Genomic DNA, 144,179 nt, shown 5'->3' with positions numbered 1-144,179 from the left:
TAAAACATACAGAAAAGAATACTTCAAGTGTAATTGGATCACCATGGGCTAAGACAGGTAGAAAAAATAGTTAAATAAGTAATGGGTATGAATTTTTAAAGTTGATTAAAACTATAAATGTATAGATTTAGTAAGCCCAGTGAACTGTAAACACAGGAAAATATGAGGGAAACTATGCTAAGTCACTTCATTTATTGATTTATTGCTTAAATTTGAAAAGAAAATCTTAAAAGAACCCAGGAAAAAATACAAATAAAAGCAGATTTCTCAACAGAACTGATATCATCTAGAATACAATAAAGAAACATCTTTCAAGTATATTAAAAATATTTTTGTGACCCTGGATTAGGCAGATTTCTTTTTTTTTTTCCATGTTGCTGCAAAGACATGATCTCATTCTTTTTTTATGGCTGCATAGTATTCCATGGTATACAATGTTTTCTTTATCCAGTCTATCATTGATGGGCATTTAGGTTGATTTCATGGCTTAACTATTGTAAATAGCCATGAACATTTGTGTGCATGTGTCTTTATGGTAGAATGATTTACATTCTGTTGGGTATATACCCAATAATGGGATTGCTGAGATGAATGGTAATTCTATTTTAAGTTCTTAAGGAAATCACCACACTACTTTCCACAATGGCTGAACTAATTTACATTTCCATTACCAGTGTATAAACATTCTTTCTCTGCAATCTCACTGGCATATTATTTTTTGACTTTTTAATAGTAGCCATTCTAGGCCAGGCATGGTAGCTCACACCTGTAATCCCAACATTTTGGAAGACTGAGGTGGGTGAATCACTTGAGCCCAGGAATTCAAGAACAGCCCCAGACTGGGCAACATGGCAAAACCCTGTCGCTACAAAGAAATACTAAAATTAACCAAGTGTGGTGTTGTGCACCTATAGTCCCAGCTACTCAGGAGGCTGAGGTGAGAGGATCACTTGAGCCCAAGAGGAGGAGGTTGCAGTGAGCAGAGACTGTACCAATACACTCCACCCTAGGGAACAGAGCGAGATTCTGTCTCAAAATAATAATAACAATAATATTAGCCCTTCTGACTGGTATGAGATGATATCTCACCATGGTTTTGATTTGCAATTCTCTAATGATTAATAATGTTCAGTGTTCTTTCAATACTTCTTAGCTGCTTGCAGGTTTTCCTTTGAAACGTGTCTGTTCATGTCCTTTGCCCACTTTTTTTTTAATTGCATTTTAGGTTTTGGGGTACATGTGCAGAACATGCAAGATAGTTGCATAGGTACACACATGGCAGTGTGTTTTGCTGCCTTCCTCCCCTTCACCCACATATGGCATTTCTCCCCAGGCTGCTATCCCTCCCCAGCTCCACCCCCCTGCTGTCCCTCCCCTATTCCCCCCAACAGACCCCAGTGTGTAGTACTCCCTTCCCTGTCTCCATGTGTTCTCATTTTTCCTCACCCGCCTATGAGTGAGAATATGCGGTATTTCATTTTCTGTTCTTGTGTCAGTTTGCTGAGAATGATGTTCTCCAGATTCATCTATGTCCCTACAAAGGACACAAACACATCATTTTTGATTGCTGCATAATATTCCATGGTGTATATGTGCCACATTTTCCCAATCCAGTCTATCATTGATGGGCACTTGGGTTGGTTCCAGGTCTTTGTTATTTTGTCAACAGTGCTGCAATGAACATTCGTGTGCATGTGTCCTTATAGTAGAATGATTTATAGTCCTTTGGATATATACCCAGTAATGGGATTGCTGGGTCAAATGGAATTTCTATTTCTAAGGCCTTGAGGAATCGCCACTGTCTTCCACAAGGGTTGAACTAATTTACAGTCCCACCAACAGTGTAAAAGTGTTCCTATTTCTCCACATCCTCCCCAGCATCTGTTGTCTCCAGATTTTTTAATGATCACCATTCTAACTGGCGTGAGATGGTATCTCAATGTGATTTTGATTTGCATCTCTCTAATGACCAGTGATGATGAGCATTTTTTCATATGTTTGTTGGCCTCATGTATGTCTTCTTTTGTAAAGTGTCTGTTCATATCCTTTGCCTGTTTTTGAATGGGCTTGTTTTTTTCCTGTAAATCTGTTTGAGTTCTTTGTAAATTCTGGATATCAGCCTTTTGTCAGATGGGTAAACTGCAAAAACTTTTTCCCATTCTGTTGGTTGCCGATTCACTCTAGTGACTGTTTCTTTTGCCGTGCAGAAGCTGTGGAGTTTCATTAGGTCCCATTTGTCTATTTTGACTTTTGTTGCCAATGCTTTTGGTGTTTTGTTCATGAAGTCCTTGCCTACTCCTATGTCCTGAATGGTTTTGCCTAGATTTTCTTCTAGGGTTTTTATGGTGCCAGGCCTTATGTTTAAATGTTTAATCCATCTGGAGTTAATTTTAGTGTAAGGTGTCAGGAAGCAGTCCAGTTTCTGCTTTCTGCACATACCTAGCCAGTTTTCCCAACAACATTTATTAAACAGAGAATTCTTTCCCCATTGCTTGTTTTTGTCAGGTTTATGAAAGATTGTATGGTTGTAGATATGTTGTGTTGCCTCCGATGCCTCTGTTCTGTTCCATTGGTCTATATCTCTGTTTTGGTACCAGTACCATGCTGTTTTGATTACTGTAGCCTTGTAGTATAGTTTGAAATCCGGTAGTGTGATGCCCCCCACTGTATTCTTTTTGCTTAGAATTGACTTGGCTATGTGGGCTCTCTTTTGGTTCCATATGAAGTTCATGGTGGTTTTTTCCAGTTCTGTGAAGAAAGTCAATGGTAGCTTGATGGGGATAGCGTTGATTCTGTAAATTACTTTGGGCAGTATAGCCATTTTCACGATATTAATTCTTCCTAACCATGAACATGGAATGTTTCTCCATCTGTTTGTGTCCTCCCTTATTTCATTGAGCAGTGGTTTGTAGTTTTCCTTGAAGAGGTCCCTTACGTTCCTTGTAAGTTGTATTCCTAGGTATTTTATTCTTTTTATAGCAATTGTGAATGGCACTTCGTTCTTGATTTGGCTCTCTTTAAGTCTGTTATTGGTGTATAGGAATGCTTGTGATTTTTGCACATTGATTTTATATCCTGAGACTTTGCTGAAGTTGCTTATCAGTTTCAGGAGTTTTTGGGCTGAGGCGATGGGGTCTTCTAGGTATACTATCATGTCGTCTGTAAATAGGGACAATTTGGCTTCCACCTTTCCTATTTGAATACCCTTTATTTCTTTTTCTTGCCTGGTTGCTCTGGCTAGAACTTCCAGTACTATATTGAATAGGAGTGGTAAAAGAGGGCATCCTTGTTTAGTGCTGGATTTCAAAGGGAATGCTTCTAGTTTTTGCCCATTCAGTATGATATTGGCTGTTGGTTTGTTGTAAATAGCTTTTATTACTTTGAGATACATTCCATCGATACCGAGTTTATTGAGGGTTTTAAGCATAACGGGCTGTTGAATTTTGTCAAATGCCTTCTCTGCATCAATTGAGATAATATGTGATTTTTGTTTTTGGTTCTGTTTATGTGGTGAATTACGTTTATAGACTTCTGTATGTTGAACCAGCCTTGCATCCCCGGGATGAATCCTACTTGATCATGATGGATAAGTTTTTTGATGTGCTGTTGCAATCGGCTTGCCAGTATTTTACTGAAGATTTTTGCATCTATGTTCATCATGGATATTGCCCTGAAGTTTTCTTTTCTTCTCGAGTTTCTGCCGGGTTTAGGTATCAGGATGATGTTGGTCTCATAAAATGATTTGGGAAGGATTCCCTCTTTTTGGATTATTTGGAATAGTTTCAGAAGGAATGGTACCAGCTCCTCTTTGTGTGTCTGGTAGAATTTGGCTGTGAACTTATCTGGCCCTGGGCTTTTTTTGTGTGGTAGGCTCTTAATTGCTGCCTTGACTTCAGACCTTGTTATTGGTCTATTCATAGTTTTGGCTTCCTCCTGGTTTAGGCTTGGGAAGACACAGGTGTCCAGGAATTTATCCATTTCTTCCAGGTTTACTAGTTTATGTGCATAGAGTTGTTTGTAATATTCTCTGATGATGGTTTGAATTTCTGTGGAATCTGTGGTGATTTCCCCTTTATCATTTTTTATTCGTCTATTTTGTTGTTCTCTCTTTTCTTTTTTATCACTCTGGCTAGTGGTCTGTCTATTTTGTTGATCCTTTCAAAAAACCAGCTCTTGGATTTATTGATTTTTTGAAGGGTTTTACGTGTCTCTGTCTCCTTCAGTTCTGCTCTGATCTTCGTTATTTCTTGTCTTCTGCTAGGTTTTTATTTTTCTTTTATCTTGCTCCTCTAGCTCTTTCAATTTTGACGATAGGGTGTCAATTTTGGATATCTCCACTCTTCTCGTATGGGCACTTATTGCTATATATTTTCCTCTGGAGACTGCTTTAAATGTGTCCCGGAGATTCTGGTATGTTGTGTCTTCATTCTCATTGGTTTTGAAGAACTTCTTTATTTCTGCCTTCATTTCATTGTTTATCCAGTCAACATTCAAGAACCAGTTGTTCAGTTTCCATGAAGCTGTGCGGTTCTGAGTTAGTTTCTAAATTCTGACTTCTAACTTGATTTCACTATGGTCTGAGAGACTGTTTGTTATTATGTCAGTTGTTTTGCATTTGCTGAGGAGTGCTTTACTTCCAATTATGTGGTCAATTTTAGAGTAGGTGTGATGTGGTGCTGAGAAGAATGTATATTCTGTGGATTTGGGGTGGAGAGTTCTGTAAATGTCCATCAGGTTTGCTTGTTCCAGGTCTGAGTTCAAGCCCTGGATATCCTTGTTAATTTTCTGTCTGGTTGATCTGTCTAAGATTGACAGTAGAGTGTTAAAGTCTCCCACTATTATTGTGTGGGAGTCTAAGTCTCTTTCTAAGTCATTAAGAACTTGCCTTATGTATCTGGGTGCTTCTTTATTGGGTCCATATATATTTAGGATCATTAGCTTTTCTTGTTGTATCGATCCTTTTACCATTATGTAATGACCTTGTTTGTCTCTTTTGATCTTTGTTGCTTTAAAGTCTATTTTATCAGACACGAGAATTGCAGCTCCTGCTTTTTTTTGCTCTTCATTTGCTTGGTAAATCTTCCTCCATCCCTTTATTTTGAGCCTTTGTGTATCCTTGCCTGTGAGATGGGTTTCCTGGATACAGCACACTGATGGGTTTTGGCTTTTTATCCAACTTGCCAGTCTGTGTCTGTTGATTGGTGCATTTAGCCCATTTACGTTTAGGGTTCATATTGTTATGTGTGAATTTGATACTGCCATTTTGATGCTAGCTGGCTGTTTTTCCTGTTAGTAGATGCAGATTCTTCATTTTGTTGATGCTCTTTAGCATTTGGTGTGTTTTTGGAATGACTGGTACTGGTTGTTCCTTTCTATGTGTAGTGCCTCTTTCAGGAGCTCTTGTAAAGCTGGCCTGGTGGTGACAAAATCTCTGAGTACTTGCTTGTTCGTAAAGGATTTTATTTTTCCTTCACTTCTGAAGGTCAGTTTGGCTGGATACGAAATTCTGGGTTGAAAGTTCTTTTCTTTAAGGACGTTGAATATTGGCCCCCACTCTCTTCTGGCTTGTAGGATTTCTGCCAAGAGATCTGCTGTGAGTCTGATGGGCTTCCCTTTGTGGGTGACCAGACCTTTCTCTCTGGCTGCCCTTAGTATTTTCTCCTTCGTTTCAACCCTGGTGAATCTGAAGATTATGTGTCTTGGGGTTGCTCTTCTTGTGGAATATCTTTGTGGTGTTCTCTGTATTTCCTGCATTTGAGTGTTGACCTGCCTTGCTAGGTTGGGGAAATTTTCCTGGATAATATCCTGAAGAGTATTTTCCAGCTTGGATTCATTCTCTTCATCACATTCTGGTACACCTATCAAACGTATGTTAGGTCTCTTCACATAGTTCCACATTTCTTGGAGACTTTGTTGATTCCTTTTTGTGTTTTTTTCTCTAATCTTGGTTTCTTGTTTTATTTCATTGAGTTGATCTTCGACTTCTGATATTCTTTCTTCTGCTTGGTCAATTTGGCTGTTGAAACCTGTGAATGCTTCGTGAAGTTCTCGTGTTGTGTTTTTCAGCTCCTTCAATTTATTCATATTCCTCTTTAAGTTGTCCATTCTTGTTATCATTTCCTGGAATCTTTTTTCAAATCTTTTTTCTAGGTTCTTAGTTTCTTTGCATTGATTTAGAACATGTTCTTTTAGCTCACGGAAGTTTCTCATTACCCACCTTCTGAAGTCTGATTCCGTCATTTAGTCACACTCATTCTCCGTCCACTTTGTTCCCTTGCTGGTGAGGAGTTTTCGTCCTTTGTAGGAGGCGAGGTGTATTGCTTTCAGGTGTTTTCCTCCTTTTTGTGCTGGTTTCTTCCCATCTTTGTGGATTTATCCATCTGTCGTCTGAGTAGTTGCTGACTTTTCGATTGGGTCTCTGAGTGGACACCCAGATTGTTGATGATGATGTATTTCTGTTACTTGATTTTCCTTCTACCTGTCTAGCCCCTGAGCTGTGCAACTGCTGAGGTCCACTCCAGGCCCTGCTTGTCTGGGGTACACCTGTAGTAGCTGCAGAACAGTGAGCAATGCTACCAGTTTCTTCTTCGCTATCTTTGTCCCAGAATGATGCCCGCCACATGTCAGTCTGATCAGTGCTTTTTGAGGTGACTCTTTGGATGTATAGGGGTCAGGGAGCTGCTTGAGGAGACGGTCTGAACTTTATAGGAGCTCAAGTCCTGAGCTGTGAGCTTCGTTGTTCATTCAGGGTTGTTAGGCTGATAGGTTTAAGTCTGCTGCAGCAGAACTCATAAAACCCCTTTTTTTCCTCAGATGCTCTTTCCTGGGGAGTTAGGGCTTTATTTATGAGTATCTGTTGCGCTGTCCTGCCCAGCTAGGAGGCAGTCTGGTCACTATTTGCCTGCCGAGGCTCCGCCATGCTAGCATGGTTCTGCCCTGCTGCTATGGGCTCCTCCCTGCAGCGGAGTCTCTCTGTTATGGCAGGTTGCCTCGGCAATGGCAAGCTGTGTAAGCAATGGGAGTGTACCTCAGTAGGGGCGGATTGCCTCGGTAATGGCGGACGCCCCTCCCCCACCGAGCTGCACCATCCTGGGTTCAGCTGTGCCCACAGTGAAACTCTCAACCCCGAGCATTTTGAATTGCTGTTTTGTTTGTCCCTGTGGGGGTGAAACCTGCTGAGCCTGATCACCTGGCTCCCTGCCTCAGAGCGCTTTATTTTTTTTTTTAAGTTGAAAGGTTGACTCTCTCCCAGGTGTTTCAATCGCCTGCTGATAGCGCACCAGGATCTGTGTGATTTCCTGTGCAGCGAAACACTGCGCTGGCTCGAACGCCGCTTCCCAGGAATCTCCTGGTCTGGCTCACTGTCCAAGTCCCGTTTAATCAGATGGATATGCTAATCTGCCCTCCCAAGTCTCAGATTGCTGGTTTAACAGGGCACCTAGGCCAGTGTGTTTTGTGCGGTGTGGGCGGAGTGCCACTATGCTGCAGTGCTGGCTGAAGCAGCCCCGCCAGCTGAAACAGCTGCGCTGGCATCCCGTGTCTCTCCTACACCTGGGAATTTCCCCATTCTGTGGGCAACAAAGATTCATCTGGAAATGTGGCTAGGACTCACCCTCTGCGCCCTCACTGAGAGCTGCAATCCTGAGTTGTTCTTATCGCGCCATCTTGAATCGGTCTCGGCAGATTTCTTAGTTACAACACCAAAAGCATGATTCATTACAACAAAAAAATGGACCTCCTCAAACTAAGAACTTCTACTTTTTAAAGTATCAGATGATAAGACACAGGCTGGGAGGAAATATTTACAAGTGATGTGTGACAAGGGGCTTGTATCCAGAACATAACTCTCAAAATTCAATACTGTGAAGATAATCCAATTAAAAATGGGCAAAAGATTTGAACAAACACATTACCAAAGAAGACTTATGAATGCCAAGTAAGTGCATAAAAAGCAAAAAGCTGCTCAACATCATAAGGCCTTAGGGGAAATGCAAATAAAAGCTACAATGAGATAATACAACGCATCTATTAGAATGTTTAAAACATTGACCTACTGAATGACATGGTAACTGGAACTCTCATGCACTGCTAATGGGATTGTAAAAACGTAACCACTATGGAAAACAGATAGGTAGTTTTTTAAAAACATTTAAGCATACACCCTGCATGTGACCCAATTTACTTCCAGGTATTGTCAAAAAAGATCAAAGCATAGCCATACAAAGCATTTTACAGGAATGTCTATAGAAGCTTAATTTATACTAGGCAAAATGTGGGCACAATCCCAATGTGTACGATGTTTTAATGAATAAGAAAAACAGTGATGAATTCTTGATACATAGAACAGTGTGGCTAAAGTTCAAAATAATTATTCTGAGTGAAAGAAGCCAGATTCCTGACAAGAGAGAAAGACAGAGAATGTCCTGTATAATTTTGTTGATATGGTATTCTAGAAAATGTAAGATAATCTATAGTGACAGGAAACAGACAAGTGATTGCCTAGGGCTGGGCGTTGGGAGGTGTAGGATGGAGGGATAACAAAGGACATTTTTAGAGGTGACAGATATGTCCTTTACCTTGATATGGTGATGTTGACATGGGTATATGCATATGTCAGAACTTATCAAATTGGGTACTTTAAATATGTACAGCATCTTAGTCCATTTTATGCTGCTATAACAGAATGCCACAGACTGGTAACTGATAATAAACAGAAAGTTATTTGGCTTATGGTTCTGGAGCCTGGGAAGTCCAAGAGTACCTGAAGATGCCAAAGAAGTCCAAAGGCATCCAGTGAGGGTTTTTGTGCTGCAGCATCCCACTGAGAAAAGCAGAAGGGCAAAGAGCACACAAGAGAGCAAGAGGGGGCCAAACTCGTATAAAAAGCCCACTCCCCAGGTAACAAACTTACTCTTGGATGAACAACACTAATCCCATTCATGAGGGCAAAGCGTTCATGACCAGTTACCTCTTATTAGTCCCCACCTCCCAACACTGTTGCAGTGGAGATTAAGTTTCCCACCCATGATCTTGGGAGACACATTCAAACCAAAGCAAGCGTTTACTGTATGTTAATTATACCTCAATGAAGCCATGTGTGTGTGTGTGTGTGTGTGTGTGTGTGTGTGAAGTATGCTATTAGATCCCGTTAACCTCCAGGACTACTATGGCATTGCTCAATTTTGAAAACTGATCCTCAGGCATCCACTGATTCCCTGAATCCTCAGTATTCCTTTTCTTGAAAAATAAATGCAGTTGGGAGAAAGGGAAACGCTCTGGCAGTTATGATATGTAGCAATTAGAGAAATGTGTCATAGTTCTTGGAACTGTGGTATAGAGGCATAGTGTGTGTTTGCCTTAGGCAACTCTGATGCGGCTGATCCATTCATTATTTGTTTCCCAGGTATCTTCTGCCTCTTCCTGCTACATAATGAGCAAAACCTGGTTTGTTTTGATCACCTTTGCATTTATAGTAGAACAATAAATACCACATAGGAGGTGCTCATTACATCTTTCTTAAATAAATGATTGAAATATATTGTTGCTGTATAGAGTGTATATCCAGATATTTGATACTACTACCAATAAAGGTTCCCTAAGCCATCATAATTTCACTGATTTCAATACTCTAATTTTAAAACAATTTGTAGATTTTGTTAAAAACAACCACAAGCAGCGGGGCGCGGTGGCTCATGCCTGTAATCCCAGCACTTCGGGAGGCCAAGGCGGGCAGATTATGAGGTAAGGAGATCGAGATCATCCTGGCTAACATGGTGAAACCCCGTCTCTACTAAAAATATAAAAATTAGCCAGGGCCGGGCGCGGTGGCTCAAGCCTGTAATCCCAGCACTTTGGGAGGCCGAGGCGGGTGGATCATGAGGTCAGGAGATCGAGACCATCCTGGTCAACATGGTGAAATCCTGTCTCTACTAAAAAAAAATACAAAAAATTAGCTGGGCATGGTGGCGCATGCCTGTAATCCCAGCTACTCAGGAGGCTGAGGCAGGAGAATTGCCTGAACCCAGGAGGCGGAGGTTGCCATGAGCCGAGATCATGCCATTGCACTCCAGCCTGGGTAACAAGTGCGAAACTCCGTCTCAAAAAAAAAAAAAAAAAAAATTAGCCAGGCATGGTGGCACACCCCTGTAGTCCCAGCTACGTGGGAGGCTGAGACAGGAGAATAGCTTCAACCTGGGGGGCAGAGGTTGCAGTGAGCCAAGATTGCACCACTGCACTCCATCCTGGGTGACAGAGGTAGACTCCGACTCAAAAAAACAAAACAAAACAATCACAAGCTACCTAGCCTTAAAATTTTATTTTCTGTACCAGACAATGCCCCTATTTGTCCTTCATTCACACTCTTACGTAACTGAATGAAGAAGATTCTAAAATACGTTTCTTGTTTAGGAAAGCCAAATTCTTAATTTTTTCACAGTCAGACAATGAAATCTGACATGTGAAACTCTACGTGAAGATTGACTTAGCAGTCATTTTATTCCCCCTTAAGAATGGATCCCGGCCAGGCGCGGTGGCTCACACCTGTAATCCCAGCACTTTGGGAGGCCGAGGCCGGTGGATCATGAGGTCAAGAGATCGAGAGATGGAGAATTGAATTGATTCAGGTTGACCTCCCTGGGCTGATCCTTGTAAGCTGCTTGGAACATGAGTGCAGTTAAATGAAAATGCATTCATGAATATGCTTACTGCTTGCTCAAATAACAAAAATCCAACACTTAAACAAATAAGTCATTTTTCCAGAAAGTAGTTTTGTAAGAGAGATAGAGGGGTAGAGAACTGATGAATTCTTCACTTGAGCCTTTCCTCCTGGAGAGACACAGCTCACCATCTTGGGGGTGAGAAATATGAAACCTGGGAACTTGTTGAAAGAGAGGATTGTCTTAGTAACAACATTCTCTGGATTGTGCCTTAAGCATTGACATGGCAATCAAAGGCAGTCACTTAATACTTGTAAGTGGCTCAGAAGCTGACAGTTTTTACATGCTTCAACAACTATGTTTCATCATGTTTACTTTTTTCATGTTCACTTTGTACGTGAAGATTGACTTAGCAGTCATTTTATTCCCCCTTAAGAATGGATCCCGGCCAGGCGCGGTGGCTCACACCTGTAATCCCAGCACTTTGGGAGGCCGAGGGCGGTGGATCATGAGGTCAAGAGATCGAGACCATCTTGGTCAACATGGTGAAACCCCGTCTCTACTAAAAATACAAAAAATTAGCTGGGCATGGTGGTGCGTGCCTGTAATCCCAGCTACTCGGGAGGCTAAGGAAGGAGAATTGCCTGAACCCAGGAGGCGGAGGTTGCGGTGAGCCGAGATTGCGCCATTGCACTCCAGCCTGGGTCACAAGAGCGAAACACCGTCTCAAAAAAAAAAAAAAAAAAAAAAAAAAGAATGGATCCCTCCCATGTATTCCAGTAGATTTTCAAGTTTAGCCTTCCTGAGCTGGGGAGTGGGCAAAAGGGCATTCCTTGATATCCATCTTTCGTTTTATTGAATACTCAGGGACCTACACTGTAAAAAGATTCCGACTTTTCTCAGTCTGTGGTCAGTTTGCATTGAAAGCCCACTCTCTACAGTCAATTCCACTTAACAAATTTGTTATTATCTTCCAGGCATTGGAAGATATATAACTGAAAAAAAAAATGGCTTTTCTAAGGTCATTTGTAATGGGTACAGTAGATTGAGATTGACCCTTAAAATCAGCCTGCCTTCCTAATGATACCTCATTTATTGGAAGATCATGAAACAATTTAGTGGGTCAAGATCAGAGTGATTTAAAATAAAATAGAAACTATTTCAAAATGTGTACATATATCAAAACATCAGGCTGTACATCTTAAATGTACATTAATACAATTCCTCTTTATCTGTTCTATTTCAATAGGTTGAACTTTTTAAAAAATGAAATAGAACCATAATGAAAATATCAGAATACATTGCACTTAGTAAGGATAAGTAATGTTTTATAAAAATTTTATTTCATGTACTCATATATGTGTGCTTATACTGGGTATGATAAAATATGCATTTCCTATAATGATGTGGGGTCAAAATGTTTGAAAGACACTGTTCCCATGTGTCTTTCTAAGCTGCCTGATTCTCTTATACCTGGAGTTCTGGATAGGACTTAGGTTCAGCCGATCTAATATATAGTACTTGCCTGAGATTTGAAAGGTATGATGGTTAATTAAATGTGCCCAGATATTTGATCAATCATTATTCTAAGGCCAGGAGCAGTGGCTCATGCCAGTAATCCCACCACTTTGGGAGGACAAAGTGGGCAGACTGTTGAGCTCAGGAATTGAAGAGCAGCTTGGGCAACATGGCAGAACTCTGTCTCTACCAAAAACACAAAAAATTAGCTGGACATGGTGGCATGAGTCTGTGGTCTCAGTGACCCAGGAGGCTGAGGTGGGAGGATTATGTAGGCCAGAGAGGCAGAGGTTGCAGTAAGGCAAGATCTCACCACTGTACTCCAGCCTGGGTGACAGAGTGAGATCCCATCTCAGCAAGCAAACAAACAAGCAAACAACAGTGAAAAACACCTCATCATTCTGAGTGCTCCTGTGAAGATGTTTTTGGATGAGATTAACATTTTTATTAGTGGACAATAAAGCAGATTGCCCTCCCTAATGTGGGTGGGCTCATGCAATCAGTTGAGGGCCTGAATGGAACAAAATGGCTGATACTCCCATGAGTAGTAGGGAATTCCTACTGCCTGACTTCTTTCAAACTAGGGCCTCAATTTTTATTGTTTTGTTTTTTGTTTTTTTTTTTTCCTTATTTTTTTATTGCATTTTAGGTTTTGGGGTACATGTGCAGAGCATGCAATACAGTTGCATAGGTACACACATGGCAGTGTGTTCTGTTTGCTTTCACCCCTTCACCCACATTTGGCATTTCTCCCCAGGCTATCCCTCCCCACCTCCCCCTCCCACTGGCCCTCCCCTTTTCCCCCCAATAGACCCCAGTGTTTAGTACTCCCCTCTCTGTGTCCATGTGTTCTCATTTTTCATCACCCACCTATGAGTGAGAATATGCAGTGTTTCATTTTCTGTTCTTGTGTCAGTTTGCTGAGAATGATGTTCTCCAGATTCATCCATGTCCCTACAAATGACACGAACTCATCATTTCTGATTGCTGCATAATATTCCATGGTGTATATGTGCCACATTTTCCCAATCCAGTCTATCATCAATGGGCATTTGTGTTGATTCCAGGTCTTTGCGATTGTAAACAGTGCTGCAATAAACATTCGTGTGCATGTGTCCTTATAGTAGAATGATTTATAGTCCTTTGGATATATACCCAGTAATGGGATTGCTGGGTCAAATGGAATTTCTATTTCTAAGGCCTTGAGGAATCGCCACACTGTCTTCCACAATGGTTGGACTAATTTACACTCCCACCAACAGTGTAAAAGTGTTCCTTTTTCTCCACATCCTCTCCAGCATCTGTTGTCTCCAGATTTTTTAATGATCACCATTCTAACTGGCGTGAGATGGTATCTCAATGTGGTTTTGATTTGCATTTCTCTGATGACCAGTGACGATGAGCATTTTTTTCATATGATTGTTGGCCTCATATATGTCTTCTTTCGTAAAGTGTCTGTTCAATTTTTTTTTGGTCTTTGGACTCAAACTGAAACATTGACTCTTCCTGGTCCTTGAGACTGCTGGGCTTCATGCTGAAATTATGTCATCAGCTCGCCTGGGTCTCCAGCTTGTCAGCTCACCTTGCAGATCTTGGGACTTGTCAGACTCCATAACCATGGGAACCAGCTCCGTATAATAAATCTCTTTCTCTATAGAAATGTATCCCATTGATTCTGTTTCTGTGGAGAACTCTGACTAATGAAAGGTATATCTATTGGCTATATCATTGTTTCTGGCAAGCACAATGTGGTAGGCAAAATTTTAAAACTAGCCCCCAAAGTTCTATACCCTAATCCCAGAACATCTGATTATGAAGAGACACTACTGCTGTGATCATGCTGTTATCTGGCACAGTTGATTTCAAATACAGGGATGATCTGCGCAGGCCTAATCTCATCACATGAACCCATTTAAAAGCATGGAATTTTCTTGGCCAGAGGCAGCAAAGGAAGTCAGAGAGATTAGTGTTGGGGGGCTGGGGAATCCCACATGAGGGATCTTGCTGCCAGCTGTGATGCTGTGAGAGGATCTGTGAAAAAGTTCATGCAAGGGAATGGTCTCTAGAAAGACCTTAGTCCTACAATAGCAAGGAACTGAATTCTGCCAAACCTGAATGAGCTTGGAAGTAGATTCTTCCCCAGAGCTTCCAGGTAAGAACCCAGCCTGCTGCACCTTGACTTCTGCCTGGGGAGGCCCTAAGCAGAGAACCCAGCCAAGCCCACCTGGACTTTTGACCTGTAGAAATGAGATAATAAATGGATATTGTTTTAAGCCATGAAAGTTGTTGGTAATTTATTATACAGCAATAGAAAACTAATGCACATGGTCACAGAGGTGTGTTTTTCTGCAGCAGCATTAGCAGAGATTCTAGGGGCCAGTCACTGGTATCAAGAGGCAGGTATAGGGCACCTGTCTGGGCTCATGCAAAGCTAGCAGGTTATCATGGCTCTGAAGCCGACAGCTCCAGTGGCCACCATCTTGTTTTTAGCCCTCCCATTGTGGAAGAGATCCAGGTTACACTGGCAGTACAATTCTGAGTGTTGTTCTGGGATTCCAGGGGGGACAGCCTAGAGTCCATTTATTCAGCCCTTCTAAAGATGTTATCAGCATCTAATTCCTCATATTAAATCACTTTCTGCTTAAATATAAAGTGATTTCTGTTATATGCTGCGGAACCTCAGCTATTACATCTCTAAGTCTTTCCTACTTGTTATATACAATGACTTCTGTTGGCTTATTTACATCTTGAAAGTATTGAGCATCTCTTACTTCCTGAAAATCCTTTCTCTTTTCATTTTGACAACACCTGCTTTCCTAGTTTCTATTACACATTTTCCTCCATTAACTTTCATTTCATTTTCCTAGTTCCTTTTCATTTAAAACACAGGTATTGAGCATCTACTGGGTTGAAGATTATGGGTGAGCAAAGTGCAGGAGCCCCATCTAGGAAGTGATCATGGATCTTGTCCTCCTGGGACTTGCCAGTCTGTAAACAAGTAACTATAGTGATGTGATAAAATCTGTACTAGAGATGGGTAAGATATACTTTGGAAGCCCAAAGGAGAAAAGGTGTTACTCTGTCTGAGACAGTTAGGGAGAGATTCACAAAAAGATAGCACTTAAGGCTAGTCTAGATGCAGGAGTAAACATGTTTCAGATCAAAAGGACATTCCAGGCAAAAGGACCAAAGAGGACAAAGAAGTGGAAGTTTGGATACGTGGCATATTAAAGGAATAGCAAAGAGGCTGGATTTCTGAGTACAGGTGGAAGATTAGCAGAGAAATGAAGTTAAGATTGGTATAGAAGGTGACATGTGAATTGGATCCTAGAAATAGAATTCATTGGAAATGGTTATCTTATCTCTTAACTTTTGTTCATTATCCATTCTATTCAGATAAAGTATGAACTCGTTAGTTTGACTAAAAATGTCTAGCATTGCTTTCATCGCAATATCCTCTCCCCTACTATTCATTCACTCATTTGCTCATTCATTCATTTAGTCAAAGAGGTTGTGGAGGACAGATCATGTAAGATGCAAAGGTCATAAAAAGATTTGGGCTTTTAGTCCAGGTGAGATGGTAAATCAGTTGAGTGGCCTGATCTAATTTATATTAAAAAAGAATGACTCTAGTTACTGTCTGGAGAGTAGAATGGGGTGAGAGGTATGAACTTAATCAAAGAGACAGATAAAGAGGGCATTGTAATAATCTAGAAATGTCCTTGGCTTGAATAAGGATGGAAGTGGTGGAGATGATGAGAAGTGTTATGATTCTGTGTATGTTATGAAGGTAGAGATAATAGGATTTGCTGGTGAACTGAATGTGGGATCTGAGAGAAAAAAAAAGGTATCAAGGATGATGTCTGGGTGCAGTGGCTCATACCTGTAATCCTAGCACTTTAGGAGGCAGAGTTGGGCAGATTGCTTGAGCTTAGGAGTTAGAGACCAGCCTGGGAAACGTGGTGAAACCTTGTCTCTACCACAAATACAAAAACAATTTAGCTGGGCATGGAGGCATGCACCTGTAATCCCAGATACTTGGGAGGCTGAGGTTGGAGGATTGCTTGAGGCTGGGAGGTGGAAGTTGCAGTGGTGAACCAAGATCACACCACTGTCCTCCAGCCTGGGTACAGAGTGATACCCTGTCTCCAAAAAAAAAAAAAAAAAAAGACACTAAGTTTTTTGGGCTGAACCATAGGATGGGGATAGTTTCCATTTATTGTTAGACATCAAGGAAAGGTGGTTTTTAGGAAAAATATTAGGAGTTGGTGTTTTAACTTGGTGATTTTAAGATGCCTATCATACATCCAAGCTTCATTTTGGGTATAGACTTGGATTTAGGAGCCCAGAGTTCAGAGGGCAGCTTCAGGAGAGAATCATCAGTGTTTTACTTGGCACTTAAAGCTGTGAGCTTGAATGAAATCACCTATGGAATGAGAGCAGTAGACGAGGAAGAGAAGTATAAGAATTGAGTCCTAGGAAAGATGCAGAGAAATGAGCCAAGGACACTGGAGTGGGTGGAGAAACTCAAGGAGGAGGAGAAAGAGGACTATCAGGAGGGAATCAATTCCTCAAGTCAAGTGAAGAACAAGTTTCAAGGAGAGAGGGATCAAATGGGTCAAAAGCTAATGGCCGGTCAAGTAGGATGAGGTCAAAGGAATGGCGACTGGGTTTCACAATATAGAGATCATCAGCACGTGACAGAAGCAGTTTCAGCAGTATGGAGGAAAAGCTTAATTGGAGTGAGTTCAACAGAGAATTGGAGACAGGCACTGTAGACAGTGGATGAGACAATTCTTTCAAAGAGTTTTGCTATGAAGGGAAGGAAAATGAGACAGTAGCAGGGTGGGACTGATTATGAGTTCCAGAAAGACTTTTTTTTTTTTTAAGATCTGGGAAATAATAGCATTTTTACATGCTTAGGGAAATAATGATATGGGAGGGTGGGGAGATTGCTTGCATCAATGGCCTTGAGAAGGCAAAAATACCTCATGTCTAGTGTTCAATGAGTTAGCACAGAGAGGGATTAACAGTCCATCTGTATTAACCTCAGTGAGAGCAGAATACATGGGAATAGATGAGGTGGGATGGTAGATGTGCGGGCCGGTGATTTTGCACGTTCTCTTCTCACTGATACAATTTTCTCAGTGAAATAGTGAGCAAAGTTGTCAGATATAGGCTGATAAAGGGGCTTGGGAATATTTGGAGGTATGCAGAGAAAGAAGTTGTAGAATTAGTTGTCTATAGCTGTGCATGAGTGAGTGGCTTGGTGACCTCCCTTAAAGTCAGTGCCCTTGAAGTAAGGGAAATGTGGTTTTCTCCAATTGCATTGGGTGTTAAATGATGACAGGGGAGTTAAATTGAAATTCTTACAGTTCCCCACTCCTTTACCTTTGCACAGGCTGATCCATCTGCCTGGAATGCCCCCTCAACCTTGTTAATTCAACTTCTGACTCAACTGCCACTTACTTAAGCCTATCAGGCAGACTTAATTATTCCCCTCTTGGAACTACGGAGGTACTGTGTGCAACCCTCTATTGTAATAGCTGCCATATTATAATAATTTGCTTTTCTGTCTCCCCAGTTAGTCTAGCCACTCCTTGGGGGTGTTAATTTATGGTGTTTGGGCTGTGGCTGACATCCATTAATTGCCTATTGAATTTCATTGAATTGAATTCTATGCAGAGAATCAGTAGAAAGAGCTGGCAGATGGGAGAAATAGGATCCAGAGAAACAGAGAGGGTGGTGACTTTTAGAAGTAGGCTTCGCTGCTCTGCAAGGAAGGGAGCTCCTGTCCCTGAGGGTGAGTAATATAACTGCTAACTCAACTCTAATGGTGGAGTGAAATGGGACCTCAACCTGAAGTCAGGCCTGTGTAAATTGGGTGAATAATACTTCTTTGGAGTTTTCTTTGAGGATAAAAAGAATTCATGGACCTGGAAGAATTTTGTACAGTTAATGAAAATGTACTCTACAATATAAGATAGTATTTTTGTAACACTCTAGGGTGAAATAACAGAAATGTATTGAATTTGTATATTTTATTAGAGCACAGGCTACATAACACAGAGAGAGGAAAATGCGTTAATGATAAAAAGAAAGATTGTAGCTGTCACCTTCTTGTTGATCTCTAGTCTTAAGTCTGTACGGAAGATGTTATCACAGTCTCTCTCTCAGTTACAGCATGTTCCAGTGCCTGTCATTGTCTGAGCCAAGAGCCTTGTCTGACCTACTTTGTTAAGCCAGGTGGTATTGTAGACAGACAAAAGTGCCAGCAGATTCTGCAGGAAGTGGAGGATGAGGAACCTGCTGATCTGACAGTCACCATATGACTGGCTGATGTCATAATGAACAGGTCTGGGAAAGTTGTATTGCTTTCTGAGTACTCAGAAGAAGCCAACCTTCCACAAGATTCCAACACTCAAACAAACTTTCTAATGCTTTGGCAATACTAACAATAAAGCAACAGAGAGTTGGATCCTTGATGCTGAAAGAAAGTAGTATTGATTTAACACAGGTTCTGACTTTTCCTTGTTCATGTCTACTTGTCTTAGTTCTCTCTTAAGATTCTTAAGGATAGGGACCATATTTTATATGTGGTATTCTCTATCCACACATCTAGTACAGTATTTTAGGGGTACTCAATTACCATATGTTGTTGATAGAATTGTTTTAGCAGATGTCAGGCAGTTTTTATGACAGCCAAGTACAGACAGAGCATGAAGAGGAAGGCAAGAACAGAGAATTTCATTTTATTTTTTTGAGACACGGTCTTGCTCTCTTGCCCAGGCTGGAGTGCAGTGGTGCAAACATGGTTCACTGCAGCCTCAACTTCCTGGATTGAAGTGATCCTCCTGCCTCAGCCTCTCATGTAGCTGGGATGACAGGTGTGTACAGCCACACTCACCTAATTTTTTGTAGACATGGGTGTCTCACTTTGTTGCCCAGTCTGGTCTTAACCTCTGGGCTTAAGTGATCCTTCTGCCTCAGCCTCCCTAAGTGCTGGGATTATAGACATGAGCCACCATGCCCAGCCAGAACAGAGATGTTTTTGATGGTATAACCCACAAATTGCTTAAACTGAAACCCTGGGAACGTAGGCTTTCTTGCATGAATGACTGTCGGCTTAGGACACTTATTCTACTCTTTCTTCCCAACAATTCATCATATCTGTATTTCTGTTTATCTTTCACTTTCTAACTTAAAACAATTTGCTCTTGAGATAACTGCTTATGTGGAATTTAAACTCATAAAAGAAGCAGCTCTAGAAAATACATGGGTATGTGCTTTGAGGTACACCAGCGAGGCTTCCTTATTTATTGACTTTGTAGGGCAGATTGGATTATGCCATCATTTATCTAGGAGGATCTTTTGCATGCAAATATATTTCTTGGACAAAGTAGCATGTCAGTTCATTATCATTGCTATGGTGTGAATATTTGGCTTGGTTGTTTGGCCCTACCAAGTCTCATGTTGAAATTTGATTTCCATTGTTGAAGATCGGGCCTGGTGGGAGGTGTCTGGATCATGGGGGTGGGTCCCTGAAGAATGGCTAGGTGTAGGAGTGAGTTTGTTCTGGTTCTAGTTTCCGACAAGAACTGGCTCTTGTAAAGAGCCTGGCACCTCCCTCCCCTCTCTCTCTCTCTTGCTTCTGCTCTCTTGCCATGTGATCTCTGCACACAATCCTGCCTCGACCCTTCTTTTACCTTCTGTCATGAGTGGAAGCAGTCTGATGACCTTGCCAGGTGCAGATATTGGCACCATGCTTCCTGTAAGCCTGCAGATCCATGAGCCAAATAAGCCCCTTTTCTTTATAACTTACCCAGCCTCAGGTATTCCTTTATAGCAAAAAAAAATGGACCAAGACCGTTATCTAGCAGAGTTAATCATGCTAGTTTTTCATTAAGGAAATGAAAAACAGGACAGATTTGGTGTATGAGAAAAGGCATCGTAGCATTCTGTGAGTGTAGAGTGATACCCAGAGAAACAGAAAAATGTTTCCCTAGCACAAGGCTAGGGACTCAAATCAAGAATCATTCCGGAAAGCCGAGTCAAGGCATCAGAAGAAAGAGCAAAGATAAAGACTGCCTAATCTCTAGAGGTTGGAGAGGGTGCTCCAGTATGAAGAAAACTTCAGAGTTAGGGAGAGGCCAGTTAGTAGTCTACAGACTCCCCATCACCACCCCAGACCATTACCTTCCACCTCTCATGCAAAACGCCTTTCCCTTTTCCCTTGAGATTCCTGCCTCGATCTGCCTCACTCCGTCTCCTCCATCCCTGGGCAAATCCATTGTTCACTGGACTCCCTGGAACCCCATTCCTATTCTTCTTCTCATCCTCTTCCTGCCTTTATTGTGGGTAATCTCAGAATCCTGGTACCATAGGTTCAATATGCAGCTTTAAAGTTCTCTAATTTTCTGATTCCTACAACCTTAATTTCCTGGTCCCTTTAGCAACCTACTTCCATGGCTACACTACAGTCTGGGCTCTGACATCCCCCAAAAAAGAGGTCCAACTCAGGAATCTAAAGTAAACACCCTCGTCTCTCAAAAGTGCCACCCCGACCAGGTATCCCTCTACCTTACCCCACAATTTCTCTTCTTCAGCATGATATAGACATAGTCTTCCACTTCCTCACACCTTCAAACCCTCACTCAGCCCCTAACAACTACAACTTTTGACACCTTCCAATGCTCCCATCCAAGTTTTAGAGAAAGAAGTGTTTCTTCTCCCACTCATAACTTACTCATTCAATCAACAATGACTGAGTGCCTATCACATCCTAATAAACACTGTGCTGTATGCTGGGGAAACTAGAGAGGAAGATTCAGATCCTACCCATTAGGAGCTTAACATCATGTAGAGGAAACTGATCTGTAAAGGAAATATAATTTGATGTGCATTAAGGTGTAATGATAGAAATAAACACAGAACATTACAAGATCATGGGAGGAAAAGCCACCTAAGTCAGCCTTCATTGGGAGAAAATAAAGTGTCATGAGGGACTTCCTGGATGGAAGGTGGCTTGATCTAATTCTTAAAGAGGGAGTAGGCATTAAGCAGGCAAAATTGTGGTAAGGAGGAGACGGGAGATTTGAGGATTGAAGAGCAGAGAAAGGAGATTGAGTATAGGAAGGGATTATAAGTGAAATATCATAATTGTGGGGTAAGATAGTGGGATACCTGGTCAGGGGTGGTTACTTGTAAGTTGGAACTCACAAGTAACCTCGAGCTCCACACTTTCTCCCCAGGCCTTTTCATCCTTTATTCTTTATCCTAGTATATGGCACCCCTATCAGTTTGGTAACCAGAAATACAGGTTTCTTCCATTTCTCCTGTTTCCTCACCTCTGTCCTTCAACCAATAACTTCTCCTGATTCTTCTGCATCAACATTTCTTCTGTGCCTGTCCTTTCTCCACCTTTACTCAGGGTTAGTGTCACGGTCTCTTAATTGGCCTCACCTCCATACTCCTAGTGATCTTTCTAACATGCACAACTAATTACATCACTGACCAGCCAAATACTGGCTGTTCCAGAATGACAGAAAAGGCTTTTGTCATACAGCCTCTGCCCTCACCTTTTCAGCCTTATTATACCCTGGCTATTTGTCATGCCCCAAGAACTATCAGCAATTTCCCCAATGTGCCTTTATTTCATGCCTATGTGTCTTTCCCCCAAAAGGCACAAGAACATTTTGATGCAGCATGTTATTATAATCACATTTTCATTCAGTCTAAAGTAGTAATCAAACATTTAGCTAGTCCTAATTTTTCTTTCCCAAATAATGACTGTAACAGACGATCTTAACCCATTCTTCTATCCTTCCCTTTTGATTCTCTCCAGGATGATGATGACACCAATGACTTTCAACTCATTGACTTGCTGTTTTAATCTTCCATCAATAGTCTTAAATTATCTTAAGTGTCCTGCTTCGAGTTACATTGTTTCTGCTGCTTCAGATGCCCTCCTATTTTGCTTGTCTTGGGAGGGCACCTCATTCTCCATTTATTACCATCACCACCACTTTCCTCTGTCACCTCTCAGTTCCCCATTATAGTCCCTGATTACAATCGACCACACCCTCTCTGGGCCCTGTGGATCTCTACATTCACTTCTATTGACACCTCTTACACTTTTATGTTCCTCCATAGGAAATAATCTCTCTGAGGACAGGGATTATTCATTCTCCTGATTTCCAGCACCTCCTACAGCTTTGGAACAGAACATGTGCTCCATTAAATAACGCCAGTGCAGAGGGAGAGCACATTAAGGACCACAGTAGATCCAGGGAAGGAGGTACTGCCCTTCATTACAAGGGAGGGCCCTTGGTGTGGCCCTGTAAGGGAGGAGGGGGCATGGGAGGGCAGATAATGGCAGGCACAGAAAATTGGAATCCCATTTATAGTAATGGAATCTCAAAGGAACGCTACTCTCTTATTCATATGTTTTCCTATTATATGTATCCTAAGGAAAATAATATTTTTTTCTCTAAATGGTTTTTAAGGTAATATATATGCAGTAAAAAGTCACTGAGTATAAAAGGATATTCAGTGAAAGTAAAGCTCTGTCCTACCCTATCCTCCATTATTCTTTCCTAGGAGTCACCACTAGTCTCAGTTTCTAGTCTTTTCCCCAAAACCTTTAAGTATATAAATGCATATAATATACACATTTATAATACACCACACAAGTCTATCTAAATCCAAACCTAACTGTACATCTATATCTATATTTTAAAATATAGTTGGTAGCATCCTGTCGAGAGCTCTCTATTTTAGCTCATAAAGACATTATTATTATTTTAGTGCAATAGGAACACATAATGTGAAATCTACCTTCTTAGCAAATTTTTAACTGTACATGATAGTGAGAAATTATTTGTTAAACTGCTACATTATAATCCTACTATAACTGCATGATATTTAATTAGTTCCCTGTTGATAAATAATTAATTTGTTTTGGTCTATTACTATTTCAAGCACTGCTGTCATGAAAGCCCTTGCACATATGTGTGTGAGTCAGGGTCCAGCAGAAGCAGATGCCATATCCCAAGCTTACCTGAAGAGTTTAATAACAGAGGTACTATTTACACAGGTGCTGGCAGGATGAATGGAAGCAGCAATAAATGGCTAAATACTCAGGAACTCCCAACAGTGGTAATCCTTTACCAAGGAGCGAGAGGAAAAATACCCTGGCTGCTGTCTCCTATTGCTCTCTGGTTTTCTGTGAGTTCTTCCCAGCTGCTGAATAGAAGTGGAACCCAGAGGACAGGGAAGCTCAGGTCCTCCCATGCAGTCCATGGAGGTCGGTCTGCAGGGTACAGGGCAGGTAGGGAGAAGAAGGGTAAGTGGGGAACAGTCCGTGTAATATGTTGTCACACAAATGTGCTGTTAATCTGGTAGAAATTTTTCTAGAAGTGGAATTGTGGTGTCAGCAGGAAGGAAAGAGCTGGCAAAGTGTTCCTCAGTCACCCTTCTCTTCCTCTTCCATGGAAATACAATGCAAAGCTGTGCAAATGGCTGCCCAGAATTAAGACTACATTTCCCAGCCTCCTTTGCAGCCCAAGCACCGGAAGGGGAAGTGTCGCATGACAGCTTCTGAGAAACTTCTCTGAGAGACAGATGATAAAGGCCTTCTGTCCTCTATTCTTTATTACTTCTTGTAACTCACATGCTGCCTAGGGCAACACCCTTTGGTTGTTGAGTGGGGAGCTGGAAGGAGCCAGCCTCCTGAGGACTTCATAGGGTAAGAGCTGCCCTGCCAATCTGAGCTACACCTCCAGATTTTATTTATTGGGAGAGAAATTAACTTTTACCTCGTTTAAGCAACAGTTATTTTCTTTACTATGTCAACTACCTGAATCTAATCCTAATGAATATAATAGGTATAAAAATTTTGAATTTTTATGGATGTTGTCAAGCTTGGTTTATTTATTTTTAATTTAAAAATATCTAATTGGCAAAAATTATATATATGCAAGGTTTACAACATGCTGATGTGATACACATATATGTACACTGTGTACTGATTACTATGATTACTACAAAGTAACTAACACGTCCATTATTACCCATAGTTAGTGTGTGTGCCTGTGTGTGTGGTGGGTGTTGTGTTTTAGGCTGAATTTTCCAGACTTTCTGGGTTTGAATCTCAACTTCTTCATTTACTACACATGTGATCTTGAACAAGTTTTTTAAATATTTTGTGCCTCAGTGTCCTCATAGGGACAATGATAGCAACTACCTCATTTGGTTGTTATGACAAGTGAATGAGTTAGAATATCTGAAACACATAGAATATCTGTCTGACATAGCTGATACAAACATGTAAGCTATTTCTATTATTATTACTAGTATCATTTTTAATTGGCCTCCAAAGAAGATGTACCAATTAGTCTATTCAATGTCTGGAAGTGTCTCTTTCCTCTCTCCTCATCAATACTGTGCATTGGCAAAGATTTTTGTCCAGTAGATGGATAGTTTTGTTTCTATTTTAAATTACCATCTAAAATTTTGAGGTTGAACATCTTTTTATATTTTTATGCCATTTATATTTCTTTTTTGGTGAATTTTCTGTTTATGTCCTCTGTTCATGGTTTTTTTAAAAAAAACTCTTAAGCGTATTAGCCTTTTGCATGCTATGGGTGGAGCAAATATTTTCCCATGTTTTTGTCTTTTGACTTTATTTTTTCCATACACAAATTTTAACATAGTAAAAATGATCCTTCTTTTCCATTATAACATCTGAGCTTAATGAGAAAGGTCTTTCTCACCCTGGATAATAAAAATAAGTCCCCTGTGTTTTTTTTCTAGAACTTTATAGATAGGTTTGTATCAAAATTTTTTTCCATTTCGCATTAATTTGAAGTAGGCAGTGAAGAACGTGTTGGAGGAATTCTTCAGAAGGCTTGGTTGGAAGGTTAGCAGAAAGGAGCTGTCAGACACATACATCCTGCAGAAGTTGCAGCTTACTGAACCACACCATAGGTACATTTTAAACAAGTATGCCAGTACCCTCTGGCCAGCAGGCACACAGCTGTTTGGTGAGCTTGCCTCTTCAGCTTTCTTTTCTTTGTGGGAAACACATGGATTGTTTGCGATGACATTTTGTATTTTCAGAGTAAGGTCTTGCCAGGTCTAGCACAATTACTTAACCAGTTTTCACACCTCACCTGGTTCTCACTTCCAGGTAGCACACAATTTCTTCTTCTGCCAGCAGGGTCACCTTGCTCTTCATTCATAGGATAAATAATAATGCTACAACATTTCATACGTGTGCTAAAAATGACCCATCTGTGGACATGACAGTCAGGGACTGGCCATGCATCACAGCCAAGGAGGGATGGAGCCCAGCAAGCTGGCCCAGGACCTGCCACTGGCCTTCATCTTTGTCTTTTTTCCAGGTAGTTTATCACAATGGTTAACACAAGCTCTAGAGTAAAACCATTTCGCTTTGTACTTCTACGCTGCTGCTTTTGAGCTATTGGGGCAAGCGCCAAGTCTACTTCACCTTTTTGTGCTTTGATTTCTCATCTGTAAAGTGGAGATTATAACATTGTGTAGGAATTAAATAAATAAACATAAGCAAAGTGCTTAAAAATTGCTTGGCAACCAGTGCTCAGTAAATATTAAAAAGGATTTTCCCCAATCCAGAATATAAAATAATTTCTTAATTTTTTTCCTAGGACTTTACAGACTGATTTATATTAAAAAGTACATTTTATTTGTTTGTTTGTTTGTTTATCTGAGACAGAGTCTCCCTCTGTTACCAGGCTGGAGTGCAGTGGCACCATCTCAGCTTACTGCAACTTCAGCCTCCCGGGTTTAAGCGATTCTTCTGCCTCAGCTTCCCGAGTAGCTGGGAATACAGGTGTGTGCCACCAGACCCAGCTATTTTTTGTATTTTTAGTCAAGACAGGGTTTCACCATGTTGGCCAGGATGGTCTTGATCTCCCAACCTCGTGATCCACCCACCTCGGCCTCTCAGAGTGCTGGGACTACAGGTGTGAGCCACCGTGGCTGGCCTAAAAAGTGCATAATATTTATAGTAAATGTAACTATAACAAATGTATAATATTATAATAATTAAACCATTGGTAAGAAAAATGTATTATAACTTTATGAGTAGAATCACTATCATCTGAAGAATGCATTTGCTTCTAAATGTCACCTTTGTCATAACTGAATTTGCGTGTATGTTTGAGTCTAGTTCTGGATTTTCTATCAATTCATTTATCTGGCTTAATCACATATGCTTTATAATATATTTTATTATCTAGTAGAGCTTGCCTAATTCATTATGCTTCCTTTGTAGAAACTTTTTTCTGGCTAAGCTTGAATTTTGGTATTTATACAATAATCTTAGAACCAGCTGCTCTTATTTTTTTTAAAATTAATATTTTATTGGGGTTGCAACAAATTTACATATTCATTTGGAAAGAATTGACAGTCTTACAATATTAGCTTTTCCTATTTCAATTTAAAAAGCTCTTCATTTATATTCAAGCTGCTTTTCTTTTAAAATGTCTCTCGGAAAGTTTTTTGAAAGTCTTCTTTGTATAGTTACTGCACATTTCTTAAGTTTATTCCTATTGTCCTCCCTCATTCCTTCCTTCCCATCATTTCCTTTTCTTCATTCCCTTCTTCCCTTTTTCCTCCTCCTCTTCTTTCTCTTTCTTTTCTTCTTCTGTTGTGGTAAATGGCACCAATTCTTTTATTAAGTTTTCTGGTTACTTCTTGTTTGTATATGGAAGAACTATCAGTTGTTGCTTCATGAGTTTGTATCCTGCAACTGGATCAGAAAAAGAAGTGAAAATTGTCTAACCTCACCTTCCTCGTTGCAATTATGTATAATCACCATATGTTGGAAGGAGATAAACTGAGACAAGAAAATAGTTGTTTTAGAAGAGAGGCCTCAGAAGACAGAGGCTGGAGAACAAGTAGGGAAGGAATACTTGTGACTGAGAAAAGGGCTGACTGTGAATGAGGTGGTTGGAGCAACAGTCCACAGGCGTGTTGATGAGCAACAGCGCAGATCAAAAATGGTTGCATGTGACCGAAAGTGCACACAGGAATTCTATGCTGTGTGATTATTTCTGTTACTTTAAATGATCGAATTAAAACTAGATAAATGAAGCATTCTACTTGACAAGATAGATATATAAATCAGATATTATTTATAAAACTAATAGCATTAAGACATAAATACAAGAATTGGTTTGCTGGGAGAAAAATCCAAAACAAAATTAATAAAATCAGAACTAGGTTTTCTTTTTTAATAAACAAGAGAAAATTCAAATAAACAAAATTAAAGAAGTAAAAAGTGGTAACAGTATAAAGCTTTTATTATTAAAAAATCTATGCCAATAAAGTAGAAAATACATGATTTTTGAGAACATGTACATAACAAATTTATTATGGAAAAGTAGAAAACTAATTTACAAAAAACCATGGAAGAAATGTGTTTAATCAAGGAATTTCCTCCAATAAAAATTTGGGGTCAGTTGTTATAAAAACTATTCAAGTCATTTTTTGAAGACTAGTATAACCCTGATACCAAAGAGGCCATCTATGAGACACAGGTGCAGATTGCCTGCGGTGGGTCTATTTAACAAACACTTGATTTTGTTCTTGCTCAGTGCCAGGCAAGGTTCTGAGATTTCACAAATATTCATTTGCACATTCCTCCTAAAACCCTATGAGGGAGGGATAACTATTATCCTTGTTTTACAGATGAGCAAACTGAAGAAGTGAGAGGCTAAAGAACTTGTTATTCAGTGTCACCCAGGTGACACATGATGGCAGAGACCAGTGGCATGAAATAGTGCCCTAAAGCATGTCCTCTATAACCAAAGTACCTGAGTTCAAATTGTGCCTCTCCTGTGTTCTAGCAGTATGACCAAGGGCTAGATATTTAATACTTTTCTGCTTCAGTTTCCATAGATGTAAGACTGAAATATAAATAATTTAAAGAACTTAGAACAGTATCTGGAACACAGAAAACAATCCTTAAACATAATGTTATTATAATCATTACTATTACAGAGAATACCTAAAAAGACATTATAAATTATAAATATAAAAGCAAACTGAGCTGAATAATGCAATAAAGGAATTACCATGGCCATGGCCAAATTGAGTTTAACTGGGGAGTACAAGGATGTTTTATTCATCACTTTAGTATATCCAATAAAAAATATTTATATACATATATAATACAATAATCTCAATAGATCATTGCAATACTATTTTTAAAGTAAACAAATAACAAACCTTAAACAGCCAACAACACCAAATTTTTCCTAAACATGATAAAGAATATCAATATTAAATAAGCAGGCAACATCATGTCCTGCTAAATTACCTGGAACCAAGGGGAGGGTCTCAATCTCTGAAAATAAGCATCACCTGGGGAGCTTTTTAAAATTACTGATGCTTGAGACCTACTCCAGACTGCTTAAATCAGAATTTCAGGGGGTTGGGACTCTGGCAACAAATTAGGAATAACTAGCCTAGAAGAAAGCTAATTAAAATCAAGAACTAACTAGGATGTGTACCATGACAACGTTTATTTAACATTTTTTTGGAAGTTCTCATGCATACACCAAAACATGAAATAAATAACAGATTAAAATTCTGACCAAGAGGAGAAAAAAAATCGTCATTTGTATCCAACGTGATTATGTACTTGGGAAATGCCAGTAAAATAAATGGAAAAACTTGGAAGAATTTTTAAGATAATTTACTCATCTATAAAGGTAGCTTTCCAATGTATCAACAATACAAGTTAGAAGATGTAATGATAAAGATTTTATTTAGATTATTAACAAACAGAAAATAGAACTAACCAAAAATAGAACTTAGATAAAGGTTATAGTAAAACTTAGTTTTTTTTTTTTTTTTTTTAATTTTTTATTGGATTATAGGTTTTGGGGTACATGAGCAGAGCATGCAAGACAGTTGCGTAGGTACACACATGGCAGTGTGCTTTGCTTTTCTTCTCCCCTTCACCCACATTTCGCATTTCTCCCCAGGCTATCCCTCCCCACCTCCCCCTCCCACTGGCCCTCCCCTTTTCCCCCCAATAGACCCCAGTGTTTAGTACTCCCCTTTCTGTGTCCATGTGTTCTCATTTTTCATCACCCACCTATGAGTGAGAATATGCGGTGTTTCATTTTCTGTTCTTGTGTCAGTTTGCTGAGGATGATGTTTTCCAGATTCATCCATGTCCCTACAAACGACACGAACTCATCATTTCTGATTGCTGCATAATATTCCATGGTGTATATGTGCCACATTTTTCCAATCCAGTCTATTATCAATGGGCATTTGGGTTAATTCCAGGTCTTTGCGATTGTAAACAGTGCTGCAATGAACATTCGTGTACATGTGTCCTTATAGTAGAACGATTTATAGTCTTTTGGATATATACCCAGTAATGGGATTGCTGGGTCAAATGGAATTTCTATTTCTAAGGCCTTGAGGAATCGCCACACTGTCTTCCACAATGGTTGAACTAATTTACACTCCCACCAACAGTGTAAAAGTGTTCCTTTTTCTCCACATCCTCTCCAGCATCTGTTGTCTCCAGATTTTTTAATGATCGCCATTCTAACTGGCGTGAGATGGTATCTCAATGTGGTTTTGATTTGCATCTCTCTGATGACCAGTGACGATGAGCATTTTTTCATATGATTGTTGGCCTCATATCTGTCTTCTTTCGTAAAGTATCTGTTCATATCCTTTGCCCACTTTTGAATGGGCTTGTTTGTTTTTTTCCTGTAAATCTGCTTGAGTTGTTTGTAAATTCTGGATATCAGCCCTTTGTCAGATGGGTAGACTGCGAAAATTCTTTCCCATTCTGTTGGTTGCCGATCCACTCTAGTGACTGTTTCTTTTGCCGTGCTGAAGCTGTGGAGTTTGATTAGGTCCCATTTGTCTATTTTGGCTTTTGTTGCCAATGCTCTTGGTGTTTTGTTTATGAAGTCCTTGCCTACTCCTATGTCCTGGATAGTTTTGCCTAGATTTCCTTCTAGGGTTTTTATTGTGCCAGGTCTTATGTTTAAGTCTTTAATCCATCTGGAGTTAATTTTAGTGTAAGGTGTCAGGAAGGGGTCCAGTTTCTGCTTTCTGCACATGGCTAGCCAGTTTTCCCAACACCATTTGTTAAACATGGAATCCTTGCCCCATTGCTTGTTTTTGTCAGGTTTATCAAAGATTGTATAGTTGTATGTATGTTGTGTTGCCTCCGGTGCCTCTGTTTTGTTCCATTGGTCTATATCTCTGTTTTGGTACCAGTACCATGCTGTTTTGATTACTGTAGCCTTGTAGTATAGTTTGAAATCCGGTAGTGTGATGCCCCCCGCTGTGTTCTTTTTGCTTAGAATTGACTTGGCTATGCGGGCTCTCTTTTGGTTCCATATGAAGTTCATGGTGGTTTTTTCCAGTTCTGTGAAGAAAGTCAATGGTAGCTTGATGGGGATAGCGTTGATTCTGTAAATTACTTTGGGCAGAGCCTACCTCACAAAAAAAGCCCAGGTCCAGATGGGTTCACAGCCGAATTCTACCAGACACACAAGGAGGAGCTGGTACCATTCCTTCTAAAACTATTTCAAATAATCCAAAAAGAGGGAATCCTTCCCAAATCATTTTATGAGACCAACATCATCCTGATACCAAAACCTTGCAGAGACCCAACGAGAAAAGAAAACTTCAGGCCAATATCCATGATGAACATAGATGCAAAAATCTTCAATAAAATATTGGCAAGCCGATTGCAACAGCAAATCAAAACACTTATTCATCATGATCAAGTAGGATTCATCCCAGGGATGCAAGGCTGGTTCAACATACGCAAGTCTATCAACATAATTCACCACATAAACAGAACCAAAAACAAAAACCACATGATTATCTCAATTGACGCAGAGAAGGCATTTGACAAAATTCAACAGCCCTTTATGCTAAAAACCCTCAATAAACTCGGTATCGATGGAACGTATCTCAAAGTAATAAAAGCTATTTATGACAAACCAACAGCCAATATCATACTGAATGGGCAAAAACTGGAAGCATTCCCTTTGAAATCTGGTACTAGACAAGGATGCCCTCTCTCACCACTCCTATTCAATATAGTACTGGAAGTTCTAGCCAGAGCAATCAAGCAAGAAAAAGAAATAAAGGGTATTCAAATAGGAAAGGTGGAAGCCAAATTGTCTCTATTTGCAGACGGTAAAACTTAGTTTTAAGAATATATCCTGTATCTGTGGTTTTCAAACCGAGCTTTGGGAGTCCCTGGACAAAGGTGACCTGATGCACAGTGACAAATCCATCTAAGAGGACCACAGGACCCCTGCGCCTGCTCTAATTGAAGCGGCTCCATGTTTCTTTTTTTTGAGTGTTGACTTTCTGCATACAATTATACTTGAAGGAAGGTTTTGGCTACTAACAACAACTTAATATTTGAAAACCTCTAGCTTAAATAAAGTGTTCGTTAAGAATATCTGGTTTCCTTTGCTATCCATTCAGTCACTTGTTCTATATTTACTGAGGATACACAATATATAAAATTTATATTTGTTGAGTACCAGCTGGGAGCCATGACTGTGTTAGCTTCTTTATGGATTTTATCTCATTTAATTTTTGCCAATACCATGGGTGGAAGGTATTATTTAGATTTTGCAGCTAAGGAATAATATTCAAAGTAAGGAACTTGACCAAGTCTCACAAATAATGGGAACTACAGCTATGATTTGAAAGTATTTCAGCCTGACTTCAGAGCTGTTTCTCTTTTCCCAACAGACCACACCATTTCTTAGCAAGTAGGAAATAGTGACGGCATTTGAGATGATGGAAATAATTGCACTGGTGATCATGACTCATTGAAACATTGAAGAGGAAGTTGATGTTGATAGGTATAGAAAAGGAAATGAAGGAGATGTTGATATTGGTGCAGGTGACGCATATGGGATGTGTGTGGTTCTGTAGAGGTGGAGCTGTTCTCTCTTACAGCTCCTCTGTTTGTCATGGCAGGAGCCAGAATTGGCTTGGACTACCTGGGTCAAATACCTTCTGTCCAGAAAAGTAGGCCTGACTGTGGGTCTGGAGAGGAGAGGACATGTTTGAGGGAGTCGTGTTAAAGAAGAGGAGATGTGGAATGAGGAGACTCAGGCTGAAATCGAGTCACCTGCAAAGATTGCTTGGGCAGAGGAGTTAGCATGTTAAAAATAATTTCTCCACCTGTGGCAGTTCTCAGAATTACCATGTTCCTACATTGATTATACATGAGCCAACAGACACATACCCAGCCCTGTGCTTAAGTGGAAAGAATGAAAGCAGGTTTTATTCTGATCACTGATTGTATTAGTCTGAAACCTTGTAATTAGGGCAGACATCCTTTGCATAGTAGACATAAATGTTCTTATCACTCGAATATCATCTTTTGTTGTAATTACTGACATATAGTTTGTGTCAAGGCCTGATGATTAAAAAAATATATATCCATTCAAGTTCTAGGTTCACAGAACTGAAACAGTAAACCTCAGTTTGTAGTAGCTGAGCCAATGCAGAGGACCCCAGAGTATCTTAAGATCCTGCTTAAAGCAACAGGTCCTCTTATCTTCACTACAATATGACATAGGCAAATTTATGAAACACTAACATGTTCTGATTAAACAACAATGTGAACTAGAAAACATAAGGTCATAGACTCCATGAAATAAAACTTCTCATTTTTAATAAGATCTGTGATTATTTCAGACCTGCATGAAGTTGAAATAAATATTATGGACAACTGTAAGTAAGAACTATCCAACAAAGTGTGAGGAATCAGAGTTGACTAGATGATTTACTTGTATCTCAAGCAACATATTCTAATTTAATAACTATTCACATACTCAAAGCAACAGAATAGATGCTTATTCTATTTGATGTAGTGGTTCTTTCTACCCAAGTGAAAACAGCACACACACACACACACACACACACACATTTTGGACTGAAAATAGATTGTTAGCATTATAATTTATGTAAATGATACTCTATGTGAAGAAAATTGGTATCTCTTAGTTTTACGGTAATTATTGCATAAATAGAGTATAATCATGTAAAAGGATTTTATTTTCTAGCTAAAACTCTATGTATTTAAAGGTTTACTATTGTATCATATAAAACCTAAAAATGACTCATATACGTTCCAAAGCCTTAAAAATAACCCTGTTTGGTGTTCTAAAACTTATTTCTTAGGGTTCGATAGGCCTAAGTGATCATTAAAATCCAGAGCAGTAGTTGCCAACATTATTGGAATTGGTTGTCCTCATGGTAGTCCTTGGGAGGAAGAATGGGTTTAAATGTCTCAAATGTGTGCCTCACGATCACCTGGAGAGCGTGTTAAAACAGTTGGCTGGGCTCCACCTTCAGAGTTCCTGATTCAGTGGGTCTGAGTTGGGGCTCAGTAAATTCGCATTTCCCAGGTGATGCTGATGCCTGCTTCCAGATCCTTTATTTGATAGTTGTTTGCTTGCTCCAACCTGGGCAAGGAGAGGTCTGTGTTTATGAATTCTGTGGGAACCTTTTGAATTCCAACCAGGACCCAGGCCAAGCCAGGCAAGTTTCTTTGCAGTCTTCCTGTACCAGTAGATGGAATTTTTTTCTAGTTCCCTCTTTCCACTCAAGCTGTACTTCTTCAAGGGTGGTTCTAGCTTTAGATGTGAGTGTTTTGTTTTCTGTTAATTTCTGCTTTTTTTTTTTTAGATGGAGTTTTGCTCTTGTCACCCAGACTGGAGAGTAATGGCACCATCTCCACTCACTGCAACCTCTGCAAGTAATTCTCCTGCCTCAGCCTCCCAAGTAGGTGGGATTACAGGTGCCCACCACCATACCTGGCTAATTTTTGTATTTTTAGTAGAGCCACGGTTTCATCACATTGGCCTGGCTGGTCTGGAACTCCTGAACTCAGGTGGTCTACTCCCTTGGTCTCCCAAAGTACTGGGATTACAGGCATGAGCCACCATGCCTGGCCAGTTGCTGCTCTTCATAACTTCTTTCACTGAAGCTTCATTGGATTTCATTTGCTTTTTATTTTTTTGAGACGGAGTTTCGCTCTTGTTACCCAGGCTGGAGTGCAATGGCGCGATCTCGGCTCACTGCAACCTCCGCCTCCTGGGTTCAGGCAATTCTCCTGCCTCAGCCTCCTGAGTAGCTGGGATTACAGGCACGCGCCACCATGCCCAGCTAATTTTTTGTATCTTTAGTAGAGATGGGGTTTCACCATGTTGACCAGGATGGTCTCGATCTCTTGACCTGGTGATCCACCCGCCTCGGCCTCCCCAAGTGCTGGGATTACAGGCTTGAGCCACCGCGCCCGGCCTCATTTGCTTTACTTTATCCAATTTTTCAACATGAATGATCGCTGCTTTTTTACAGCCTTGCTGCTTTTCTGGTACATTTATGTTGGCATTTAAGTTTCAACTTTCTACTTGGAGTTGGCTCAAGGCTTAGTCTTGTTTTTCTGAATGGCTGTTAAAACCCAAACTCCTTAGTTGGCATAAGTCAACATGGTAGGACAGACAAAGCCATTAGGGCTTGCTGTCCTCCTTTGCCTTCAGCTTGCTTCCTGTTGTTTTTGCTCCTAGGAAATTCCTTCCCTTTCTCACTGCTCAGATTTGCATTTACAAGTCTGCTGGTTATCCTCAATGTTTCAGTCTAGGTGTTTTGCAGTAAGAGACTTTTCAGGATATCTACTCCATCATATTGCTAGAAATAGAAGTCTAGAGATGACAACTCTGAGAGACTGTGAGAATAAAATGATAATGCCTGTAAACCCGTTAGCTCAGTGCCTGCCACATAGGAACTTCTTAGTAAATACGAACTACCCATTATTTCCATTATTATGTTTGTATACCTAGACCTAGATCTCAGTGGATCACCAGCAGCAGAGGCTAAGAAATTGAGTCCTAGGCTGGGTGCAGTGGCCCCCTCCTGTAATCCCAGCTCTTTGGGAGGCCGAGATGGGTGAATCACTTGAGGCCAGGACTTTGAGACCAGCCTGGCCAACATGGTGAAAACCTGTCTCTACTAAAAATACAAAAAACTAGGTAAGCATGGTGGCACACACCTGTAGCCCCAGCTACTCAGGAGGTTGGGGTGGGAGAATTGGTTGAACCTGGGAGGCGGAGGTTGCAGCGATCCAAGATCACACCAGTGCCCTCCAGCCTAGGTGATGGAGCGAGTTAAGAGGCAAATCCTACCAGGAGGACTAGTTAGTGATGGGAAGGGAAGGGATCATGGTAAATTCAAATTTTAATGAAGATTGTGATAACCGGTTGGGGATGTATTGTATATTTTCTGAATAGATATAGAAAATGGATTCAATCAAGAGAAAATTCTTATGCAGAGGGAAAAATCCTGGAATCAAATTTGTAGCTACCATATACAGTTGCTCGGTGAGCACAGCTCTAGAGGCACCATTCAATAGACCAGGATGTCACAGTGACTGTGACCAGACTGACGACATGCTCCTCCAAAAGGTGCTTGGGCATGCATTTTGGCAAAGTTAAGAAGGAAACAAAGATGTGGGAATGAGATAGACTTTTTTGTACGGGAGTAATTGAGAGAGTTCTTGCTGCCTCACAGGTATACAACCTACGTTTAAAATAATAGCTGAAAAGGAATGCTTAGCTTTCTGCTTGTTTCCTACTGACATTGCTATATCTCAAAGCCCCGGAAGTCCCCCTTATGAATCAGGTGAATACAATCAAGTTGTGTTCAGGCCACCAAAACCATGTGAGGCAGAAGAGCTAAGTATGGGTTCCTGGTGCCATGTGGCTCCTCCCCCAGCTCTCCCTTTCTCTCTTCTCTTGTTCTCTCTCTGCTGACCACTTTCTCCTGCCTCGAGCAGTAAACACCAGCCCCTTCCTGTCTCATGTCATATGGCAGGCAGTTCTTGGAGCAGCTGTTCTCTTCAATCCTGGCTGGCCATAAGTCCTTTGGAGCTAGGCAGGCTCCCACTTTTAGAACCAGGTATCAGGCAAATCATCAAGACAGGGGAACTAGGAGACAGGTTGAGCCTGTTCATCATCATGTGGAAGCTAATTATCAAAATGAAGGCACAAGGCAAGAACAGCGAGAACAAAGGAGCCGAGGCACTCTATCTGCTGCTGCACAGGCTTCTTAGGTTTACCCTACTCAGGTGTGGGACGGTCCCACAGCTGAGAGTGGTGACAGCGAGGAGGGGAGGGTTCCGGCAGCCATTACCTGGGCTCTCTGATTGGAGCGTCATGATTCTCTCTTCTGCCCTGGGCTGGTTTAAGCAAGCAGCAGAGGCCTTGATTTCTCATCTTGAGCACCTCCTCTAACCAGAGTCAGAGGAAGCCCAGAAAGCTGGGAGGACAAGCCATATCCAAACTCTCACTGTGCTTCTGCCACACCTGAGCTATGGGTCAGCTGGGGGAGAGTGAGTCTTCCTCTCCTTAGAACTTCAATGTGAAGTTCTTCTTACTGTTTTCAGTAAGAAAGCAGCTTCTTTGAAGTCAGAGGATAGATATCACCCAGTCATTTGTGAAGCAGAAGAGAGCCACGTGTTCGAAATCCTTTGGGCCTTTGCTATAGGAAAGGAGGAACAGTGAAAGACTGATGCGATGAGCATGCTTGAAGATGCCAGACATGGCCTGCACTGCCAAGGTTAGTCCATTATCTTTCTCCTTCTCAGTGATACACAGATTCAGCCAGTGAGGCAGTTAGGTGACCAGGCTTGGAATGCCATGTGACCTTGGAAACACAGAGGTCAAGCCAGGAGACAGCCCGCAGAGGAGCACACACAGCCATCTTGTGAAGACCTCACCCCCAGGATGGCTTTACTGCCATTTGACTTACAAAAATGGCAGTGTCAAATGCTGCAACCTAATAGTTACTAAGCACAGTCTTGCAGGTATAATACCCTCATAAATCACCTGTCCAGGTGCTGCTTCTGGCCTACTCGTTTGGCTTTTTCAATAGATAATGAGAGTCTGGAAATTTGAGAAAGAGGATGGGGCAGATGCTGGGGTCCCTGATAATTCTGTTTCAGTCTGTTGAGGTCCTAATAATGGCACCTGAACTATGAACTATGCAGGAAGAAAAGAGAAAGCAGAAAACACATAGGCAGGCCCCATCCAGGGTCCTGGTCAATAAATTCTAGGTGCAAATGAAGGCTTTTAAAAGGAGAAAGGAATTCTTCAGAGTATTCAGGATCTAAAGATTGTGTTCCTCAACAAAGCAATCAGATTGCAAATTAATTGTATTGGTAAGTTATACACAGGTTAATTAAAATTAATTTTTCTAGAGCAGTTTACAGAGTGAGCCACATATATTGTATTTGATGCTCACAGTAACTGCCATTTAGAAAGTGTTTACTGTGAACTCAGCCGTTTATGCAAATGATCTCATTTAATTCTCACAATCTCTCTGTGAAGAAGGCATTGTTATGATCCCCAACTTTATAGATGTAAAAACTGAGGCTCGTAAATGGCAAATAACTTGTCTAAGGGACACACAGCAAGTAGTCAGAGCTGGAACTTGAATCCAGTTCTGAGTCCGCCACCCAAGCTTTTAACCACGATGCTGAACCACTGCACAGCCTGGCAGGTGGAGGCTTAATAGCTGTGTTTTCTTTCATAGGAATGGAGATTGTAGGTTGAACTATGTGAAATGGCTGATGTTCTTTAATTTTTGACTTACGAAAATGGCAATGTCACGTGCTGCAACCTAATAGTACTAAGTGAATATCGTCCCAGGCAATGTGTTCTCTTAAAACTAAACTCCTGTTCTTTCTGCTACTCCACTCATTCCTGGAGTAATGTCTGAGAGTAAACAACCCACTTAGTAGGGGTGGGTGGTTGTGACAGACACATGGTCCCATTTGTAAAGAAGACCTCAAGAAGAGTCTTGATTTTTAGATAATGCTATATGAGATCATGGAGGGTAGTCCTGGACAGGTCAGGAAGACTTCCAATCCCGACTCCAGACTGAAGGAGTAGCTCCCACAAAGTCACTGTGGTAAGGAAGTCGCTGGGCTTGGCTAGAGAATAGGACTTTGATTATGGAGTGTGGGAAGATTGTGGGGCACATCACAAAGTGCTTGGAATTATTACAGAGGCTGGATTTTATTTCCTGCAGGGCAGCATTTAGATATTGCAGGCACTACAGTGACACACAGATCTGTGCTGAGAAGACCTTCCTTGCATGTGTGTTCAGGAGGGATTAGAAGGGCGTGCCTGCAGCAGGATCACTAGTTATGAGAAATCCAGGCAAGGCAGGAGGCGTGCCTAACCAAAGGGGTAGAGGGGACAGAAGACAAGTGATTGGGACCTGTAGGAGGCAGAATTAAGGGGCCCTGGTGACTGATTGGAAGCAAGGGATAATCTACAAATGAATAACGTGTTTAGAAACTAAGATAGATCCTCAGCCTCACCAAGTCTTACAAACACTGTCACTCAAACTCCCAGAAGAGGGAAGGATGAATCCTCTACAAGAAGGAGCCCCAGGCCACCATGAGCTATGTCCTCTTTTTAACAATGATGGGAACAGGTTAGGAATCTTCCAGCCTGGACATTGGTTACCAGGGGACGTCTTTCCATTCACGATGGGGCCAACATTCTGTGATATATACTGAGCTCACATACCAGCCAGCATCCATTTTTATTGCTGATTGCCATGCTTTATTGGTTGTCAGCTATTTTGATCATCATCCCTGCTTTTTGCACCAAGAGAACAAACCAACCAATTGTATTGGTGTGAGAAGTACTATGCAAGGATATCTACATTCTTAATCCTTAGTTACTCAATGGAAAAAAGACTTTTGAATGTCCCTAAATCCTTGGGAGGAAAGGATGGCTAGGCATCAGAATCTAAGGACAAGGTTTGCTGGGTGATAGAAAATGCCTGAAGAAAAAGAAGGAAATTCAGGAATAGCTCAGCAGGGTCTTAGTTCTTATTGGATTTCTGGAAGAGAAGACAGGTCTAGCTGTGCTGGAAACAGCCTAGACACTGTGCATCCCCATTGCTGTGAGCCCTCAGTATAAGGGAGTCACCCTGGACCTGTGCAGATTGTTCCCATCCTTAAGTTAGTGTTAACAGTATTCCAGCCTCCCCATGGGAAGTGACAGGAGACTTTATAGATGGGTTTGTCTCACTGCCCAACAATTTAGTGAAATACAATAGAAAAGATCATTTTGTATATACCTAAAGGAAAGTTCTGGGGAACCTTTCTTGGGGTAGTCAAATTCAAAACCTAACCTCCTGAAAGAAACTTAATCTGCTTATAAAATTAAACACACAAAATTCACCACATAGCCCTTCCCGGTTTGAAAGTGAGTTAAAAGGAGGCTATGTTATCATTAGGCATGTCCTTTAGTCAGCTAGCACAGCATATTCCTGAAAGATAGTCCAAGAAGGAATTCAAGCACACTTAAAACCTGTTCCTGGAAATCTCGATCTCTCTCCCCTATATGGCTTATATAACCTAATACGAATTTTTAGAGAACTTGAATATAGGAAGATGAATTTTTACCAACTCTTTCAAGCAGCCTAGTAAAAAGGTTTCCAAGGCTGGGAAGACAGATACATTAATCAATAGCTTTCAAAGTAGCAAGACTCCCAGCAATAATCAGAAAAGACATCTGTCAGCAATGGTAAACTGCTTGACGGAAGCAGGAAACAACATCAGCTGCCAGATTAAATCATTTCAAAGATCTCTGTGTTGGAAATGCCTCCTGGTTCATGTCCCCCATGATTTAGAGGCCTATGAAATGACAGAATTGAACTTCTTCTGAAGGTTTCACATTTCACCCTATTTCTGTCTCTTTGTCTTGCTCTGCTCTTCTGTTCCTTGGTATCTGTGTTTATCACACACACAGGCAAGGATTCCTCAGGTAAGCCAATTGTGGACTTGGTTAAAGACTGGCCTTCATGGGAAATTGTATTTAGTATAACCTGGAACTGGGGATGAGTGAAGCCAAAGGGTGGCTCCAAGCCCAGGGACAGCTCCATCTTGCCCTTCATGTGTCCCGTAAGTATATCTAGGGCTGCATGATCCAAGGAAGTGCAGTCCCCCAACAAGGACAAGATGAGGAGGTTAGAATGTGTCAGAATGTGGTCTTGATCTGTCATCCCCCACTGGGCCCTGTGTTCCCCAATTCAGAACCTTAGAACAGAATGACTAATGCCCTAGAAAAGAAGATTGATTTTCTTGGATGCAAGTGTAGGGCACCCTCATAGTCCCAAAGGGCCCCCTTTCTCTTCAGTCTTTGCTGTTTTCAAAGGAACTTTCCTGCTCCTGAGATACATAATCTGCAGTCATTCAAAAAGTATTTTCTTCCCTTAGAATAATGAAATAAAGGATTATTGAGTACAAATAAATATTATATTTCAAGGACATTGTGGGATAGAATAGGTTCTATTTATTAAACTAGGAAAATAGTAGAAATATAGTTGTGAGAAACTGCTTTCCAGGTTACAAACAACCGATGTGAGACTTAATTGGGAACCCAACTCATTGGAAAGTTAAAAGATGTTATTACCGTCACATAGTAGAAATTTAGCACATGATATTAAGTGTTCTGTGGCTGAGATTGCTTGTTGTCTTTCAAATTCCATAGTAATTGAGCTGAGCTAGTGGCCTCTTAAAGATTCCGTTTCTGTGCCTTCCTTGGAGCCAGATGTGTTAGCTAAATCGCTAAGGTGATAGCAATAACACTGCTTGACAGTGTGTATATGTGGTTTGTGTTCTGGGGGATTGGATGTGGGGGTCCTTTGCCTTTTCTTCATCTTCCCTTCCTCCATCCTGCTCTTGACAGTGTGTATATGTGGTTTGTGTTCTGGGGGATTGGATGTGGGGGTCCTTTGCCTTTTCTTCATCTTCCCTTCCTCCATCCTGCTCTTGACAGTGTGTATATGTGGTTTGTGTTCTGGGGGATTGGATGTGGGGGTCCTTTGCCTTTTCTTCATCTTCCCTTCCTCCATCCTGCTCTTGACAGTGTGTATATGTGGTTTGTGTTCTGGGGGATTGGATGTGGGGGTCCTTTGCCTTTTCTTCATCTTCCCTTCCTCCATCCTGCTCTTGACAGTGTGTATATGTGGTTTGTGTTCTGGGGGATTGGATGTGGGGGTCCTTTGCCTTTTCTTCATCTTCCCTTCCTCCATCCTGCTCTTTGGGATGCACTTGTTCGGATCTTGGCTCATGGGATCAAGGCTACCTATGGCAATGCAATCAGATAGAAGGACCCTGGGCTTCTGATCCTAGGAGTCAACAGGTCTTAACATCCTTCCTAAATGTTGATGTAAGAGAAATAAACTGCAACCGTCTTTAGGCTACTGTCAATTAGGTGGCAGAGTGGGGATGGGTGGGGTGGCAGTGTGGGGGAGTGGTGGGCTTTCTCTCACAGCTGAACCTAATTCTAACTAACAAACACTGGGTCTGCCATTTTGGTATTAACTCATGATATGGTTTAGCTCTGTGTTCCCACCCAGATCTCTCATTGAATTGTAATCCCCAGTGTTGAGGGAGGTGATTGAATCATGAAGATGGATTTCCCCCTTGCTCTTCTCGTGACAGTGAGTGAGTTCTCTTGAGCTTTAATGGTTTAAGAGTGTGTGGCACTTCTGCTTTCGGTCACTTGCTTGGTCTCTTGCTCTGCCGTGGTAAAACATACTTACCTCCTCTTCACCATCCACCATGATTGTAGGTTTCCAGCCGTGCTTCCTGTTAAGCTTGTAGAACTGTGAGTCAATTAAACCTCTTTTCTTTATAAATTACGCAGTCTCAGGTAGTTCTTGATAGCAGTGTGAGAATGGACTAATACAACTTACCACCTAGATTAAGTTCCTTTTGTTAATCTTGCAAAATTATATAAGTGTGTATACTCTTTTTATATAAAGCAGCTTGTTTGGTGAAGTCTTTTACTAGCATGTGCCCATAACACCAACATTTCTGTTATCAGTTGGTAGGAAGCCTGGAAAGAATTAATTTTGCAAGTAGATTCATTCTTTTGAACCCATCTTCAAAATCTGTGTCAAGAAAAGGATGAAGACTTGATTCATTTTCCCTACGGATCTTCTCCAGTATGAATGTCATTGAGGGACTGGTTTGACTGAAGGTAGAACGTAACTATCAAAGTTACTGATTAGAGTGGAAAAACAGCTTTCCAACATTCTATGAGTATCAGCTGTTTTGGAGGCTTGCTGGTCTAGGATGGCCTCCCATATGTGGTGGTTGGCTGGCTGGCAGCTGAGTCAATGGGTGGCCAGACCATGTGCCTTTCCTTATCCAGCAGGCTAGCCTGTGTTTGTATATGTAATAGTGGCAAGGTTCTGAGAGAGAAATGTGCAAGGTCTCTAGAGCACTCAGCTCAGAACTGGCATGCTGTCACTTCCATCACATTCTATGTCAAAGCAATTCACAAGACTAGTCCAGATTTGAAAGGTGGGAAAATAGACTCTACTTCCTGATGGGAGGAACCACAGAGTTATATTGGCAATGGGTGTGGATACAGGGAGGGGTGGAGAATGCAGCCATTTTTGTAACCAGTCTAATACTCTATGATTCTTACATTAAAAGCTCTTAGATCATGTGGATCAAACAAGACAGGATACTCCCAAGAAAGCACATCAGTTTTTCCACAGATGAATGGAGAGATTAGAATAGCTGTGATTTCTTAGTTGAGAATCGGGATTATAGCTTTTGTTCTCAAGTTCTCTATCAAATCACTATAATGTAACCCAGTTTCTATTTTAATCTCATTGAAACTTAAACCATAACAGCCAGATAATGACAATCAGTGGGTGTGTGTGACAGTAGAAGTAGTCATTAAGTAGCCTTTACCTTTGAACCCCACTACTCATACATTGATAAAATTCTAGGCTCTTTGCTAGGAGGTAGGGACGCAAAATGAGTAACACTCAATTTAACCCCTCCTGGAGCCATAATCAGTTAGAGATGAAAGCAACTAAGGGGAATACACTGTAGTAGGTACAAATAACAGGTGCACGCAGGGACAAGATGACACAGGAGGCTTGTCTCTGGAGGCAGAGTCAGGGATGACATTCCCAGTACACGCCACTATGCGTACTTTCCTGACAGTCCCTGTGGCCCCCCCAGGGTTTTCTCACATGAGACCATATTGTGCTCCTAGTTGCTATTGAGACTATAAACCCTGAATATCTGATATGGGTCTCAGTTAATTTAGAAAGTTTATTTTGCCAATGTTGAGGATGCAGGCCCATGACACAGCCTCAGGAGGTCCTGACATGCCTTTGTGGTCAGAGCACAGTTTGGTTTTATGCATTTTAGGGAGACATGAGACATCAATCAACATATGTAAGATGAACATTGGTTTGGTCCGGAAAGGCAGGACAGCGTGAAGCAAAGGCAGGACATCTTGAAGCAGGGAGGTGGCTTCCAGATCATAGGTCTTACTAATTTGGGGGCCCAAGATCTATTTTCTTTTCACAAGAGCAAAGTAACCATCTGGTGCCTGTCTGAGCCACTCTGGCAGCTCCTGTGGTTATTTACTCTCAGATAGCAGAGTTCTCTCTTTTCAGGGCTGTTTATGAGGCTTCCACCAGGATGGGCTTGTCTTCCAAATGCCTTACAGCAAACCCGAAGTGTCAAGTTTTTTTTTTCTTTTCTCCAAGACCTTTAGGTCTTTCATATTCAACTTTCTCTCAAGAAATGTGATAAAAAGAAAAAAGAGGAAATAAAGCTCCTCTGTGGATGGACAGCATTTGAAAGACCAAACAGTACCACTCCTCATAGTCATTCCTTTTCTTCTTTCCAGCTTTTATTTTAGGTTCATGGGGTCAATGTGCAGGTTTTTCATTTGGATAAATTGCGTATCACAGGGGTTTGGCATACAGGTTATTTCATCACCCTGGTAATGAGCATAATACCTGATAGGTACTTTTTCAAGCCTCAGTCTCCTCACACCTTCCATCCTCAAGTAGACCACAGTGCCTACTGTTCCCTTCTTTGCATCCATGTGTACTCAATGTTAACTCTAACTTACAAGTGAGAACATGCAGTGCTTGGTTTTCTGTTCCTGTGTTAATCCACTTAAGATAATGGCCACCAACTCCATCCATGTTGCTGCAAAGGATATAAACTCATTCTTTTTATGGCTATGTAGCATTCCCTGGTTTACATTTTCTTTAGCCAGCCACTGATAGGAATTTAGGTTGATTGTGTGTCTTTGCTATTATGAGTTCTGTGATGAACGTACTCATACATGTGTCTCTATGGTAGAATGACTTCTATTCCTTTGGATACATACCTGGTAATGAGATTGTTGTGTCAAATGGTAGTCCTGTTTTAAGTTATTTGAGAAATCTCCAAATTGCTTTTTGCAGCTCCTAGATCTCATAAACAACTTCAGTAAAGCTTCAGAATACAAAGTCAATATACAAAGATCAGTAATTATTCTTATTAGCAAGTCTTGGTGACCTACGATGAACATAGCCTCAGGGTGAGCTCTCCCCATGGTTAGTGGTACCCTTTATCATTTTCCCATTAGTGAGTCCTTGGCTGGCCCAACAGACCTCTCCAAATCCTTTGAGCCATCTCTTCTAGAGAGCACCCAGACTCTCAAACAAATGCAGCCTTTGACCATTCGACATCTCCTGAGGTGGAAATGCTGATTGGGTATCCCCTATGAGACCCTTCTCCTGTAGTTAGATTTCTCAGTGTTTACGTGATAACAGTTTTTTAAATGGAGTCTGTCTTTACATCACCTTTCTAAATAAAGGTCCATAGCGGGGTTGATGTGGAGCTGCTGTCTTTTGATTCTGGAGAACTGAAGTTAAAGCCAGTAGCCTGGAAGTTCAAAGAACTAGTAATACAATTTGTCTCTTACGTACAAAGCTTTTCAGGAAGATGTTAAAGGACAGGATTAGGCTTTTTAATTAAAAAAAAAAAGTTTTGAGACAGCATCTTAACTCTGTCACCAAGGCGGGATTACAGTTTCAACCTCCTGGGCTCAAGCAATGCTCCTGCCTCAGCCTCCTGATTAGCTGGGACTACAGGTGTACACCACCATGACCATCCACTCTTCTGCACCCCTTCCCCATAGAGACAGGGTCTCGCCATGTTGTCTAGGGTGCTCTCAAACTCCCAGGCTCAAGAGATCCACCGGCTTCCCCAAAGTGCTGAGATTACAGGCGTGAAGGTACATTCTAGTGCATGCTCCTCAAGCACTTACAGAGAAGCCTGCTAGATTCTATGCTAAGTACCTTACCCACATTATCTTCACCATAATCATGCCAAGTAGAAACTGTCATTATATAAATGAAGAGTTTTTTTTTTTCTTCTTTTTCGAGACAGTCTCTCTCACTTTGTCACCCAGGCTGGAGTGCAGTGGCCTGATTTCAGTTCACTGCAACCTCTGCCTTACCAGCTCAAGCAATTCTTGTGCCTCAGCCTCCCGAGTAGCTGGGATTACAGGTGTGTGCCACCACACTTAGCTAATGTTTGTATTTTTAGTAGAGACAGGGTTTTGCCATGTTACCCAGGCTGGTCTTGAACTCTTGCTCTCAAGGGATTGCCTGCCTCGGACACCTAAAGTGCTGGGGATTACACGTGTGAGCCGCTATGCCCAGCCCAGATGAGGAAATTGAGGTTACGGAATCCTGAGTAGTGACACAAGAATGTGAACCCAGGGAGTCTTACTCCAGGTCTGCTTTTCATCTGTTTGCCAGAGGTTCTGAATGGTGGCAAGCAGACAGAACTAGGCTTACAAATGTGTTGGCTTTGGCTCACACTGATGTTACACACACACACACACACACACACACACACACACACACACACACACACAGTGTATTTCTTCTTGAAACTCTCCAGTTTATTAGAGTCCCCGCTATTTCCTATTCTTCCTAACCCAGCCTGCTTCTTTCACGTACCTGTCTGGCCCTCGAAGGCATTTGGATTTTGATTTCTGCACAGTTCTAACACACCTCTCTCCTAGGGTAATTCCACACGCCTTTCTCTTTCTCAGTTCCATTAACTGCACCTCAAATAACTTCTCTATCACAGGCAGTTCCTTCGCTTTTACTACTTTTTCTCCTTCTCATTTCTCTTTAGTTACCTGCAAAGTTACTTCAGTGCCTCTCAAACTTCTAAGTTTTTTTTCTTTTTTATTTCATATTTTTTGAGATGGAGTTTCACTCTTACCACCCAGGCTGGAGTGCAATGGTGAGGCCTCTCCTCTCCGCAACCTCCTCCTTCCAGGTTCAAGTGATTCTCCTGCCTCAGCCTCTGAAGTGGCTGGGTTGCCCGCCACCACCCCTGGCTAATTTTTGTATTTTTGGTGGAGACAGGGTTTCACTATGTTGGGCAGGCTGGTCTCAAATTCCTGATCTCAGGTGATCTACCCACCTTATTCTCTCAAAGTGCTGGATTGCAGGTGTGAGCCACCACGCCCAGCCTTTTTTTTTTTTTTTGAGACAGGGTCTTGCTCTGTCACCCAGGCTAGAGGGCAGTGGCGCAATCATGGCTTACTGCATCCTTGACCTCCTAGGCTCAAGTGACCCTCCCACCTCAGCCTCCTAAGTAGCTGGGACTATAGGCATGTACCACCACACCTGGCTAATTGTTTAATTTTTTTTTGTAGAGATGGGGTCTTACTATGTTGCCCAGGCTAGTCCCAAACTTCTGGGCTCAAGCAATTCTGCTTCAGCCTTCCAAAGTGCTGGGATTACAGGTGTGAGCCACTGCACCTGGCTTTCTTACCCTTCTGGTTTAGATTGCTGTCCCACATTGGCCATGGATGTGGTTGATGCCCCCGAAGATTACTGGCAATAATACTTTAGGATGAAGAATAAAGAAGAAAGTGAGCATGGACAGAATAAAATAAGCTAATTCCCTAAAAGTCTAAAACCTTTTACAAAATCCAGTACATCTTTTCAGCTCTCAACTAAAACTAAACAAAATGACTGACTACTACCTTCTGAACTTTTCATCTGCACTAAAATGGCATTAAGGAGAAATACACAGTTTTGATGTGTTTGTATTTTCCTCTATTGTTTCAACCTTAGCCTCTCTGTGTTTGCCTGGGAAGCAAATCATAGTTTATGACATTTTTATGAAAAAAAATTCAAATTCCAAACAGTTGGCTGACAAATGCAATTTTGAAACAATCCATTTCTGTCTTTCTGTGCAGACTGCTTCAGAAGTTGAACCTTCTTTTTGATTCAACTATGAATTCCTTGATATCTTCCATTTAATATTCTGAAATCTCTATGTGATATACAACGAGGACATAGCAGTTAGAAATTCTTATTTTACTAATTGCACCCATCCTTTCTCCTAGTATTCCTGTAACAGCAGCCTCACTGAAGTGAGTTTGCCAAATAGTTGATGATACTTCGATTTCAAAGCCATTCTAGTTAAATTCAAAATACTACTTTCTTTTTATGTTAGACTAAGCAAGATGAAACAAGATGAATATTTCCAGCTGCCAGTGTTAAAAAAAAAATTCGAAGTAGCCACTAACCATATGTAGCTATTAAGAACTTAAAAGGTGAATAGTTCTAATTGGGATAATTAAAATACACACCAGATTACAAAGATCCAATAAAAGACGTAAAATGTTTACAGCTTTATATTGGTAACATGTTGAAATAGTTTTTTGTATGTTGGGTTAAATGAAAACATTAAACAAATGTAAGAAATTTGAACATGATGGACATGTATTTGTAGATGAAGAGCAATGAAGGTAAATTCTTGACACAGTATGTACAATTGGGGATCTCAGCAAAGTAAGACGAGTGGTTCTTTTGGTTTGTCATGGAGTAAAATAGACAGGACAGAAGGAATTTTGCTCTTTGGGCAAAACACCTTTAACTTCAACCTTTGTGTTGTAATCCCAAGAGCAGGTAAGAAAGAACAAGCTGTGACGGAGTCTCTTGTGTGTTGCTGGTGCTGGGAGAGCCATGCAGGTCACTAAGAAGCGGTGCTGACAGCAAACTCCCTTTCCAGAGGTGAGAGGCAGCAACCTTTTCCAGGAGGCAACCTTTTCCAGGATGCTGTCCACAAAGGGTAGCTAGTATGGCTGCAGAACACCTCCAGGTATTCATTCATTCATTTTTTTTTTTTTTTTTTTGAGACGGAGTTTCGCTCTTGTTACCCAGGCTGGAGTGTAGTGGCGCGATCTTGGCTCACCGCAACCTCTGCCTCCTGGGTTCAGGCCATTCTCCTGCCTCAGCCTCCTGAGTAGCTGGGATTACCGGCACACACCACCATGCCCAGCTAATTTTTTGTATTTTTAATGGAAATGGGGTTTCACCTTGTTGACCAGGATGGTCTTGATCTCTTGACCTCATGATCCACCTGCCTTGGCCTCCCAAAGTGCTGGGATTACAGGCATGAGCCACCATCATTCATTCTTTACTTCTGTGTATTTTCTCCTCCCCTCCATTCAAGCCGTCAGTCCACTCTGTGCTCCTCGCCTCAGAAGGCATGAAGCAGGTTGGAAAACAGAAGCAATCTTGCTGGCTTTTGTTTTTCCAAAAACCTAATTCATAGAGGTCTAAAAAGAGGGAAGAGGGAGAACAAGATTTTCTGATATAAACAATATTTAGAAGAAGCCAACGTTAGATTGGAGCTTCACTCTCACACTGGATAAAGACCACGCCCTCCAGAGTTAAAGGGAGAAAAAGAACACTGTGGGTCCAGGAACAGCAGGGATACCTTGAGGTACAGGACCCTAGGGGTGAGGCTACATAGTGTGTCTAGGCAGAAGGGCTGTGGGAGCCTGGCCAAAGGGTGAGACCCCCAGATTATGACACCTTGTGGGCCTAGACAGCAGCTGCCTCAGTGGTCACTTGAACCACATGGACACTCCCACATCAGAGAAGTGACACTTTGTAGGATCCCAGAACTGTGGCATATTATGGGGAAAAGGGAATGAACCCTAAAGTTAAATTTTCTACCACTACAGTGGAATGTGGCTTTAGCCAGAAACAAATTCAAATCGGAGACAACAGACAGCGCTAATCGTTTTACAGTCTGTTAATTGACTGAAGACCTGTCCCTACTACAGTAGTGATGAAAACAGTTTGGGGCCATGAGCTCCTCTTCTCTCTGCCATACATTTTCCCTGGACATCTCCTCTCAGTACATAAAGAGGTAGGGACACAAGGTGAGATTAGATTGACCTTTCTTCTGATGCTGTGAGTTTTGCATCTCCAGGAACTTGTAGTTCACATTGCTTCACAGCTTCCCCTCAGCAGGAAGTCTGGTGAGACCCCTCCCACCCCAGTACTTTAGGTGGCGCGTCCTGCGGAGATCATGCCCAATGAACTAGAACATAACTGATTTTACTGCCTCAGACACTTTTTATTATGACAGTAAAATGTTTTTCTTTTTTAAAATGTTGCTTATTTAATTTCTTTAACATGTACTTATTTATTTTTAAATGGATGGATAAAATGTATGTATTGTGTGCAACAAGATGTTTGAAGCATATAGATATTGTAGATGTGTTTTCCTTTTTATAAGACATAGTTTTACAAATTGGAAAACCAGGGAGATTTTAAAAAGTTACCTACTTGCCACTTTACTGGACAAAGCTCTTATTTAGGAAAACAATTAAGCTCATCCCTAGCACAGCTGATCAACTGGCCCCCTCTAAGGTGAAAGTTCCTTCAGAATAGAAAATGCCAAGTGGGTGCTTTTAACTGTGTTCGGGAACATTCTTGTTCTCTCTGACTTTCCTGCCATGCGGTGTGCGCCCATGTTCTGCTTTTCTCTCTCAACCTTCCTTCCCTGTTCTAAATTCAGTGGAGAAAATGTGAAAATATTGTTCATTAAAAAAAAATACATACTGCTATTTGCTTTCTATTAGGAGGAAGAAAAAGCAATAATCAACACTTAAACTGTTAATATCCAGACCTCAGAAGGCATCAGGAAATAGGGGAGATTAAAATGCTGAGTGGGAGGCAATAGAAGAGTTTCCATTCATTGGGTCAGGAAACAGAACTTTCAGTGTTTGAATGTTCTATTGGCACATTAGTTATCAGCTGCCTTTGACAAATACAACACCCCTGGTGCTGAAGATTATCTAGGTCTGCTCATTGGCCTTTTCTAGCACCATATCCACATGGCAAGTTCAGGGGCCAATGTTGGAGTTCTCACTCCTCCCAGGCCATGCATGTCTTGAGCCAGGCAGGCACCTGGTGAATGTTTGCTGATACTGCAAACTATTCTCATCCTACCACCAGGACAGGAATAGCCAGTGCCGCCTCCAAACCCAAATTACATGGAATAAAAAAATCACAGGGCTATGGTATTCTCAAGTAGAAAGGGTCCTTGGAGACAGTCTGGTGTAACCCCTTGATTTTACAAAGAAAGGGAGGCCAAATGAGGCCAACACACATGTCCACAGTCTTATCACTGGTTACTGCTAGAGTTAAGGGCCCTAACTCCTGATGCCCAGCCTTATGTTCTTGCTATCCAATCTGTTAATGACTTGAATGACAACTATGGCTTAACCAAGGGGCATAAATACAGCAGAACCGAGCACATCAAACCTAGTGGTGGACAATGAGAAGTCGCAGGCCTGATACGGACAGTGCCTGCCCTGCCTGAAGATGTTCACATTTCCCTCTGTATGAGTTTCCTAGTGATACTGTAACAGATTACCCCAAACCATGGCTCACAACAACACAAATCTATGATCTTACACTTCTGAAGGTCAGAAATCCGAAAAGGGTCTCACTGGGCTAAAATCAAGGTGCTGGCGGGGCAATGTTCATTCCGAAGGCTCCCAGGAGGACTTGTTCTCAGTGTCTAGAGGCCATCTGCATTCCTGGGCTCATAGCTCTCTCTTATCTTTTAAGGGGCCCATGGTCAGCAGGGCTCCTCACGGTGCCATCCCTCTGGTTCTGACTCTTCTGCCCCTCACATACACCTTTAAAGGATACTTGTAATTATGTTGGGCCAATCCAGACAACCCAGGATAGTCTCACTGTTTAAAAATCTTCAGTTACTTCTGCAGAATCCCCTTTGCCATGTGAGGTAACATATTCACAGATTCTAGGGACTGGGATGTGGACATCTTCAGGAGCCATGATTCTACCTGCTATGCTTCTTTTTTTCTTTCTTTCTTTTTTTTTTTTTTTTGAGACAGAGTCTAACTCTGTCTCCCAGGCTGGAGTGCAGTGGTGCCATCTCGGCTCACTGCAACCTCTGCCTCTTGGATTCAAGTGATTCTCCTGCCTCAGCCTCCGAAGTAGCTGAGGCTACAGGCAAGTGGCACCATGCTCAGCTAATTTTTGTATTTTTAGTAGAGATGGCGTTTCACCATGTTGGCCAGGCTGGTCTTGACTCCCTGACCTCAGGTGATCTGCCCGTCTCAGCCTCCCATGGTGCTGGGATTACACACATGAGCCACTGCACCCGGCCTGCCTGCTATATTCTTTATAAAAAGAGGCAAACTAAATACCCTTGCAAGCTGGATCTAGCCATGGACTGCCAGCTCCTCAATTTACTGCCATGTTGAGTGTCATGGCACATAAGAAATGTGAGAAAGTCTCTAACCTGGAGGGCGGTCAGGCTGGAGAATGAAAGTGACCAACAAAGCAACAAGGCACCGTGTGCCAGAAAGGGAAGCGCCACCCGACATGGGGGCTGTGAGTGCCGCCAGTGGCCTTCTCCGTACTACTAAATGCCCACAAGTCTTGCATCTCAAAATTTCAGTTGGGAAAGAAACCCAAGTTGTGATTTATTCATCTTAGAGCAAGCAGAAGCCTTTGTGGGGAAGTGACAGGGTGAGTTAGTGACTGAACTGGGATTAGAGCTCTGGTATCCTAAGGCCCAGCTCGGTTCTCCTGCCGCCCTACAGGTTGTTCACTACCAACACTCTTGCCTAACATTCAGCGACTCTGCTTTGCCAGCCACTGCTAACTTCTCCAATGACCCAAGGTGACCTTTCTCTCAAGTTACCCTCCTTATCATCCCAGGACAATGGCACCAAATTTGTTCTCATTGATACACTTATTCACCTACCTCTTTGTTCATCATTTGTCACTCACATACTGAGCATGTACCATTGCTAGACTTTGAACCAGGAGCTACAAACACAAAGGGAAATAAGAGCCCAGCCCCTTTATTTAAGGGGCTTCAGGGCCGGAGCAGCACTTCCTGCCCTTGTTATGCCATGCACAAAAGGTGGGGAACTGTTCACTCCTTTGTGAAGTGTGTGAGTGTGATCACTCCTGCTGGCTATATTCCTGGGGACACTGACTCCTTCCTTTCCCTCTTGAGAGAGAAGAAAGAGCAGAAAGAAGGCCAGTGAGTGAGAGCACTATTACTCCGGGGAAAACTTTCATTGTTTCTAAGTTATACATAATCATTATTAATGTACATTATTTACAAATATATGTAAGTAGCAAATGACTTGGGTCATGCTGCTACAACTTGTAGGTAGGAACTTCTAATGTAGTGGTTTATGTGGTCCTTCCTTAGAAGGCCCTTTTTTTCTCTCTCTCTCTTTAGCTTCTATTTTTGTTTCTAGGATGGAATCTCGCTGTGTTGTCCAGGTTGGTCTCTGACTCAGCTTAAGCAGTCCTCCCACCTTGGCCTCCCCAAGTGCTGTGATTACAGGCATGAGCCATGGTATCCAGCCTTCTTCTTTTTAATTTAAGTGAGCACTGAGGAGTTCCAACTAGTCCTCATTTTCCCAAAGAGAAGAAAAGCAACTCAGAGATAAGAAACGCTACATTCTTTTAAGGACAGAACTTGGCATCTGAATTTTCACACTTGTATTCTTTGAACAAAATCATTAAAGTATACCAAATCTATAACCAATAAAAGATTTGGATGAAGACAGATAAAAATGTGAATGGACTACAATGAAAGATGCACAGACGTACGTTAACCAGGTATAGTAAGCTCGAGGTGAGTCATCAGTGGGCAGTGGTGGCTAAAAATGCCTTGCCATCACAGGCAGCATAAATGAATGACAGAATCTCCAGTTAGGGAGGGAATGGCCAAATGGCACGCTAGAGCTCAGACCACAGCTGAATGCTGCATTTGGATTCAGGAGATACACTTTGAAAGAGCTAAAAACAAATGTAATTATGTTCAGAGGAGCATGCCTTGAAGAGACAGTGTGGGGTCCCACTAAGAACATGAGCTCTGGAGGCAGCAAGATGGGTTTGAATCCATCTACCACTTACCTTACCAGATAGTGACCTTGAGCAGGCTGCCTGACTAACCCCTTCATGCACAATTTTTCCATCTGTGAAATGGTAATAATGTGAGGGTTGCATGAGTCCAAATGCTTAGAACAGTGCCTCTGACAGAGTAGGTCTGGGTAAAAGATACTTAAGAAAAGTGAAGGGCCGGGTGTGGTGGCTCACGCCTGTAATCCCAGCACTTTGGGAGGCCAAGGTGGGTGGATCACAACATCAGGAGTTCAAGACCAGCCTGGCCAAGATGGTGAAACCCCATCTCTAATAAATATACAAAAATTAGCTGGGCCTGGTGGCAGCCGCCCGTAATCCCAGCTACTTGGGTGGCTGAGGTAGGTGAATCTCTTGAACCCGGTGGCAGAGGTTGCAGTGAGCCAAGATCGCACCATTGCACTCCAGACTGGGCGACAGAGTGAGACTCCGACTCAAAGAAAAAAAAAGAAGAAAAAAGTGAAGAAATTCAACATCCGAAAAACTCCTGTGAGAAGTATTTCAAGGAGCTGGGGAGTGTTAACCTGAGGAGGAGGAAGTTAGAAAGGGAAGCTGAGAGAACTCACCTGGCAAAGGGAAGAGATTTGCTGTCAGTTCCAAGGGAGCTGCGCCAATGAGAGGAAGCTACATGCAGGTGTGTTTCACACTTAAATAGCTCAGCCCCCAAAGCAGCGTGGTCAAAAGACCACTAGATTAATCAGGAAATGTTTGGTTACAAGGAACAGAACCTTAGCACAAGGTGCTAATGGAAAAAATAAAGGGAGAATTTAATAACATAACCTCAGAAACCAGGGCTAGAGTGACTGCAGTTACCCCTGGGTTCACAGCATGGTTCTTTAAGTCCATCTCCATTCCTGGCCTCTGCATCCACTGCTGGCTTTCCCCAGGGTGGGCTGAGAGGACAGGCATTGGGGATGCAAGCTCTATGGCCCCAATTCACACTCCTATAGGACACCTGTTCACCCATCCACAGTCACCCATTCACTAAGGTAGCACCATCCAGGGATTGTCTTCCAACAAAACAAACTCTGTGACCCAGGAGAATGGCGCTGATTGGCTTAGCCTGAGTCCCATGCCCCTGCTAATGCAGGCAGGGAGGCATAGGGGAAGGAGCTAGCTCCCTGCCTAAACCTCATAGTCTGAGAGTGAGGTGGCTCCTCAAAACAAAAGAAACTCCAGCTCCTTAGCTGAAGAAGGGGGAATGAGGGATGGGCAGGTGAACAGAGCAGATGTCCACTCAGACGCCGTTTATGCCAACAAGACAGGTGAGAATAGATGAAGCCTTTGGTTTTCTTGTTCCACATAAGGGCCATGCAGGAAATCTTCAGCAATCCTACCCTCTCACATGCCCATGCTACGCCTGCCCTCAGCACCATTCTCCCCACTGAAGCATCCCTCTGCTCTACCTTCCCACCTGATTCTCTTACAGGAAACCTGAGAACTGGTCTGACAGGTAGGACTGGAGAGAGGACAGGCCAGAGTGTGTGTTGGGGGAGGTGAGGAAAGGGGGACTTGCAACTTTATTGCGTTATCTTAGCCCATCAGGAAAAAAATGTGAGTTCTCTCCCAAGTTGAAAGGGCGGCCTTGGAAGACAGTTCCTTACCCTGGAGGACAGGCTGCGCTCCTGACTTTCAGGACCTGGAGGATTTTAAACTCTCTCAATGTCCTGCTGCTGCCACATTTGAACTGTATACAAGTTCACCTGCTGTGTCTTTGAAGAGGAAATGTCTCCTTATCTGCTATCAAGGGTGTTGCTAATAATTTGAAGTGAGCTTTTTTCTGCATTTTAGTCTGGCACATCTGGGATTCAAGCTTCAAGTGCTGAGTCTTGTAAGGGCTGTTCTGCAGCCAAAAACCAGGAAAGGAGAAACATAAGCAAAAAACCAGTCACAGGTGAAAAACTCAGCCAGCCTAATTACATCTTTGGGATTAAAAATAGTTTGCCACCTGGAAGGGGAAGTGTCCTTTTCATCCTATCATTCATTTCTTAGCTAAATAATGGATTCAATATACATAATTCCAAAACCAAAATTAGAATTTTTGGAAGATACCCTCAATATTTAGGCATTTTATCTCCTGACCAATTTGTCTTGGAAGGTATTCCAGCCTAGGAAATTCTAATTTATTTCTCTATTTTAAAAGACATATAGGAGATTTTTGTTTATTGGTCAAGGTGGATATGTGAGAACACTTGCTTTAAAATGTTCAAGACTGGCTTTATGACTCTGATCAAGTAAAACTCTAGAGCTTCAAGATCTGTTGAAATGGAGAAGGTTAAAACTGCTGGGTCCCTGCTTGTCCTTCCCCACCTGAAAATTCTTGACCCTGACCCTGGTCCTCCCCCAGACCACCTGTAGATGAAGGTGGAGTAGCCTTCCATCGAGACCTCATGAGGCTCTCTGGCTGTCATTAGGAGGGCATCAACCGACTGTCAAAATACAGTGTTGTATTTCATCAGCATCATAGAATATCGTCTCAAACTCACTGAGGGTCAACACTACTTAAGGACTCAGTTTTGAAGAATTCTGATTTAAGGAGAATTACCTGAAAGAGATGTAATCCTGATACTTTAAAATTTATTATTGGATTTGCAGACCCTCAGAGAGTAGCCTATGTGACCCCTCAGTTCTGTCTCCCCACTGACTAACTGAGCCCAGCTTTGGCATTCTGCCATTTGCACACTCTTGGGTGGGGGAGGAGTAGAAAGCTGTGCCAAGAAATGTGATGCTGAACTTACTCTAAGCAGGCGTGGGGAAGCCATTCACCACTGTTTCAGGGTTCCTCCGGCATGAACTGGAATCCCAGTATGTCCTTTTATTTGCAGACGCTCATTCCTGCAAATCCCAGGCCTTCAAGTGGACTGTAGAAGGTTTTAGCTAACACTCATACTTCGGCCTTCCCTAAGGTAATGTGCTAGGTGGAAAAGACTGGGAGCCTGTCCAGGTCACCTTGAGCTGTGCTGCTAGGTGGTCGTTTTGCACTGGGAATGGACCTTGCTAGTTATTTTAGCCAGCAGATGACTGTGACTCTGAACATTTACTTCAGGAGCTTCACTGGGGCCAGTGGACTGTTTCATGGAGATATTAGAGCTTTAACTGACCCTGATCACTTAAGGACAGATGCTGTGTCCTGGGGCTATGGGATCTGGTCACTTTTACATAATTTGAATGTGCTGTCTAATCATCCAAGTACCGTTTTAAGCATTCAAGTTCTTTAAGCATTCAATTAGGCTGCTGCTGAACATGGGAGGTGTATGTGCAGCTTCACTCGTTTCAAACAGCACACTCAACTTTAGCAGTTATTGCATCAGCTCAGGGCAACCTGCTCTTCCAATCAATTAAACTCTTTGTTCTTGAATACAGAATGCCTGCCAATCACACTTTAAATCACCACCTCACGCTTCTTTCACCATAAACTTACTGAATGAAATGACTTCCTAAAACTTAATCACTCCCCACCTCTGGCAAGCTGGCCTTTAAAGAGATTTTGCGGTGTCTCTGGGAACAACCCTATTACATTCCTCCCTGAGGGTGAAACCGTCTCAGGTCGCCCTTCCAGAAATAGTAATACTGCTGCTGAGTTGCTGGTTTGTATTTATTCATAGTGTCCTGGAACAGACACTATGAATGATGAAATGAATTGTGTTTACTGGTCCTCCCCTGCCCCCCAGTAATTCGTGCTTATTATGGAAAAGAAAAATTGAACCATACAGCAAAGCAATGAAGAATAATTAAGTTACCTAAATTCTCAACATCCCAAAGCTACAATACCTCAAATATTGGTTACCCTTCCAGGTTTTTGTGTTTCTTCTTGACAGTGGCTGCTAGAAAGATCCAAATACAAACCCCAGTATAAATGAGACTTTAATATAAAACATTGGAGAGAAGATGTATAATAGATGGCACTGGCCCAACTGGCTCTCCATTTGGAAGAAAATAAATATGAACTCTTTATACCACATGGAAAAGTCCATTTCTGATAGGTGAAAATTTTAAATGTAAAAAATATAACAATGAAGTTATTGTTTAAAAATCTGGCGGCTATAGGTATATTCTAGGGGTGAGAGAACTTTTTAAACAGACTAGAACCTATAAAAGAAGGAAAGGAAAGTATAGTTATTTGATTTTTAAAATTATAAATAGGTTCATACAAAATAAGAAAAGTACATTTGTAATGTAAGTGACAGTTTATGCCTATAATAAAAACTCTTAAATTTGATGAGAAAAGGACAAAATGAAGAGATAAAAATGCTCAAAGGATAAACACTTCACAGACATTGAAAGGCCAGCCCACATATGAGAAGATGCTCAAATTCACTAGTGGTCAGAAAAAAGCAAGTTAACAATAGAACACCATTTTACACCTAGACTGGAGAAAAGAGCTATAATATCATACGCTAGTGGGAGATAGGAATGTAGTCTGATACTCTGCTGGTGAACTGTGATGTGCTAAAATCTTTTAGGAAAGAAATGTGACAATATCTATTAAAATTAAAAGGACATGTACCCCTTGATCCAGCAATTCCACTCCTGGGAGTGTAGCTCAGTAGAAATAAACAGGTAGCTTTACTAACAGGTAGTAAACAGAGGTTTACTGCAGCATTGCTGAGAGGGAAAAAACAGGAGAAAAGAGAATGCCCATCAACCAAGCAGTGGCTTAATAATTTATAATATTTCTCACACAAAGGAATATTTTTTAATGACTAAAAATATGAATTACAACCAAAACAAATGATTTGGAGGGATTCCCATAAGATACTACTGAAGGATAAAAGAGGAGTGCATATATCCTATTGAGAGAAAAAATGACAAACTGTGTGTGTACATCTGTGTGGCATCCAGTCTCAACAACCTCTCTGGACAGAGAGCTGGACAGAGGATGCATATTAGGTTGTAGAGATTGGATGCCATGGTCAGGGGAGGAGGGAAGCTGATGATGGTGAAAGAAGGAGAAGAAGGGCAGGACAGAGCTAAGTTTAAAAAAAAAATTTTTAAAGTCACTAAAAATAAATGAAAATATATGCATATGGCCATATTTAGGCTTTTACATAAAATTATCTGTAGATTTATGTTTTATGGGTTGATTTATGTCCCTTCAGAAAAGATATGTTGAAGTCCCAACCCCTAGTCCCCCAGAAGGTGACTGGATTTGGGAATAGGGTCTTTACAGAGATAAGCAAGTTACAATGAGGTCATTAGGGCAGGCCCTAGTCCAATATGACTGGTAGCCTTATGAGAAAAATTTGGACACAGAATCAGACACACACAGAGGGAAGATGATGTGAAGATGCTCAGGGAGAACTCTGTGTGAAGATGAAAGGTTGGAATCATGCATCTGTGGACCAAGCAAGGCCAAGGATTGCTGGAAACCAGCAGAGGCCAGGAGAGAGAGGATTCCCCTACCGATTTCAGAGGGAACTTGGGTCTGCTAACACCATGACTGCAGACTTCCAGTCTCTGAAACTGTGAGACAAAAAATTTCTGATGTTTTAAACACTTAGTTTATGGTACTTTGTTCTAACATCCCTAGGTTGTGAATACAATGTGTGTGTGTGTGTGTGTGTGTGTGTGTGTGTGCGTGTGTGTGTATCTATATATATATGTCTTTCTCCTTATATTCCAGAATCTGAGCTGGATTCTCCTCTTTTTAGAAATTTCTCAGAGCTCTGGGATGGGCAATGTGCTTTTAACTCTTGGCTGTCTGTTCTCTTGTCTCAGGTGGGTTCTCTGCTTCTCCCTAAGGACTGCAGGGCAGCACCTACCACCCTTTGGGTCCAAATATATAAAATCAAACAGCAGATTTAAAAAAAATCAACACAGATGTATTCTCTTATAGTTCTAGAGGTCAGACATGTGAAATGAAACTTACTGGGCTAAAACCAAGGTGTTCACAGAGTTGGTTCCTTCTGGGGGTTCTAGAAGAGGGTTTCCTAGCTTAGAAGCTAGGAAAACTCTGGAAGTTTTCTCTAGGAAGGCTCCAGAGAGTCTGCCTGTATTATTTGACTTGTGATCCTTTCAGTTTTCAAAGTCATCAGTGTAGCATCTTCAACTCTGCTTCTCTTGTCACATGGCCTTTTTATAAAAGACTAAAAAAAATCCTATTAAGTTCAGAGTCATATTTACACCTCAATCCTAATAAGTAGCATTCCAGTGTTTTTGTCTCATTTTATCTCTCACAAACATCTTCTACAAGCATCTTGATGCTTATCTTAAATTATTTTTGCAACATGGAGCCATGGGTTTATCTAGATCATATAGACTCAGGGCTGGTGGCCAAGTTGGGCCACACACACTAAAACTAACCAAAGTAAGAGAAAGTGGAAACCGTCAGTCTCCATCTGTGAAGATGAGGTGACCAGTCATCCCTGATAATCAGGAGGAAGACAGACTATCTAACGACTCAAATGCAGGGAACAGGTTTAGGAACCATTTCCAAATTCGAATTCCAGTTCTTTTGTGGTCAAGTCATATTAATTTTTGTAAGAGGTAACCTCCTGAGATTTTTTCCTTTTTACTTAAGCAGTTTGAGTGGAGGTCTGATTATTGTAACCAAACTTAAGGAAAGAACCATAAGAAGCTCACAGTGGCTAAAGGAAAACCTGTTGGGTGACAAATTCTTAGAGTTGAGTTGTATAGTGAAAGGTTGAATCCCTCTTGTCTTCACTTAATTAATACAGCACTGAAGTTCTGTGAGGGGTCCTATATTATGTAATAGAAAATTTTGATCATCTTTTGACACAAAGATAATTAAAAGAGAGCAAAGTAATAAGAACTTAGAAACAGGCTGGGTATGGTGGCTCACGCTTGTAATCCCAGCACTTTGGAGGACTGAGACAGGCAGATGGCTTCTCAGTTCAAGACCAGCCTGGGCAACATGGCAAGACCTCATCTCTACCAAAAAAAAAAAGAAAAGAAAAATAATTGGCTGTTCATGAATTAGCCTGTAGTCTCAGCTATTCAGGAGGCAGAGGTGGGAGGATCATTTGAGGCAGGGAGCTGGAGGCTGCAGTGAGCCATGATCATGCCACTATACTCCACCCTGGACAACAGAGCGAGACCCTGTCTCAGAAAAAAAAAAAAGTTAAATAAAATTTTAAAAAGAATCTAGAAAGAAAGTTATCCTCTGAGACTGAAATTAGGAAGAACCACCATGTAAAAGATTTAATAATCAAAGGTCAGAAGTCACCTCCCAGAAAAACTAGGTGACTGAGAGGACATAGTAACTAAGGTAGCTGAGGTCAAATTGCATGAGTGAGATGGTCAAGACAAGCAAATCACACCATAGAAGGCTGGTGTCCCATGGAGTCTGGCGAAGAGTGTCAAAGATTGCATGCGTTAGTGTACTTTTAACACCAAGCCAGGAAAAGCCCTGACTCTCCAGGTCCCCCGTGTTTGTGAGAATGTGCCCAGGGTGGAAAGGGAGTCAGCAGTCTGCCTGACGGAATTTGAGGGCACCCATTATTCCTCCCATGGAGGAATGCAAAACTGCATCAGGGGCCACCAAACCAAATTCTTCATTGTTGCCTTTGGTTAAAACGACAGGGACCAAGCAGGCCAACCAAATAAAATGTATTTTCCTCCAGACTAACACCCTCTCTGTTGGCTGAGATTGAATTTGTGCATTTGTTTATATGGGAAGTTTCCTGAAATAGATAAAACCTAAATCTCCTAAGCTATACCCACTGCTGGAAATCAAAGCCTGGATTATAGCTTAATTAAGCTTCATCGTTTAATTAAGTTTAATTGGTTCATTCATATACCAGAAGACATGATCAAAGCCATGACACCCAAAGTCAACCTGCTCTTGGGTGACACTGATGAGGCTCTCTGCGCCTGGGTCTTCCTGGTCTGCTCTGTGGGTTGTGGTTATGCCAACACAAAGGGAGGTCCTGCTCTCTTAACACCATCTTTCTCCTTTATATTCCAGAATCTGAGCTGGATTCTTCTCTTTTTAGAAATTTCTCAGAGCTCTGGGGTGGGCAATGTGTTATTAACTCGTGGCTGTCTGTTCTCTTGTCTCAAGTGGGTTCTCTGCTTCTCCCTAAGGACTGCAGGGCAGCACCTACCACCCTTTGGGTCCAAATGTGGTGGATCTTGTTATGAGCCTCAAAGTTCGCCTCAAAGGACCCAGAGGAAGGTGGGTTTGAGAGCTCTTGTGAAAATGGCCTGGGCAAGCATCCAAATTAGATCCAACCTGTAACCTTAATAAAATAAACGGTAGAGAGAGGAGACTAGTTGCACCCAGTGTTTGGAATGCCTTAGGCTTGGTGTTGGAACACTGCAGGCTGACTGTTTGTGGTTCTCGGAGATGCTGCACCCACTGTTTTGACACTTCGGAAAGAGTGATGTAATTTACTTGTGATAGGTTCCAATGGCACTAACATACAAGCATTCTGTAATTCTGGTCTGAAGCCAAAGTTTTGCTGTAATCTGAACAAAGAGAAAAGGTGCCTTAAAGCTACCATTTAACTGATTTTCAAGTTAAATTGCTTACTCCCAACTTTCTGAGCTCTGTCTAGAGAGGTGACTACTGATTTCACTTATATCTTCTTTTTTCTTTAACTGTTTTAAATGATGGTTAACTCTTTGAAAGAGTTTTAAAAAACAGACACAGCAACTCTGGCTATCTACAATAATGTCAATGCCAGCTTACTTTTTGTTTTTTTCTTTTTAACAGAAAAAGAAAATGGTAGTTCTCTAAAAATAATGTAGCAGAACCAACACGAGTCAACCATTTTCCTTTTTTCAAGTGCTGGTGCCATCCTAGAGGGGAAATAATCGAGTTGCTGCACTGATGGGGAACTTCGCTGGGGATCCCAATGAGGATTTAGAGCAAGTAGAACCAACCCAGGGTATAGAGAAGCCACAGCCGAGTAGAGAAATATCCCAGGACATTTGGTCATGGCACAAAAGGCTACAAAGGACTAGTAGGGCTTCCCCAGGCTACACACAACCCACTCTGGTGAAACTGCTGCCTTGTGGCGAAGGTGGTCTGGCCTCTTTCCCTGCAAGCTCTCTCATCTCAGTTTAAATGAGCTGAGCTAAACTGACCCCTGGGGATTTATGAAGCCCTCAATCTCTTTTTGCTAGCTCAACCTCATCTCCCAATTTTTAATACAAACACACAGAGAAACATTGGTACATTATGTCTGGTTATGAATATTCAGTACAATTGTTAGGTTCTATGTTTGATGCTGTCTCAGCCTTGTGTCTTAGATATTACCCTATCTTCCCTGCGTAAGTGTTCCTCACAGAAGGGAAGGAACCTGTGGAATGGCAAAAGAAAGGGAAGAACATAAGCAGGAAAGGAAAAAGAAATATTACCCACCTAGTCTCTTTCTATTCTCTAGAAACTTGGTTTGCTAGTAACTTAATATTTTTAGTTTATTTTATGCTAGATGCTATTTTGTGCACATTATGAATATGAAGTTATTTTTTAAAAGTAACCACAACCCTAATTAACCCTGTGAGGCAGGTTCTACTAATATCCTAATTTTTACAAAAAAGAGGAGAGTCACTTGCTTAAGGTCACTGCTAATACAAACGGGGGTTCAAACCACGGCAGCTTGGTTCCAGCAGACTGCTCTTAACTAACACATTCTATGCCTCTTCTTTCCGGTGTTTTGTTTTTAAAGATTTTAACCTAATCATTTTATGATTATGTGAATACAATATTCTTACTATGGGAAATTGGAAAAGAGGTAAAGTATAAAGAAGGAGAAAAAATAACTCCAATAATTCCAGCATCCAGAAACAACTGCTCATGTTCTTATTTTTTAAAAGTCTTTTCTCTATGTGACTTTTTCCCACATGTAGAGATTGCATCACATACACAACTGCATTTCCTAGATTTCCCTTAATGTTATATAATAAATATTTTCCAGCAGTCACTAAACACTTTTTAAAAACATTTTAAAGATGTAATACTGGGGATTCCAATTGCTGCTAATTTTTTTTCTCATAAATCTAGTCACATTTTGTCTTACTGTTTTTTTTTTTTAAAAAGGGAAGATACTTGAGTTTAAAAATAACTGTCAGACTATAAAAGTAACATATGTTCATTATAGAAAATTTAGGAATAAAGGGAAGACAATTTGACCTTTAATGCCACAAAATTTGTTGGGCATCTTCTACCTTTCAGGCACTGTCAAATGTGAAAGAGACAATGGTGAGCAAGCATACCTTCTACTCTCAAGGAGTTTACACTCTGGTATAGTAAACTACTATTGCATAAAGTTGAAAGAGAAAGAATGTCTTAGACCACCACCCAGAGATAACCACCACTTAAAATGAGGTGTATGATCTCTCAGTTATGTATTATATGCACACAGAGTTTTAAACCAAAATGGTATCATGATGTGTATGTGGTTTTATGTCCTGCTCTTCATGTAACAGTATCATTTTCTGTGTCATTGTTTGTCGAAAATTTTACCATTCGTGGTGGTATAGTTTTCCAGTTTATATATGAAACACAATTTAATCATTCTCTGTTGTTAAATGTTTAGATTGTTTCCAGTGTCTGGAATTACAAACGATGCTTCAGTGAATATACTTGTACTTAATTTTCTTTTTTTCCTCACATCTTCCTGTTAAATAGTGTCTGAAAATTGAATTTCCAATTCACAGAAAATAAATATGTGGAAGATCCTCAATATTTAGGAAATTGATTTTTGTAAGCTTGAATGTTTTCACTCCCACCAGGAGCACATGAGGATTCTTTTTAACTGTGTCCTTTCCAACACTGTTAATTATAATATAAACAGATCTTTGCCAAGATGTTATCTGATTAACATTTTATTTGCATATATCTGAGTACTGATAAGGGGCATATATTATTTTTCATAAGGTTATGTTATCTTTATTTTGTTTGCCTTTTCCATTTATTAGTGTTTTTTAAATGCTGACGTTGCTAAATATATTAAGGATATACTCGTTAAAAATTTGTAAAATGTTTTTCTAGTTTGTCATTTCCCTTTAACTGCTAATCATATTTTTATATACAGAACTTTAAAATTTTTTATGTAGTCTAACCACTTTTCCTTCGTGATTTGTAACTGCTTTCTTGCCTAAAAGGAGTTTTATGGTATTATTTTTCCCAACATTTTATTACGAGAAATTTCAAACACATATCAAAACTCAAAGTATTTTATGCTGAACACCTGTGTACTCACTGCTGCATTCTTTGTTGTTTTTTGTTTTTTTTTTTTTGAGACGGAGTTTCGCTTTTGTTACCCAGGCTGAAGTGCAATGGTGCGATCTCGGCTCACCGCAACCTCCGCCTCCTGGGATCAGGCAATTCTCCTCCTGCCTCAGCCTCCCGAGTAGCTGGGATTACAGGCACGCACCACCATGGCCAGCTAATTTTTGTATTTTTAGTAGAGACGGGTTTCACCATGTTGACCAGGATGGTCTCCATCTCTTGACCTCGTGATCCACCCACCTCGGCCTCCCAAAGTGCTGGGATTACAGGCGTGAGCCACTGCGCCCGGCCTCACTGCTGCATTCTACCATAAACATGTGTTAATTTCCTGTTGCTTCTCTAACAAATTCCCATGAACTTAATGGCTTAACACAGATTTATCATCTTACAGTTCTGGAAATGAGAAGTCTGATATGGTTTGGCTCTGTGTCCCCACCCACATCCCCTCTTCAATTGTAATCCCCTTGTGTGGAGGGAGGGACCTGGTGGGAGTAATTGGATTATGGGTGCGATTTTCCCCGTACTGTCCTTCTGATAGTGAGTCTTAGGACATGGTTTTATAAGCTAAGCGTTTGGCTCTTCCTCCTTCACCTGCTCCTTTGTTCTCTCACCTGTCTGTGAAATGTGCCTGTTTACCCTTCATTTTCTGCCATTATTGTAAGTTTCCTGAAGGTAAACCTGCAGGAACTGTGAGTCAAGACTCTTTCCTTTATAATTACCCAGCCTCAGGTAGTATTCTTTATAGCATATGAAAACAAACGAATACAAAGTGTGAAATGAGGCTCACTGGGCTAAAATCCAGATGTGGGTAGGACTGCATTTTTTTCTGGAGGCTTTAAGGAAGATCCTGTTTGCTTGTCTTCAGCTTCTACAGGCTGCCAGCCTTCCTGGGCTCCCCTTCACTTTCCTCTGGTTTCAAGGCCAGCAATGTTGCATCGCTCTGACCCTCTTCCCATAGTTACATCTCCCCGTGCTCTCCTGCCTGCTTTATTTTAAGGGTTTTGTGATTACATTGGGCCCACCTGGATAATCCGGGATGCTCTCCCCATCTCAAGGTCAGTTTAGCTGACTTAATACTATCTGCAACCTTAATTCCCCTTTGCCCTGTAACATAATATTCACAGATTCGGGGAACTGGGATGTGAACGTATTGGGGGGGTGTCATTATTCTGCCCACCATGATATTTTACTGTTAATACTTGCCTGTGGTGGGGTGAAGAGTAAGGAAAGGCTGGTGGTTGAGTATTATCTATAATTTCTGAAGGTAAGGCAGAGTACAAGCTTATAAATAGCATTATGGATCAATAACATCATATTTCTGTACAAATAGTAGTAGCAGAAAATGAGTAGGAGCCCACATGTTGACCCAGATTACCCCAATTTGAATTTTGACTCTGCCACTTAAACAAGCTGTGCAACCTTGGGCAAGTTACTTAACCTCTCTGTACTTCAGTTTCCATGAGGGTGAAATAGCACTAAGGATAATAATAGCTACCATATGGGTTGTTGTGAGGCTTAAATTGGTAATCCATGAGAAGTCCTTACATGAGGACTTGAGATATAGTAAGTACTCTATAAATATAGCTATTATACGAAGAAAGGTATTTCAGACTTTTTTTTTTTTTACATACTTAGGTTTCTTATTTTTCGTTTTCCCTATTTGGATAGTCCTCACACGTCTGTAACTCTTTCCCCAATGATATGCATAAGAGAGCCCTTCAGTTTGTTAAGCAGTGTCCACATACACTGGGCCGTGCACTCTTAAGTGTAGGATATAAGTACAAATTCTGCCCTCAAAGAGCGCTGAGGTCTTGGGAAAGATGGTGCCAAGAACTCTGGTAAGAAGCCACCCTGTCTGTGATAAGGATTCTAAGAGAAATAGCACCACCAGAAGACAGGCTCCTGGAGGCGCAGTGGTGAAATTCTGACTGCCAGGGTAATGAGGCCTTTCAAAGGGGCGGCACTGAGGTTGGACTTAGAGCAGCAGCGAGGTTCTACCAGGTGGTGACTAAAATTAGGATACGAGACCTTTTTAGCCTTAAGCAGAGCATCATACCCGCTGGGGGCTTGTTAAAACACTGGCTGTTGGGCCCCACCCCCAAAGGTTCTATTCAGTGGATCTGGGGTTGGGTTTGAAAATTCACATATTTAAGAAGTTCCTAGGTGATGCTAATGGTGCTGGCCCAGCCCACACTTTGAGAAGCACTAAGTTAACATCGGTAAAGCCAGTAACACCCTGGCTTTACTTTAGAATTTCTTGGGCAACTTGAAAAACAACAACAAAAATAAATAAAAATAGACCCTTGGATATCATCAAGGTACTGGTATTTAAATTTAAAAGCAAAACAAAAACTCCCTAGTTTATCCTCATAGGCAGGCAAGTTTGAAAACCTTTTGGTTCAGGTTAACGTTTTTTCAAATATATTTGCAATTTACAAATTGCTTTTACAGGCTCAATTTATCCTCACATGATTTGAGGTAGGTATTATGATTACTATCCCAGTCTATAGAGTTTCAGTTTTAACCTGGAGACACAGAAAGATGAGCTGGAGTTGCTGAAGGCCATCAAGTTCTTGATAAAGCTGGACTTAAGCTCAGGTCACCGGCTGACCACATTGCCTATTTTGTACTTGGGACCCTCCCAGAGTAAAGTAATGCATCCAGATGGAAGGGTGTGAGCAGAGATAAATAGACAGAAGGTGTGTGAAGACATGAACCACGCCTTTGATGGGCCACAGGTGCCATGGGAAGATGAGGCTGAAGCAGCTTGGGACTGAGGGGAAAACCTGGAAAATCATGTTTGAAAGTATGGACTTTATTTGGTAAGTTATTACCAAATGTAACAAACAACATTTCTAGAGAACTGAATTCTATGGCAGCCGCTGTCTCCATGCGCTATACACATTCCCCAATTCTTGCAACAATTGAGATTATTTCCCCCATTTGACAGATGAGGAAACTGAGACTCAGGAAGGCTAAGGAGCTTGCTGGAAGTCACAGAGCCAGCAAGGGCAGAGCCTGAATTCAAAGTCAGATTTGTCTGGCTCTAGAATCCATACAGTTTTCATTGTGTCGCAGCCACATGCTTTGGAGGTGTTTGAAGAAAATATTTTTTAGCATTGTATTTTGAAATATTTTAGATTTACAGAAACATTGTAAAATAGTGCAGAGTTCCTAGCTACCCTTTGCCCCGCTTCTATTATTCATTGTGCATAACCACTGAACAAATAGCAAAATGAGGATATTAATGTAGGCCTAATACAAAGACCTTATTTGAATTTCACCACTTTTCTCACTAAAGTGCTTTTTGATTGGTCCAGGATTCAACTAAGATCCCAAGTGCATTCCGTTTTCTTGTCTTGTAATATCTCTTTCGTGTCCTGTTTTTTGACCTTGACACTTTCAAAAAGTATGGACAGTTATGTTGTAGAACATCCCTCAATCTGGGTTTGTTATGATTAGTTTGAACTTAAACATTTTTGTGAAATAAAAGATATGCCCTTCTCAGTGCATTGTGCCAGTGGGTAAATGAAATCAGTAGGTCTTATTTCTGGTCATGCTAACTTTGATTACTCCCTTAAGGTTGTGTTTGCCAGGTTTCTCCACTGTAAACTTGCCTTTTTCCTCCTTGTAATTGACAAATACTTGTGCAAAGTTATCTTGAAACTATGTAAACTTTCTGTTTCTTATACTTTTGCCCATTAATTTTAGCATCCATGGATAGATGTTACCTGTGACAAGTGTTACATTGGTGTTTGTCTTAATGGTGATTTTCTATTGCCATCATTCTACAAGAAAGATTTTATACTTTCTATGTCCTCTCTTTTAAGCACTAGAGGTGATGATTTGAGGTCTGCCTGATTGCCTTCTTTGATCGAGTTACGTCACTTCAGCAGCTGTGCTTATCACACAGGTTCTACCCAAAAAGCATGAGTTTGTGTTCCAGCCCCTTGACTTTTATCTCCCTTCAGCTTTCAGAGGACTCCAGATAATAACGATTGGGGTGTCCTTCCCTCCCACTGTCCCTCCCTTCCTTCTTTCCTTCCTTCCTTCCTTCTCCCTCCCTCCCTTCTTCCTTTTCCTTCCCTTCGACAGAGTCTCAGTCTGTTTCCCAGGCCGGAATACAGCACAGTGGCATGATCACAGTTCACTTCAGCCTTGACCTCCTGGGCTCAGGTGATCCTCCTGCTTCAGCTTCCCTAAGTGCTGGGTTTAAAGGCACAGTGGGTTTTGAATGAAAAATTGTCACATTTTTAGCTGCCTTCACAGCAGCGCCGTCTAGCTGTGTGTCAATATGAACAGGAGCAGTCTCAGGGGTCTTGAGTTAAGTTAGAAACCTGGATACATGAAGGGTACTTTCGGATCCTGGAGAGGAGTCAGCAAGTCACGGAGGAGTAAAGAAGGCTGCAGCAGGCTGCAGAACTGGCTTTGAAGGGCCAGGTCACTTGAATTTCCCTCTTGAGTTTTTTTGGATCTATTCTTTAGCCAAGATGAGAATGCAGTAAATGGTGGCCTACCTATCCATACCTTGAGACTTCCTTGTGGATGTTTCCTTAGGCTTGGGATGAATGAAGAGAACCAACCAGTGTCTAGCCTGGAGATGCTTCTTGTATTAGGGTTTTCTGGAGACATGGAAGCAGTATATATATACATAGATACACACATATGTACACTATATACATATATACATATACATATATACATATATATATGTATATAGTGTACATATGTGTGTATCTATATATAGTATATCTATGTATGTATATGCATATATACACTATATATACATAGATATACATATATACATACACATAGATATACATACATATATACACACTATATATAAATAGATACATATACATATATACATACATATATACTATATATATATACACGTAGATATATATACATATATACATAGATATACAGAGAGAGAGAGAGACAGACAGAGAGAGAGATTTAGTATAAGGAATTGGCTCACACTAACAGTGGAGGCTGAGAAGCCTCATGATTTTCTGCCTGCAAACTGGAGGCCCAGGAAGGCCAGAGGGGTAGTTCCAGTCCGAGTCCAAAGGCCTGGGAACCAGGAGTGCTGATGGTGTAAGTCCCAGTCTAAGGGCTAGAGAAGACTGATGTCCCAGCTCAAGCAGGCCATCAGAGGGAGGGAATTCTCCCTTCCTTCCTTCCCCTTTTTGTTCTGTTTGGGTCCTCAATAGATTCAATGATGCCCATGCACATTGGAGAGGGTCATTTGCTTTACTCAGTCACCTATTCAGATGCTCATCTCTTCTGGAAACCCTCACACCCTCACACAAACACCTAGAAACACTGTCGAGCCAAATCTGGGCACTCATTTCCTAGTCAAATTAACCAAGTTAACCATCGCGGTTCCCAAGTTTGTGTGTGGTTCCTGTTATACTCTCTGGTGACTACCTCAATTTCTAGAAGAGACATAGCTCAAACGGGCCCATTACTCAGAGGAGCACCAGGGCGAGGCCTGCCCAAAGCACAGGAAACTGAGATGAGCACCAAGGAAATGTGATTAAGACACTGCTTTTCATTTTGAATGTGCTCAGGAATTTCCTAGCAATCCTAGTAGAGTGAATATTTTTATTCAGTGGGTCTGGGTTGGGGCCTGAGGTTTTGCATTTCTACAAAGTTTTCACATGATGCCTGTGCTTCTGGTCTCAGGACCACACTTTGAGCATATAGAATTAAGGGACATGTAAAAGTCTGAATGTTAAAAAATATGTTACCCAAAAGTATATGAAGCAATCCAAATTGTCCTTTCTTTCTAGGACTTTTGTACCCATAAGAACAGGGAGAATTCTGTCACGTTTGGCAGGGGGAAGCCTTGGGGATCGAGTTCAATGCACATTGTGATTTCGTTGCAGAATATAGTAAAATGGGGTAAGCCAGCAGGACAGGGCTTGGATGACTCATTTGGATTTTTCCAATTTGCCCCATATTTATCAAGAACCTACTTGTGCCAAGGCATTAAAAAAATGTGGAGACTTCCTATAAAAGCTTTCTATATATCTACTCTTTTCTGCAACAAAATATGAGTGAGTGTTCACACAGATGACACCCGCACGGTCATGTTCAAGGGTTAAGCACAATTCCCCACAGTGGCCATAAATGCATCCTTTTCTCCCCCACTTAAAAGGAAAATCAGTATGCGCATGAATGAGATAAATGATTTTGAATATCCTCTATAAGTATTTGCAATTGTTGGTACTTTAAACTGTTAGTTAACACATTATAATGTATTGCAGAACTGATGGTGACACATCAATGTGTCACTTCAAAATGGGTGAGAACCACTGGCCTAGAACTTACGTGGTGTGCCTGCAAAGCGACCTGTGCTGGGTACAGATTCTGGAACATGAGCCTGGGCCTCAGGGCTGCCTTTATGCACCTTAGGAATAGCCTGTAGTGGTAATGGTCTAGGTTCTATGCTGTCCAGTATGGTAGCCGCTGGCTATAATTGCAACGAGGATCCCATAATGCCATTGTTTTCCAGTTGTGTGATCACTTGAGATTATGGCCGTTGTTGATAGACTGAAAAATCAGCCATGCCCTTCTTCACCTCAGCCAGCCAGCTAAAGTGAGAAAGGGCATAGCCCCTGATCACTTGAAAGGTGACTAATTCAAAGTGAGATGCGCTGTCAGTATAAAATAACACGGGTTTCAAATACGTGGTATGAAAGAAAAGAATGTAAGATAACTCATTAATAATTTTGGTTTGGGATTACATGTTGAAATAATATTTTGATATATTGGTTAAATAAGATACATTCAAATTAATATTTCTCTTGCTTTTCTAATGAGGTTACTAGAAAATTAAAATTTCCCCTATGTGGCTGCCATTATGTTTTTACTGGATAGTGCTGGTCTTAGAGCATATGTGTTCCTCCCACTAACAGCATCTCTTTCTGGTATACCTACTCTGAGAAGTTGGTACCTGTGCTCATCCTGGGCCTCTGCCACACCCCTGACTCCTCTGTGAGGAGTGAAGAGTGAGGAGTGCCTTAGCAACTACTCTGATTTTTCTTCAGGTAAAGGAATTTGAGACCCATCGAATGCATGACCTTTCATCAATTTCTGAATTTCAAATGTAGACGTGTAGGTGTTCTGTGTTTGTCTATGTACTGTTCCTGAAACTCCTAGTTTACTAGGAGGGGTAAATAAAGTTAATAACACTAATAATACCTTAAACTATGAGAGGTCTTAGAGTAAGATGACAACCATAGGTATGGAAATCAATCACTTTTTTATCTTTTAACCATCCCAAAATTTGGTTTGCCCCTATGCTAACTTAAATGACTCAGGGACGGGAACATGCAGTGATTCCTAGCTAGGTAGGATTTAGGGGACCTGACTTGACTTAGAATTTTGCTAAGCTACATACTGAGCAGGACCTCACTGAAGTACAGTGGTAGACAAAGTTCATCCTGACTCTGAGGTGCCTTTTATCTTTCCGCTCTCTTCCTTTCGGTGAGCCTCCAAGCACCCACTCCTAGTACACAGGGATCTGACTGTCAAAGACTTACCTTTTACCTCTTGCTGTCCTCCTGTGTGTTCTCACCCCTGCTCTATTCCTTCAGAGCCCTGATCTCTAAGATTCAGCTAATTTGATTGATGTCATAATGGAAGAGCAACCCACAGTCTTAGGCAAGAATCTTAAATTTGAGGGTTCCAATGAAGAAGACCCAAGTTGTCTCTTTCCAACAGAAGACGTCGTTTGATGGATTTTGAGGATGTCGGATTTCATGTGAGATGGTGCCACTGAGCAAATGGTAGATGCCCCAATGCAGCAGATGAAGAATTAAAAGGGGACTGCCCTTAGTGACATCTTGGAATGCTACTTGGAAAGAACTGGGGGTGTGGATAAGTTCTCCTGCCCTCCAAACACTTCCTTTCTCCCAGAATATGGAATTATTTGTTCAGAGCAGGTGATGGGAGAGGAGGGGTTTATGAGAGAGGAAATGTTGAAGAAGTGCTGGACTCATCGGCCCCAGAGCTTAAAGATGGCCTTTTCCTCCCTCCAGATAGGAGGTTCTATCTATACCCCTGGAGGGCAGCTTCTTGAGGACAGAATTTTCCTGTGCCCCTTGAAGGCAAAGGCATTATAGGTGCCCAATACATATTCAATGCTCAGCTAACTGGCTGAGGTGAAGAAGGGCGTGGTTGACTTTGCAGTCTATTAATAACTGCCATAATCTGAAGTGACTCACAGACCTTGAAAAAAAACGATGAGGCCTTCATTGCAGTTTTGCAGAAGTGAGAATCTCCATTGCATGTAATAGTCTGTTGAAAGGGGATCTTCAGAATGACTTTGGTGATATGTTCAGTGACTCACTCGTAAACTGCAAAGCTGTACGAGGCAATAATGCTCATGATATCCCAGAGCAGTGTGGGCAATGGCCACACCAGAGATCTTTAAGGGTGTGCTCTGAGTTAAGGGGGCTAGTACTGCATGCGTCAGCCATAATGGATGGGAAGTGTGCATGGGACATTGCGCAAGTCTCTTTGTGAAACAAAACACATCATCCCTTTCACAATTCTCCAGAGACCACACAAAGAATAAAATATTTAAACATAAATGTGCGACCCCCTCGTAGACCCCTGCCCGGTACCTGACCCCAAGTAACAGCTCGAGAGTTGGAAGCTGAGTTCAGGTTTATTGGGACCAGCGGGCAGGCCAGGAAAGGAAGGAGAATGGGGCTGGCTGCCACTGCCTAGCTGGGGTAGGAGGGTTTTATAGGGGGGTGGACGGGGCGTGGACACAGGGCTGGCGGAGTGTTGTAGGAGCTTAGGATAGGCTGTCCGTCTCTGGGCAGACTGCTGAGGTAGCTCAGAGGGTTACGTGTTGGTTCAGGATAGGCCGAGGCTTGGCGGGCTTTCCTGCTGCGATGATTGGCTGCTTGTTGTTGCTGGGCAGAACAGAGCAGGCTTGGTGGGCTTTTCTCAGGGCAGCCGAAGCCTGGGGGTAGGGTGGGGGCAAGAAACCTGGGGGAAAGATGGCGGGACTTTCTACCGAACAATAAACAAATTCTGTTTCCTCAAAATGTCTTCTTATCTAATTTCCCTCTTTTCTCCTCCTGTTTCCTCCTAATTTCTCTGCCAGGCTCTAAAAATTCTCTTCCTTTCACCTCTCTGTCCTGGACCATAAAGGGTCTTTATGGAGACTCCTCTCTCTTTCTCTCATGCAGAAGGCAGCTGAATTGCTTTCCCACTTAATTCCAGGTCTAACAAAAGTATTTAGCCCTGAACCACTCAACCATTCAGGTTTTGCTTATGTTTTTTTCCTCTCTTTTCTTCCAAGTGTCTAGTTTACCTTTTCACTGTGGTTAATTGTGTTAACTTGTTTTCTTGTATGAATCCTCCTTTCGATTACTTGGATTGTCCTGGAATGGACTTGAGGGAGTTTATCATTCCGTGTCCAGCATTCTTAATGCAGCTCCCTTCCACCTGGGCCTGGCTCAAGAGAAGAGGCAGACAGGGTGAGAGGCCAGACACCAAACGAGGAACGGTCAGAAGTCTGGGGTTCCTGGTGTCCTGCATCAGTAGTGAGTCAGCTGACAGGAACAAGCTTTTGACAAAGTCTTTCAAATAAAAAAAAAAAAACCTTGTTGTGGTTCTAGGATGTGTCTAAATCAGGGGTTAGAACTGGGTATGTCTTTGCCCGAAGCTCATGGTCTACCTGCTGTAACTGCCGGTGTTGAAACCCCAGGTGACTCTGCCTTAGCAGTGATGGTGGTGTGAGGACTTGCTGCTTCCTTCATTTGTCCTTCTGACAAGGCTTCAGGAAATTTAGCCAATAGCAATTACAATCAATGTGCTCTTCTCTACTATATGGAATAAATGCCATATTGGACAATCTCATTATAGGTCATCTATAACAGAGACATAGGTACTCTATGACATGGGAGTGAACTATAGTACCCTGCAAAGACCAGTGTTTGTGGTTAAAAACAAAAGACTGTTGCTCAGTGTAGGCATGAGAATCCAGAATTTCTACTTTGCCTTGTAAGTTATTAGTTAATCTGATGGGGATAGAAAAGGCAAAATCTCAGTATGTCAGCATTTCAGTAATTCAACACAACTGGCTCTTGTTAAGCTCGTAGAGTCTTTGGCTAAGTGGTGAGAAGCCTACCCAATTCTTCTTTGTCCCCAGAATCGGCCTCAGGAGATATTTCGTTTTTTTTTTTTATTGATCTTTTGCCCACAAGTGATGAGGGTGCATGGTTAGATTCCTTTCTATCCATAAGTGCCTTAAATATGACAGATGGGTATGCAGACCCACTGTAAGAAACAACAGTGTCTAGTAATTATGTGCGGTAAACTATTTTTTTTTTTTTGAGACGGAGTTTCACTTGTTACCTAGGCTGGAATGCAATGGCGCGATCTCGGCTCACCGCAACTTCCGCCTCCCGGGTTCAGGCAAGTCTCCTGCCTCAACCTCCTGAGTACCCGGGATTACAGGCACACGCCACCATGCCCAGCTAATTTTTTATATCTTTAGTAGAGACGGGGTTTCACCATGTTCACCAGGATGGTCTCGATCTCTTGACCTCGTGATCCACCTGCCTCAGCCTCCCCAAGTGCTGGGATACAGGCTTGAGCCACCGCGCCTGGCCGCGGTAAACTATTTTTTTCATTTGTCTATTTGACAGCTATTTTCTGAGTGTGCCCGATACTATGCTAGGAATTAGTGATGCAATGGCGACTGAAGATGGTCCCTGCTTTGATGAAACATGCACCTTAATGACAAATGCAAAAAAGTCAAAGAAATTACATGATAAAAATGTTAACCCATAATAAGCACTTTTTATATTTAATTTTGTTTTTAAATATTAAAGTCACTGATCCATTCAGAATTTATTTTGGCAAAGGAGTGATATAGAAATCCAAATGTTTAAAACTATAACATTAGCCAGTTTTCACAATATCATTTATTAAATGGACCATGTTTTCTCTACAGATGTGAAATTATATCCTTAATGTATACCAAATTCTCATATATTCATAGGACCATTTTGGCAATGTATTCTGATACATTGACTTATCTCCCTGCTTTTGGCTCAGTGATGGTTTTTAGTCTCTGTAACTTTATAATGATGTTTTTCTTCTTCTTTTTTTTTTTTTTAATTTTTTATTGGATTTTAGGTTTTGGGGTACATGAGCAGAGCATGCAAGACAGTTGCGTAGGAACACACATGGCAGTGTGCTTTTCTTTCCTTCTCCCCTTCACCCACATTTGGCATTTCTCCCCAGGCTATCCCTCCGCACCTCCCCCTCCCACTGGCCTTCCCCTTTTCCCCCCAATAGACCCCAGTGTTTAGTACTCCCCTTTCTGTGTCCATGTGTTCTCATTTTTCATCACCCGCCTATGAGTGAGAATATGCGGTGTTTCATTTTCTGTTCTTGTGTCAGTTTGCTGAGGATGACGTTCTCCAGATTCATCCATGTCCCTACAAACGACACAAACTCATCATTTCTGATTGCTGCATAATATTCCATGGTGTATATGTGCCACATTTTTCCAATCCAGTCTATTATCAATGGGCATTTGGGTTGATTCCAGGTCTTTGCTATTGTAAACAGTGCTGCAATGAACATTCGTGTACATGTGTCCTTGCAGTAGAACGATTTATAGTCTTTTGGATATATACCTAGTAGTGGGATTGCTGGGTCAAATGGAATTTCTATTTCTAAGGCCTTGAGGAATCGCCACACTGTCTTCCACATTGGTTGAACTAATTTACACTCCCACCAACAGTGTAAAAGTGTTCCTTTTTCTCCACATCCTCTCCAGCATCTGTTGTCTCCAGATTTTTTAATGATCGCCATTCTAACTGGAGTGAGATGGTATCTCAATGTGGTTTTGATTTGCATCTCTCTGATGACCAGTGACGATGAGCATTTTTTCATATGATTGTTGGCCTCATATATGTCTTCTTTCGTAAAGTGTCTGTTCATATCCTTTGCCCACTTTTGAATGGGCTTGTTTTTTCCTGTAAATCCGTTTGAGTTCTTTGTAAATTCTGGATATCAGCCCTTTGTCAGATGGGTAAACTGCAAAAATTTTTTCCCATTCTGTTGGTTGCCGATCCGCTCTAGTGACTGTTTCTTTTGCCGTGCAGAAGCTGTGGAGTTTCATTAGGTCCCATTTGTCTATTTTGGCTTTTGTTGCCAATGCTTTTGGTGTTTTGTTCATAAAGTCCTTGCCTACTCCTATGTCCTGGATAGTTTTGCCTAGATTTCCTTCTAGGGTTTTTATTGTGCCAGGTCTTATGTTTAAGTCTTTAATCCATCTGGAGTTAATTTTAGTGTAAGGTGTCAGGAAGGGGTCCAGTTTCTGCTTTCTGCACATGGCTAGCCAGTTTTCCCAACACCATTTGTTAAACAGGGAATCCTTTCCCCCTTGCTTGTTTTTGTCAGGTTTATCAAAGATTATATAGTTGTATATAATGATGTTTTTCTAGTTGGCAAACAAGTCTCCTTTCTTCTTTATTTCCTTCCCTCTTTTTCTTTTCCTTCTCCTTTCCAGGTCATTCCATGTATGTCTATTTTTCAGGTGACGTTTAGAATAATTCTAAGTTCCAATCTCCCCAAATTCCTTTTAAAAAACCCTGGGTCTACAAGGCTGCTTGAAGTCCTGTTGATAAGGTATCTATTGCAAGTGTTCCTCTGCTACAATAATTCTAGAAATTCAATATATGTGTTAAACTAAGATTCCTAGTTGTTGCTCATGGGGAAAATTTTCTTTGGTGGTTGTATTAAGTAGTAAAGCCTATAAAAGATATCCCTTTAGAGTATTGTAAAACATAAAAAGCGATTTCAGATGCAGCTTCTAATCAATGACTTCACGCAAACAGTTTCTCAATGTGTTTTGTATAAAATGAATAAGGTAACTTATAAGCTGCCTGCTGAAATGTGTAAGAAAAATTTCCTTATATTATGTACCCTTTATAGGAAGATAATTCGTGATATTAGCTGGAAAACAATTTTCTTTGTTCCTTTCACACACATTCAGTAACTATAGATCTGTTACAGAATCTTAGAGTAATTTTTGATCAACCCAGAGTGGTGAATCAATGAAATACTGCATCGAAGTTTCCAGTGGAAGCAATACAACATATTCTGGTATCGGTAGTAGCAGCTGATTCAGGGCATTATATTCGTTCTTTATCTTCCAAGCTTGTAGTCAAACTATGTAATCACAAGCATAAGGCAGAATACACCAGGGCAGAATCCATGGTGCCATACTTAAGAACATAGGCTTATCCTCAAGTAGAGTCCTGAAGGAAGTTTAAGATCATTAAAGACATAGAGAAGACATGGAACTTCTTGTTTCACACAGTAGCAAGCAAATAACAAGGATGTCTGTATCAGATGAAATGGGAAGATTAGTAAATTAAATATCGGAATCATCTTTGGTTTGAATCCATTATGCACCAGTTAATATGACTGTGATTGCAGGAAATACACTTAACCTCTCAGACCATTAGAGTGAGTAAAAACTCTCTTGTGTAAATCCTAGGGTTTGTTAGAATACATTCTAACAAACAGAGATTGAAAAGCCAGCATCTTCCTGATGCTCTGGAGGACATTGCTGTCATAGTGGTGTTCTAAAACCAATCAAATATGATAATAAAAGCTTACTGATTACTGCCTTTTACCGAAGAAAAACAGTAAGAAAATGAACTGCCCCAAGTAAAGACTTAAGATTGTTATTTTAAATCTATTTCATCTAACCAAATAAAAAGCTTAAAACATCTTTAAAGCAGTTTCAGCTTAGATTAGACTACTTTGCCTTGAGTGGAGTTATTCATGTCAAGGCATGTGACAACTTGCATTTTTGTTCCCAATTATTTGAGAGACATAAATTTCCTCATCTCATTGGCATCATGATGTTCCCTACCCCACATCAGGCCCTCTGACTGGCTCTGGCCAATGTGGGTGAGAATGACACATGGCACTTTAGAGAAAGACACTAAAAGACTTCATGAGGGTCTAACATTTTGTTTCTTTTTCCCCTTTGGCACTTGAGATTTATATTCCAAGATGGCAAAAGTCTGCTACTCCAGCTTGGTCCTAGATTGAAAATGGAGAGCAGAATCATAGCCAAATTGTAGCTTGCATCTACTGTGACCAAAAAATAATTGATTGCTGTTATCAATCTAGGCTGAGCTGACTAATACAAAGCATCATTCCACAATGGTGGTTATAATGTCCTATTTCTACTTCTTCATGCAGACACCCAATTTCTAAAAGAAGTATCAGATGCTTTATATTTTCCCGGGTTCATCCTCTGTTGATTTCACGTTTATGATATCACTGAAATAACAATGCCTAGGGATTGTAGACAGTTGAATTGTTATTGAAAAATCCCAAAGTCAACACAAATTATGTGGAAAAGTATTTAACTTTGACAATCATTTTAAAGCATGGTACAATGGCTTTATAAGCAATAAGCTGTTGATAAACTTTGTGAAAACAAATTTGACAAAGGCCTTTTACTCCGATACAATAAACTCTCTACCAGTTCCTCCCTTGGCCAAACCAAGTGCCAGGAAACTGAAGATGGAAGTGGAAGTGGCACTTTTCACTATTACTGTTAATGATTGACTAATAAAATGCTGCTTCACATCCCCATGAGATTGGCCTCTGCTGGAGTAGAGCTTAAGTGCCGAGGAAGGGACGCTTCCACTAGGGCATATGTCAGCGGTTCTCTTGAATTGGAGGTGAGATAGCTACCCAGACATCTTGGCTTCCTAATGTCGTTGGATAAACAGGCAAAAAAATAAAAAGAAATTAACCAGGGTGAGCTCTTAATGACTAAGAAAAAAATAATGTACTTGATACACAGTGGGGCAGGTCTGATGTGGTTAGTTTTCCTGCTATTGACATGTTGGCTCCCCTGTGGCACCCTCTAGTACCCCATATCTTGGAGTAAAGGTTATTGGAAGAAGACTGCAATCTCATATAGGCAGGACTAGCCAGAGTTCAATCCTTTAGAAAAGATGACGTGAGTCAAACTACCAAGAGAAGAACCCCAACGACCTGATGTGCTGACTGAGGACGAAGAACATGGACTGGGTAGTGGAGGACAGAAGTCATGTCAGCAGCAGCCTTGTGAACAGATGCAGCAATGAGATTATCATGTCTACCCATATTTCTTTCTTGCTGTATGATTTAAATATGTATATATTTTAAAAATTTTTCCATTTTTCCTTTTTTTTAAAAAATAGCATGTATTGGCTAAGTTTATGGTTTAGTTTATTGAATTCAGAATACAGATATACAGAATTGTGACAGAATTAGAGTAGAGATGAATATCACCTCTAGATCCTGTACTTAAAGCCAGTTTTAGTCATAGTAAAACCTTCTCTTCTCTACCTTGAAGAAGAGGATCAGTGTGCTTTTGTTTGTAAAAATGGAGAGTTGGGTTATATTGACATGATCACTTTGTTTTAGTGCCAATAGTGTAGTTATAATCTGGAAGTTTGAGTATGGAAGACAGTGGACTAAGGGATGTGTTATAATGAATATGTGTCATGTTTTCATCTACCAGCTTTTTTGACCATCATTCTTACTTTGGGTAATTTCCCACATTATGAATCCAGCTTCCTCAAGGAAGAAATCTCTGCCACCTTTACCTGATAACTAAATGTGGCCCAGGTTCTCATATCAGGTATACCCAAATAAGACTTCATTTTGAGGGACAGTGATTTAAAGAAACAATCACTATCTAAAGTATGCTTTGGAAATAGTGACTATCCCTGTGTTCTGCTTTGGGAGGTGTGCTGGTTAATTTTATGCAATTTGACAGGGATAAGGAATGCCAAGGTAGCTGGTAGGATATTTATCCTGGTTGTGTTTGTGAGGGCATTTCTAGAAGACATTTGCATTTTAATCAGTAAACTGAGTAAAAACCATCTACTCTCTCCAGTGTCGGTGGGCATCATCCAATCTGTTAAAAGCCTGGATAAAACCAAAAGGGAAAGGAAATGCAAATCCACTCTGTTGGAGCTAGGATGTTCATCTTCTCCTGCCCTTGAACATCAGTGCTTCTGGTTCTCGGGCCTTTGAACTTGAACTGAATTTCAGTTTCCTGGTTTTCCAGCAGGAGAAGGCAGATTGTGGGACTACTTGGCTTCTGTAATCATATGAACCAATTCCCATGATGAGTGAATAAATGAAAACACACACACGGACGTACACATACACATATATCCTATCGATTCTATTTCTTTGGAGAACCCTGACTAATACAGGGGAGAGCAGCAGCTGAGCCTACAGCATTCAGGGCACAGTGTCATTGGTGCGAGCTGCTTTATTTGTCCATGGGAAACAGGGTTTTTCACTGGAGTTGTCTTTCATTACGATCTGGGTGGAGACTCTAGGAGCTATCTAATATCTATTAACAAATTTACTTTTTGCTGCATGAATTAGAGTGGGTTTTGCTATTTCCAACGAACTGAAAAGCCTTTTCAAAATGTTACCGAAGCACCAGGTCCCCTACCTCTCAAACAAGATTTTCTTCAGCATGCCAATAGAAGCTGTTTGTGTATTTCATTTACAAAGTGCTGTTTAGTAGACCTCAGTAGAGTAGCTGTTTATTTGATAAAATGTGAGTGTTGCTAGGTTGATACATTGTTAAATGCCTTTTATACCTGTCTGGCCTCCTGTTCTTTTCTATGATCATTCATCAAATACTCAATCTTTTCATTCAACAAATGTTTATTGAGATCCTACTGTGTGACAAGCATTGTAACAGTTGCTACGACTACAGCAGTGCCTGACACAGACAAGGTCCCTGTCCTCGTACAGTTTATAACCAAATGGAGAAGTCAGGAAAGTGACAAATAAACCAATAAATAATGAAGCTAATAAAATGTGAGAAGTGTTTTAAAGGAAATATACTAAGTGAGGCAAAGTATAGCTATAGCTGGAGGAGCTACCATCTTTGGAAGGATGATTATTGAAGGTGGCCAGTAGACATTTAAAGTTTAATTTTATATTAACATGTACATCTGTTGTTCCCATTCCCACCAAGTGAGGCATTATGATAGGAATTCTATTCACAAACAAATCCTGGCTTAATTCTCTTTAAAAATAAGGTATCCTTACTATGTTGTAAGATTCCCTAAAAAGCACTGTCTTCAGTACCAATGAGGATAGCCCCCTAGATATGTAGCACTAGTTGGTTAGAGAGCTCTGTGTTTCAATAAGTGATTTAGTTCTTTTCAGCTACTGCTTTCAAGGCAGTTGATATAATGTCTACGTCCTGGTGAAATGACTATGGCTTTTCTTATAGATTCCTAAATACATGTAAATCCCCAAATATGTAAGATAACATCCTATTCTAGGAGTAAGACTAGACACTGAACATCTACTATATACCAGGCACTGTACAAAGTGGAAATTACAGACATACCCTGACTTTATGTGATTGCCATATCTGTTACATCAAGTGTTGCTATCTTATAGAACATCAACATCAGCCATTGCTATCTTATAGAAAGAACACCTATTTTAAGAACCTTGACAAAAGAGCCAGGTGCGGTGGCTTCTGCTATAATCCCAGCACTTTGGGAGGCTGAGGTGGGTGGATTGCCTGAGCTCAGGAGTTCATGACCAGCTTGAGCAACACAGTGAAACCCTGTCTCTACTAAAATACAAAAAATTAGCCGGGCATGCTGGCAGTGAGCTGAGATTGCGCCAGTGAACTCCAGTCTGGGCAACAGAGCAAGACTCCATCTCAAAAAAAAAAAAAACCTTGACAAAAAGCCCTAGAAAAGAAAATGTCTCAATAACCTTTTCTTTCATTATTGCTACATTATAGCAGGAGGTGGTTCCTGTCTTATTCTCAAAATCCTACATCCAATCTCACATTCCAAATCCTATTTCCTTTGCTTTTCACATCATCAAGTTCTGCTGACTTCCCCTTTAAATCTATGTGGAACTGTGTCATTGTCAGGCTACCACTGCTACCATCCTCATTCTCACGGCCACCATCTGTCACACAGACTGCTGTCATGAGGCTGGTCTTCCTGTTTCAGTGATGGATGGTAAACATTCCCCTTCGTCTCTAAGGGGAAAAGCCCAGCTTTGTAGCCTTTGCCAATTTCTGTGGTGTAAACACCTCCAACATGGCCATTTCAAACTGATGAAATGAGCATGATATCACTGAACATGGAGTTGGGAAGAGAGGCCCAGTAACACCTGGTTGTATAGTATTTCCATTGCACAGATAAAAAGATATAAATAACCTCAAATGCATCAATAATGGTGATGTAGTAAAATAATTAAAAAATGATGTTTTTATATACAGGAGCTAGAAAGAAATTTTTTAGGCAGACAGTAAGGGTAAGCAAGTCTTCCATAAGGTTTTCTTTTTAATGAAAAGCAGCCCCCAAATCATTGCTTTTCTAACAAGAGCAGCCCGTAAAATTGAGCTGCGGGCAGAGATATACAAGCTGGAAGCTTGCACAGGTGAATGCTGGCAGCTGTACCAGTAGAAGAGGCTACTTAGGGGCTAGGCATGTTTAACATGGCAACCTTCCCTTTTCTTTGTCAATCACGTATACAGTAAAGAGCAGAAAACATGACATCAGCTAGGTAGAAAACTCATTTGCATAATAAAAGATTAGGGTGGGGTGACCAGCTTCTTCCCATGCTATATAAACATCACACCTGGTCCAGCCAATCTTTGGGCCCTATGTAAATCAGACACCACCTCAAGCCAGGTGTAATCCTCTCCTTCCACCCCCTCAACACTTCCCTGGCTCCTTGCACTTCACCATGGAACTAGAAGATTCACTTGGGTGCCCCCCTCTCTCTCTCTGCAGGAGAGAGTTATTTTCTTTTCTCTTTCTTTCACCTATTAATCCTTTGCTCTTAAGCTCCCTCCTGGTGCATCCGCTTCCTCTATTTTCCTGGTGTGTTGCCCCAGACAAATGATGCCACTTCACAATCTTTTTAAAATATCACTTAGTTGTGAGTTTATATAATTTGATTTTCAATAACTGTTATGTTTAACAATTGGTTCACAAATTCCTGAAAATTTAATAGTCAGCTCTTGTGCCTCCAGCACAACCACTGCTTCCTCTCTTAAGCCCCTACAGTCCAGAGGCCAATTCCCTACAGCCAGATCCCTGCAGTCAGAGTGATCTTTGAAAGGCATACATCTAATAACTTTGCCCTTGGCTTAGACCAAAATCGAAACTCCTTACCATGACCTTCAATGCCCTTCAAAGTCAAGCTCTGCTTACCTCTCATCTCTTTCTCTCTCTCTCTCTCTTTTTTGGCATTTTGACAGCCCAAATTTTATTTTACAAACCAATGACAGCTACTAGAAGATGCTTTAGGAAACCTGAGCTAAGCCACATAATCAGGCCTATACAAGTACAGAAAAATCTAAATATCAAATCTCACTTTTTGAACATTTTTCCTTCTCACTCGATCCTCTCCAGCCACATTGGCCATCTGCTGTGTTCTCAGACACACCAAGACATTTCTTCCTTAGAAACTTTGCACTTGTTATTCTGTCTGCCTGGGATGCTTTTCCTTCAGAGGCTCCCATGGCTTACTCACATCCCTAAAACAAGTCTCTTCCCTGACTATTCTTTAAGGGAGAGTCCATCTTTTCCACCCTCAGCACATTCTAGTCCATCTCCTTGCTTGATTTTCTTCTCTCAACTTTCACTATCTGGAATTTATTATCTGTTTGTTTATCTGTTGTTGTCCCACTAGAATGTGAGTCTCAGGAGAGCAGAAACTTTGTCTATCTGGTTCAATGCTGTATCCCTGGGGCCTAGAACAGCACCTGGTCCTTGAAGAGCATCAGAGCCTTGGCATTGCACAGCCCCTGGGGTATTCACTATGGATCGTGCTCCTCTATGGAGCATCATTCATGCAGGATAAATCAACGATAAACAAACCTTCAGTGAATGTGTGCTGTCAGCCCGGCAATGTGCTATAACTACTTGACTTGTATTTTGAGTGCTAACATTTCAAAAAGTCTGCCAGAGCCTTGCATATCTCCCTGGTTGGAAAGAATGAGAATTCCTTACCATCAGAAATCACAAGACTGAGAATACTAGTTTGCTTTTTAGAAGAGTCTTACTTTCAGGCATAGTTTCGAAATAATTGCCTCATAAACTTCTGAGCCCTGGATGCCCTATTTCTGCCTGTCTCCTGAAATTTGTTCTGGCACCGTCTAAAGCTCTTCTTCACCCCAGCTTTGGGCTTCTGGATGAAAGCTCTTGGTTTTTGTCTTGCTTTGTTTCTACTCACCACTATGAACGACACACCCCAAACACCCAGCCCCAGCATTCTTTTTTATTCTGTCTTTGGCAGTTGTTTTTGTGTTCTGGTTTTAGTTTGATGTTTTCAGACTCTTTCTTGTAGCCATGGGCCATCTCTGGCTGGCTTCAGTGTTCCTGGTAGAATTTGTGCCCCACCTCCCGCTAGCTGCTGGCCTTTTCCACATTCTCTGAGTAGGGATTTTCTTACACCCTGTTCGCATCTGCCCCTTCCTGGCAGCTATGAAGTTATTTGAATGCCCTTGACTGTAGTTCTTGATCAGTTTTGCGTTTGATTTAGTATTGATGCTAGGTCTTGGTCAAGGCGTTTTTCTGCACGTAATGGGCAACATTTACTCAGTTTCTAGCTTTGACCAGCTAGATGAAGAATCTGGAGAAAACACAGGAGTGGAGACAAGTCAATGCTCACTACAGGGGATGTGTGCCCCACAAGAGCTGCATAAGATGATCCATTGGGAAACTGGAAAGAAATGTTAGAAACTCTCTTTGTAATTTTATTTTTAATTTCTATATTTGTGTATGATCTAAGCATCTTTATAGAGAAGAATATATGATCCGAAGAGTTTGAAGACCACTGTTCTAGATAATTCTGCTTATACTTTAGAACCAATAATGACTCAGTCATTTAAACACACACACACACACACACACACACACACACACACACACACAGTGTGCATTGTGTAAAACATCTTATTCACACCTACATTGAATCATTTTTATTGTTGGTGTGTGGGTAGTCATCAAATTCTTCATGGCCCTCTTACATTATAGAGTTCTTACTAGCCACAATTTAATAAACATATGGCCAGGGGTGAGCAGTGAGGGAATACTGTATCATACCAACTATGTGATGTTTCCAGCAATACTATTCCTTGTAAAAAAAAATTCATCCTATTTTAAATGTGAGTCTCTGCAAATCTTAAAATAGTTGAAATGCTTCCAAGTAAAATAATATGTCATATCATTGAATCAGTTAAAATATGCTTCCACTCATACTTAAAATATCCTTAATATTGTGTGTTTTAAACTTTATTGCAAATCGCTTAACATTTATATAAGCACATTTTGATTTTCTTTTGCACTGGGTGAGTAGTTGGCAACTTGGCATTCTTCCTGTCTCTTGCCACGGGGCTTTTGGTGTTGATTCTGCTACTGAGAGAAATCTACACGACATTTGGAAACAGATAATAGAAGTCATCATTTATGGTTATGGACAAAGGTAGGGGCAGCTGGCAGACTTGAGGCAGCTTCTCTGTTAAGTACTGCTTGGGTGCTGTAAGCAGCTGAGACTGAAAGTAGTGGTTTCCCTGATAATTCTGTTTCGCAAGCGAGACAACTTAACATTTATTTTGTATAAAATCCAGATCCTGCACAACTGACTTAACCTTTTAAACACTTTAATTTGACCCCAAAATTAATCTATAATTTCATAGCAAATTTAACCAAAATTCCAGTAGAGTTTTTTCTTTTTTTGCAGGATGGGCGGGGAGAGGGTAGGGAACAAGATAAATTGTCTGAAAATATGTAAGGTAGAATACGGGTTCATGTAAGAAAAAGCAACTGTACCAAATAAAAACATAAAAAGGAAATTCACAAAGTCATAGCCAAAATAATAATGTGGTACTTGCAAGTAGACAAAGCAGTGAAATAGAGAACTATGTATGCATACCAGATCCTCAGATATCATAATTTCATTCAATATCATTTAATTATAATGTTGATAAGAAAAAAATAGATTCCCAGCCAGAGAAACTCCACTGTGTGGAGTTTGCATGTTCTCCCAGTGTCTGTGTGGCTTTCTCTGGGTATTCCAGCTTTCTCCCACATCCCAAGATGTGCATGTTATGTCAACTGGTGTGTCTACACGATCCCAGTGTGAGTGTGGGATGGTGTCTTTTCCAGGGTGTGTTCCCACCTCAGGCTTTGAGCTGCTGGAATATACAGGTTGAAATACGAATAAAAGAATGAATACAGATTATTGTCAAATAAAAATTCATAAAGTAGACAATAGTGCATGACAGTAACCGATGTGGTAAGAAAGCGTTCAGTGGCCAGGTGTGGTGGCTCACAACTGTAATCCCAGCACTTTGGGAGGCTGAGGTAGGCGGATTACCTGAGATCATGAGTTTGAGACCAGCCTGGCCAACATGGCAAAACCCCATCTCTACTAAAAATATAACAATTAGCCGGATGTGGTGGTGCTACTTGGGAGGCTGAGGCAGAAGAATCACTTGAACCTGGGAGGTGAAGGTTGCAGTGAAGGTTGCAGCCAAGACTACACCAGCCTGGGGATAGAGCGAGACTCTGTCTCAAAAAAAATGAAAGAAAGTGCTCAATGAGCCACTGGATTTGATTGCTTTTTGTTTTTGAGACAGAGTCTCACTCTGTCACCCAGGCTGGAGTGCAATGGCATGCGCTCAACTCACTGCAACCTCCACCTCCCAGGTTCACACAATTCTCTGGCCTCAGCTTCCTAAGTAGCTGAGATTACAGGCACCTGCCACCACGCATGATTAATTTTTTGTATTTTTAGTAGAGACGGGGTTTCTCCTGTTGGCCAGGCTGGTGATCCACCTTCCTAGGCCTTCCAAAGTGTTGGGATTACAGACGTGAGCCACTGTGCCGGCCTTGGATTTGATTGTTTTTGAAGTTCTTGGGGGCAAGAGGTGCTTATGACCATTTTTCTTTGCGAACATTTATTCCTTGACTTAACTCACTACCACAACCACTGTAACTCACTGCAAATTGGATAAATAATTATCTTACTTGATTTTATTAATCTTTCTTAACTGTATGTATAGCTCACATTTATTTTAGTGTTTAATATTGGAAGTTTTTTGGTCTTTATGTAGAAGTTGCCTGATATTTTTGTGACCAGAAATATACCATAGGAGCTTAACTCTTGTTTATATCAATTAGTCTGTAGTAAAACTGCTTTCCTTATATGTTGTTTCACTTAAAGTCATAGTTTCCAAGAACCTATCAATAATGTTAAGTAAGGACTTACTGTATATACATATATGTGTGTATGTATGTCTACGTATATATGTGAACTTGGTATAAGATAGTGAAGGCACCCCAAAATAGTGGGGAAAAGATGGCGTCTCATATGACACATAAAAATAATCTCCAGTGGATTAAGTAACTAAATGGGAAAGCATGAAATGACAGAACTAACACAAAGCAAAAAAAGGGAGAATATTTGTGGCCTCTGAATGAGGAGAGTTTTTTTTTTTTTAAGTCTAAAAAGCATAAAATTTGACTGTATCAAATCCAAGATTTAAGGTCATTTAGATGATGGTCATTAGAGAGTTAGCAGATAAGTAATAATCTGGGAGGAGGCAGTTTTTGTTTTGTTTCATTTTTGGCATTATCCCCAAGTGCCAGTGGATTATCAGCCAAGAAATTTCTAAAGGAACAAGAAGAACCGGAAAAATGGTCAAAGTTTATGAATAAGCCAGGTTCAGAAGGGGACCTCCAAATGATAGGAATATGGAGAGTTGTACAGTTTTCACCGGCAATCAGAGAAAGGCAAATTAAAGCAGGAATAGTCACCTTAAATGCAACCGAGTGGTGATTATTAGATAGTCAAAGGCTAGGGTTGCATTTAGATGTGAAAAAGTGATATCCTTTATTCTAAAAAGACACAGAGTTCACAGAAAAATGAGAACTCTTAGACACTGCTAGTACATTATAAAAAGGGCACCCATTTGGGGAAGCCTTCAAACAGAGCTTTTCCCAGGTCCACAGGGAACTGTGTGAGAATGTACGTGACAGTGTGCTTATGGTTGCAGTGGACTGGAAGCCACCCAAGTGTCCACCCAGTAGCAAATAAGTAAAATAAGGCAGATCCCTCATGTAGGACATTAAGTTGTAGTTAAAAGCAATGAGATAAATGTATGCATAGGAACATGAATAAACTTAAAAACATCCTAGTAGATGAAAAATATAAGAAATAGGATATGATTTGGCGCAATACCATTCTAGAATCAGAATGACACGTTCTTTAATATGTGCCCTCTATGGAAAATTTACAAACAGAATTCATTCAAATTTGTAAGTAAATTGTATCTGATTGACTACTTTTTTTTTTTTTTTCAGGCACGGTTAAGGCTTTATTGGACATCACACAGGGCTGGGCATAGAGACCGAGCAAAGGGAGCAGGGCATGTAGATGGTCTTTGAGGACAGTGCTGGGGAGCTCAGGGATCAGTATGGCTTCTCAAAGAAGAGACAAGCACTGATAGGAAAGGTAGTCAGGTTGGCGTTTGTGCAGGAAAAGGGAGATGTTAGGAGGGGGACTTTGGTGGAGGAGAGAGAGGAGCTGAAGCTTTAAAGAGCCTCAATGCAGGGAGGAATCCTGTTAGAAGAAAGGAAGACAGTGAAACCTTGGGGAAAAGAAGACAGTAGAAAGAAGGAAAAAGGAAGAAGTCTGGTCCAGGGAGTCAGGCTGTTCTCCAACATTCTGCCCAGGCAGCAGAAACTCCTCCCTCCCATCTTCTGGTAACCCAGGGCCTTATTTGCTGTTCCATGTAGCTGACTTTCCAAACAAAACACCTGGGACGAATCTGCTGGACTTCATGTAGGCAGAGATCTTCTTCAAACCCTCGAATCGGGACATGAAGTCCTTCAGGTTTGGGAAAGCGTCCAGGCAGCTGGGCTCAAATATACGGTTGTGGTCAAGAACGTCATAGGCGAGGAAATCCACAAAGGTTATCTTGTCTCCTGCAAACCATGGTCGCTTCCCCAGAAACTGGGAGTAGAGCTTTAACTTTTCAGGGAGTTCCTTCAAGTACTTTTGCTTCAGTTTCTCAAATTCTGGGTTGTAGCAGAGCATGGCCAGCTGCATCCGAGTGTCCATGGTCTGGTTCTCCAAAATGTCCACACGAATCTTCTCCTCTTCTGTCTCCCCACACAGGTTGTGTTTGCGGGCAATGTAGCGCAGGATGGCGTTGCTCTGGGTGATCTTGTGAGCCCCATCAATCAAGTAGGGCAGATTGCGAAAGTCCAGGCCCAGCTTGAATTTTTCCTTCAGCCACTGGCTTCTGTCATAGTCAGGAGCGTCCCCCATCGTGTACTTCTTTTCCTCGTAGCTTGAGTCTGTGTATTCCAGGAGCAGGCGGATGGCGTGGGCCAGCCCATGGAGGTCCCAGTACCCCAGTGTCATGGGCATGGTGCTGGTTTGTGCGAGTTCTGCAAACAGGCCTCAAGCAACGCCGACTACTTTTCTAAAAAAACGAAGAATCTATTTTATAGTGTGTCTATGTCTTTGCCGCTGGGTTTTAAACTTCGAATGCACCCATAGTTCTGGGTGTTCTGCCTAGCATAGAGCAGGCCTTTAGTAATAGTTACTGTGATGAGCTGTTCCTACCCTAAATTATCACCTTCTAACATTTAGATGTGAAAAAGTGATAGGTCTCTTTCTAGAAAGACACACAGAAGTGGTAGCTATCATGTTGCTTCCACATTTGTTCCTGAAAGTAACCAGAAGTGATTTGTGAGATTAAGTAAGGGTAGTTGAAGGATGGTGTTTATTTGTCTTGAGTTATTAATTCTTCAGTTCAGGAGCTGGCAAACCATGGGCAACAGGCCAAATCCAGCTACTGCCTATTTTTATATGGCTGGGAGTTAAGAATGGTTTTCACATTTTTAACAATTGTTATATAAGTACCTAAATAACATCCTCATTTTTGTCACTTGGCCTGTAAAGCCTTAAGTATTTACTATCTGACACTTTTCAGAAATGTTTACCAATCCTTGCTGTAGTTAATGTATTTACTGAACAAATAATTACTGAGACCAATGATATACCAGGCTAAGTGGGGATAGAGCAGTGAAAAAAAGCGGCCAACTCTCTTCTTTTTATAGTACTTAATTTCTAGTAAGGGAGACAGATAATCAAGGTAAAAAAATATAGCATGACAGATAAGTGCAATGAAGAGTAATAAAGCGAAGGGGAACAGAACGGTTGAATGAGATGATTTCTAAAAAAAGTGGCTGTTCTTGAGAAAACATTGCAATATGTAAACTTTAAGTAAATGTGTTATTTGTTGGTACGACTCAAGTACAGCCATGCGTCATTTAACAAAGAGAAGTATGTTCTGAGAAAGGTATTGCTAGGGAATTTTGTCATAGTGCAACATCGTAGAGTGTACTGTGCTCACACAAACCTAGATTGTACCGCCTCCTGCACATCTAGGCTATATAGTATACAGCCTGTTGTTCGTAGGCTACAAACCTATACAGCATGATACTGTACTAAGTACTATAGACAATTATAACACAATGGTATTTGTGTATCTATAGATGTTTAGACAGAGAAAAAGTACAGTAAAAATGCAGTATTATAATCTTATGAGACCACCAACGCTGTTTGTCATGGAAGGAAACATCATTATGAGATGCATGACTGTAATTTGTTTCCTGAGTCTTTTGGTTGGTGTTCACACCTATTCTTTCATTCCTGAGACTCCACTGGAATAAATACCTAAGAACTCACTCCCTCCATGTGCTGCCTTGACTTTGGCACATGCTGTTGTTACTGCAGAACTTCCCTTTGTCAATCAGTCTTTATTTTCCTCTTCTACGTCTAGATAAACATCGATTCTTGCTAACTTCTTACTCATCCTTGAACTGCTTTTGGTGAATCTATCTTGCCTTCATCAAACTCCCTTAAATATGTTAAACACCATTATTTTATTTTCATTACAAAAGCAAAATATGGCAGGGAAGCTACATATACAAAATATGATAAACTTCAATTAATATTTTAGAATTTAACCTTAGAAGTAATAGTTCATCAGTCGATCCATCACATACAGATTTATACTTCAGACACTTTATGTCTTTTTTCTCTTAATGTATATTAAGGGTATCTTTTCAAAATAATAAAAGATCTCTACTACATTTTTTTTGACTGCTACAAGAGATAGGAATTGCATTCAACTGTGATGTGAAGCAAATGTGATTCAAGTAACTTGAACATGTAAGAAGTGGTTTTGGTCTTTTATTTTCATCTTTCTTCATTCAACAGTGGATCTGGAAGTAGGTAACTGGTGGCATTAGTTCAGTGGCTCAAAGGTGTCAAGACAAGCACTTTGTATAATTCTTGGTCTTTTCTCCCCCATGTCAAAGTAGCTGCCACAGTTCCTTCCATTCCATCCACAGTCTAGGTAGGAGAAAGGGGAATGGAAGCTGTTTTGTTTTCTTGTTGCTGCTTGTTATCTACAGTTCTAGAGTTCAGAAGTCTAAAATCAGTATCACTGTGGTAAAATCATGATATTGGTAGTGCTGTGTTCCTTCTTGAGGCTCTCAGGAGAATCTATTTTGTTTTTTTCTAGTTTCTAGGGGCTGTCTACATTCCTTGGCTCGTGGCCCCTCCCTCCATCTTCATGCCAGCAACGCACCCTCTTCAAATCTCTCTGACTACTCTCTACTACTCCTTGCTTCTCTTCTCACATCTCCATCCCCAGTCCTAACCCTCCTGCATCCCTCTTACAAGCACTCTTCTTATTATGTAGGATCTTCCAGGATAATCTCCCCTCTCAAGAGTCTTAGTCACATCTGCAAAGTCTCTTTTGCCATGTAAGGTGACATATTCACAGGTTCCAGGGAGTGAGATATGGATATTTAGAGGTGGAAGGGTCATTGTTCTACCTACAATGAAAACTGACTAGAGAGCAGCATAGTATTTCTATTAAGAAAATGAAAATTTTCAGAAATTGCCACTGGATTTAGGTTGATATCTCTTTGCTCGAAGCTGTATCATGTGCCATTCTTCAGCGACACCTTTGACCAACTCTAGGGGGAAGCTCTGGCGCTAAAATAGCCTGCAAGAATGGTCCTGTATTGGGTCGGATGACCTGGTCATTATATGCCAATGTGATTAGTCACTGGAAGTGGGTTAACCCAAGAAGGGTGTGACCTTCAGTGAGGTGGTGTTCTATGACTCAAGCACATCCTGCATGCTAGCAGCTTGGGGCTATCTGTAGACAGCACTCCCAGATCTAGGGCAGTAAATCTTTCCCTGAATGGGGCACCTAGAAGGCACATCACAGTGTTCACTACAGTCATGGTTTAAAACACCAAGGTAGATCTCTGTGTATCACTGGGGGGAAATGTCCACATGTAGCACGACATAAATAAAGTAGTAAAGAATGTCTGGGAGGTTTTACAACAGTAATGAGTTGACAATCACAGGACCCGGGAATGCTATGCTACCCTCTTAGCCCTGCCACTCAGTCTCCCTTTGAAGTTCATGAAGGAGCGAGAATCTCGAGGAACAAAAGAAGGTCTTATGCAAGAGACCACTTTTTATCATCTGCTTCTGATCAGTCATCTAATGAAGCACTTTCTGGCACACTGGGATGGATCATGAAGTTTGGACTCAAGGTTAGGTGGGGTTTCTCACTCCCCAGGAGCCGAAGTCTTACCCCGTGTGATCTGGAGACAATGAACACGTTGGAGCAAACAAAGAGGAAAAACAAAAACAGTTGATTCACTCCAGGGATCCAGCCTTACCACACAAAGGGAAGAGGCATGAAGGGGTGTTCAGAGAGTTACCCCTGGGAGCATGATGTTCGGCTTTGACCCCGTCAGTGTCACAGAACTTGACCTAGTCAAGTTTCTTCTCTTAGAAAAACAAGTTGGGGAGAAGAAAAGCTAGACCAGTGTATATAACATTATCCTTTTTGGGTTTATTTTTTTGGTGCATAAGCTTATGTATATATAAAACAGAAAGCTAAAAGAATATACACCAAAGTTTCAAAATGGAGATTTTCGTGGCCTAGGGCCACAGCTGGAGTTAGGGTCAGCCCAGACGGGGCTACTGGAAGATCACTGGAATTAACTAAAATTAGGGTGACAGTTAACTTAGTTCCTCATGCAGAACTGACTAAGTAAGTGAGGAAATGTACATTTGCACTCTCTCACCAGATAGAATGGTATCCTTGGAAATAATTTTTTTTTTTTTTTTAAATTTTTTATTGGATTATAGGTTTTGGGGTACATGAGCAGAGCATGCAAGACAGTTGCGTAGGTACACACATGGCAGTGTGCTTTGCTTTTCTTCTCCCCTTCACCCACATTTCGCATTTCTCCCCAGGCTATCCCTCCCCACCTCCCCCTCCCACTGGCCCTCCCCTTTTCCCCCCAATAGACCCCAGTGTTTAGTACTCCCCTTTCTGTGTCCATGTGTTCTCATTTTTCATCACCCACCTATGAGTGAGAATATGCGGTGTTTCATTTTCTGTTCTTGTGTCAGTTTGCTGAGGATGATGTTTTCCAGATTCATCCATGTCCCTACAAACGACACGAACTCATCATTTCTGATTGCTGCATAATATTCCATGGTGTATATGTGCCACATTTTTCCAATCCAGTCTATTATCAATGGGCATTTGGGTTGATTCCAGGTCTTTGCTATTGTAAACAGTGCTGCAATGAACATTCGTGTACATGTGTCCTTATAGTAGAACGATTTATAGTCTTTTGGATATATACCCAGTAATGGGATAGCTGGGTCAAATGGAATTTCTATTTCTAAGGCCTTGAGGAATCGCCACACTGTCTTCCACAATGGTTGAACTAATTTACACTCCCACCAACAGTGTAAAAGTGTTCCTTTTTCTCCACATCCTCTCCAGCATCTGTTGTCTCCAGATTTTTTAATGATCGCCATTCTAACTGGCGTGAGATGGTATCTCAATGTGGTTTTGATTTGCATCTCTCTGATGACCAGTGACGATGAGCATTTTTTCATATGATTGTTGGCCTCATATCTGTCTTCTTTCGTAAAGTATCTGTTCATATCCTTTGCCCACTTTTGAATGGGCTTGTTTGTTTTTTTCCTGTAAATCTACTTGAGTTGTTTGTAAATTCTGGATATCAGCCCTTTGTCAGATGGGTAGACTGCGAAAATTTCTTCCCATTCTGTTGGTTGCCGATCCACTCTAGTGACTGTTTCTTTTGCCGTGCAGAAGCTGTGGAGTTTCATTAGGTCCCATTTGTCTATTTTGGCTTTTGTTGCCAATGCTTTTGGTGTTTTGTTCATGAAGTCCTTGCCTACTCCTATGTCCTGGATAGTTTTGCCTAGATTTCCTTCTAGGGTTTTTATGGTGCCAGGTCTTATGTTTAAGTCTTTAATCCATCTGGAGTTAATTTTAGTGTAAGGTGTCAGGAAGGGGTCCAGTTTCTGCTTTCTGCACATGGCTAGCCAGTTTTCCCAACACCATTTGTTAAACATGGAATCCTTGCCCCATTGCTTGTTTTTGTCAGGTTTATCAAAGATTGTATAGTTGTATGTATGTTGTGTTGCCTCCGGTGCCTCTGTTTTGTTCCATTGGTCTATATCTCTGTTTTGGTACCAGTACCATGCTGTTTTGATTACTGTAGCCTTGTAGTATAGTTTGAAATCCGGTAGTGTGATGCCCCCCGCTGTGTTCTTTTTGCTTAGAATTGACTTGGCTATGTGGGCTCTCTTTTGGTTCCATATGAAGTTCATGGTGTTTTTTTCCAGTTCTGCGAAGAAAGTCAATGGTAGCTTGATGGGGATAGCGTTGATTCTGTAAATTACTTTGGGCAGTATAGCCATTTTCACGATATTAATTCTTCCTAACCATGAACATGGAATGTTTCTCCATCTGTTTGTGTCCTCTCTGATTTCGTTGAGCAGTGGTTTGTAGTTCTCCTTGAAGAGGTCCCTTACGTTCCTTGTGAGTTGTATTCCAAGGTATTTTATTCTTTTTGTAGCAATTGCGAATGGCAGTTCGCTCTTGATTTGGCTTTCTTTAAGTCTGTTATTGGTGTAGACGAATGCTTGTGATTTTTACACATTGATTTTATATCCTGAGACTTTGCTGAAGTTGCTTATCAGTTTCAGGAGTTTTTGGGCTGAGGCGATGGGGTCTTCTAGGTATACTATCATGTCGTCTGCAAATAGAGACAATTTGGCTTCCACCTTTCCTATTTGAATACCTTTATTTCTTTTTCTTGCCTGATTGCTCTGGCTAGAACTTCCAGTACTATATTGAATAGGAGTGGTGAGAGAGGGCATCCTTGTCTAGTACCAGATTTCAAAGGGAATGCTTCCAGTTTTTGCCCATTCAGTATGATATTGGCTGTTGGTTTGTCATAAATAGCTTTTATTACTTTGAGATACGTTCCATCGATACCGAATTTATTGAGGGTTTTTAGCATAAAGGGCTGTTGAATTTTGTCAAATGCCTTCTCTGCATCAATTGAGATAATCATGTGGTTTTTGTTTTTGGTTCTGTTTATGTGGTGAATTACGTTGATAGACTTGCGTATGTTGAACCAGCCTTGCATCCCTGGGATGAATCCTACTTGATCATGATGAATAAGTTTTTTGATTTGCTGTTGCAATCGGCTTGCCAATATTTTATTGAAGATTTTTGCATCTATGTTCATCATGGATATTGGCCTAAAGTTTTCTTTTCTCGTTGGGTCTCTGCCGGGTTTTGGTATCAGGATGATGTTGGTCTCATAAAATGATTTGGGAAGGATTCCCTCTTTTTGGATTGTTTGAAATAGTTTTAGAAGGAATGGTACCAGCTCCTCTTTGTGTGTCTGGTAGAATTCGGCTGTGAACCCATCTGGACCTGGGCTTTTTTTGTGAGGTAGGCTCTTAATTGCTGCCTCAACTTCAGACCTTGTTATTGGTCTATTCATAGTTTCAGCTTCCTCCTGGTTTAGGCTTGGGAGGACACAGGAGTCCAGGAATTTATCCATTTCTTCCAGGTTTACTAGTTTATGTGCATAGAGTTGTTTGTAATATTCTCTGATGATGGTTTGAATTTCTGTGGAATCTGTGGTGATTTCCCCTTTATCATTTTTTATTGCATCTATTTGGTTGTTCTCTCTTTTCTTTTTAATCAATCTGGCTAGTGGTCTGTCTATTTTGTTTATCTTTTCAAAAAACAAGCTCTTGGATTTATTGATTTTTTGAAGGGTTTTTCGTGTCTCAATCTCCTTCAGCTCAGCTCTGATCTTAGTAATTTCTTGTCTTCTGCTGGGTTTTGAGTTTTTTTGATCTTGCTCCTCTAGCTCTTTCAATTTTGACGATAGGGTGTCCATTTTGGATCTCTCCATTCTCCTCATATGGGCACTTATTGCTATATACTTTCCTCTAGAGACTGCTTTAAATGTGTCCCAGAGGTTCTGGCACGTTGTGTCTTCATTCTCATTGGTTTCGAAGAACTTCTTTATTTCTGCCTTCATTTCGTTGTTTACCCAGTCAACATTCAAGAGCCAGTTGTTCAGTTTCCATGAAGCTGTGCGGTTCTGGGTCGGTTTCTGAATTCTGAGTTCTAACTTGATTGCACTATGGTCTGAGAGGCTGTTTGTTATGATTTCAGTTGTTTTGCATTTGTTGAGCAGTGCTTTACTTCCAATTATGTGGTCAATTTTAGAGTAGGTGTGATGTGGTGCTGAGAAGAATGTGTATTCTGTGGATTTGGGGTGGAGAGTTCTGTAAATGTCCACCAGGTTTGCTTGCTCCAGGTCTGAGTTCAAGCCCTGGGTATCCTTGTTGATTTTCTGTCTGGTTGATCTGTCTAGTATTGACAGTGGAGTGTTAAAGTCTCCCACTATTATTGTGTGGGAGTCTAAGTCCTTCTGTAAGTCATTAAGAACTTGCCTTATGTATCTGGGTGCTCCTGTGTTGGGTCCATATATGTTTAGGATCGTTAGCTCTTCTTGTTGTATCGATCCTTTTACCATTATGTAATGGCCTTCTTTGTCTCTTTTGATCTTTGTTGCTTTAAAGTCTATTTTATCAGAGATGAGAATTGCAACTCCTGCTTTTTTTTGCTTTCCATTAGCTTGGTAAATCTTCCTCCATCCCTTTATTTTGAGCCTTTGTGTATCCTTGCATGTGAGATGGGTTTCCTGGATACAGCACACTGATGGGTTTTGGATTTTTATCCAATTTGCCAGCCTGTGTCTTTTGATTGGTGCATTTAGTCCATTTACATTTAGGGTTAATATTGTTATGTGTGAGTTTGATACTGCCATTTTGATTCTAAGTGGCTGTTTTGCCTGTTAGTTGTTGTAGATTCTTCATTATGTTGAAGCTCTTTAGCATTCAGTGTGATTTTGGAATGGCTGGTACTGATTGATCCTTTCTATGTGTAGTGCCTCTTTTAGGAGCTCTTGTAAAGCAGGCCTGGTGGTGACAAAATCTCTGAGTACTTTCTTGTTCGCAAAGGATTTTATTCTTCCTTCACTTCTGAAGCTCAGTTTGGCTGGATATGAAATTCTAGGTTGAAAGTTCTTTTCTTTAAGAATGTTGAATATTGGTCCCCACTCTCTTCTGGCTTGTAGTGTTTCTGCCGAGAGATCTGCTGTGAGTCTGATGGGCTTCCCTTTGTGGGTGACCCGACCTTTCTCTCTGGCTGCCCTTAGTATTCTCTCCTTTATTTCAACCCTGTTGAATCTGACGATTATGTGCCTTGGGGTTGCTCTTCTTGTGGAATATCTTTGTGGTGTTCTCTGTATTTCCTGCAATTGAGTGTTGGCTTGTCTTGCTAGGTGGAGGAAATTTTCCTGGATGATGTCCTGAAGAGTATTTTCCAGCTGGGATTCATTCTCTTCGTCCCCTTCTGGTACACCTATCAAACGTAGGTTAGGTCTTTTCACATAGTCCCACATTTCTTGGAGACTTTGTTCATTCCTTTTTGCGCTTTTTTCTCTGATCTTGGTTTCTCGTTTTATTTCATTGAGTTGGTCTTCGACTTCAGATATTCTTTCTTCTGCTTGGTCAATTCGGCTATTGAAACTTGCGTTTACTTCGCAAAGTTCTCGTATTTGTTTTTCAGCTCCTTTAATTCATTCATATTCCTCTCTAAGGTATCCATTCTTGTTATCATTTCCTCGAATCTTTTTTCAAATCTTTTTTCAAGGTTCTTAGTTTCTTTGCATTGATTTAATACATGATCTTTTAGCTCACAAAAGTTTCTCATTATCCATCTTCTGAAGTCTAATTCCGTCATTTCATCACAGTCATTCTCCGTCCAGCTTTGTTCCCTTGCTGGTGAGGAGTTTTGGTCCTTTCTAGGAGGCGATGTGTTCTGGTTTCGGGTGCTTTCCTCCTTTTTGCGCTGGTTTCTTCCCATCTTTGTGGATTTGTCCGCTGGTCGTCTGCGTAATTGCTGACTTTTCGTTTGGGTCTCTGAGTGGACACCCAGAATGTTGATGATGAGGTATTTCTGTTGCTTGGTTTTCCTTCTACCAGTCTAGCCCCTTCGCTGTACGACTGTTGAGGTCCGCTCCAGACCCTGCTTGTCTGGGGTGCACCTCTAGTAGCCGTGGCACAGCGAGGGATGCTACCACTTTCTTTTTCTGCTCTCTTTGTCCCAGGATGATGCCTGCCTAATGACAGTCTTTTGGATATAGAGGGGTCAGGGAGCTGCTTGAGGAGACAGTTTGTACTTTATAGGGGTTTAATTGCTGAGCTGTGCACTCTGTTGTTCATTCAGGGTGTTAGGCTGCTATGTTTGATTCTGCTGCAACAGAGCTCATTAAAAAACCCCCCCTTTTTTTTTTTTTTTTTTTTTTTCTCAAATGCTCTGTGTTGAGGGGTTTGGGCTTTATTTTTGGATGTCCGATCAGGTGTCCTGCCCAGCTCAAAGGCAGACTAGCCACTGTTTGGCTGCCGAGGCTCCGCCCTGCTGTTGTGTGATTTGCGCTGTTCCTGCCGGCTCTGCTGTGGTCTCCGCCACGCCCTGCGGCGGAGTCTCTTCGTTGTAGCGTGTTGCCTCAGCAACGGCAGGCTGCGTCAGCAGTGGGCGTGTATCTCAGTAGGGACGGGTTGCCTCGGCAATGGCTGGCTGCGTCAGCAGTGGGCGTGTATCTCAGTTGGGGCGGGTTGCCTCGGCAACGGCTGGCTGCCTCAGCAGTGGGCGTGTATATCAGTTGGGGCAGGTTGCCTCCGTAGTGGTGGACGCCCCTCCCCCACAGAGCGTCTTGGACCGTCTGCCCGGGATAGTTTGAAATCGCGGTTTTGTTCGTCCCACTGGGTATCCCAAACGATCTGTCCCTGCAATCCCCTGGGCTGGGCTACTGTGCAAGTCTCGTTCAGTCTCAAGTCCAGCCCTCTCAAGTCTCAGGTTGCCGGTTCAACAAGGCACCCGAACAAGCGCGCCCTGTGGGGATTGCTGGGTAGGGCCGGCCGCCGCCGCCCCGGCTGCCGGCTTCGCCAGGCAGACCTACTGCCTGGCGTCCCGTGTCTTTTTATACTTGGGAGTTTCCCCGTTCTGTGGGCAACAAAGATCGGTCTGGAAATGCAGCACTGACTCACCGTTTGCGAATTCAACGCGGGCTCCAATCCTGGGTTGTTCTCACAGCGCCATCTTGAGTCCCCTCCCGGAAATAAAATTTTAAATGCAATAAACACTTGTCCCTTTGGTTACTGGAAAGGGGTCCCAATCGAGACTCCCAGGAAGGTTCTTGGATCTTGTGCAAGAAAGAACTCAGGGCAAGTCCACAGAGTAAAGTTAAAGTCAGTTTATTAGAGAAGTAAAGAGAAATAAAAGAATGGCTACTCCATAGACAGGAGCTCTGAGGGCTGCCGGTGGGCTATTTTTGTGGTTATTTCTTGATACTACGCTAAACAAGGAGTGGATTATTTATCTGTTTTTCCAGGAAAGGGTGACTCCCTTTTTAGGCTATTTAGGGTAACTTTTGGTTGTTGCTATGGCATTTGTAAACTGTTTTGGCACTGGTGGGAGTGTCTTTTAGGATGCTAATGAATGATAATCATGAGCAGTAAGGATGATCAGAGGTTACTTTCATTAATATCTTGGTTTTGGTGGGTTTTGTTGGCTTTTTTTTTTTTTTTAACCACATTCTGTTTTATCAGTAGGGTCTTTGTGACCTGTATCTTGTGCCAACCTCCCTTCATCCCATGATTAAGAATACCCAACCTCCTGGGGATGCAGCCCAGTAGGTCCCAGCCTCCTTTTTCCCAGTCCCTGTTCAAGATGGAGTTGCTCTTGTTTCATATTGCCTCTGACATTTTCACCAAGCCACCCCCTCAAGACTTGGTGAGTTAATGTTACAGAGTATTATCAGGACTTACAAGGCCTAACCCTGGCCTGTCTAGGTGCCTGTGTGCCCTGCCAGCCTTTGATGAGACCAGAACAGGATTTCTTTTCTTATCTGGGCACTCTTTTGTGTTGTTTAAATATTGCACAGAAAACAAGTATATTTTCATATACTCGGTTGAAAACAAAGCTATTTTCTTGCAGGAGGCAAACAACAACAACAAAACAAAAAACAAAAATCCAACTTGCAGACCTTGGTTGCTCAGGCAGAAAGCAGAGGAGGAGTGAGGAGAAGGCTGATTAGCTGGATGCCTTTGCAGAAGGAACTCCTGGGCAGATTACATTTTCTGGAGTCTCGGGAAGGCCTTCTGGCTCCTATTTTCATCCCTGGTGGGGCTGAAGTGGGATTCCCATGGCAAATTCTGGATCATGCTTGGCACAGAGCCACCCACTGGTCACCCTGCCTGGATCACGAAGCCCTGGGTCTGTTTGTTTATAGTTATCTACCAAAGCCTTCACTGCCGAGCCTCTGGGCCCCAGGTGGTGATTTGTGTCACAACATAGGCCTCCTGAGGACCCCAAGTCTCTTTTGTTTCTTATGTCATGTCAAGTCCCTAAGCAATACCCTAGATGAAATAGGCAAGGGAACAGATGTGGCTGTCCAGGTGATCTGAGCCAGCAAAATTTTCAGGTTCTGGTTTGCCCCTGACCTGGCAGAACCGTGCTCCTTCTGTGGTGCTCTGCCTTGTGTGGCCCTCTCTTTACCCTATCCAGGCAATAAAATGAGGGTGTGATTTCTTAGTGGAGGCAGGTACTTCTTGATGCCTATCGCTTGGAGGATGTTGGGGCTTTCTCAGGGTTAAGTTATGCCTTTCTAAAAACACCTGAGCCTATAACCCTTTATTCTGAGAGTGTCAGGACGATTTACTGAGATACTGATTTGTGTTTTGTGCTGATGGATGTAGAAGAACAAATGACTACAAGGTCCCTTTCCAGTTTAGCTTCTCCCCTATACCCACTTAGCAAAGGCAGCCCAGGCCTTCGTAGTCCTAAAGAGCACAGTCTTTCCTGAACCTGAGGGCAAAAGTAAGAAACTTTCGTTTTCAAAGAATTGGCTCTGGGAAGAAAGGGCTATCTCTTCTTGAATTTGGAGGCGTTTTCGGATAAGGAAAATAGGATGGTGAAGTAAACAGACCTGGGAAGCTTCGAGTAGAGCTTGGAGGGAGGCCAGGACAGGGTAACTTGTGTTTGTGGGTAAGGTAGTCCTTCGATAGCAGCAGTACCCTCCTCTCAAATCTTTCAACACACCAGGAAATCTCAGGGTGACCTTCTACAAATGCTTAGATGGGTGTAACTTTCGCATGAACCTGGAGGGAGGAGAGAGACCATGATACTGACAGATGGCGTTTTTCGGCCAGCCTAATGGGATGGGACCTCACAACAGAGGAACCTGAATTAGAGAAGTGTAAGAAATATGGAAAAACTCGACACCTCAGGATATGCAGCAAAACTGTACACACAGTTTAACATCTCTGTGATGCTAGTAAGCTTAGGGAACCTTCTCCTCGGCTTTATCTTTTCCACCTTTATTTTTATCTCTTTAAACAATGTTTTCCCTTTGGTATACATTACATGTGAGAGAAGTGGGAGAGGCCTAGAAGTTGCAGCAATTTAGATGCTATCACTTGGCATTTCCTGAGCTCCTTTTAAAGACCATCACATGATGGGACAAGACAGCAGGCTCTGGCAAGGGGAAGTCAGTTGTGATGAAAATATACTGTAGGTGACCAGGCATGGTGGCTCATGTCTGTAATCCCAGCACTTTGGGAGGCTGAGGTGGGAAGATCATGGGGTCAGGAGATCAAGATCATCCTGGCCAACATGGTGAAACCCTGACTCTACTGAAAATACAAAAATTTTTTCTCTCAGGATTTGTGGTGCACACCTGTAGTCCCAGCTACTCAGGAGGCTGAGGCAGGAGAACTGCTTGAACATGGGAGGCAGAGGTTGCAGTGAGCCGAGATTGTGCCGCTGCGTTCCAGCCGGGATGACAGAGCAAGACTTGATCTCAAAAAAAAAAAAAAAAAAATAGAGAAAAGAAAAGAAATATGCTGTGGGTACCTTACTACACATAGTACCACTACCACAGCTCCTTCTTTTAAAGAAAAAGTGAGGACTAAGAACCCAAAATCTGGAGAAGTTTTGATGCTAAGCAAGGAACCAGAAGTGACAGAGACTAAACCCTGAGGAATGAGGTTCCTAAGAGGAGAAATGGGTGAGTATTTTAAAGCCAAGACACCAAGAACTGTCTGTCTCACATTAGGAAAGCAGAGTATCTGAATATCAGTGAGAGGGGAGTGACCCCTGGCTTGTCAATCATGTAGCATTGAGCTGGTGGAGTGACTGTGGCTGCCTCAGTGGAGCACCTGTTGCAGTACAGAGTCCCAATTGTGTTTTCCTTTCGATCAGGCCAGCCTGCCATGTCTGGGTTTGTCACTATTCTTCCACAGCATTGTTGCTGGCATAACTGGCACCTCATGCATCCTGGGGTTTTCTATTTCATCATCAGACTTTGATATGCATAGTATTTTGTTTGGTTTGAGGAAGTCAGAGTACCTATGTTTTTCTTAGTTTAAAAATAAGGAAGCCAAAGTTTATGGAAGTCCAGTGACTTATGTGAAGAGTGTTTATGGGTTAGGAGAGAACAAGTGATTACAGTAGGGCGAGCATCGGCGATGGCGGTTGCATCCCATCTCTCCCCTGAGAGCCTCACGCAGCACACGGTAGAATGCACACCCCAGAGATTTTAGTATGTAATTATCCGGCCATCGTTACTCACCGTAGGAATGAGAGAAATAATTTCTCTTGAGTTATTTTTTATTGATTTAGTAATAAAAATTACTTTATTATAAAATCAGTCTGAAACTTATAGATATTTACAGAAACTTAGACTTTTTAAAAAAAAACTGGGAAAATATAGAAAAAATGAAGAAGAAACAAATATCAAAAGTACCCAAAACTCAGAGATAAACAGTCACATTTCTAGGGTTGTATCCGCATATGTATGTGTGAGTGTGTATGTGTGTATATAGTTGGTATCACAGTACGTGAACTATTTATATGGAATATTTGCATTGTAATGCGGTGTCTCAGCAGGGTGCCTCTATTTGTCAGCTAGGGCTGCTGTAAAAAAGTAGCATGAGCTGGGTGGCTTAAATGACAGGAATTTATTCTGCCACAGTTCTAGAGGCTAAACGTTTGAAATCAAAGTGTCAGCAGGATGGGTTCCTTCTGAGGGCCGTGAAAGAAAATCTGTTTCCTGTCTCTTTCCTAGTTTCTGGGGGTTTATCAGCAATCTTAGGCATCTTTTGGCTTGTGGCAGCATAATTCCAATTGTCCCATGACTTTCTCCCTGTGTGCAAATTTCTCTTTAAAATAAAGACAATGGTCATATTGGATTAGGGACCTACCCTACTCCAGGGTGGCCTCATCATAACTCGGTGTATGTGCAAGGACCCTATTTCTAAATTAGTTCACATTTTGGGGTGCTAGGGATTAGTACTTCAACATACAAATTTGGGGGGAGATACAATTTGACTCATACAGCCTTGACCCAATGACACTGAAGCAGCTTTGAAACATTTCTTTTTATTGGGAACAAGATATTTCATTGTACAGATAAAGCATCATTCGTTTAGCCAATCCTTTCTTGTTTAACAGTTGAGTTGTTTCCTGTATTTTCCTATTGTAATCAACGCTACTGTGAACCTTTTGATAATTCTTAAGGGGGGTCTCTCCTATCCCTACATGAATGGGTCCAGCATTGCTATTCAGCTAAAGCTTAATGACTGAAACTCTCGAGAAATACAAGTAGTAAAAGCTGCCCTCAGTCTACTTCCTATTACATAGATAGAAGCAATTCTCTGGTTAGAACAGGGGTCTCCGAAGTTGGGTGCCGTAACACAATATTTGGGGGTATGGAGAAAAGACATTAAAATGACTACTCCAATTTGTCTAATAGAAAAATTCAAGGTCTGTTTTTGCAAACATCTTAATGTTCACAATGTAAAACTAAAGTAGCACATACAGATAGTTTATAAATAAGGACATATTTATATACTATGGACATTCTCTTAAAAATCCCTTCCTGATGAAGTTAATAAATTTAAAATGTTTGGATATTACTAGTCTTGAATTTTCAGCCAAGGCCATTTTCCCTAAAATTTATTTTATTTTACTCTAGCGAGAATACTTAACATGAACTCTACCCTCTTGAAAGTGTGCAATGCGTCATTGTTGACTATAGGTACAATGTTGTACAGTAGGTCTCTAGAGCTTATTCACTTTGCTGGACTGAAACTTTATGACTTGCAATTCTTTTTATTTAGTTTAAAGGCAGTGTCTCACTGTGTTGCCAGGCTGGTCTCAGACTCCTGGGCTCAAGCTGTCTTCCTTGCCTCAACCTCCCAAAGTGTTGGGATAAGAGACTGGAGCCATCATGCCTGGCCTGACGTACGTTCTTAACAGCTCAAATGCGACTCACCTTAGGACTTAGTCACATGCACACTTACTGGGTCATTACTTCTGCAGCAACTGTAGGTCTTTATTCTGACCAGGAATTCAGCCCCTCGATTCTTGTCCACATGGCCTTGCCGTGGGTCTAGCTTGGGTTCAGAGGCAAACACATGAGTAAATAAATAAACTGGTGCCTGGTGGTCCTGGAGAGCAAAAGATGCCAGATAAGGAAGGTTCAGGGTGTGGAATGCCAAGTGACTGCTGCCCTCTTCCCCATTTGGATTTCCCGCAACCATCTCCATGAAGGAGGAGAACAGGATCCATATCAGATCAAGTCACAGCCTTCCCTAACTGTTTTACTGTTTCCCATTTTATACCCACAGGTGTTTGCCACCTAGTCACACAAACCCACTAGGCAGGCAGACACCCACCTGCTGACAGGAGGGGGTAAATATTTGTCTTGGTTTCTCTTTCTGCTTTTATAACTAGATAGTATCTGCTACCTGCATTCCATGACAAGCTGTGAAACGGTATCTCTGCTCTGCAAGAGACAATATTCAAATGTGTCTTTTAAAGCCAGGAGCCTGAGAAGATGCTAAAGAAAAGTGGGTGGAAGCCCATTTTCCCGACTAGGGGAAACCAAACTGTTTGTCAGTCTTTCAACGGTGGTAGAACAGCAAGTTTTGAACCCCATGTTGCAAACAAAGCAAAAAACAACTAAAAAAGGAGGAATTAGTTTGACCTTTTTTTTTAAATGAGGTAAGTCTCACTCTGTTGTCACCCAGGCTAGAGTGCAGTGGCACAATCATAGCTCACTGTAGCCTTGAAATCCTGAACTCACACTCTCTTCCCACCCCTCTGTCCCATGTAGCTGGGACCATTGGCTCATACCACCATGCCTAGCTAATTTTTTATTTTTTAAGTTTTATTTATTTACTTTTTGTAAAGATGGAGTCTTGCTATGTTGCTCAGGCTGGTCTTGAACTTCTGAGCTCAAGTCATCCTCCTGCCTCCACCTCTTGAAGTGCTAGGATTACAGATGCGAGCCTAGTTTGACTTTTTAAATGTAAATTTACATTCAGGAGTTGCCTTTGGCCAAATCCTTTGCTCATTGTCTCATGCACCATTTTGGAATTCCTTTGGCTTATTGTTCCCTATGGTTTTGGAGTGAAGTGTATGGAAAGCCATAAACATTTTGGGTTCTGTCACTTTTGTTCCTACTTATTGATAGGAGAAAAAAAAGTGATCTATTTATTGAGCACAGTAAAGTTATTCTCCTACTTAGAAGCAGGCTTTATTCTAGAAGTCTGTATATATGTTGTTTAGGACTCAGAATACATTTTCTCCTTGACGTCCAGTTTGAATAACATAATGTTCTCAAACTTCAGCATGTAGAAGAATCATTTTGTGGTCCTTGTTTAAAAAGAAGACCCCTTGGCCTCACTCATAAATGCAGCTCTGCAAAAAATCTATGAATCTGCATTTTCAAATAAAGCCCTGGATAATGCAGACACATTGAGAAATGTACTGTGAAGGCAATTCAACCTGCAGTGAACTGATACACCAGACATTTTGAATGAAAAATAGTAAAGTTTCTTATCTGGGAGAAAATAATATTTAACACATAAAACATATCTAGAATGTTGATATACAATGAAAAGCAGATTGTGTGTGTGTGTGTGTGTGTGTGTGTGAGAGAGAGAGAGAGAGAGAGACAGAGAAAGAGAGAGAGAGAGACAGAGAGAGAGAGAGAGAGAGACAGAGAGACAGGGTCTCACTCTGGTTGCCCACGCTGGAGTGGGTGCAGTGGTGCAATCTCAGCTCCTTGCAGCCCTGACCTCCCAGGTACAAATGATCATCCCATCTTAGCCTCCTGAGTAGCTGGGACTACAGGCATGCACCACTACACCTGGTTAATTATTTGTGTTTTTAATAGAGGCAGGTTTTCACCATGTTGCTCAGGCTGATCTCAAACTCCTGAACTCAAGCAATCCATCCACCTTAGTCTTCCAAAGTGCTGAGATTACAAGTGCGAGTCACTGTGCCTGGCCTTGAAAAGCAAATTTAATTAGAGTAGGATAAAGAAATTCATGTATCTCGGAGATCCAAGATGGCTGACCACTAGCAGCTCAGACTTGCTCCCAGTGAAAGCACAGAGAACAAGAGGATGCCACATTTTCAGACGAATCTTTCTTGCACAAGTACCAGGAGATTCCCAGCAGAGGAGCCTCACAGGTCACCAGCGTAACTCTTGCAGCCGGCTCTGCAGTTTCGCCAGTACCCCAGTGCGGCGGTTATTGGTGCAGAGTAAATGGGACTGGTTCCCCTTTTGGCCGACGTTTGGAGCTGATTGAAGAAGGGATTCAGGAGGGCAGCCAGACAGGAGACTCCCAAACAGAAAAGCACCAAGAATCTTGATGCCGCTGTTTTAGCCAGCACAGTGGGTTGCTCACATTTCAGCCCTGGGAATTAACAAGTTGGAGGTCCACTAAGAGACCTAATTTGAAAGCTGGTAATTACAAAGATGACAGGTGGATAAATTTACAATGATGGGAAGAAACCAGCATAAAAAGGCTGAGAATACTCAAAATCAGAATGCCTCTCCCTCTACAGAGGATCACAGTTCCTCATCAACAGGGGAACAAGGCCTGATGGAAAATGAGTGCATTCCAATAACAGAATTAGGCTTCAGAAGATGGAGCATAAGAAACTTCTGTGAGTTAAAAGAACATGTTGTAGCCCAATGTAAAGAAACTAAGAACTTTGAAAAAAGATTTGACGAAATCCTAACAAGAATAGACAATTTAGAGAGGAATATAAGTGAATTAATGGAACTGAAGAATACAATACGAGAACTCCGAGAAGTATGCACAGGTTTTAACACTCGAATTGATCAACCAGAAGAAAGGATATCAGAGGTCAAAGACCAACTTAATGAAATGAAACAAGAAGACAAGATTAGAGAAGAAAAAGTAAAAAGGAATGAGCAGAGTCTCCAAGAAATATGGGACTATATGAAAAGACCTAATTTACGTTTGATAGGTGTACCTGAATGTCATGAAGAGAATGAATCCAAGCTGGAAAGTATTCTTCAGGATATTATTCAGGAAAAGTTCCCTAACGTAGTAAGGTGGGACAATACTCATCTCCAGGTAATACAGAGAACACCACAAAGATATTCCTCAAGTAGAGCAACCCCAAGACACATAATTGTTAGATTCACCAGGGTTGAAATAAAAGAGAAAATTCTAAGGGCAGCTAGAGAGAAAGGTCAGGTTACCCATAAAGGGAAGCCTATCAGACTTACAGCAGATCTCTCAGCAGAAACCCTACAAGCTAGAAGAGAGTGGGGGTTAATATTCAATATCCTCAAAGAAAAGAATTTTCAACCCAGAATCTCATATCCAGCCAAACTAAGCTTTATAAATGAAGGAAAAATAAAATTTGTCATGAACAAGCAAGCACTCAGAGATTTCATCACCACCAGGCCTGCTTTACAAGAGCTTCTGAAAGAAGCACTACACACAGAAAGGAACAACCAGTATCAGTCATCCCAAAAACTTACCAAAAGATAAAGAGTATCTCCATAATGAAGTATTTATATCAACTAATGGGCAAAATAGCCAGCCAGCATTAAATGACAATATTAAACTCACAAATATCAATATTAATCCTGAATTTAAATGGATTAAATGCCCCAATCAAAGACACAGACATGCAAACCGAATTAAAAAGTCAAAACACATCGGCACTCTGTATCCAGATCCATCTCATAAGCAAGGACCACAATGACTCAAAACAAAAGGTTGGAGGAAGACTCACCAATCAAATGGAGAGGAAAGAAAAACAAAACAAACAAACAAAAAACAGGAGTTGTAACTTTCGTCTCTGACAAAATAGACTACAATAGTAACCAAGACTAAAAGAAACAAAGAAGGACATTACACAATGAAAAAAAGATAAACACAACAATAGGAGTCAATGATCATAAATATATATGTACCCAATATAGGGAAACCCAGATATATAAGACAAGTTTTCAATGACTTATAAAGAGACTTGGACTCCCACACTAATAGTGGGAAACTTTGACACCACATTGTTAATATTCAACAGATCAATGAGATAGAAAATTAACAGAGACATTTATGATTTGAACTCAGACCTGGAACAAGTAAACTCAGTGAATATTTATAGAATTCTACACCCCAGGTCCACAGAACATACATTTTTTTTAGTATCACATTACACCTATTTTGAAAGTGACCACATAAATGGAAGCAAATCACTCTTCAGCACTTGCACAGCATTTCACAGATTTAAACGAAATATTGGTTGGCTGTTTGTTTGTTATTTTCTTTCCTTATTCCTTCCTGTCTCTGCTGTTAAGCACAATCATCAGCATAAAAGAGGTTTCTAATACCTATTTCTAGATTGCATTCCAGCCTGGGCAATAGAGCAAGACTCCTGTTCTCTCTCCCCCTTTTCTCTTTCTCTTTCTTACAAAAAGAAAGAAAAGAAAAAGAAATTCATGTATCTCCTCAAAAATTTCACTTGGGCTCCCACTGTGAGACAGACACTGATTAGATAGTAGGGAACAATGTTTGGACGCCATTCCTCTTAAAAGTTGATCGTCAGTAGGGGAGGTATACATTCATCAAATAGTCATGCTAAATGATGAGATAAGTGATCTGAAGGAAAAGTACGACTTTCTCTAAACATGTATGACAGAGGAACGTGAGGTAGACTAGGGCTGGGATGGGCAGTGAGAGAAAACTTTCCTGAAGAGGTGAAACTCAGACTGAGACTGAAGTGAGTTGTTTCAGTGATGCATACCAAAGGGGATTGCATGTTCAAACGTCTGAAGAGGCAAGGTGCTTCTTTTGTTGATAAATAGGAAGAAGGTCAGTGTGACTGTGGCACAGCAATTTCAGGGGCAGGTGGTAGAAAAGACTAGAAAGGGAGCCAGGACTTTCCCTACCATTGCATAATGATGTTGTTTTTCAGCCTAAAAGCAGTGGAGTAACAGAATCGTGTGTGTGTGTGTGTGTGTGTGTGTGTGTGTGTGTGTGTGATCACTCTAGTAGCTATATGGACAGATTTTGGCAGGGTGGCCAAAGTAGAGGCAGATAAACAGTTTGGAAGCTTTAGCAGTGGTGTGAATGAGTGTTGATAGCAGCTTGGGCTAGGATAGTGAAGTAGAAATCGTGGGAAGAAAACAGATTCTAAAGATAATGTGGAGGTTGCTCATGGATTGGATGTAGGGAGTGGGTATCTCAGATGATTTTCTGAGTTTCTGGCATGTGTATCTAGATGAATGGTTATGTCTGTAACTAAATAAGATATAGGGCCAAGGGCCAGGTACTAAGAGGAAGATCATGAGTTTCTTCTTAGACATGTTGAATTTGAGATAATAAAATAGAGATGTGTAGTTAAGCAGTTGGAAAAACACATCCAGAACCTACCAGGATAGTTTGAATAGAAGTTACAAATTAGAGTGCTCAGTGTCTGGAGTATTACTGAAACTTCAGGTGTGAATAATACTGAGCAATGAGAGTCTGGAGTGAGAAGAGAGGGGAAGAGAGGGAGGGGAGGAGACAAGGAGAGGAGAGGACAAAGAAGAGGTGAGAAGAGGAGGGGAGGAGAGGGGAAGGTAGGAGAGGAGATGGGAGGAGAAAAGTGGAGGGGAAGAGAGAAGATGGAGAGGAGAGAAGATAGAAGGGGAGGAGAGAAATAGGAGAGGTAACAAGGGGAGGAGAGAAGGAGACGGAGGAGGAGGAGAGGAAATGCAAAAAGGGAAGGAGTGGAGAGAAGGAGAGAAGGGAAAGAGAAAGGTTCTGGGACAAATCCTTGGGAAACTCTGAAATTTATGCCAAATAGAAGTAGGATGGGCTGGGTAAGTCTGAAAAAAAAAGTAGCCAGAGGGTTTGAAAAAATAAAAAATGCATAAAAAACCCAGGAAATTGTGGTGTCACAGAAGCTGTGGGAAGGAACAGTTCAAGAAAATAGTCATTGCTGTTGAATAATATTGAAGGAATTGAGTAAGACAATGAATAATAAAAAAAAAGTCCTCTGATTTGTAAAGCAGATGTCACTGCTTAACCTTCCAAAAGCTGTTTCTGTAGGCTTTATGGGAATAGAAGCCAGATTGGAGTGCAGGAAGTGAGTAAAGGTGAGGAAATGGAATAATTCCCTAGTTGATTTCTGGGCTTGCCAAAGATTAATGCTACTGGTTTTGTTTGTTGTTTAATTTCTCTTTAAGGGTGTTACTTTCCTTTCCCTTGACGTCTCAGTAGTAGTACTTCTATTCTTATTAGCCATCTGTATTAGTCCATTTTCATGCTGCTGATAAAGACATATGTGAGACTAGGAAAAAAAATAGATTCAATAGGATTTACAGTTCCACATGGCTGGAGAGGCTTCAGAATCATGGGAGGAGGCAAAAGGCACTTCTTACATGGTGGCAGCAAAATAAAATGAGGAAGAAGCAAAAGTGGAAGCCCTTGATAAATTCATAGGATCTTGTGAGACTTATTTACTATCACGAGAAAAGCACAGGAAAAACCCACCCCTATGATTCAGTTACTTTTCTCTGGGTCCCTCCCACAACATGTGGGAATTCTGGGAGATACAATTCAAGTTGAAATTTCGGTGGGGACATAGCCAACCCATATCACCACCATTAGTTTTACCTATTAACTTTGAAAGAAAGTAAAGGAAAAAAAGACCTAGAAAAGAATTTTAAAACAAATAAACAACAGAAACTTCCTCAAGAGACTGGACAAGAGTTATAAGAAGAAGGGTAATAATGAAAGGGATTCACAAAGATATGTCTACAGATAGTAATGATTAAAAAAATAACAGGGCACCATATTTGGGAACTATTGGGGGCACTCCTACTATGTGTGAGGCATTTGGTCATGGACATTAAATGTGATAACTCATTCAATCCCTGTAACAACCCTAAGAGATGGTTATTACAATCCTTATTCTGTAGATTGAAGAAACTAGGACTTGGGGTGACAGAGGCTAAGTGAATTGGCCAAGGTCGTCTAGGCAAATGGTGGAACTGGTGGTTTGAATCTTTGGTCTTTTATCACTAAGTGAGTGTGAGCTTGGCAAGTTGGAGCAAGTGAGTTTAGAGTAGTGGAAAGCACAGAAAAGGCAGGTGACATGAGATGGGCCAAATCTCACTGAGGTGGCACAAATGGTCTTATGGGAGAGATGAGCAAATGTCTGGTTGGAGAACGCACTACCTGGTCCCTCTTTCTGCAGCTACCCCTAGACTTTACTAGTGATGCTCCTAGCTACCCCAGCCCATAAGGGTGTTTTTTTTTTAGTGGGGGTGGGGGGTGAAAATATTCACACCTCTCTGAGAGGCCAACCACACTCAGTCTTCTTTGTATATTGGCTGTGTGGGAAGTAAGAAAGAGCTTGTTGGAAGGTCTGGTTCTGAACTGGTATCTCTGAGTAAGCCCCATTGAGAGGTAGCTCCCTGCCAGCATCAAGTTACTTCTAGATGAACACAGAAGGGGAAGGGGATACTTAGTATAGGTCAACTTAGTCTTAGTCCCAGTTGTTGCATGATTCTCACTTGACAATATGTCACAAAAGAATTGTTCTCTTTTTGTACAATGCCTGGCATTCAATAAGTAGTGACCATCATGATGCTTATTGTTATAACCTCACGACTGAGAAGACGGCACCATTCTGAGGATATAATTATTGAAAGAGGAAGGAAGAAATTCAGCTCTTCTATGGTATGAGCAATTAGACCATATCTGAGGGACTGTTTCTGGCTTTTCTGGCACTGCATTTTAAGAGGGGTGAGATTATGTTCAGATTTATGTTTTAAAAATTGAAGTTTTATCATATGAAAAATAGTGGGGTCAATTAGGGTTGAGACACTTGGTAAAAAGATGATGAAGGGGGCATGATGACCATTGTCAAATCTTTGAAGGAGTACCCTATGAAAAAAGAAATAGGACTGATGGGTGGAAACTTCAGGAAGATACATTTTGCCTCAATATAAATAATTAATTCCTGTAATTCCTCACAAAGCCCCCTGAAGTCACAACAGGTTGCCTGAAGGAGTTCCCTCCCCTACACCCCCTTTTAGAGCTCCTCAGCCTTGGAGGTGTTCAAGCTGGATGAGCACTTGATAAGGGATAAATAGTAGCTGAGTGATAGATATGTAAGTTGCTGAGTATTTAAGCTATGGAAGATGCCTCATAAAATGGACACTCAAAATATGTCTGTTAAATAGATGAATAAATTAGTGGAGCTAGAAGCCATATCCAAGGAGACCCTTATAATTCTCCAATTCTTGGGAAATCAGTCATGTTTCAGTGAGAGGGAGGAGGGATGGCTTTGGATCCCGGTGTGTCATTGGCAAGGGGGCAGGCCAGAGTAGGGACACGGGGCTTGGGATGGGGAAGCATGGTGACTAGAGGAGTGTGAGGGGTGAGGATGGGCATGGAAGACAGCCCCTATAGACAAACTGTCAGCCTCTGTTTTATTTTGAATCGCCCCAAGCTCTTGGTAGTATAATTACTGTAAGAACATCGGGGAAATACTCACATCTTTATCTCCAAAGAAAATTACTATCAAAGGATGGGAGACAGAAAACTTCAGGTAAATAGCCACTTGGGGCCAGTCAAACATGCATTCTTGCAAGTGAGTCATCATTCATATTAAAGAAAGCTAATTTTGTTAATACGATATTTGGAAGGATTTTGTGAAGAATAGGGGAATCAAAGTGTTATCTTTACTGTCAGCAGTCCCACCTGTGATCCTTAGTTAAGTGTGTCTTTCAACTTTTCCCTCCAGCTCCCTTTCAAACTACTCCAGGGTCCCAGAGGAGTTTATACATTTTGATATTGTTGATTAAGGATAGTGTTATAAAAGCCTTCTTCATAAAAATGTGATGGCTACTGGATAAATAATTGTTCTGAATTGTCAAAATATGTCAGCACAGCTTGCTATAATACTATGTTTTGAGCTGCAAAGCTGGTAGGTCAACTCTCACCACATTAGATGGGTTCCCTTTTCTTCCCATGGATTTTGTTTGACATTAAATACCAGCATTGCCAAATGTATTGTTCATGACTGGAAAAAAACCATAAACTACATGGCAATAAAGCAAACCATGGAAACAGTTGACTGTCACATATTAAGAGCTAACACTCAAATAAAACAAATCAATCTACTTGCAGGATATAAATTCTTACAGAGTTGGCTACAATAAATGGAGAATTGTTAGTAGCTCCTTTTTAAAATTCAAGATTAAAAACAAAGAGATACAATATTTAGTAAGAGTTCTTTTCAATTTTATCATTCTAAAAAGGAAAGACCAGCTTCCAAACTGGTGTGAAGATGAAACTAAATAGAAATAATTAGGTCTTCTTTATCAGAGTTTGCCCTGGGAGCAAGGGAAATCCCCATGAGTTTGAGTCCAATTGCCCAATTCTGATGCACTGTCCTGAAGTGGGAGTCAGCTGGCGGGGAGGATTTGCTGGCTCTCCTTCATCCCTCATTCCAGATGTTGCTAGGAGTTATTCCCAACTACAGTTGCTTAATCAGAGAACAATGATCATAGAAGCTGAAAAGACCTTGTAGGATCACATAGTCCAAATTCTTCACCTTATCTGTTAGGAAAAAATGGTGCTCATAAGGATGTGGGAAAATGAAATAAGTATCTTGAAGAGATAACTGTGCCCTCATGTTTACTGCAACATTTTTCACAACAGCCAAGATATGGAAACAACCTAAATGTACACCAATGGACAAATGGATAAATGACTTTTGGCACATGTATATACAATGGAATACTATTCAGACTTTTTTTTTTTTTTTTTTAAAAGATGGAGTTTCATCATATTGGTCAGGCTGGTCTTGAACTCCCAACCTCAGGTGATCCGCCTGCCTTGGCCTCCAAAGTGTTTAAATTACAGGCCTTATTCAGCCTTTAAGAAGAAGGAAATACTGTCATTTGTGCCAACATGGATGAACTGGGTGGACGCATGTTATGTGAAATAAGTCAGGGACAGAATGACACATACTACATACTACATGATTTCACTTATATGTGGAATCCAGAAATGTCAGATTCATAGAAACAGAGTAGAAGGGTAGTTGTCAGGGACTGAGGGGTGGGAAAATGGGAATTTGTTGATCAAAGAGTACAAACTTTCAGTTACACTGTGTACAAATTCTGGGGATCTAATGTACAGCATGGGTGGTGATGGATGTGTTCATTAATTTGACTGTAACAATCATTATACAATGTATACATAAATCATTATGTATACCTTTAATATATACAGTCTTTGGCAATTAAATATTTTTAAATAATAAGTAAAAATTAAAAGTAAAGATTCAGGAGTTATCCCTGCCCACACAGGAAACTGGTGGTGTCAACACACGTGGGAACTAACTCTTGTCACGGTAGGGTCATATTCTTAGTACTTTAAATATGTTAGGTAATTTAATCACCCCAACAATCTGAAGAAGTAGATACTAATATCTCTTTATGTTACAGATAAGGAGAGTTTGAATTACTTGCTCCAGGTGAAAGCCAGGAAGTGCCTGAGCAAAGACTCAAACCTAAGCAGCCTGTGACGGAGAAAGTTATGGGTTCTTTGAAGAAGAAAAATTTACGTTGCAATTCTTGCATCAGCATTTACCAGCTAGGAGACTTTGGACAGTTTCCTAAATCTCTCAAAGCCTCAAACCCCTCACCTATCAAAGAGGATAATAATAACCTCTATCTAGAATCGTTGTAAAGACTCACTCAGATTATATATGTCTTAACATCATATCTTAGTAAATGCTCAGTAAACTAATATTAGTAGCATTTTAATTCTTATTTTTATATCTCAGCTCTCTAGAGCTATCAAATAGGATAATAATAACTTCTACTTAGGATTGTTGTAAATACTAATTGAGGTTACATATGTCTTAGCATAGTGCCCGGTACTTAGTAAGTGCTCAGCAAACCACAGTAGCTAATACTAGTATCATTTTTTTATTATTATTTTATGTCTCAGCCCCCTGAGACTCTCTGAGACTTTCCATTAAACTGTTGATCTTGTCATCAAAAATCTGCCAAACACTTCTATAAATGAAATGCATACGAAGCCTTGAAATATACTTTTTAGTACTAGACCTGTGTTAGGCTAAAAAAGTATAGCCTCTCCAGCAAAAGGAATTTTTAAAAGTTTTAGTCTTCTCCTTTTTTGTTTTTTATTGTTAAACATTAAGGTATATACAGTTTCCATGCTTCTTAAATTTGCCTTATCCCTTTCTTATTCTCCACCCATTCCTGAAAGCAGCTCCTCTTGTTGGCTCCTTCCTCACTGTCTCCCTCATTTCCTTGATATACATATTTTGTTGCATTACCTAAGATCATCTTACATAAAAATTTAAATATATAATTATTAAATTTTAGAGTCTGTAATTTTCTTAGAAATCATATAGTCCAATAATTGTTGGGGGAGGCTGTGAGTTGAGGAATGATGAGTGAGGATTTACAATTTTAAATTCTACCCCTAACAACTGGCACCATTCCAGGATGATAATATAATTTATCCTGTACTCCATTTTTTTTGCAGCCTTCTCTGAATAGCTAATAATTTTGTCTCTACCAGTTCATCAAGGCCCATAGCTATCTAGATTTAGAAATATTAGTCCATTTATTGACCTATGGGAAATAAAAACAGTAAGACTTCATCTGGATGTAAAATTCTACATTATAAATTATTTCCAGGTAAGATAAAGTGGATTAAAAGTAGCTACCTTTTTTTCAGGCATCAATTGTTCTAACATTTAGGTGACTTACTATTCCTATAAATTGTGACTCTCATTAAGGTGTAACCATATCCAAAGTTATTCTAAAATACATAAGTCTCTATCATGGAAGCTCTTTGCTGAGGTTAGGCCAGAAGCTGGTTTAGGTTCTTAGAAGTAGAGATAGAGGATATGTATGTGTGTTGGGCAGGGATATGATTGGTTAAAAAAAAATCTAGAAAGTGACTTTATGTCTGACATCTCATGAGATGAGGGATAATTTTATTTTATTATGCACAATTAATCTATTACTCCTCTTAGCTCTATAATTGGATGATGTTGATGATCAGTTGCTTTATACTTCTTATACAGAAGAGTGTGTCAGCCTTCTGTGGTTTAAATAGAGAAAAACCATGATAATGTGGAATTGACAGTAGAGCATGGGTTTTTTTTCCTTCTAATATATAAAGCTCTAATTGATTCATTTATTCATCCATCCAGCAAATATTTGTTGAATCCACACTATGACCCACTAAGATAGATGACTGGGAAAGATTAGACTGGGTGGCATGGCCTAGAAAAGAAGGATTTTCCTCTGTGTCAGGCCTTACATGAATAGGAGCACTATGGTCTTGTTAACAAGCTATCCTTCTCAAAAGAGCTAGGTGGCTGAACATGACCCTGTTCTGTGAGCAGAAGCTGAGACAGTCTGGGGAAGTGGGCAGGTGGCTGGAGGAGTGGGGAGGGGAAGATCACAGTCTGCAGCAATGTCAGCCTAGACTTTCCTAAAGAGAGGGAATCACTGGCCCATGGATGAAACACACGGGTGCTACTGAGCTGGACAAGTAAAGGCACAGATTGATATGAAGGACTCAAGAGGGTGAGGAGACAGAAAATAAAATTCAAGGTGTAAATGAATATAATCAGATTAGAATAAAACAGCCACTTTTAACATTCAATAGGAAGATGTTATATAATAAAAAGGATATAAAACTATATTTATTATCTTAATGATATAGACACAAAATACAGGTCAGAAAAAAATATTTGCAAATACTATAAAGTACATAAAAAATGAATGTGTATATATAACGGTGACCATAACATGTTATATTAATGGTTTTCCTTGAGTGATTAGATTATGAGTGGATTAATTTCTTCTTTGTGGGTATTTGTACTTCCTATAACACACATATATTGTTTCCAGTATTGGAAAAATGTTTCTCAGTAGTGGAACCCGGAAAAACAAAAATTTTGCCAGTGACTCTAAACTAAAAGTAGAAAGCAGTTTATAACTGTTAAAATTCAGCCACTAAAGATGAGTTATTTTGGTTTCACAAACATTTATAGAACAGGGTGTTCCAGCCTCTTGTAAGTCAGACCTGCTGACTTTGTGCTTACCACACTGTCGACTTCGCAGAAATGAAGAAAATCATATGTTTTGTCAGACCTAGCCAAGAGGTAGAGCAGGCAGGGGATGGCATGGTTGGCAGCAGCTTCTCTGGGTTTTCTCTGGCTCCCACTCTCTCTGTGGCCCCAGATCTCTTGCAGTATCCTTGGTACCCAGCTACACCATGCTTCCTCCCCTCATGCCGTGCTGAGCACAGGCAACATGGAAGCTGATCCTACAGAGAAGGCAGAGTGTGTGTTATTGAATAAGACCCAAGATCTCCAATGATATGACCATCTGAGGCCACTGTAGCCTGAAAGCTTCAGCGTTTCCTGCAGCCTCCTGTTTACGGAGGAACTTCTCCGAGCCAGAAACTTTCTACACCTTAGCAGAAGGCATCACTGTATTGTAGACACATTTATCTTTGTATCTTTGTAGTCATAATCCTAAGTGATCAAGAAAAGTTAAAATGCTGTTAATAATATCAACTATTATTAATATTAATAATATTCAATAAATGTATTGAAAACATCCCATTTGTCAGAATAATTATTAGGACTTCATATGTACATTTAGATAAACTTTTATTAATTAATGTATGGATGTATTTACTGTTTAAGAAGGTAGGAAGCCTTGTAATGTTTTAAAATAATTGCAGCTGAAACTTTTTTTTTCACTTTGTGACTTAAGAGTGAATCCTCTCAGCCACTTGCAATAATAATAAAAATGAAGGTTTTTTTCTCACTCTCCTTCTCTCATAATCATTTTGTGCTGATGTAGAGAACCTTAGCCTAAGGTTGGAAATGTGAAATGAAAAGGGATACTGTCTCATTTTTTGCCGAGTGAAAAGATCCTTCCCAGTGACCTAAGCATCCAAGGAATATGATTGTGTCCTTGTGAAACCATGAACTTAGCCACAGAATTTGTCAAGTCTCTCTTTGCTCTCAGAGTGCTTCCTTCATATCTCTGGAATAGCTTTTCTCATTATTGTATAGTACATTTGTGGTCTTCATCTGTAATTGGAAATAAAGGTAGTATTGGCCTTATGGGGTGTTGTGAGGATTCCATGAGTTATTGCCAGGAGGAGACCAGTGCCCAGTGCCTAGTTAGGCATGCTATGTGTTAGTGGTTGTCACTAGCATTGTCCTTTATCCTCATTGAGGCTGTGATAGCCACAAAAATAGAGGCAGGTGTTATTCACTGTGTATCCCCAGCTCCCAGCCTAGCAGCTGTGAATGGAATTGAACTGCAATATTTAATTCCCTCACTGTACCACTACCTCACTCACAGAGATGTTTGAGGAAACAAAAACAGGTTGAATTTCAGGAGACTTTTTCCTGCTGCAGAAAAGCAGTTTTGCAGGTGGTGGAGTGGAAATAAACCCAAGTGACTTGGAGAAACCCCAGAACACTGTAACACCAGCATCAGTTAGCTGGACCCTTGCAGTCTGTTGTCAGATAAGACATCTCCAAAGAGGCACTGAGACCCTTGGGGACCTGTGCTTAGAAGGTATGTGGTGTTTATAGGTGTGTCCAATTTCAGCATCTGGAAGAAGGCAGAGGAGCTTCCAGCCAGAATGAGCATCTGTTCCTTGGCTGGCAGGCATTTTGTATTCTTCACACAGCGGGAAAAGTCAGGGAGAAGCAGAGATAGATGAGCCCTCAGCCCGATGAGCTTATGCCATGGGGCTTCGTCAGAATGCTTTGTAGTGACTTTCCTGGGGCAGAGAAGTAAAAAGACAACTCTTGGAGACTGATTCAAGATGGCGCAGTGAGAACAACCCAGGATTGAAGCTCTCAGTGAATGCGCAGAGGGTGAGTCAGGGCCGCATTGCCAGACGGATCTTTGTTGCCCACAGAACAGGGAAATTACCAGGTATAAAAGATGTGGGGCAACAGCGCAGCGGTTTTGGCTGGTGCAGCTGGTGGCCAGTGCAGCCGGCAGCCGGCGCTGCAGCGCAGTGGCGCTCCACAGCACTCCGCACAAAGCAAACGGGTCTGGGTGCCCTGTTGAAACGGCAATCTGAGACTTGAGAGGGCAGATTGGCATATCCATCTGATTGAATGGGACTTGAACAGTGAGCCAGGCCAGGAGATTCCAGGGAAATGGCATTTGGGCCAGCGCGGTGGGACAAAGAAAATGGTGATTCCAAATGCTCCGGGTGGAGAGTTTCACTGCGGGCACAGCTGAACCCAGGACGGTGCAGCTCGGTGGGGGAGGGGCGTCCGCCACTACTGAGGCAATCCGCCCCTACTGAGGTAGACTCCCGTTGCTGATGCAGCCTGCCGTTGCTGAGGCAACCCGCCACAACGGAGAGACTCCTCCACAGGGCTTAGCCCGTGGCAGCAGGGCGGAGACTGCAGCAGCAGGGCAGAGCCTGCAGCAACAGGGCGGACCTCGCACCAGCAGGGTGGAGCCTTGGCAGGCAAATAGTGACTAGACTGCCTCCTAGCTGGGCAGGACAGCGCAATGGACCCTCATAAAGAAAGCCCCAACCCCTGAGACAGAGCATCTGAGAAAAAAGGTTTTTTTTTTATGAGTTCTGCGGCAGCAGAATTAAACATAGCAGCCTAACAGCCCTGAATGAACAACAGAGCTCACAGCTCAGCACTTGAGCTCCTATAAAGTACAGATTGTCTCCTCAAGCAGCTCCCTGACCCCTCTATATCCAGAAGACTGACATTTGGCAGGCATCATTCTGGGACAAAGATAGCATAAAAAGAAACTGGTAGCATCCCTCACTGTTCTGCAGCTGCTATAGGTGCACCCCAGACTAGCAGGGCCTGGAGTGGACCTCAGCAGTTGTACAGTGGAGGGGCTAGACTGGTAGAAGAAAAACCAAGTAACAGAAATACTTCATCATTAACAATCTGGGCGTCCACTCAGAGACCCAATCGAAAAGACAGCAACTACTCAGACGGCAGGTGGATAAATCCACAAAGATGGGAAGAAACCAGCTCAAAAAGGAGGAAAACACCCGAAACCAGAACATCTCACCTCCCACAAAGGACAAAAACTCCTCACCAGCAAGGGAACAAAGCTGGATGGAGAATGAGTGTGATGAAATGACGGAATTAGACTTCAGAAAGTGGATAATGAGAAACCTTTGTGAGCTAAAAGAACATGCTTTAAATCAATGCAAAGAAACTAAGAACCTTGAAAAAAGATTTGAAGAAAAGATTCGAGGAAATGATAACAAGAATGGATAACTTAGAGAGGAATATGAATGAATTGAAGGAGCTGAAAAACACAATACAAGAACTTTGTGAAGCATGCACAAGTTTCAACAGCCAAATTGACCAAGCAGAAGAAAGAATATCAGAAGTCGAAGATCAACTCAATGAAATAAAACAAGAAACCAAGATTAGAGAAAATAGCGCAAAAAGGAATGAACAAAGTCTCCAAGAAATATGGGACTATGTGAAGAGACCTAACCTACGTTTGATAGGTGTACCAGAATGTGATGAACAGAATGAATCCAAGCTGGAAAATACTCTTCAGGATATTATCCAGGAAAATTTCCCCCACCTAGCAAGACAGGCCAACACTCAAATGCAGGAAATACAGAGAACACCACAAAGATATTCCACAAGAAGAGCAACCCCAAGGCACATAATCTTCAGATTCAACAGGGTTGAAACAAAGGAGAAAATACTCAGGGCAGCCAGAGAGAAAGGTCGGGTCACCCACAAAGGGAAGCCCATCAGACTCACAGCAGATCTCTCGGCAGAAACTCTACAAGCAAGAAGAGAGTGGGGGCCAATATTCAACATCCTTAAAGAAAAGAACTTTCAACCCAGAATTTCATATCCAGCCAAACTGAGCTTCAGAAGTGAAGGAAAAATAAAATCCTTTGCGAACAAGCAAGTACTCAGAGATTTTGTCACCACCAGGCCTGCTTTACAAGAGCTGCTGAAAGAGGCACTACACATAGAAAGGAACAACCAGTGCCAGCCATTCCAAAATCACACTAAATGCTAAAGAGCATCAACAAAATGAAGAATCTACATCAACTAACGGGCAAAACAGCCAGCTAGCATCAAAATGGCAGTATCAAATTCACACATAACAATATTAACCCTAAATGTAAATGGGCTAAATGCACCAATCAAAAGACACAGACTGGCAAATTGGATAAAAAAACAAAACCCATCAGTGTGCTGTATCCAGGAAACCCATCTCACATGCAAAAATACACAAAGGCTCAAAATAAAGGGTTGGAGGAAGATTTACCAAGCAAATGGAGAGCAAAAAAAGCAGGAGTTGCAATTCTCATCTCTGATAAAATAGACTTCAAAGCAACAAAGATAAAAAGAGACAAACAAGGTCATCACATAATGGTAAAAGGATCGATACAACAAGAAGAGCTAACGATCCTAAACATATACGGACCCAATACAGGAGCACCCAGATACATAAGGCAAGTTCTTAATGACTTACAAAGAGACTTAGACTCCCACACAATTATAGTGGGAGACTTTAACACTCCACTGTCAATATTAGACAGATCAACCAGACAGAAAATCAACAAGGATATCCAGGGCTTGAACTCAGACCTGGAACAAGCAAACCTGATAGACATTTACAGAACTCTCCACCCCAAATCCACAGAATATACATTCTTCTCAGCACCACATCACACCTACTCTAAAATTGACCACATAATTGGAAGTAAAGCACTCCTCAGCAAATGCAAAACAACAGAAATCATAACAAACAGTCTCTCAGACCATAGTGCAATCAAGTTAGAAGTCAGAATTCAGAAACTAACTCAGAACCGCACAGCTTCATGTAAACTGAACAACTGGCTCTTGTATGTTGACTGGATAAACAATGAAATGAAGGCAGAAATAAAGAAGTTCTTCAAAACCAATGAGAATGAAGACACAACATGCCAGAATCTCTGGGACACATTTAAAGCAGTCTCTAGAGGAAAGCATATAGCAATAAGTGCCCATATGAGGAGATGGAGAGATCCAAAATTGACACCCTATTGTCAAAATTGAAAGAGCTAGAAGAGCAAGATCAAAAAAACTCAAAACCTAGCAGAAGACAAGAAATAACTAAGATCAGAGCTGAACTGAAGGAGATAGAGACATGAAAAACCCTTCAAAAAATCAATAAATCCAAGGGCTGGTTTTTTGAAAAGATCAACAAAATAAACAAACCACTAGCCAGATTGATAAAAAAGAAAAGAGAGAACAACCAAATAGATGCAATAAAAAATGATAAAGGGGAAATCACCACAGATTCCACAGAAATTCAAACCATCATCAGAGAATATTACAAACAACTCTATGCACAAAAACTAGTAAACCTGGAAGAAATGGATAAATTCCTGGACTCCTGTGTCCTCCCAAGCCTAAACCAGGAGGAAGCTGAAACTATGAATAGATCAATAACAAGGTCTGAAGTCGAGGCGAGAGATGCAAATCAAAACCACATTGAGATACCATCTCACGACAGTTAGAATGGCGATCATTAAAAAATCTGGAGACAACAGATGCTGGAGAGGATGTGGAGAAAAAGGAACACTTTTACACTGTTAGTGGGAATGTAAATTAGTTCAACCATTGTGGAAGACAGTGTGGCGATTCCTCAAGGCCTTAGAAATAGAAATTCCATTTGACCCAGCAATCCCATTATTGGGTATATATCCAAAGGACTATAAATCGTTCTACTATAGGGGCACATGCACACGAATGTTCATTGCAGCACTGTTTACAATAGCAAAGACCTGTAACCAACCCAAATGCCCATTGATGATAGACTGGATTGGGAAAACGTGGCACATATATACCATGGAATATTATGCAGCAATCAGAAATGATGAGTTTGTGTCATTTTTAGGGACATGGATGAATCTGGAGAACATCATTCTCAGCAAACTGACACAAGAACAGAAAATGAAATACCGCATATTCTCACTCATAGGCGGGTGATGAAAAATGAGAACACATGGATACAGGGATGGGAGTACTAAACACTGGGGTCTATTGTGGGGGAAAGGGGAGGGCCAGCGGTGGGGGGAGCTGGGGAGGGATAGCCTGGGGAGAAATGCCAAATGTGGGTGAAGGGGAGAAAGGAAGCAAAACACACTGCCGTGTATGTACCTATGCAACTGTCTTGCGTGTTCTGCACATGTACCCCAAAACCTAAAATGCAATAAAAAGTTAAAAACAAACAAACAAACAAGACAACTCTTGCTATAGGTTTCTATTTATTCTGTCATTGAAAACCAAGTAAAAGTTAGGTCCCTTAGTCATGTGTTAAGTTCTCCATTCACATATTCTTGGCTGCAGCCACCCTGTTCCCTAAGCTGGTACTTCCCTGTCTCCATGTCTCAGCCCCCCTTGAAATGCACTCCTGCCCATCTGCATGAGTCTATTGCTTACTGATATTTTAAGGCTACCCAGATGTGTTCTCTCTTTTCCAGATAGGCCAGGTCTTAAGACACTGGCCACATCTACAGTGCCTTCTACAAGGATTCCCACCTGCAATTCTACCTCTGAGGGAAGTAGCCCAAATGGTCACATGATTGTAACTCCCCAGCCTTGTAATCTGTGCCCCCCTTATTCCTCTGCCACTGCTAATTCAGCTGGGGCTGGAGCATAGACCAGCAGATTTTGCGGTGAGCTGAAGAGCGCTTTGGCCACTAGGCTTCTGACTACATTGGATCATTCCTATTCCCTCTTAGGCAGCTTTAACATGAGCTAAAGGAAGAACTGCAGCAAAAGGCAGGAAAAGAGGCCATGAGGCCATAGGTCTTTGAGACGTTTTCAGCAAGCAAAGCCATAATTAAGCAATGTACACAAGATATGTCAGTGTAGGGTGAGTTAATTAGTTGGCAGTGGTAGGAACAGTGGGTGTGCATGGTCGGAGCCAGAACCACGAGGACAATCATCTTGTACTCACAGACCCCAACCCCCTTCGTCTTCCCAACCTACTTTCCTGAAGACTGGGTTCCACTGAGGACCAGATACGTAATTTGCAGGGCCCAGTGAAAAATGAAAATGTGAGGTTCTGCGTTCAAAAATTAAGAATTTCAAAAATGGCAGCCTTACCTGAAGTGAACCAAATGCGTTTCTTGTCCTTATAACTGTAATCGTTTGACTAAAATAGTCCTCCATTAAGTCTTGATCCCCTTCCTTTGTGTAGTTTGACTTTGAAGTAGGGAGAACTTGCAGTTCCTTTTTACTTGCCATGGTATTTTATTCCTAACTTTGAGATCTTAGCACTTTATTAGAGCCCAGTAGTTAGTGACACTCATGTCTCGTCTTCCCATCTGGAGGCTAAATTATTTTAAAAGCAGGTCCATGCCTGATTTATCTTTGTTAGCCTCACTGTCTTATCAGATCACATCGTTATACTAACTAACTAGCAAAGGTATCATCTCCCCCCTGTCTAAGTGGGTTAGCAATAGTAATTAGCTACCTGACTGAGGATAAGACCAAACTGCCCTGTTTTTGGGATAATGCCTTGCATAAACTATGCCCCTGGTATTCTTAGAATTCTAACAGTAGGGCATGTTACCCCTTCACCCTTGTAAGAGAGAGAGAACATACTGGTGATCACGGAATCACCACTCATAGACATTAGTTTCAGTAATTACAGAAGGAGGCTTTTTGAGCCCTCAAGTTGGTAATGTAGGCTTATAGTTTATATCACATTTATAAACACTTAGCTTTGCATAAGAAACTGTGTAAAATACTTTATTCACACTGTCTTCCTTAACTTGATTTTTACCACAAACCCAATAAAGGAGTTTCTGTTTTGTCCACTGGGCAATAGGAAGAACTAAGACTTACCTTATATTGACCAGGGGAACAACCGCATTACTTGATACCAAAATCTATATTCAGCCTCTGCTTCCTGTTGCCTCATCGCTGTGGGAGTTTGCCAAATCTAGACTGTGGCCCTTGGCAAAACTGTGTCTACTGCTCCCTCCATCCCTCCCTCCTTCATCTGAGACATTTATTCCAGCTTTTGGGGGATGGCAACCTCTCCCACAGGTATGCATTGCCAGCATGCTGCTCCATCACTTCTGTTAATCAAAGAGAAAAATTCTCTGCTAAACACAATAGGGACTTTAGCATTTGCATTTTTAAAAAGAGTCCAGAATCTATATTTAATCTGAAGCATGATCCTCCTAAATATTTTCTTTAGCAATAACCCTAAAGGGAGTGGAAGATGTTTGATCAACCACTCCAATAGGAAAGTTTCTTTGAGTCTTGCATTCTAATTTGTGTAATCAACAACAATTTTGTTTTATTCTCCATGTTATGTTTATGTTGATGTCAAAATAACATACTGTTTTAGATTACTTTATTAAATTTGATTGATATATGAATCTTATTAAATTATTTAGTTCTACATGTCTACCCACTCCAAATCTTATAGGAAAAACAGGACTCTTGGAACATATGTCAAATTTATCCTATGGATGCTTATATTCACTGGTTCATCTCTGAATCCCTCAACCCAAGAGGTTTAAAAGTCATAAATTTAAAAATTGTAGAGGCAGAATTTAAGGATCAGAGAGTAAATGTGGTACAGGGCAAAGGTGTCTCCCCGGTGCATTTCAGCTCATACCCTGCTGGCCTGTCATCCTGACCATGTACCGAGGAGTCAGGGTGTCAATTTCTAGAGTAGCATATAGAGAAGCAAGAATGAAATAGATACTAGTCCTACTGTCTGGGCTGTTCAGCAGACGCTTGACATATAGGTTGAAGTTGGGGTGTCATGTCTAAAAGACTGCAACAACTGAAACATGCCTTAACAAGGGATTCAAAACCATGATCGAAGAGTAATATTCAACATCACTGGAGACAATTGGCAGGTTTTTTAAATTACAAAACGTGCTTTATTAATATATAGGGAAGACTTTCGAGGCATTACTATAATGTGAATTTTATAGATGAGAAAAGTGTGGCTCAGAGAGATAAAATAGCTTGCCCAACATTACATATTAATAATTGATAAACTACTTGGCAATATTGTTGATTGTCTACTCAATATCCTCCTTTCTTGCTAATAAAGCCACGATTGAGTTCATCCTCTTCTAAGAAGCCTTGTCTTTTAAAAGAGGCTGGGTCCTTCTCCAGCTCCACTGGGGGTGAGAGAGACATGAGCCTTAATTGGTTGAAGCAATTTACGGTCATCTTATTACCCTTGTCAAATGATTGGATTAGACATGGGCAAAGAGAGGTGAGTAGAAATCAGCTGGGAGGTTTAGGCATGGAAAAGTTTTCCTTGTTCTTAAAAAAGGGGCACAAAGGAAGAATGTGGTTTTTTTTCTGCTTCTGGACATTGTTCTCCAAATACAGCATTTAAGACCTGTGGCACCCATTATGAAGGATCCAGATGATAATTTCCCTCAGAGAAGGTTTATCCTGTCCTCTGCTTGGGAGATACAGGGATAACTGATCCCATTAAACCCATCAGTAACTAGAAAGAGTTGCGCTGGTTGCTGTTCTTGAAAGGCTATGCCTACCTCTGCTTCTATTCTGCTCCTAAAGCATAGTTTTCAAGGTCTTTTTACTACTAGACTGGTGTGTCACTGGAGCACCTTTCTTTGGAAGTCTTGAACTCTAATGTCCATCTGCATCACTGTGAAACTGCAGAAAACCCCACTCAACTTTTCAGAGGTAACTGAATCATGAGGGTGGGTTTTCCCATGCTGTTCTGAAGATAGTAAGTCTCACAAGATCTGCTGGTTTTATAAAGGGGAGTTCCCTTGTACATGCTCTCTTGCCCACTGCCTTGTAAGATGTGCCTTTGCTCTTCCTTACTGTCCACCACGACTGTGGGGCCTCCCCAGCCACATGGAACTATGCATCAATTAAATTTCATTCCTTTATAAATTACCCAGTCTCAGATACATCTTTATTAGCAGCATAAGAACAAACTAATACACCTTCCCTTCCTTCTGGACATTAGCCTCCCCAGGCTTTAGTTTTGTCTCTCAGCCCCATGAGACCACCCAAGGTCTCTCTGGTTTCTCTGTCCCCAGCAGTGACCCTGTGCTCCAAGTCCAGGAGCTCAGCCTCTTTTCCTGAGCCCAGTTTTGGCACATACCCCCAAGGACAAAGGCTGCAGAGTCAGCACACTTTGCCACAGTTCTCCTTGTTCTAGAATACTGTGCCCTCTCATTCCTATTTCATCAGCAGCTTTAAACAGAGAAGTTTTAAATTTTACCCAGTTACTTAGTTTTTCTCAATAGGAACACTTGTCAGCTGCAAACTTTATCAAGTCTTACTTTGAAGTTAAAGGGACTCTGTTGTGTTTACATTAAAGTAGATGATGTAAAATGACAAATATCTCAAATATCTTTTCTAATTTTTATTATAAAAATGTTCATTTACACAGAAAAATGAAAAGATTAGTGAATCAATATCACGTACCCACCACCCACATTTTTAAAGTTATTACCATTTTGCTATATTTGATCTATCTAACATTTACTGAACCATCTCAAAATAATTTGTAAATATCATGATCATTTTATCATAAGTAATTGAGCTTGTATCTTCTAAAAATAAGAAAATTCCCTTTTGCTGTAATACCATTACTGCACCTAAAAATTAATAATTTTCTATCAAATACCTGATCCATAATTAAATTTTGTCTATTGTTCCAAAAATATTATCTCTAGCAGTTTCTTCCAAGTGAGATAAAGTCATGCACTGATTTTTTTTTCAACCTAGCACTCTTACTTTTTAAAATGACATAGCAATTTTGAAATGCTAAACAGTTGATTCAGGTTAAATATTTTTGGAAACTACATAGATGATGCTACATAGCTCATATTGCATCATATTAGCAGATACATGTCTTACTGCTTCAATATTTTAGATGCTAATTTGATCACTAGGTTAAGAGGAACACATAATTTTTACTAGAGAAATTATGTTTTCCTTTTACCATTTCCAGGTCACCTGGCACAGGGCAAATGTCCTGTTTCCCTCCAATCTTTTTTTTTTTTTTTTTTTTTTGAGATGGAGTTTCACTCTTGTTACCCAGGCTGGAGTGCAATGGCGTGATCTCGGCTCACCACAACTTCCACCCCCTGGGTTCAGGCAATTCTCCTGCCTCAGCCTCCTGAGTAGCTGGGATTACAGGTACGCACCACTGTGCCCAGCTAATTTTTTGTAATTTTTAGTAGAGACGGGGTTTCACCATGTTGACCAGGATGGTCTCGATCTGTTGACCTCGTGATCCACCCGCCTTGGACTCCCAAAGTGCTGGGATTACAGGCTTGAGCCACCGCGCCCGACCTCCCTCCAATCTTTTACTTTTGGTTTTAGTATTTATTGGTGATCCTTGCCTCAATACATTATCATATTGGAGATTGCAATATGAGTGATTTTCTAATTCTCTCATTCCTCCTACATTCATTATCTGGCACTCTTCTCTGTTAGAAAAAAAGTTATTTTAAAACTTCCACCTCATCAACTGAGGATGAACTATAATGTCTCCTTAAAATGGAGGATAAATTTTAATTACTCTTTAATAACTAACTTTCTGAATAAGGGGATGATATGTCATCTTTAATGGTAGCAAATTTGTTTCTTTTTTTCTCTTTTGAAGTGTAACCATGGACTTCTGGGATTTTATTTATTCAATGTGTTTGATGAATTGCAGTCATTATTCTTTTGATGTTTAAATTATTCCAGATATTCCTAGTGGTAGCTCCTCTCAGTTGGCATGCATGTGATAATTGAGGACTTCTGCACTTTCTGGAATAATGCAATGTTCTGTACTTGTACTTACTCTAACCATTTCTCCAAGAAGTCTTGGTTCCTTTAACTGGAGAATAGTATATGAAAATCAAGATAATTGGACTATCAGTGCTTATTACTACTAGAATGACATTGCTTCAAACCCTTTCCGTGGATAGACACACTACATATATACAGTATATGTAGTTGGGAAATCATGAATTTTCATCAATATTTCTAATTAAAATTTAATATCACAGTTTTTCTAAACTTCTTCATATCTCTTTTCATTCCAATGAAAATCTTGGACCTTAATAATATATTCCTTAGTTTTCTCTGTGCTACAAATGCATAAGTTAATTCAAAATTGTAGTGCTAATACCATTAAACTTGGAATATATTCCACGAAAATGAAGAGTCAAAAGTCAATTAAAGTAATTCTTTACCTTACCAATGTGTTATACTCTTAGGTTCCTTTTTTTTAGTTTGTTTTCAGTTTTACAGCTTAGCTATTTTAAAGTTTTATTTTGTTTTTAACATGTAAATGCTTTAATCATCTATTCACCCCATTGGTGAGGGAGAGATTCCTACCATAGGGTTACGGGGTTGGCTGAACACACACGACTTGACCTTGTACAAAGGAGATTGGCAGCAGTTTATTAGTGATGTACACTGCTGACCTGAGGGAGCAGGCCACAGCACACCATGCAGGGCCACACGGGGAGGGTCACACAGGGATAGCACTCAGGAATAGAGTGAACAGCCAGGAGCTGTGGGAGGCAGGCTTTGTAGTACCGAAGGGCCAAAGTGCCTAGGTTCCCACTGGAAGATGTGTATTTGAATAATTCTGTGGACTGGTGGGGAACCAAAGCCCTCTGCCAAGGAGTAAGCAGGAACTGTGTCTGGTCCCTTTCATAAGAAGGGTTGCTTGGCTAGATAAAGGACCTTATCTGCAGAAGCAGAGTCAGGAGGGGTGCAAGTCTTTCCTGATCTTATCAGATGTCAAGGCAGCACACCATGGTGAGCCTTAATTGAGGTCTTCCAGCACAGTGAAACATTTATGTGGTTCAAAACCATATAAGAAAGAATCCCCAGAGAAGCACTATTTCCATCCTTATTCCTTCCACGCTCTTTTTCACATAGCCTATTTTGTTAGTTTCTGATTTATTTTTCTAGTGTTTCATTTGAAAAATAATAAGCAAATCAGGAAATCTTTTTCTCTACTATTTATCCATTATCCACCTCTCTACCTATCATTTTTTTGCTTCCTTGTAACAGAGAAGAAGCATACTTACATATGCCATTCGCATCTTGCTGTTTTCAGCCAGAATACTCCATATGAGTACACTGAGATTTTTCTTTTTCCTTATTTTTTTTTTTACAGCTGGGGAGTACACCATTGTGTGGAAGTAACTATAGTTTATTCAACCAGTTCTATATTAGTAGATGTTTGAGTTTTTTATAATCTTTTGATACTACAAAAAGTACCAGAATGAATAACATTGTGCATATGTTATTTTGTCTTTCTGGGGTTACATCTACCGACCAGAGTCTAAAAGTGGAATTGCTGAGTTGAAGATTAAATTCTTATATAATTTTAGTAGATTTTGCCAAATTCATCTTTATCTGGAGTTTTCAACTCCCAACAGCAATGTATGCCTCTCTATTCCCTCGTTAAGAGAGTATATTGGCAAAATTTTGAATTCTTTGCCGATCTGAGAAATGTTTTATCATTGAAGTTTTATTTATATTTCCTACCTGAATGAAGTTTGTGAAACTTCGGTTCATTTAAGTGCTATTTACATTTATTTTTGCAAGAAGTCTTTATTAAAGTCTTTTGCCCAATATTGTCATAGGTTTCCAGTCTTCCGCTAGATTTTTATTTTTATTTTTTTTATTTTTTTTTATTTTTTTTGACACGGAGTTTCGCTCTTGTTACCCAGGCTGGAGTGCAAAGGCGCGATCTCGGCTCACCGCAACCTCCGCCTCCTGGGTTCAGGCAATTCTCCTGCCTCAGCCTCCTGAGTAGTTGGGATTACAGGCACGCGCCCAGCTAATTTTTTGTATTTTTGGTTGAGATGGGGTTTCACCATGTTGACCAGGATGGTCTCGATCTGTTGACCTCGTGATCCACCCGCCTCGGCCTCCCAAAGTGCTGGGATTACAGGCTTGAGCCACCGTGCCCAGCCTTCCGCTAGGTTTTTAAGAGCTCTGTATATACTGGGGAAAATAGTCCTTTTTTTGTTGTGTAAATAGCAGATTTACTCCCAGTTGTACCTTTTTCTTTTCAATTTGATTATGATGTTTGTTGCTATGAAAAATATTTTTATTTTAATATATTTGAGTTTAATAATATTGTCTTACTTCTGAATTTTCCCCATTCCAAGTTAATAGATAAATTTATCTGTTTTCTTCAAGTACTGCATGATTTCCTTTTTTGTTTTTTGATGTTAGGTCTCTGATCTATTTGGAGTTTATCTTAGTGTATAGTGTAAAGTACGAATTCCATTTTAAGTTTTTCCAAATGGTTTATCAATTGTTCCAATACTTGTTCTGAAAATGGCTATTTTCCTAAGAGGCTTAACATGTCATCTTTATCAAATATTAAATTTTCACATGTACTTTTTAAAGCAATATTGATTGAGTTTAACTACTGATGCTATATACATTTGATTAAAAGTATTGGAAATTTTCCTTCTTTACCTCTGCTCTAGAAGAATTCAAACAGCATTGGGTATATCTGCTGTTTGGAGGTTGGGTAGAATCTCTGTGAAACCGTATGAGCCTGGTGCTTTTGAAGAGTTGTACCTCCTTCATAATTTTCCCTTGTTCTCTATATTTTCTCTTTGACCTTTACTACATTCAATTTTGATAAATTACATTTTTCTAGAAAATTATCCATCTCCTCTAGATTTTATCATTTATTGTCATAGGGTTGTTTAAAGTAATCTTTTTGGCTTTAAAGATTTCCTTTCTTTCAATAGAAATTTTCCTATTGTCATTTCTTATTTTGTGCAATTGTGCCTTCTGCTTTTATTTCTTTTGAGTAGTTTGCCTGTTTTGTTGAGTTTGCAAAGAACACATTTAAAAAAATTAATTGTACATACTTTCTGTATTTTAACTTATTAACGCTCATCAGTCTTTTTCAAAACAAATAAACCTGAAAATAAGCAACCAAAAAGAGTCTAGTCTTATTGTAACAAGGAAGACTGCATCCATTAGACAGATTCTCCACTCTTCCCCTAAGCTCAGCCTTTATGATTTCCTTCCTCTATGTGTTGGATTTCAAATGCCTGCTGATCTATGTAGCTGAACCGTAGACAGTCTCCTTTTTTGAGGCTCCTTAAGATTTTGCTGACTTCTCAGTAATGATAGGCACAATTCATTTCTGTTGGCTCACCTCCTGATTTAACAGGCAAATAAAGCTGCAATTCCAGGGACCATGGCCTCAAGTAGAGGTGCTTGCAATGACAGAGGAAAATGTCACACACCAAGAATAGAAATTGCTTTTCACACTGTTGGGGAAACATTGTTCTTCCTAATCCCAACTGAGGCAGCTCACTGGGGATTCTAAGCAGTAACCTTCCTAGGGCCTTGGGAGAAATGGGCCCAGGACTGAGAAGGTACGTGATGGGCAGACAGGTGTTGTGCTCTCACTGGTTTCCTACCTCCCTTCCCAGTTCTTCCCTCTGGGCAGGCCCCTTGTCTTTTTGTTCATTTTCAGTGCACCAGATTGTCTGACATCCCAACCCAGTGAAACGCTGTTTTAGATTTATTTTTCTTTGTTTTTATTACAGAAAATTTTAATTATGCACAGAAGTCAAACAAGTGATAGAATGAACTCCACATACTGATGTACCAATCACCAATATTCTGCCAATTTTTTTTTATCTTCCATCTTACATTACATCATGTCATCTGTAAATTCTTCAGAGGTGACCTTTAAAAAAAACTACAGAAAATGTCATTTTCACATTTAACAAAATAATAATTCCTTAACATCACATACTATCCAGTACAGGACATATTCTGTAATGGTCTCAAAAATATCATTCTCTGGTTGTTTTAATTGAATCGGATCAAAACAAGATCCATACAAACTTTTGATGATTCAGAAAGTGCAGAAGTTGGAATGTGGCCTAAAATGGTCCAAAGTCTGAACGATTAAATCATTTTAGAAATTCTACAACTTTCAGATCCAAGGAGACATGCAAATCAAGTCAACAAATTACACCTTTTTTCACAAAAAAAGAATTTTTTTGTGTGTACTAGTAATACTTATGAAACACTGCCTTGAATGTGCTGGAAGCACTTGAAAGCAATTTATTCTAAGCTCCAGAATAATAATACATATGGTCTGTTTTTTTCTGGTTTTTATAAGCAATGCAATTTCATTGCTGAAATTTGGAAAATAAGAAACTTAGCAAGTAAAAAAATATTGCTTAATTCTGTCACTTTAAATAATTGAAACATTTTTCATATTTTCTTGTGGTAACATTTGCACATATATTTATTTTCTTTTAGAATGAAATGATTATATATATCATTTTATATCCTATTTAATAGCTTAACATAGTTAATGATCATTATGTCATATCTTTATGTACTCTTCAAAAATATCATTTTTAATGGTTACATAACAGTCCATGGTACAGACCTGTTTCATTTATTGTCTAGTCCTCTAAGGTTGAATATCAAATGTGTTTTCATTTAATTATAAATAACCTTGAAACATTCTTGCATACAAATTTGAACTTCCATTTTTATTATTTCAAGAACTGAGTGTACTAAGTTCAGGATAATAATTGGATTAAGGTTCATTGATACACATTTCCAAATCATTTTCAAGAAAAACTTTGGTAATTAACATGTGTTTCATGAACGTGGCTCCAAGCACCATGGGGGCCTTTCTGAGGCAGAGATGGGGTATGAGATAGATCTTAAAGTTTACATAGAACAATGAGGCCCTGATCTCCTTGGGTTGACTCCCATGTGCTTCCAAACCATATGAACTTGGGGAGCCCTTGTCCTCACTAGTGGAGAAGTCCCAAGATACACACTCTGAGAAAAATATTATGAACTGGGAAAGGAATTGAACTGGGATTAAAAGAGAATGGAATTCATCCTGCTGCTTTTTCACATATTTTTCATGCATCTGGAATATGTGTACAAGCCAGTATTGCCTTGATTAGTGTCTAGCAGCTAAGGTCTGCTAAACATCTAGATTAGCATTTAGTGGAATTCTAAAGTGTTCCCCAAGATGCCCACACCCTGGTGTATACTCTGCATAATCCCCTGAACAGTGACAATGACAGATGACATGGAACACCTTTAAGAAAGGGAGATTATCCTCATGGGCCTGACTAATCACATGAACCCTTTTTAATATGGGCCTAGAGGTCATAGACTGGAGAAATGGGAACGATATGAGGCATGAGGTAGATTTGACACATGGAGGTTTCTCCACAGCCCTCTTTGGAGATGGAGGAGGCTATGTGGTCAGGCTCATGGAAGGCCTTGAGGGGTTGAGAACAGCCCTCCGAAGACAGCCAGCAAGGACATAGGGACCTTTAGTTTAGCAATAAACTAAATTCTGCCAACAATCTAAGGGAGCATGGCAGCAGATCTTTCCTTAGTTGAGTCTCCAAATGAGAACACAGTCAGCTGAAACTTGATTTGTGCCTTGTGAGACCCTGACTGGAAAACCCCATATAGCCATGCCAGAATCCTCAGCCATGGAAACTGAAGTAGTAAATGTGTATTGCTTTACATACTGATATAGTTTGGCTCTGTTCCCACCCAAATCTCATCTTGAATTCCCACATGTTGTGGAAGGGACCCGGTTGGAGGTAATTGTATCCCATTTATTTTTATTTCCCTTGCTGTTCTCATGATAGTGAATAAGTCTCACGAGATCTGATGGTTTTAAAAAGAGGAGTTCCCCTGAACAAGCTTTCTCTCTTTGCCTGCTGCCATCCATGTATGCTGTGACTTGCTCCTCCATGCCTTCCATCGTGATTGTGAGGCTTCCCCAGCCACATGGAACTGTGAGTCCATTCAACCTTTTTCTTTTGTAAATTGGTCAGTCTCAGGTATGTCTTTATCAGTAGTATGAAAATGGGCTAATACACTAAACTGATACCAGTAGATTGGGGTGCTGCTGAAAAGATACCTGAAATGTGGAAGCAACTTTGGAAGTGTGTAACAGGCAGAGGTTGGAACAGTTTGAAGGGCTCAGAAGAAGAAAGAAAGATTTGAGAAAGTTTGGAACTTCCTAGAGACTTGTTGAATGGCTTTGATAAAAATGTTGATAGTGATATGAACAATCTTAGATGGAGATGAGGAAACTGTTGGGAGCTGCAGGAAATGTGACTCTTGTTGTTTTAGCAAGGAGCCAGTGGCATTTTGCCCTGCCCTAGGGATTAATGAAACTTTAAACTTGAGAGAGCTGGTCTCTGGCAGAATAAATTTCTAAGCAGCTAAGCATTCAAGAGGTGACTTGGGTGCTTTTAAAGGCATTCAGCTTCACATGGGAAGCAGAGCATAAAACTTCAGAAATTTGCAGCCTGACAATGTGATAGAAAAGAAAACCCCATTTATTGAAGAGAAATCCAAGCTATCTCTAGAAATTAGCATAAGTAATAAGGAGCCAAATGTTAATCCCCAATACCAGGGGGAAGATATCTCCAGAGCATGTAAGAGATCTTCATGGCAGCCCCTCCCATCACAGGCCCAGAGGCCTAGGAGGAAAAAGTTGTTTTATGGGCTGGACCCAGGGTCCCTGTGCTGTGTGCAGCCTAGGGTCTTGGTGCCCTGTGTTCTAGCTGCTCCAGCTGGGTCTGAAAAGGGCCAACATAGGGCTTGGGCCATGACTTCAGAGGTGCAAGCCTCAAGCCTTGGCAGCTTCCATGTGGTGTCGAGCCTTCAAGTGCACAGAAGTCAAGAATTGAGGTTTGGGAACCTCTGCCTAGATTTTAGAAGATGTATGGAAATGTCTGGATGCCCAGGCAGAAGTTTGCTTTAGGGCCAGGGCCCTCTAGTTAGTACAGTGCAGAAGGGAAATGTGGGGTCAGAGCTCCCACACAGAGTTCATACTGGGGCACCACCTTGTGGAGCTGTGAGAAGAGGGCCACCATTCTTCAGACCCCAGAATGGTAGATTCACCAATAGATTGCACCACGTGCCTGAAAAAGCCACAGACACTCAACACCATAACATGAAAGCAGCTGGGAGGGAAGCTGTACCCTGCAAAGCCACAGTAGTGGAGCTGCCCACAACCATGAGAACCTTAACTCTTAAATCAGCATGACCTGGACTTGAGACATGGAGTCAAAGGAGATCATTTTGGAGTTTTAAGATTTGACTGCCCTGGAGTTTCATGGAGCCTGTAACCCCTTTGTTTTGGCCAATTTCTCCCATTTGGAATGGCTGTATTTATCCAATGCCTATAACCCCACTGTATCTAGGAAGTAACTAACCTGCTTTTTATTTTACAAGTTTGTAGGTGGAAGGGACTTTTCTTGTCTAGCATTAGACTTTGGACTGTGGACTTTTGAGTTAATGCTGAAATGAGTTAAGACTTTGAGGGACTGTTTGGAAGGCATGATTCATTTTGAATGTGAGGATGTGAGATTTGGGAGGCGGCAGGGGCAGAATGGTATGGTTTGGCTGTGTCCCACCTAAATCTCATCTTGAATTCTCCTATGTTTAGGGAGGGACTGGGTGGGAGGTAACTGCATCATAGGGGCAATTCTTTCTCATGCTGTTCTTGTAATAGTGAATAAGTCTCATGAGATCTGATGGCTTTACAAGGGAGAGTTTCCCTGCACAGGCTCTCTCTCTTTAACTGCTGCCATCCATGTAAGATTTGACTTGCTCCTCCATGTCTTCCATCATGAGTTTGAGGCTTCCCCAGCCATGTGGAACTGTAAGTCCAATTAAAACTCTTTCTTTTGTAAATTGCCCAGTCTCAGATATATCTTTATCAGCAGCATGAAAATGGACTAATAAACATACTATGTTTATGGTACTATGTCATGCAACACTAGCAAACTAATACAGTACTTATTCTATGGTAATCAAAATGATAGTGGTTTAACAAAAACAAAAGTTTATTTCTCATACTCTGTGAGGCATTGGCTTTGGTTTTGGCTGCCTGACCCCAAGCTTGGTTCTCCAGTCCCTAGGATGATTCTTTGCACCTCACATTCCAGAGCTCTTTGCACTGTAGTCACTCAGGTACCCAAACTGACAGATGCTCCATCTCAACAGGAACTTCCACCACTATCAGGGCAGAAAGAAGGCAATGTGACAAATTGCACTTTGGTACCTCCAGTTTCTGTTTAGATGAGATAGATATCATCATTTGACAGATGTCATGTCAAATCACACAGCCATACCTAATTTCAGAGTGAGTGGGAAGTATAATTGTGCAAGGAGTAAGATGGAAATGTTTATGAATAGTGAATGAGTACCAGACTATGCTTGAGTGGCCACTAGGCCCCAGTCAAGCCAGTTGAGTGAGCAGTGCTTCACAGTGCACTGATGGTTCTATATTTATGTTCTGTGCTACCTGAGATAGCTAGACTCATATTTTCTTTTTTTTTTTGAGACGGAGTTTTGCTCTCGTTACCCAGGCTGGAGTGCAATGGTGCGATCTTGGCTCACCGCAACTTCTGCCTCCTGGGTTCAGGCAATTCTCCTGCCTCAGCCTCCTGAGTAGCTGGGATTACAGGCACGTGCCACCATGCCCAGCTAATTTTTTTTTGTATTTTTATTAGAGACGGGGTTTCACCATGTTGACCCGGATGGTCTCAATCTGTTGACCTCGTGATCCACCCGCCTCAGCCTCCCAAAGTGCTGGGATTACGGGCTTGAGCCATGGCGCCCGGCCTAGACTCATATTTTCATTCATTGGTGGCCCCAAGGGGATGCTTTCTTCTGCACTCCTTTGACCAGTTCTCTGGAAGCTGCACTTTTGATCACTTATTCATAAAATGAAGTACTGTATCTAAAATACTATGCATGATATATTGGCTCTAAAGATGTCGTCCAGCAAGTTCTCCCATTCCTGTACATTTATATTACCTTTCCCATCAAGATGTAGAATCTGTCTTTCTCCTTAAAATCAGGCTGGCTTTGCGGCTTACTTTGACCAACAGAATGAGGCAGAAGTCACACTGTGCCAATCTAACCACCTAAGATCTCAGCTTTCCTGCTGAAGAGGCCATGTGGAGAGGAATCCTGGAAAATGATGGGACACCTTGGACATTCAAGCCCTAGGTGAGTGGTCAGCTGAGCACAGCCACATGAAGGATCATAGCTGATACCACCTAGAGCTGAGATGAACTGGCCCTGCTGAGCCCTGGTCAAATTGTAGAATTATGAGCAAACACATGGTTGCTTTAAGCCACAACATTTGAGGGTAGTTTCTTGTGCAATAATAAATATTTGCTCAACTATACATGGATCCCTGATTTTGCACATTTAAAATAAAATTCAGTGTGTGATCATTGTTATTAAAAAGATATAAAATACCGAAGGAGATCAGAACAGGGGAAATACTTGCAGGCAGAGGCATTGGGGAATCCTTCACAGAGAAGATGATAACTGAAATGGGCTTTAACAACTCAGCCCAGTTTATTGTCACATCTAGATATCTATTTCCCTCAGGAGATTTTACACATACCCGCACTACCACCACCACCGCTACTGCTTTCGTATTAAGTTTAAATAAATAACACATCCCGATAATTTAATTGAACCCTCCTGTCCAGTTGTTTGCATTTCAGTGGCCGACTATGGTAATGAATGGTGGCATTTCAGAAACAACCACAGGGAAAGTCTTTCTTAGGACCTTTGTAGCACCAACCAATTTGTGTCACATGATTGATCTTTACAACATTTCCTGGAAGGCTGGCTCTATGTGTATCCCCTGCCGTGTCCACAGGATGACACAAAGGAACAATCTCCCATTGAAAGCAATGTGTTTTGATTCTCCCTTTGGAGCTCACTATAAGCCTCGAAATTAACCAGCTCAATACAAAGACTTCTGTCTCCTTGTATTTCCAACCAGTGATAACTGTAGGTAAACTAACCCTGCATCTTAAGTCTTCAAAAGGTAACTACATGTGTCAAACTCTTCCATCATTAAAATCTCAAACTTGCACTTACCTGAAAAGTCAGGAATATAGCAAGTGTGATGGTTAATATTAGGTGTCAACTTAATTGGATTGAAGGAAACCTAGATAGCTGGTAAAGTATTGTTTTTAGGTGCGTCTGTGAGGGATTGACAGAGGAGATTGACATTTGAGTCAGTGGACTGGAAGAGAAAGACCCATCCTCAGTGTGGGTGGGCCCCATCCACTTGGCTGCCAGCTCTACTAGAACAAAGCAGGTGGAAGAAGGTGGGATAAGCTGGCTTCCTGAGTCTTCTGGCTTTTGTCTTTCTCCTGTGCTGGATACTTCCTGTCCTTAGACATGAGACTCTTTGGCCTTTGGACTCTCAGACTTACATCAGTGGTTTGCCAGGGGTTCTTGGGTCTTCAGCCACAGACCGAAGGCTGCACTGTTGGCTTCCTTGCTTTTGAGGCTTTTGGACTTGGTCTGAGCCACTACTGGCTTCTTTCTTCCCCAGTTTGCAGACAGCCTATCATGTGAACCAGTTCTCCCTGACAAACTCCCTTTCATGTATAGGTACATTCTATTCTGTTCCTCTGGAGAATCCTGACAAATACACCAAGTAAGCAGATTGATTTAGAAGATCAAACCCAGTGAAGCTGGAGTTTCTAGATCTGACATTGGAATCTGGTAAATTTAAAGATGCATATGCCAGGTGACCTAGCAACTTGGCTCCTAGTATAAATCCTCAGTGTGTCCAAGGTGACAGTATGCAAATGTTCATGAAATGACAAAACCTTGGAACCAATTTACATGTCAATGAACAAAAAATAGCAGAGAAATAAATAAATGTTTATTTGTACAATATATAGCAACAAAAAGAACCAGAATACATATATTAATACCCATAAATCTCAAAAATAGGTTGAGTGAAAAAAGCAAGGCACAGAATACCATATACAGCATGACATAATTTAGAAAGCTTTAAAACATAAAAGTAATACAATATATTATTTGTGAACATATACATATGTAGCACAGTTTAAAATATTCATGTAAATGATAAACAGCAAATTCAGGATACTGATTATATCTTGGGGGTGATATAGAGGAAAGGGATTAGCATGGGATATAAAAAGGGCTTTAATTATGACTTTTATTTAAGTTGGGTAGTAGGTACATGAGTCTCAGTATATTGTTCTTGGTACTTTTCTGTATATCTGAAATATTTTTCTTGACATTTAAATGAAAGTAGATTAAAAAAACTGTCTTATGATGAATGGATTCTCACTAGAGACCATGAAGGTAATTTGAGTTTAAAAAGTGCACTGAGCTAGGAATATGAAGGTCCAACTTCCGTTTCCATTTCTGCTTAGTGATTCTAAACAAACCACAAGTCACTTTTGCTCTCAGTGTTGCAGTCTCTCCTCTTCTGAAATGAGAGCTAGCTAAAGATCATGCCAACCCCAAAAAACAGTTAAATTTTCTTTCAATCTCAAATTCTTCCAAATCCATGTTGTATCTCTCAAGGGCAGGAACATGTTTTAACTACTTTACATTTTTGGTGTCTTTTCCATTGTCCATAGATTCTCAATAAATTTTAAGGCCCTACATGATAATATTATAACTTATAATGACTGAATAAACAAACAGCCACAAAATAAAAACAACAAAATCTTTTTTTCTCATTATTAGCTTTTCCTAAGTCAAATAGCTTATTAGAAGTGACCAGACTCAGTTTTGTATTCCATGCATGAAGTAGCATCCCAGAGAAAAACTGCTGTCCTATTCCATACTACACCTTAAACCCTAGCTGATGTGCTGATGAAGTATGTTTTTGATTGCCAAAACATACGGGGGGGGGGGGGGAGGAGATTGAGAGAGGGAGAGGGAGAGGGAGAGGGAGAGAGAGGAGAATGAGAATAAGTACATGTATTATCATATTAACTAATCCTGGCAGCCAGAAAATAATTTCAAAAGGATGCATCTTTGATGATGAGTTAGTGGTAATTATCTTCTTAAGGATGGAAAGTGCCAAATGTCAGTCTGATTTTCCCTCCTTGTAAAGCACGTGGAAACAGAGATAATTTGGGTAGCATATATACCTCTTCTATTAATGTAACTTTTCAAATGTCTCTTCCCTCTTCTCTCTTCTCCAAGCATTGCTTGCAAGTCACTTTGGATCTCACTTTGTTCTGGAGTCTCTCCATGCATTTTCTGTTCATGCGGACTTTGGAAGCCTTATGAACAAACAGCAGGGTGATTTTTACCAGGAACTAGAGGTAACAAAACAACTTGTTCAAAGATAAGAAAATCAAGGCTGAGTTCTTGCCTAGTGCCCTGGTGAGGAGTGGATGAACCTTTAAGGATGTAATTATACTTGGAAAAGAGACTATGCTAGGAAAAAAATTACAATTCCCATGCAGACCAGTTATGCTAGATAACGTCAGAGATTACAGCTAAAAAAGTGGAGAGGTATTCAATGGAATGGAATAAAGGTTATTACCTAATTTGTCCTCTTGTACATGGAGCACCAAAGGAATGCAGCCACTGAGTATTGAAATGATTAATCATTGAATTTTTTCTTGATTAATCATTGAAATGAAGGCATTCAGAGTACACTTAGGTGCTATTAGGTAAAAGCAGACACTTCAAAGCTGTTTTGCCCAGTTGAAGCATAATATTGCTGAGGCTACTATGTGGAGTGTGGGGAATGAGTGTATCGACTTCTCATTTGTTGTCAGGAGGAGGAGATTTAAAAGGAGCCTTCTAATGCTGGCTGGCTTCTCTTATCATTTTGGGAAATGATTCCTTCTCTCCCTTAGAAAGGCCAGTAGATTTCTCATGTGGCTGGAGTGAACTGACAGGAATATACTTTTTGTAGTAAATTAGATTGAGTTTGGTTCATGAAAAACACAAAGGAAGCCAACTCTGTGGGAGCAAACTATAGCTTGGAACCCTGTGTACTCTCGTTACACAATGAAAGCATGTTCAAAAGATGAGAAGTAGGACATGTTGAGCCAACATTTCATTATTTGAAGGCTGATTCTTTGTAGAGAGAGAGCTATTTTAAACAATGGAGAAAAGTTACTAAGTGAACAGGTCCACAAATGTAGAACTAAGCTCACCCATCTAGGGACAGATTTCCATGAAATGGTGTGACAAATCAAAGATAAAGTAGGGAAACAATGAGATTGGTTGTGAGAAGTGGGTGGAGAGTTTGTGGCAAGTGATGTTGATCTGAAAACTACGGAGAAATGTAAGGAAGTTTGAGGTGTGATAGAAGAGTCTGCTGGTAAAAACGACTTGCAGCAGCACAATGGTAGACATAAGGATGCAGTGCCCAGCTCCACCATCGGTGAAGGCTCATCACCCCAGCTCCTGACAATGTGATGGGCCAACAGCCTTCAACTGTCAGCTGCTTTAGAGATTGTCCCCTCTGCAGAAAGCTACCTCCTCCAATGTCACACCCTTTCCCAGCATGGCCTGCATTCAATGACTTATCAGTGTGGGGACTTCAGTTAGCAAATAAGCTGCCACATATCCAGGACCTTTAAAGATGTAAATGGCAACTTCTGTACTGCGTTCTAGAAGTGTTGAGGTTCTCTGCACAGAGGCAAGTGCACAGAGCTGTGGGTCTAAGTTGTCTGAGCTGAAGAGGGGC

At 41.0% G+C, this 144,179-nt stretch overlaps 1 long non-coding RNA gene and 1 pseudogene across 2 annotated transcripts; one reads left to right on the top strand and one right to left on the bottom strand.

Annotated features, from left to right (window-relative positions):
• Positions 1 to 23,773: 23,773 nt before the first annotated feature.
• Positions 23,774 to 142,335, top strand: LOC144578395 (uncharacterized). The gene is made up of 3 exons (XR_013524074.1): positions 23,774 to 23,919; positions 136,294 to 136,443; positions 139,528 to 142,335. It is a non-coding gene; the product is annotated as an uncharacterized LOC144578395 (long non-coding RNA).
• LOC100393909 (glutathione S-transferase Mu 5 pseudogene) lies at positions 89,012 to 90,131 on the bottom strand (annotated as a pseudogene). Its single transcript, XR_013523744.1, has one exon. The product of XR_013523744.1 is annotated as a glutathione S-transferase Mu 5 pseudogene (transcript).
• Positions 142,336 to 144,179: the final 1,844 nt, after the last annotated feature.

Source organism: Callithrix jacchus, chromosome 11 (assembly GCF_049354715.1).
Source record: "Callithrix jacchus isolate 240 chromosome 11, calJac240_pri, whole genome shotgun sequence".
Lineage (NCBI taxonomy): Eukaryota > Metazoa > Chordata > Mammalia > Primates > Cebidae > Callithrix > Callithrix jacchus.
This window is presented reverse-complemented; position numbering and strand designations above follow the sequence as displayed.